This window comes from Cherax quadricarinatus, chromosome 10 (assembly GCF_038502225.1).
Source record: "Cherax quadricarinatus isolate ZL_2023a chromosome 10, ASM3850222v1, whole genome shotgun sequence".
Classification (NCBI taxonomy): Eukaryota; Metazoa; Arthropoda; class Malacostraca; order Decapoda; family Parastacidae; genus Cherax; species Cherax quadricarinatus.
The window spans coordinates 30,399,142-30,543,320 of record NC_091301.1 but is presented as its reverse complement, the minus strand read 5'-3'; the positions used below and the strand labels follow the sequence as shown (position 1 = coordinate 30,543,320).

General features: G+C 41.3%; 1 protein-coding gene and 1 pseudogene across 1 annotated transcript; one reads left to right on the top strand and one right to left on the bottom strand.

Moving 5' to 3' along the window:
• The first annotated feature begins 56,635 nt into the window (after positions 1-56,635).
• On the top strand, positions 56,636-130,387 carry LOC128687805 (deoxynucleoside kinase-like). Its single transcript, XM_070083749.1, has 6 exons — positions 56,636-56,875; positions 67,218-67,438; positions 75,989-76,122; positions 94,726-94,844; positions 116,834-117,023; positions 129,286-130,387. Exons 1-6 carry the CDS (start codon positions 56,758-56,760, stop codon positions 129,407-129,409), a joined length of 906 nt encoding a protein of 301 aa, XP_069939850.1. The 5' UTR covers positions 56,636-56,757; the 3' UTR covers positions 129,410-130,387.
• Positions 129,902-134,363, bottom strand: LOC128687807 (uncharacterized; annotated as a pseudogene).
• Between the last annotated feature and the right edge of the window lie 9,816 nt (positions 134,364-144,179).

Below are 144,179 nucleotides of genomic sequence, written 5' to 3'. Positions count from 1 at the left end.
ACTGCTGGTAGCCGTTGCTACCTCCCCACCTACAGCCTCCTCACAGCGAGAGACAGACTGCACCTCACTGCTAGAAGCCTCATTCCCCACAACTCCAGCCACTTCACACTCTCTCCCAGACTCATTGAGGTGGACCTTCAGCCTCCTAATCTCCTCCTGGATAAGCAAGACCTTCTCCTTCAACTCTCCAACCTCAATTTTTAAAACACTGCAGAAGCAAGCCATGCTTTGTAACCGTCCACGCTAATCCCCAAAGCAGCTCAGGGTCTGTGACCTCACGTGACGACTGACCACTGAGGCTCTGAACTAATTATTGGATGTATCGGCGTCTAATATGATCAACGCTGGTTTGAATAACGAGAGTGTGGAGGCAGAGGTGGGAGGCCTCAACAAGAAAGACGTGTGTGGTGAGGGGCTGGTTCAGGATGTGGCAGTGGAGGTCCACAGGGCCAACACCCAGGAGGAGGCCATGGTTGAGGACCGTAACTCTCGTAAGAGGGCGGCTGTGATATCAGATAGTGAGGATGTTTTGACTCCTGGACAAAGGTCTGGGAAGAAAGCATGGCATGATGTGGCACGTAGAGGTACAGGCGGCTTGAAGAGTATTGAGCATATGCAAGGGGAAGGCAAAGGGAGGTGTGGGGGGACGGGGTGGGGGCTCTCGTCTGAGTTCTAAGAGTGTTAAGGGGCCTGAAGGTAAACCCCCATTATATCCTTCAAATGTCTTACTTTAAATGTTAATGGGTTGAAATCAGTGGGTAAGTGTAATGTTTTAGAGGTATTTTTGAAGAGATATGTACCAGACCTTGTGTTCCTGCAGGAACATAACTATAAATCATTAGGTAAGTTGTTGATCACTGGTTATGAGGTGTATATGGGTTGTTCTGCATGACTGAAAGGTGGTGTGGCATTGTTAATTAAAGAATCCAGCCCATTTCTCATGCAGAGATGTGAGGTAGGGGAGGAGGGGCTGGTGGTTCAGGTGGATGGTACGTGGGGTGGGGTTCAGGTGAGATTCATAGGGGTGTATGGGCTTGCGGAAGGGGACATGGGCGTTAAGAATAGGTTCTTTAGGGACGTCCTTGTTTATCATTTAAGATCGCTGCCAGTCATTACGAGGACTGGAGGTGAATGGAACTGTGTAGTACGACGTAAAGATGTAGAACCTAGAGGGAGGTTTTTTTTTTCGTTTTTTTTTTTAGGGGATCTGTTGCGAGGTGTGACTGTAGTAGCAGAGACCAGTGACCAATTGTGGACGCTCAACCCCTGCCACCACACCTAGGTGAGTACAACATGAGAACAACTACGTAACTACAACTAGACGAGTACAATTAGGCGAGTACAACTGAAAACAAGTGAGTATAGCTAGGAGAGTACTGAGTATAACAAGGTGAGTACAAATGAGTACAACTAGGCCAGTACAGATAGCTAAACACAACCAGGCGATCACACACACACACACACACACACACACACACACACACACACACACACACACACACACACGCACATCGGTTCCAAGCAATTCCTAAACTTGAACTTCCTGGTTTAATCTCTGCGTCCCTCAGGTTAAACTTGACACAGACTTTGTTTTAAGATTGAATGCAATAAGAACATAAGAAAGAAGGAACACTGCAACAGGCCTACTGGCCTATGCAAGGCAGCTCCAGTTCTCCCACCGCCTTAAGCCAATGCCTTGACCTAGTGAGGTCAGACACATCACTTAAGGGAGGAGCACGGCATCCAACCTAATAGCACAAGCTAGTCAGGTCCAACTCACACCCACCCACACCCACTCATGTATTTTTCCAACCTATTTTTAAAACTACACAACGTCTTAGCGTCTATGACGGTACTCGGGAGTTTGTTCCACTCATCCACAACTCTATTACCAAACCAGTGCTTTCCTATATCCTTCCTGAATCTGAATTTTTCCAATTTAAAGCCATTGCTACGAGTCCTGTCTATGATAGATATTTTTGGCACGCTATTTACATCCCCTTCATTAATTCCTGTTTTCCATTTATACACCAAGTAGTAGGTTGGTAGACAGCAACCACCCAGGGAAGTACTACCGTCCTGCCAGATGACTGTGAAACAGAAACCTGTAACTGTTTTGCATGATGGTAGGATTGCTGGTTTCTTTTTCTGTCTCATAAACACGCTAGATAACAGGGATATCTTGCTACTCCTACTTACACTTTGGTCACACTTCACAGACACGCACATGCATATATATATACATGCATCTAGGTTTTTTCCCCTTTTTCTAAATAGCTCTTTCTTCTTTATTTCTTCTATTGTCCATGGGGAAGTGGAAAAGAATCTTTCCTCCGTAAGCCATGCGTGTCGTATGAGGCGACTAAAATGCCGGGAGCAATGGGCTAGTAACCCCTTCTCCTGTAGACATTTACTAAAAAAGAGAAGAAGAAAAACTTTATAAAACTGGGATGCTTGAATGTGCGTGGATGTAGTGCGGATGACAAGAAACAGATGATTTCTGATGTTATGAATGAAAAGAAGTTGGATGTCCTGGCCCTAAGCGAAACAAAGCTGAAGGGGGTAGGGGAGTTCCGGTGGGGGGGGGAATAAATGGGATTAAATCTGGAGTATCTGAGAGAGTTAGAGCAAAGGAAGGAGTAGCAGTAATGTTGAAGGATCAGTTATGGAAGGAGAAAAGAGAGTATGAATGTGTAAATTCAAGAATTATGTGGATTAAAATAAACGTAGGATGTGAAAAGTGGGTCATAGTAAGCGTGTATGCACCTGGAGAAGAGAGGAATGCAGAGGAGAGAGAGAGATTCTGGGAGATGTTAAGTGAATGTATAGGAGCCTTTGAACCAAGTGAGAGAGTAATTGTGGTAGGGGACCTGAATGCTAAAGTAGGAGAAACTTTTAGAGAGGGTGTGGTAGGTAAGTTTGGGGTGCCAGGTGTAAATGATAATGGGAGCCCTTTGATTGAACTTTGTATAGAAAGGGGTTTAGTTATAGGTAATACATATTTTAAGAAAAAGAGCATAAATAAGTATACAAGATATGATGTAGGGCGAAATGACAGTAGTTTGTTGGATTATGTATTGGTAGATAAAAGACTGTTGAGTAGACTTCAGGATGTACATGTTTATAGAGGGGCCACAGATATATCAGATCACTTTCTAGTTGTAGCTACACTGAGAGTAAAAGGTAGATGGGATAGAAGGAGAATAGAAGCATCAGGGAAGAGAGTGGTGAAGGTTTATAAACTAAAAGAGGCAGTTAGGGTAAGATATAAACAGCTATTGCAGGATAGATGGGCTAATGAGAGCATAGGCAATGGGGTCGAAGAGGTATGGGGTAGGTTTAAAAATGTAGTGTTAGAGTGATCAGCAGAAGTTTGTGGTTACAGGAAAGTGGGTGCGGGAGGGAAGAGGAGCGATTGGTGGAATGATGATGTAAAGAGAGTAGTAAGGGAGAAAAAGTTAGCATATGAGAAGTTTTTACAAAGTAGAAGTGATACAAGGAGGGAAGAGTATATGGAGAAAAAGAGAGAGGTTAAGAGAGTGGTGAAGCAATGTAAAACGAGAGCAAATGAGAGAGTGGGTGAGATGTTATCAACAAATTTTGTTGAAAATAAGAAAAAATTTGGAGTGAGATTAACAAGTTAAGAAAGCCTAGAGAACAAATGGATTTGTCAGTTAAAAATAGGAGAGGAGAGTTATTAAATGGAAAGTTAGAGGTATTGGGAAGATGGAGGGAATATTTTGAGGAATTGTTAAATGTTGATGAAGATAGGGAAGCTGTGATCTCGTGTACAGGACAAGGAGGAATATCATCTTGTAGGAGTGAGGAAGAGCCAGTTGTGAGTGTGGGGGAAGTTCGTGAGGCAGTATGTAAAATGAAAGGGGGTAAGGCAGCCGGGATTAATGGGATAAAGATAGAAATGTTAAAAGCAGGTGGGGATATAGTTTTGGAGTGGTTGGTGCAATTATTTAATAAATGTATGGAAGAGGGTAAGGTACCTAGGGATTGGCAGAGAGCATGCATAGTTCCTTTGTATAAAGGCAAAGGGGATAAAAGAGAGTGCAAAAATTATAGGGGGATAAGTCTGTTGAGTATACCTGGTAAAGTGTATGGTAGAGTTATTATTGAAAGAATTAAGAGTAAGACGGAGAATAGGATAGCAGATGAACAAGGAGGCTTTAGGAAAGGTAGGGGGTGTGTGGACCAGGTGTTTACAGAGGAACATATAAGTGAACAGTATTTAGATAAGGCTAAAGAGGTCTTTGTGGCATTTATGGATTTGGAAAAGGCGTATGACAGGGTGGATAGGGAGGCAATGTGGCAGATGTTGCAGGTGTATGGTGTAGGAGGTAGGTTACTGAAAGCAGTGAAGAGTTTTTACGAGGATAGTGAGGCTCAAGTTAGAGTATGTAGGAAAGAGGGAAATTATTTCCCAGTAAAAGTAGGCCTTAGACAAGGATGTGTGATGTCACCGTGGTTGTTTAATATATTTATAGATGGGGTTGTAAGAGAAGTAAATGCGAGGGTCTTGGCAAGAGGCGTGGAGTTAAAAGATAAAGAATCACATAAAGTGGGAGTTGTCACAGTTGCTCTTTGCTGATGACACTGTGCTCTTGGGAGATTCTGAAGAGAAGTTGCAGAGATTGGTGGATGAATTTGGTAGGGTGTGCAAAAGAAGAAAATTGAAAGTGAATACAGGAAAGAATAAGGTTATGAGGATAACAAAAAGATTAGGTGATGAAAGATTGGATATCAGATTGGAGGGGGAGAGTATGGAGGAGGTGAATGTAGAATGTATTCAGATATTTGGGAGTGGACGTGTCAGCGGATGGGTCTATGAAAGATGAGGTGAATCATAGAATTGATGAGGGGAAAAGGGTGAGTGGTGCACTTAGGAGTCTGTGGAGACAAAGAACTTTGTCTTTGGAGGCAAAGAGGGGAATGTATGAGAGTATAGTTTTACCAACGCTCTTATATGGGTGTGAAGCATGGGTGATGAATGTTGCAGCGAGGAGAAGGCTGGAGGCAGTGGAGATGTCATGTCTGAGGGCAATGTGTGGTGTGAATATAATGCAGAGAATTCGTAGTTTGGAAGTTAGGAGGAGGTGCAGGATTACCAAAACTGTTGTCCAGAGGGCTGAGGAAGGGTTATTAAGGTGGTTCGGACATGTAGAGAGAATGGAGCGAAACAGAATGACTTCAAGAGTGTATCAGTCTGTAGTGGAAGGAAGGCGGGGTAGGGGTCGGCCTAGGAAAGGTTGGAGGGAGGGGGTAAAGGAGGTTTTGTATGCGAGGGGCTTGGACTTCCAGCGGGCATGCGTGAGCGTGTTTGATCGGAGTGAATGGAGACAAATGGTTTTTAATACTTGACGTGCTGTTGGAGTGTGAGCAAAGTAACATTTATGAAGGGGTTCAGGGAAACCGGCAGGCCGGACTTGAGTCCTGGAGATGGGAAGTACAGTGCCTGCACTCTGAAGGAGGGGTGTTAATGTTGCAGTTTAAAAACTGTAGTGTAAAGCACCCTTCTGGCAAGACAGTGATGGAGTGAATGATGGTGAAAGTTTTTCTTTTTCGGGCCACCCTGCCTTGGTGGGAATCGGCCAGTGTGATAATAAAAAAATAAATAAATAATAATCGTATCCCCCCTAATTCTACGCCTTTCTAGAGAGTGCAGATTCATAACCCTCAGTCTATCCTCATAGGGAAGATCTCTGATACATGGGATCAACTTTGTCATCCTCCTTTGTACGTTTTCCAGTGCATTTATATCCATTCTGTTATACGGTGACCAAAACTGTGTAGCATAATCTAAATGAGGCCTAACCAAAGATATATAGAGTTGAAGAACAACCTGAGGACTCCTATTACTGATACTTCTTGCTGTGAAGTCAAGGATTCTGTTAGCTTTATTGCGAACACTAATGCACTGTTGTCTCGGTTTTAAATTACTACTAACCAGAATTCCTAAATCCTTTTCACAATCCGTAATATTAAGATCTACATTATTTAGTTTATATTTGGCATGGTTATTATTCTTTCCAACATTTAGAACTTTTCATTTGTCTATATTAAACTGCATCTGCCACTTCTCCGACCATTGCGTCAGTCTATTCAAATCATCCTGGAGTGCTCTAATGTCCTCATTAGAGTGAATTGGACGGCTTATTTTGATGTCATCAGCAAATTTACTTATGTCGCTATTTATTCCCTCATCTATGTCGTTTGCATCTGAACCTTTAATGAATTACAAAGTGTGAAGGAGACACTGAAGTGGCTGTTCCTTAGCTTGTGCGTCAGGGAAAATTCATCCAGCACGAGTAAGTGCCGTAAACTGATCCAGTCAGTGTTGAGAGGCACCCCCGTGTGTCTGTGTTGCTTGGCGCCACGGTGTATCTAGCACCACAGTGTGTCTGTGGTGCGCGGCACCCCGGTGTGCCTGTGGTGCGTGGCACCCCGGTGTGTGTGATGCTTGGCACTCCGGTGTGTCTGTTGTGCGAGGCACCCCGGTGTGTCTGTGGTGCGCGGTACAACGGTGTGTGTGGCGCGTGGCACTCCGGTGTGTCTGTTGCGCGTGGCACCCTGGTGTGTCTGTGGTGGCACCCCAGTCTGTCTGTGGTGCGTGACACCCTGGTGTGTCTGTGGTGCGTGGCACACCAGTGTGTCTGTGGTGCGTGGCACCCTGGTGTGTCTGTGGTACGTGGCACCCCAGTGAGTCTGTGGTGTATGGCACCCCTGTGTGTCTGTGGTGCGTGGCACCCCGGTGTGTCTGTGGTGGGTGGCATCCCTGTGTATCTGTGGTGCGTGGCACCCCGGTGTGTCTGTGGTGCGTGGCACCCCGTGTGCCTGTGGTGTGTGGCACCCTGGTGTGTCTGTGGTGCGTGGCACCCCAGTGTGTCTGTGGTGATATATATATATATATATATATATATATATATATATATATATATATATATATATATATATATATATATATATATATATATATATATATATATATATATATGTCGTGCCGAATATGTAAAACTGGTCAATTAGCAAGAACTCATTTAAAATTAAGTCCTTTCTGAAATTTTCTCTTATACGTTTAAAGATATATTGGAACAAGGTACGCAGTGCTTTACCAATCTACCCACACTGAACCAATACCTTGGAGTCCAGCTTGCGCTAGACTTTGATCCAAGGCAGCCAGCTTTCAGGGAGAAGGCTTACAGCTTTTCATCTCATCCCCTGCATGCATCAGCCTTACTAGAGATATTAACAATGCAAGGAATTCGCAAGAGCAGGCGAAATATACACAAACACTGATCTCTGGCTGAAGGAGACTCGAACCTACGAACCTTGGAACAAGGTACGCAGTGCTTTACCAATCTACCCATACTGGACCAATACCTTGGAGTCCAGCTTGCGCTAGACTTTGATCCAAGGCAGCCAGCTTTCCGGGAGAAGGCTTACAGCTTTTCGTCTCATCCCCTGCATGCATCAGCCTTACTAGAGATATTAACAATGCAAGGAATTCGCAATAGCAGGCGAAATATACACAAACACTGATCTCTGGCTGAAGGAGACTCGAACCTACGAACCTTGGAACAAGGTACGCAGTGCTTTACCAATCTACCCACACTGGACCAATACCATGGGGTCCAGCTTGCGCTAGACTTTGATCCAAGGCAGCCAGCTTTCCGGGAGAAGGCTTCCAGCTTTTCATCTCATCCCCTGCATGCATCAGCCTTACTAGAGATATTAACAATGCAAGGAATTCGCAAGAGCAGGCGAAATATACACAGACACTGATCTCTGGCTGAAGGAGACTCGAACCTACGAACCTTGGAACAAGGTACGCAGTGCTTTACCAATCTACCCACACTGGACCAATACCTTGGAGTCCAGCTTGCGCTAGACTTTGATCCAAGGCAGCCAGCTTTCAGGGAGAAGGCTTACAGCTTTTCATCTCATCCCCTGCATGCATCAGCCTTATTAGAGATATTAACAATGCAAGGAATTCGCAAGAGCAGGCGAAATATAAGATTAGAAACATCGAACACAGAATGGGTTTGGCTACAGTTTCTCGAGGGACCTGACAAATTAATTTTGGGTGTGATTTATAGGCCCCCAAACCTTGATAGGGAGTGCAATAAGCTGTTATGGGACGAAATTCATAAGGCATCTAGATATGAAAATGTTGTGATAATGGGAGATTTTAACTTTAGACAAATTTATTGGAACAATATGACAGGAAATCTTGAGTCTACTGTCTTTCTTGATACGGTTCAGGATTGCTTTTTAGAACAGGTTGTGACAGAACCAACTAGAGGAAACAGTCTGCTTGACTTGGTTCTTGCCAACAAAGATTCATTAATTAATAATCTTGAGGTTAATGATGAGCTTGGGGAAAGTGATCACAAATCACTTAGTTTCAATATATCATGGAATTACCCAGATAACTGCAATCAAATCTCTGTCCCAGATTTTCGCTTGGCCGACTTCATGGGACTGAAAAATTACTTGGGTGGGCTAAATTGGGATGTCCTGACTATGGGTCAGGTAGGTGATCTTGGTTGCCAATATGACGTTTTTCAGAGCATAGTTCTAGCTGCCCAGACAACTTTTGTTCCGAGTAGAGAAATTAGATCTAACAAAAATGATCCCAAATGGATGAACAATATATTAAAACATCTCATTGGTCAAAAGAGAGGCATATATAGGCGTATCAAAAGAGGGGATGGGCAGTTAAGAAATCAATATATTCAATTAAAGAGAGAAATAAAAAAAGGAATAAGAAAAGCAAAAAGGGATTATGAGGCTAAGGTCGCAAGAGATTCAAAGACTAACCCAAAAGGGTTCTTTCAGGTATACAGAAGTAAGATTAGGGACAAGATTGGCCCATTTAAGAGTAACTCCGGTCAGATCACTGACAGTGATAAGGATATGTGTGAAATTCTAAATACCTACTTCCTCTCATTTTTCACCCAGAAAAATACTAGCGATATTCCTGAAATAATAGATTACGTAGAACAGGATGATAATAAACTATGTACGATTGCGGTAACTAGTGACAGGCACAGATTGATTAATGATTCTCAAAACGGTTTTACAAAGGGGCGTTCCTGTCTAACGAATTTACTAACTTTTTTCACTAAGGTGTTTGAGGAGGTAGATCATGGTAATGAATATGATATTGTGTATATGGACTTCAGTAAGGCTTTCAATAGAGTTCCACACCAGAGTCTATTGAGGAAACTTAGGGCACACGGAATAGGAGAAATTTTTTCCTGGGTAGAGGCATGGCTGACAAATAGACAGCAGAGAGTTTGCATAAATGGTGAGAAATCAGAATGGGGGCACGTCACAAGCGGTGTTCCTCAGGGGTCAGTGTTGGGCCCGCTGTTGTTCACAATTTACATAAACGACATCGATGAGGGAATAAATAGCAACAAGCAAATTTGCTGATGAACCAAAATAGGCCGTCCAATTCATTCTAATGAGGACATTAGAGCACTCCAGGATGATTTGAATAGACTGACGCAATGGTCGGAGAAGTGGCAGATGCAGTTTAATAATGACAAATGCAAAGTTCTAAATGTTGGACAGTTAAATAACCATGCCACATATAAACTAAATAATGTAGATCTTAATACTACCGATTGCGAAAAGGATTTAGGAGTTCTGGTTAGCAGTAATCTAAAACTAAGACAACAGTGCATTAGTGTTCGCAATAAAGCTAACAGAATTCTTGGCTTCATATCTAGAAGTATAAATAATAGAAGTCCTCAGGTTGTTCTTCAACTCTATATATCCTTGGTTAGGCCTCATTTAGACTATGCTGCTCAGTTCTGGTCACCGTATTACAGAAAGAATATAAATGCTCTGGAAAACGTACAAAGGAGGATGACAAAGATGATCCCATGTATCAGAAATCTTCCCTATGAGGATAGACTGAGGGCCCTGAATCTGCACTCTCTCGAAAGGCATAGAATTAGGGGGGATATGATCGAGGTGTAAAAATGGAAAACAGGAATAAATAAAGGGGATGTAAATAGTGTGCTGAAAATTTCCAGCCAAGAAAGGACTCGCAACAATGGTTTCAAGTTGGAAAAATTCAGATTCAGGAAGGATATAGGAAAGCACTGGTTTGGTAATAGAGTTGTGGATGAGTGGAACAAACTCCCGAGTACAGTTATTGAGGATAAAACGTTGTGTAGCTTTAAAAATAGGTTAGATAAATACATGAGTGGGTGTGGGTGGGTGTGAGTTGGACCTGACTAGCTTGTGCTGCTGGGTCTGGTACAGTGCTCCATCCTTGAGTGGGGATGACCAGACTGGGTGGGTCATTGGTCTAATCCGGGGGGGGACATGAACCTGCTCCGCATGGGGCAGTAGGCCTGTTGCAGTGTTCCTTCTTTCTTATGTTCTTAATATACACAAACACTGATCTCTGGCTGAAGGAGACTCGAACCTACGAACCTTGGAACAAGGTACGCAGTGCTTTACTAATCTACCCACACTGGATCAATACCTTGGAGTCCAGCTTGCGCTAGATTTTGATCCAAGGCAGCCAGCTTTCAGGGAGAAGGCTTACAGCTTTACATCTCAGGGGATGAGATGAAAAGCTGTAAGCCTTCTCCCTGAAAGCTGGCTGCCTTGGATCAAAGTCTAGCGCAAGCTGGACTGCAAGGTATTGGTCAAGTGTGGGTAGATTCGTAAAGCACTGCGTACCTTGTTCCAAGGTTCGTAGGTTCGAGTCTCCTTCAGCCAGAGATCAGTGATATATATATATATATATATATATATATATATATATATATATATATATATATATATATATATATATATATATATATATATATATACATATATATCGTGCCGAATAGGCAGAACTTGCGATCTTGGCTTAAATAGCAATGTTCATCTTGCCATATAGGACAAGTGAAAATTTGTGTATGCAATAATTTCGCCAAAATCATTCTGAACTTAACGAAAAAAATATATTTCACTGTGTTTGTTTAGTATAAAATTACTGTAAACAAATCTAAAATATATTTAGTTGGGTTAGTCTAAAATAAATTGTTATTGTTACAATAAGGTTAGGTAAGTTTTCTAAGATTCTTTTGGTGCAAAATTAAAATTTTTTACATTAATATTAATGAAAAAAATATGTCTTTAAACGTATGAAAGAAAATTTCAGAAAGGGCTTAATTTTAAATGAGTTCTTGCTAATTGACCAGTTTTACATATTCGGCACGACATATATATATATATATATATATATATATATATATATATATATATATATATATATATATATATATATATATATATATATATATATATATATATATATATATATATATATATATATATATGCAATAAGATCACAGTAAACAGGTGATTTCAGAATATGCAAAACAACCACTCTGAAAGAATAGAGAAATTCCAAGCGCTTTCGTGACTACTCACATTATCAAGGAACTATGAAAGTAAAGCATCCAAGGAAGCTATATAAGGGGTCTGGCCGGCACCTCACTATCAGATCCCACAACGGTTTAAACACCTGACGCGCGCCGACCCAACTTGGATAGGTCCTTGGCACAACTCACCCCACAAACTATTCTACCCAAGAAATAAGAAATTTTAAAGATTATTTGTCCAGTGTATTATTAAATTCTTCCCAAATTCTATTAATTATAAATGGATCTAATTTATATAAACCAAAGGAAATATTCATATTATTGTCAAAACTGCTTTTTATGAAACAAGATTCAATTATATTCCTGTCGACCATGGACTTGCTTGATACTACTTTCTCAACTTTTTGAAAATCAATTGGATGGTTAAAATCTCTTACATGAATAAATAGAGCATTGGAATCTTGTCCAGTTCTAATGCTATATTTATGTTGTTTTAATCTTAGTTCGAGATTTTTACCAGTTTGACCGTAATAAACTTTATCGCAAATTTTACAAGGAATCTTATAGACACATCCATCAGCATTTTGGGGGGAATTCTTTATCAAAAGATGGATGTGTCTATAAGATTCCTTGTAAAATTTGCGATAAAGTTTATTACGGTCAAACTGGTAAAAATCTCGAACTAAGATTAAAACAACATAAATATAGCATTAGAACTGGACAAGATTCCAATGCTCTATTTATTCATGTAAGAGATTTTAACCATCCAATTGATTTTCAAAAAGTTGAGAAAGTAGTATCAAGCAAGTCCATGGTCGACAGGAATATAATTGAATCTTGTTTCATAAAAAGCAGTTTTGACAATAATATGAATATTTCCTTTGGTTTATATAAATTAGATCCATTTATAATTAATAGAATTTGGGAAAAATTTAATAATACACTGGACAAATAATCTTTAAAATTTCTTATTTCTTGGGTAGAATAGTTTGTGGGGTGAGTTGTGCCAAGGACCTATCCAAGTTGGGTCGGCGCTCGTCAGGTGTTTAAACCGTTGTGGGATCTGATAGGCCAGACCCCTTATATAGCTTCCTTGGATGCTTTACTTTCATAGTTCCTTGATAATGTGAGTAGTCACGAAAGCGCTTGGAATTTCTCTATTCTTTCAGAGTGGCTGTTTTGCATATATATATATATATATATATATATATATATATATATATATATATATATATATATATATATATATATATATATATATATATATATATATATATATATGTGCGTGTGTGTGTGTGTGTGTATGTATGTGTACTCACCTAGTTGTACTCACCTAGTCGAGGTTGCAGGCGTCGAGTCCAAGCTCCTGGCCCCGCCTCTTCACTGATCGCTACTAGGTCACTCTCTCAGTAGTAGTACCAGTTCCAGTAACCAGTTACCAGTAACCAGTGTACCAGTAGATGACTCACTACCAACCATCTCTGCGTGAATCACTGTCTGTATTCATATTGTGCTGACCACAGCAGTATTTAAACACCCCCTCACATATGGGTACTGGGGTTAGTGAGTCTGACGAGAGTGAGCAAGGAGGCAGGTCACGGCTGTTTGGCTCTTCCATACTACCGTTATAATTATACGTACTACCAGCCTACGTGAGTATTACTTTACCCTATCCACGTGTTCGAACCCCACATGATATTTCTTTACCCTATCCACGTGTCGAACCCCACATGATAACTCTTCCTGAACCGTGAGCTTTATCATACCTCTACTTAAAGCTATGTATGGATCCTGCCTCCACTACATCGCTTCCCAAACTATTCCACTTCCTGACTACTCTCTGGCTGAAGAAGTACTTCCTAACATCCCTGTGATTCATCTGTGTCTTCAACTTCCAAATGTGTCCCCTTGTTGCTGTGTCCCATCTCTGGAACATCCTGTCTTTGTCCACCTTGTCAATTCCTCTCAGTATTTTGTAAGTCGTTATCATGTCCCCCCTATCTCTCCTGCCCTCCAGTGTCGTCAGGTTGATTTCCCTTAACCTCTCCTTGTAGGACATACCTCTTAGCTCTGGGACTAGTCTTGTTGCAAACCTTTGCACTTTCTCTAGTTTCTTTACGTGCTTGGCTAGGTATGGGTTCCAAACTGGTGCCGCATACTCCAATATGGGCCTAACGTACACGGTGTACAGGGTCCTGAACGATTCTTTATTAAGATGTCGGAGTGTTGTTCTGAGGTTTGCTAGGCGCCCATATGCTGCAGCAGTTATTTGGTTGATGTGCGCTTCGGGAGATGTGCCTAGTGTTATACTCACCCCAAGATCTTTTTTCTTGAGTGAGGTTTGTAATCTCTGGCCCCCTACACTGTATTCCGTCTACGGTCTTCTTTGCCCTTCCCCAATCTTCATGACTTTGCACTTGGTGGGGTTGAACTCCAGGAGCCAATTGCTGGACCAGGTATGCAGCCTGTCCAGATCCCTTTGTAGTTCTGCCTGGTCTTCGATCTAATGAATTCTTCTCATCAACTTCACGTCATCTGCAAACAGGGACACTTCGGAGTCTATTCCTTCCGTCATATCATTCACAAATACCAGAAACAGCACTTGTCCTAGGACTGACCCTTGTGGGACCCCGCTGGTCATAGGTGCCCACTCTGACACCTCGCCACGTACCATGACTCGCTGCTGTCTTCCTGACAAGAATTCCCTGATCCATTGTAGTGCCTTCCCTGTTATCCCTGCTTGGTCCTCCAGTTTTTGCACTAATCTCTTGTGTGGAACTGTGTCAAACGCCTTCTTGCAGTCCAAGAAAATGCAATCCACCCACCCCTCTCTCTCTTGTCTTACTGCTGTCACCATGTCATAGAACTCCAGTAGGTTTGTGACACAGGATTTCCCGTCCCTGAAACCATGTTGGCTACTGTTGATGAGATCATTCCTTTCTAGGTGTTCCACCACTCTTCTCCTGATAATCTTCTCCATGACTTTGCATAATATACATGTCAGTGGCACTGGTCTGTAGTTTAGTGTTTCATGTCTGTCTCCTTTTTTAAAGATTGGGACTACATTTGCTGTCTTCCATGCCTCAGGCAATCTCCTTGTTTCGATAGATGTATTGAATATTGTTGTTAGGGGTACACATAGCGCCTCTGCTCCCTGTCTCAGGACCCATGGAGAGAGTTCTCCGGCCCCATTGCCTTTGAGGTATCTAGCTCACTCAGAAGCCTCTTTGCTTCTTCTTCGGTTGTCTGTACTGTGTCCAGCACATGGTGGTGTACCCTACCTCTCCGTCTTTCTGGAGCCCCTTTTGTCTCTTTTTTGAACACTTCTTTGAATCTCTTGTTGAGTTCCTCACATACTTCACGGTCATTTCTTGTTGTCTCTCCTCTTTCCTTCCTTAGCCTGATTGCCTATTCCTTGACTGTTGTTTTCCTCCTGATGTGGCTGTATAACAGCTTCGGGTCAGATTTGACTTTCGCTGCTATGTCGTTTTCATATTGTCGTTGGGCCTCCCTTCTTATCTGTGCATGTTCATTTCTGGCTCTACGACTGCTCTCCTTATTCTCCTGGGTCCTTTGCCTTCTATATTTCTTCCATTCCATAGCATACTTGGTTTTTGCCTCCCTGCACCTTTGGGTAAACCATGGGCTCATCCTGTCTTTTTCATTATTCCTGTTACCCTTGGGTACAAACCTCTCCTCATCCTCCTTGCACATGGTTGTTACATATTCCATCATCTCATTAACTGGCTTCCCTGCCAGTTCTCTGTCCCACTGAACCCCGTTCAGGAAGTTCCTCATTCCCGTGTAGTCCCCTTTCTGAAATTAATCCTTGATTGCACTACTGCTTTTCTATCCTCATGTGCTGCATCCAGAGGGCTTGTAACAGCAATTCTCCCTGAACATCTTAGGGACAAGATTGCAGTCCAGGACCAAAAGTTCATTGACAGAGCCATAATCTGGGATAATCTAATGGGCTCTGAAACCAGACCTGCTGCCCCCAACAACTACAAACAGTCGCACTGGGAAGGCCAGATAGCAGAGAAAATAGCCTCAACAATGCTTCAGAGTGTGTCAGGGAAGGATAGAGCCCGCCTCCTGGCAGTGAGAGCTCATCATGCAGGGGACTTTCTGTTGGCTGTTCCCAACTCCAGCCTTGGCACACGGCTCGATCCACAGACCATCCGCACTGGTGTTGCCTTTCGACTTGCCGCCCCTGTTCTCTCCGAACACAGGTGTATTTGTGGCAGTGAAGCAGCAGACCGATTCGGGTACCATGGTTTTGTGTGCCGTAAATCCGAGGGAAAGATTGCAAGACATGAGGAGGTTAATAATATCAAGAGGAGCCTCACAACAGCCGGATGCCCAGCAGTAAGGGAGCCAACCCAACTATGCAGATCTGATGGCAGCCAGAATCGTCCAGATAGTATCACACTTCAAGCCTGGACAGGCGGTAAGCAGGTGGTGTGGGACTGCACATGTTCATCTACCTTGGCTGATACCTATCTCCAGTACACCAGGGAGGAAGGAGGGGCAGCTGCCAGCTTCAGGGAGTCCCAGAAGTCTAGAAAATATAAAGAACTTTCCCATCATTGTATGTTTGTTCCCATAGGCTCAGAGACCCTTGGCTCATGGGGAAAGAGTGCATGTAACTTCCTTAAGGAGCTAGGCAAAAGACTCATCAGGGTAAGTAGGGGTCCCAGGGCAGCTAGTTTTATGTTCCAGCGACTCAGCACTGCTGTTCAGAGGGGTAATACCTGCTGTATTTTGGGCATATGCACCAGTTCTGAAGAGCTGGATGAGATTTTCGCATTATGATCAGTGACAAACACGGAACACTATGTACTAGACATGTATCTCTCACATCTCGTGTACTGTATATGTCATGTTTATATCAACAATGTATCTCTTAAACCTTTAGTACCATATGTAATAAAATATACCTATTGGTAAAAAAAGAATGAAAAGATGGGGTGGTAGGGGAAGTGGAATATTCAAACGGCTTCAGGAAGAAATCCAAATATTCTTCCTTGAAGCCTTTTTATCCACTTCTCCGAGGCTATGGGTCCCACAATCTACACCAGAGGTGTACCCCATCTATCTATATATATATATATATATATATATATATATATATATATATATATATATACATATATATATATATATATATATATATATATATATATATATATATATATATATATATATATATATATATATATATATATATATATATATATATATATTTCCACCCTTCCCCGTGGCTTATCCTGAATAGTTAAGATCGCCCATCTGCGATTGTTTTCATATAAATTATATATATATATATATATATATATATATATATATATATATATATATATATATATATATATATATATATATATATATATATATTTATATATATATATATATGTATATATATATATATATATATATATATATATAAGTAGTCATAATTTCTACAGGGGGGTGTATCCGGTTTAGGGGCCTTCTACAGGGCGGTGTATCCGGTTTAGGCCTTCTACAGGGCGGTGTATCCGGTCTAGGACCAGCAGCTGGAGGGTCACCTTTTCACACCTAGGTGTTACTTCCGGTTTTGACCATGACCTCGCCCTCGAGACTACCTCACCCTTGACCCCCCACGACCCCCACGACCCCCCCCCCCCCTTCGCGACCCCCGCCGTCGCGCCGCGCGCCCGCCCGCCCGCGCCCGCGCGCCGCGCCCCGCGCGCCCCGCCCCGCGCGCCCGCCCGCGCGCCCGCCCGCGCCCTTCGCGACCCCGCCCGCGCCTTCTGCTGCGCCTTCTGCAGCGTCATCCGGATCGCCCCCACGCCCCGATTTTTTTCCGATTTTTTTCGAAATTTTTTTGAATTTCATTTTCTTGTGCTCTCCATCTCCTCAGATCAAATTTTTGAGGTTCCCCCTCTCACTTTCACCCCCATCCCAAAATTTCTCGATATTACCAAGTTTTTGGATTCCCCCCTATGGGGGTTTCGAAAGTCTCCACTTCCTCGGATCCCCGTCCCACTTTCACCCCCCCCCCATCCCCAAAAAATTTCTCGACAATACCATGACTTCATCTCCTCGGATCGAGTTTTTTGGATCCCCCCTATGGGGTTTTCGAAATTCTCCATCTCCTCGGATCAAATTTTCTCGACAATACCATGACTCCATCTCCTCGGATCAAGTTTTTCTCGAAATCAAAGTCTCCATCTCCTTGGATCAAATTTTTGGATTACCCCTCTCACTTTCACTCCCACCCCAAAATTTCTCGATAATACCAAGTTTTTGGATTCCCTCCTATGGGGTTTTCGAAATTCCTCGGATCAAGGTTTTTTTGGATTCCCCCCTCTGGGGGTAAGCATTCAAATGAACTCCTCCTATGGGGCATGGTGCTCTCTCTTACTACAGGTCTAAACATCTTCCCCTTATTATTTTAAAATGAACTAAAAGTTTCCGCTCATTAAGTCAAATGAACTAAGAAGGGTGTTTACTCGGCGGTCAGTGACGTCACGCGCACACAGGTTGAATCAGGTCGCCCCCTATGTCAGTGACGTCACGTGATGACCGCGCACACAGGTTGAATCTTGTCTACCCTTTTACCCACCCTCCCAAACCCTCACACTCCAACCATCACCTCACAATTTTCACTCATAACCCCCCAATTTTTCTCGTTTTAACCCTTTTAGTTCATTAAAGTTAATAAGGGGACACATGCATCAGAAAGTCACCACAACACTTATAATCACTTTTCGATAAATTCACTAGTCACAATTTTACATATTACGAAGTTAAATACGCACTTTTACTTTGAACATCTTCAAAAACACTCTCATAAATCATTTGAATACTCACAAAAAATACCTTTATACATTTCCAAACAACACTGAAATACTCCAAAAACATCATTCGAACACCCCCAAATCATCTCTGAATACTCCCAGAACACCTTCATAAGTACTCTTGCACATCATTTGAACACCTTCATAAGTACTCTCTTAATCATTTGTACACCTTCAAAAAACACCTTTGAATACTCACATAAACACCCTTGAACACCTTCAAAACACCTTTGAATAACCTCAAAACACCTTTGAACACCTTCAAAACACCCTTGAACACCTTCAAAACACCCTTGAACACTCTCAAAAACAACATTTGAACACACTCAAAACACCTTTGAACATTTCCAAAACACTATTTGAGTACTCCCAAATAAGATTTGACATCTCTAATTTATCTGCACTTACACATTTCATTAAATTACAACTCATCCCCTCAGTCTCCAGACTAGGCATTTTCTCGTTTTTACCCTTTTAGTTCATTAAAGTTATTAAGGGGACACAATACATCAGAAAAAAGTCACAAAAACTAACTCAAACACTTTACTTTGAACACCCCCAAAGTACTCTCATAATCATTTGAATACTCACATAAACACCCTTGAACACCTTCAAAACACCTTTGAATATCGTTTTAAACTAATTTCATCACAACCCACTTATATCATCTTTTTTCGGTAACTCTAATTCGACTACACTACCCTCATCAATTACCAACAAATTTTACTCGTTTTAACTAATGTCATCACTGTAACCAAGATTTTCACAAAAAAAAAACTCTATGACACCTAACACACACGCACACACACACCCCACAACACCCACAATTTTTCTCGTTTTAACCCTTTTAGTTCATTAAAGTTAATAAGGGGACACAGTACATCAGAAAGTCACAACAACAACATCCACAACCCACAATTTTTTCTCGTTTTAGCTAATTTCATCAGAAAAAGTCCCAACAACAACCCACTTATAACATCTTTTTTCGGTATCTCTAGTTCGACAACAACACCCACATCCCACAACACCCACGAACATTTCCAAAACACTATTTGAGTACTCCCAATTACACCACTGATTACTACTAAAACACCACTGAATTCAATCAAAACACCCTTCAACACCTTCAAACACCCTTGAACACCTTCAAAACACTCTTGAACACCTTCAAAATCACCTTTGAACATTTCCAATCAACACTGAAACACTTCCAAAAAACACAATTTGAGTACTCCCAATTACACCACTGAATACTACTAAAACACCGCTGAATTCAATCAAAACACCCTTCAACACCTTCAAAACACCTTTGAACACCTTCAAAACACCTTTGACACCTTCAAAAACACCTTTGAACATTTCCAATCAACACTGAAACACTTCCAAAAAAAACACAATTTGAGTACTCCCAATTACACCACTGAATACTACTAAAACACCGCTGAATTCAATCAAAACACCCTTCAACACCTTCAAAACACCTTTGAACACCTTTGAACACCTTCAAAAAAAACAACATTTGAACACACTCAAAACACCTTTGAACACCTTTGAACATTTCCAAACAACACTGAAACACTTCCAAAAACACCATTTGAGTACTCCCAAATACACCACTGAATACTAAAACACCACTGAATACACTCAAAACACCACCAAAATCACCATAAACTAAGATCAACACCCACATCCCACAACACCCACAACCCACAACACCCACAATTTTTTCTCGTTTTATCTAATTTCATCAGAAAGTCACAACACCCACACCCCCCCATTTTTTTCTCGTTTTAACCCTTTTAGTTCATTAAAGTTAATAAGGGGACACACTACATCAGAAAAAGTCCCAACAACAACCCACTTATAACATTTTTTTTCGGTATCTCTAGTTCGACAACAACACCCACATCCCACAACACCCATGAACATTTCCAAAACACTATTTGAGTACTCCCAATTACACCACTGATTACTACTAAAACACCGCTGAATTCAATCAAAACACCCTTCAACACCTTCAAACACCCTTGAACACCTTCAAAACACTCTTGAACACTTTTCAAAAACACCTTTGAACATTTCCAATCAACACTGAAACACTTCCAAAAACACCATTTGAGTACTCCCAATTACACCACTGATTACTACTAAAACACCGATGAATTCAATCAAAACACCCTTCAACACCTTCAAACACCCTTGAACACACTCAAAACACCCTTCAACACCTTCAAAACACCTTTGAACACCTTCAAAACACCTTTGATCACATTCAAAACACTCTCATAATCATTTGAACACACTCAAAACACCTTTGAATAACCTCAAAACACCTTCGAACACCTTCAAAACACCCTTGAACACCCTTGATCACCTTCAAAAAAACAACATTTGAACACACTCAAAACACCTTTGAACACCTTTGAACATTTCCAAACAACACTGAAACACTTCCAAAAACACCATTTGAGTACTCCCAAATACACCACTGAATACTAAAACACCACTGAATACACTCAAAACACCACCAAAATCACCATAAACTAAGATCAACACCCACATCCCACAACACCCACAACACACAACACCCACAATTTTTTCTCGTTTTATCTAATTTCATCAGAAAGTCACAACACCCACACCCCCCATTTTTTTCTCGTTTTAACCCTTTTAGTTCATTAAAGTTAATAAGGGGCCACACTACATCAGAAAAAGTCACAAAAACAACCCACTTATAACGTCTTTTCGGTATCTCTAGTTCGACAACAACACCCACATCCCACATCACCCACATCCCACATCCCCCACACACACACACAGACACACACACACACATCCCTAACCTAGCCTAACCTAACCTAACTTATCCTAACCTAACCTAACCTAACCTAACCTAACCTAACCTAACCTAACTTATCCTAACCTAGCCTAACCTAACCTAACCTTACCTAAATTATCCTAACCTAACCTAACCTAGCCTAACCTAACCTAACTTAACCTAACCTAACCTAACCGAACCTACCCTAACCTAACCTTACCTAACCTAACCTAGCCTAACCTAACCTAACCTAACTTAACCTAACCCAACCTAACCTAACCTAACCTAGCCTAACCTAACTTAACCTAACCTAACCTAACCTACCCTAACCTAACCTAACCTAACCTATCTTAACCTTACCTAACCTAACCTAGCCGAACCTATCCTAACCTAACCTAAAATATATTGGAACACTTCCAAAATACATTAGAGTACTCCAGAATTACTTTGAACGACTCCATTTTTGGATATTTCCAAATTAGTTTTGAAAACTTTATCGTAAAATCGAACATTATTTTCTTGTTGGTAAAACACACTCAATGGTAGAAATATTTACTCGATTTCCGAATAGAAGCACTGTCCTCGCTCTGAGAGACTCATTGTGGGTCACCCCAACACATGGTGTAATGCGCTTCACACCCAAGGTAGAACATAACACCTGCGTCAACTCAGGACAGACAGGCGCCATGTAATGCGGGTAACATCCAAGGTAGAAAATCATCTCTTTCCAGACCAACTGTCTATCCTAACCTAACCTAACCTAACCTAATTCCTAACCTAACCTAACCTCACCTAACCGAACCTAACCTAACTCCATCAATCACCTCTATCCTAACCTAACCTAACCTAACCTAACCCAACCTAACTCCATCAAACACCTCTATCCTAACCTCATTTTTATAAACATTTCACACACACACACACACACACAAAAAATCATATTTGACAATATCTAAGCGCACTCACCTCACTACCACCAACACACGATGTCTCACCTCACAGGACCGACGAGCTCACCTCCAGTGACGTCACACTCCCATTGTGTTACTTGGTGGTTGGTAACATCACACCTAACCCCCCTTGTTTCAACCTGTTGTACCCTACATTATCTAAGAACACTATATCCAAGACGATTACCAGATTTTATGATCCCCAACACCAAGATCACAGAAAACACACATTTTTATAATTATTCACACAAAAATCACGATCACCAATTCCATATCATGTTTACCGTCATCTATCAACACTAATCACCAAGATCACCAAAAAATCTAAGATCATGCATCTCAAAACTACTATGATCACTGAAAACACTTATTTTTTAAACATTCGCACAAAAATAAGACATACACAAAAATACCACAACACTTCCACCAACATCTATAACATAACATGAGCACTATAACATATCACTATCACAAAAAAAATAATACACAAACACCCACATATTATACATTTCAATTGGAAATTTAAGACATGAGACATACACACCAAATCTAAGACATTCACCTCCAACTAAGACATACACATCACTCTTAAAACTTCCTTCCTTATTCATTCCGCATATCTCCTAGAGCTGTTTTAACCCCGACGGATCCACCACGACGTAGGAGCCAGAGTATAGTAGGTGGTGTTGGAGTGGTGATGGTTCCTCTGGCTCCTACGTCGTGATGGAACCGTCGGGGTTAAAACAGCTCTAGGAGATATACGGAATGAATAAGGAAGGAAGTTTTAGGGGTGATGTGTATGTCTTAGTTGGAGGTGAATGTCTTAGATTTGGTGTGTATGTCTCATGTCTTAAATTTCCAATTGAAATGTATAATATGTGGGTGTTTGTGTATTATTTTTTTTGTGATAGTGATATGTTATAGTGCTCATGTTATGTTATAGATGTTGGTGGAAGTGTTGTGGTATTTTTGTGTATGTCTTATTTTTGTGCGAATGTTTAAAAAATAAGTGTTTTCAGTGATCATAGTAGTTTTGAGATGCATGATCTTAGATTTTTTGGTGATCTTGGTGATTAGTGTTGATAGATGACGGTAAACATGATATGGAATTGGTGATCGTGATTTTTGTGTGAATAATTATAAAAATGTGTGTTTTCTGTGATCTTGGTGTTGGGGATCATAAAATCTGGTAATCGTCTTGGATATAGTGTTCTTAGATAATGTAGGGTACAACAGGTTGAAACAAGGGGGGTTAGGTGTGATGTTACCAACCACCAAGTAACACAATGGGAGTGTGACGTCACTGGAGGTGAGCTCGTCGGTCCTGTGAGGTGAGACATCGTGTGTTGGTGGTAGTGAGGTGAGTGCGCTTAGATATTGTCAAATATGATTTTTTGTGTGTGTGTGTGTGTGTGTGAAATGTTTATAAAAATGAGGTTAGGATAGAGGTGTTTGATGGAGTTAGGTTGGGTTAGGTTAGGTTAGGTTAGGTTAGGATAGAGGTGATTGATGGAGTTAGGTTAGGTTCGGTTAGGTGAGGTTAGGTTAGGTTAGGAATTAGGTTAGGTTAGGTTAGGTTAGGATAGACAGTTGGTCTGGAAAGAGATGATTTTCTACCTTGGATGTTACCCGCATTACATGGCGCCTGTCTGTCCTGAGTTGACGCAGGTGTTATGTTCTACCTTGGGTGTGAAGCGCATTACACCATGTGTTGGGGTGACCCACAATGAGTCTCTCAGAGCGAGGACAGTGCTTCTATTCGGAAATCGAGTAAATATTTCTACCATTGAGTGTGTTTTACCAACAAGAAAATAATGTTCGATTTTACGATAAAGTTTTCAAAACTAATTTGGAAATATCCAAAAATGGAGTCGTTCAAAGTAATTCTGGAGTACTCTAATGTATTTTGGAAGTGTTCCAATATATTTTAGGTTAGGTTAGGATAGGTTCGGCTAGGTTAGGTTAGGTAAGGTTAAGATAGGTTAGGTTAGGTTAGGTTAGGGTAGGTTAGGTTAGGTTAGGTTAAGTTAGGTTAGGCTAGGTTAGGTTAGGTTAGGTTGGGTTAGGTTAAGTTAGGTTAGGTTAGGTTAGGCTAGGTTAGGTTAGGTAAGGTTAGGTTAGGGTAGGTTCGGTTAGGTTAGGTTAGGTTAAGTTAGGTTAGGTTAGGCTAGGTTAGGTTAGGTTAGGATAATTTAGGTAAGGTTAGGTTAGGTTAGGCTAGGTTAGGATAAGTTAGGTTAGGTTAGGTTAGGTTAGGTTAGGTTAGGTTAGGTTAGGATAAGTTAGGTTAGGTTAGGCTAGGTTAGGGATGTGTGTGTGTGTGTCTGTGTGTGTGTGTGGGGGATGTGGGATGTGGGTGATGTGGGATGTGGGTGTTGTTGTCGAACTAGAGATACCGAAAAGACGTTATAAGTGGGTTGTTTTTGTGACTTTTTCTGATGTAGTGTGGCCCCTTATTAACTTTAATGAACTAAAAGGGTTAAAACGAGAAAAAAATGGGGGGTGTGGGTGTTGTGACTTTCTGATGAAATTAGATAAAACGAGAAAAAATTGTGGGTGTTGTGTGTTGTGGGTGTTGTGGGATGTGGGTGTTGATCTTAGTTTATGGTGATTTTGGTGGTGTTTTGAGTGTATTCAGTGGTGTTTTAGTATTCAGTGGTGTATTTGGGAGTACTCAAATGGTGTTTTTGGAAGTGTTTCAGTGTTGTTTGGAAATGTTCAAAGGTGTTCAAAGGTGTTTTGAGTGTGTTCAAATGTTGTTTTTTTGAAGGTGATCAAGGGTGTTCAAGGGTGTTTTGAAGGTGTTCGAAGGTGTTTTGAGGTTATTCAAAGGTGTTTTGAGTGTGTTCAAATGATTATGAGAGTGTTTTGAATGTGATCAAAGGTGTTTTGAAGGTGTTCAAAGGTGTTTTGAAGGTGTTGAAGGGTGTTTTGAGTGTGTTCAAGGGTGTTTGAAGGTGTTGAAGGGTGTTTTGATTGAATTCATCGGTGTTTTAGTAGTAATCAGTGGTGTAATTGGGAGTACTCAAATGGTGTTTTTGGAAGTGTTTCAGTGTTGATTGGAAATGTTCAAAGGTGTTTTTGAAAAGTGTTCAAGAGTGTTTTGAAGGTGTTCAAGGGTGTTTGAAGGTGTTGAAGGGTGTTTTGATTGAATTCAGCGGTGTTTTAGTAGTAATCAGTGGTGTAATTGGGAGTACTCAAATAGTGTTTTGGAAATGTTCATGGGTGTTGTGGGATGTGGGTGTTGTTGTCGAACTAGAGATACCGAAAAAAAATGTTATAAGTGGGTTGTTGTTGGGACTTTTTCTGATGTAGTGTGTCCCCTTATTAACTTTAATGAACTAAAAGGGTTAAAACGAGAAAAAAATGGGGGGGTGTGGGTGTTGTGACTTTCTGATGAAATTAGATAAAACGAGAAAAAATTGTGGGTGTTGTGGGTTGTGGGTGTTGTGGGATGTGGGTGTTGATCTTAGTTTATGGTGATTTTGGTGGTGTTTTGAGTGTATTCAGTGGTGTTTTAGTATTCAGTGGTGTATTTGGGAGTACTCAAATGGTGTTTTTGGAAGTGTTTCAGTGTTGTTTGGAAATGTTCAAAGGTGTTCAAAGGTGTTTTGAGTGTGTTCAAATGTTGTTTTTTTTGAAGGTGTTCAAAGGTGTTCAAAGGTGTTTTGAAGGTGTTGAAGGGTGTTTTGATTGAATTCAGCGGTGTTTTAGTAGTATTCAGTGGTGTAATTGGGAGTACTCAAATTGTGTTTTTTTTGGAAGTGTTTCAGTGTTGATTGGAAATGTTCAAAGGTGTTTTTGAAGGTGTCAAAGGTGTTTTGAAGGTGTTCAAAGGTGTTTTGAAGGTGTTGAAGGGTGTTTTGATTGAATTCAGCGGTGTTTTAGTAGTATTCAGTGGTGTAATTGGGAGTACTCAAATTGTGTTTTTTGGAAGTGTTTCAGTGTTGATTGGAAATGTTCAAAGGTGATTTTGAAGGTGTTCAAGAGTGTTTTGAAGGTGTTCAAGGGTGTTTGAAGGTGTTGAAGGGTGTTTTGATTGAATTCAGTGGTGTTTTAGTAGTAATCAGTGGTGTAATTGGGAGTACTCAAATAGTGTTTTGGAAATGTTCGTGGGTGTTGTGGGATGTGGGTGTTGTTGTCGAACTAGAGATACCGAAAAAAGATGTTATAAGTGGGTTGTTGTTGGGACTTTTTCTGATGAAATTAGCTAAAACGAGAAAAAATTGTGGGTTGTGGATGTTGTTGTTGTGACTTTCTGATGTACTGTGTCCCCTTATTAACTTTAATGAACTAAAAGGGTTAAAACGAGAAAAATTGTGGGTGTTGTGGGGTGTGTGTGTGCGTGTGTGTTAGGTGTCATAGAGTTTTTTTTTTGTGAAAATCTTGGTTACAGTGATGACATTAGTTAAAACGAGTAAAATTTGTTGGTAATTGATGAGGGTAGTGTAGTCGAATTAGAGTTACCGAAAAAAGATGATATAAGTGGGTTGTGATGAAATTAGTTTAAAACGATATTCAAAGGTGTTTTGAAGGTGTTCAAGGGTGTTTATGTGAGTATTCAAATGATTATGAGAGTACTTTGGGGGTGTTCAAAGTAAAGTGTTTGAGTTAGTTTTTGTGACTTTTTTCTGATGTATTGTGTCCCCTTAATAACTTTAATGAACTAAAAGGGTAAAAACGAGAAAATGCCTAGTCTGGAGACTGAGGGGATGAGTTGTAATTTAATGAAATGTGTAAGTGCAGATAAATTAGAGATGTCAAATCTTATTTGGGAGTACTCAAATAGTGTTTTGGAAATGTTCAAAGGTGTTTTGAGTGTGTTCAAATGTTGTTTTTGAGAGTGTTCAAGGGTGTTTTGAAGGTGTTCAAGGGTGTTTTGAAGGTGTTCAAAGGTGTTTTGAGGTTATTCAAAGGTGTTTTGAAGGTGTTCAAGGGTGTTTATGTGAGTATTCAAAGGTGTTTTTTGAAGGTGTACAAATGATTAAGAGAGTACTTATGAAGGTGTTCAAATGATGTGCAAGAGTACTTATGAAGGTGTTCTGGGAGTATTCAGAGATGATTTGGGGGTGTTCGAATGATGTTTTTGGAGTATTTCAGTGTTGTTTGGAAATGTATAAAGGTATTTTTTGTGAGTATTCAAATGATTTATGAGAGTGTTTTGAAGATGTTCAAAGTAAAAGTGCGTATTTAACTTCGTAATATGTAAAATTGTGAGTAGTGAATTTAACGAAAGTGGATGTAAGCGATGTGGTGACTTTCTGATGCATGTGTCCCCTTATTAACTTTAATGAACTAAAAGGGTTAAAACGAGAAAAATTGGGGGTTATGAGTGAAAATTGTGAGGTGTTGGTTGGAGTGTGAGGGTTCGGGAGGGTGGGGAGGAGGTTACTTCGTGGGGGGAGTGACCTGAGATGAAATAGTTAAAAAATGTCTAGACTTGTGTTGTAAAGAAATTGTGAGTATTAACGAAAAAATGTGCCTTTCTGATGTAATGTGTCCCCTTATTAACTAAAAGGGTAGACAAGATTCAGCCTGTGTGCGCGTGACGTCACTACTATGTTCCCTTATTATCTTGAATGAACTAAAAGGACCGACCTGATTCAACCTGTGTGCTGGGTCAACACGTGACGTCACTGACCGCCGAGTAAACACCCTTCATTAGACCTGTAGTAAGCATGCCCCCATAGGAGGAGTCTATTTTGAATGCTTACCCCCAGAGGGGGGATTCCAAAAACTTTGATCCGAGGAATTTCGAAAACCCCATAGGGGGGAATCCAAAAAACTTGATCCAAGGAGATGGAGAATTTCGAAAACCTCATAGGGAGGAATCCAAAAAACTTGATCCGAGGAGATGGAGTCATGGTATTGTCGAGAAATTTTTGGGGTTGGGGGGTGAAAGTGGGAGGGTGATCCGAGGAAGTGGAGACTTTGATATTGAGAACCCCATAGGGGGGAGTATCCAAAACTTGTATTATCGAGAAAATTTGGGGCTGGGGGGTGAAAGGAGGGGTACCCAAAAACTTGATCCGAGGAATTGGAGAATTTCGAAAACCCATAGGGGGGATCCAAAAAATTTGATCCGAGGAGATGGAGAGCACAAGAAAATGAAATTCAAAAAAAATTCGAAACCCCATAGGGGGGAATCCAAAAAACTTGATCCAAGGAGATCATAAGAAAAAGAAAATCGAGGCGCGGGGGGCGATCCGGACGACGCTGCAGAAGGCGCAGCAGAAGGCGCGGGCGCGGGCGGACGCGCGGGCGGGCGCGCGGGCGGGGCGGGGCGCGCGGGCGGGCGCGCGGGCGGCGCGCGGCGCGACGGCGGGGTCGCGAAGGGGGGGGGGGGGGGGGGTCGTGGGGGGGTATTGGTTGGGGGGTCAAGGGTGAGGTAGTCTCGAGGGCGAGGTCATGGTCAAAACCGGAAGTAACACCTAGGTGTGAAAAGGTGACCCTCCAGCTGCTGGTCCTAGACCGGAAGGGATGTCTCTGTAGAAGGCCTAAACCGGATACACCGCTCCGTGGAAGGCCCTAAACCGGAAGGGATGCCTCTGTAGAAATTATGACTACTTATATATATATATATATATTACTAAATGTAAAAGGAGAAACTTTCGTTTTTCCTTTTGGGCCACCCCGCCTCGGTGGGATACGGCCGGTGTGTTGAAAGAAATATATATATATATATATATATATATATATATATATATATATATATATATATATATATATATATATATATATATATATATATATATACATACATATATGTGTGGGGGGGGGTTGCGTGTGGGTGTGGCCCTGACGCCTGGCCAGACACACAGGAGAGGTGTGATCGTCTTATTATGATGGATCATTTTGTAATATATGAAATGACTGTAATATATTGTTTTGCGTGTTATGTAACACGGCGCGCATAACGGAGATAAAACACCTCAATTACTGGGAGCGCTTGAAGTTCCTGAACCTGTACTCCCTGGAACGCAGGAGGGAGAGATACATGATTATATACACCTGGAAAATCCTAGAGAGGCTAGTACCGAACTTGCACACGAAAATCACTCACAACGAAAGCAAAAGACTTGGCAGACGATACAACATCCCCCCAATGAAAAGCAGGGGTGTCACTAGCACGTTAAGAGACCATACAATAAGTGTCAGGGGCCCAAGACTGTTCAACTGCCTCCCAGCACACATAAGGGGGATTACCAACAGACCCCTGGCAGTCTTCAAGCTGGCACTGGACAAGCACCTAAAGTCAGTTCCGGATCAGCCGGGCTGTGGCTCGTACGTTGGTTTGCGTGCAGCCAGCAGCAACAGCCTGGTTGATCAGGCTCTGATCCACCAGGAGGCCTGGTCACAGACCGGGCCGCGGGGGCGTTGACCCCCGGAACTCTCTCCAGGTAAACTCCAGGTAACAATGGTCATTGGGGTCTCATAAAGACCCATCGTTACAATGTATCTTCGTCACACCCACTGTGCAGTGTTGCATCACTAAAAAGGAATACTAGTCATATCGTATTTTACAGTTATTTCATACAGTTGTACACAGTACAGTTAGGAATGCAAACTTAAAACATTGGTATGTTAATACTTGTTAGAAAACACATTGCTCATAATTTTGTTGCATTCTCTATAAAAATTTGTTCATCGGTCGATGCAAAATTTGGATACAACCTCAAATTTTCAGGTATTTTATCATTAACAATGAGGTGTTTTGTCATATTCTGTGAGGTTCGCATGGAGGTGTGTCTGAAAGGTTGGATGTTTAGGCACTGAGATACAAGTTCCAGTGTATGGTCCTGTTTCTGTCCACAAACTTTGCATTTTATGTTATTGACATCTTCATACAAACCTTACTGCCAGAGATACTTATACCTAACCTTAGTCTAGCAATAACAACATCTTGCAATCCACTAACCTTGTTACTTTCTCCATAGATATGTTTAACTTGACACATTTTCTTATGATGGATAACAGATCTTCTAGTAACTATGTGTACCGTTCTACTTTCTTCAAGCTCGTTTACTAGTTCCTTTCTGATTGTTTTTTAAACATCTGTTTGAAAAACAAAGTTATGCTAAAAATTCTCTTTATTTAATGCTTGTTTAGCTAATTCATCAACTCTGTCATGCTCCTGGAGGCCTCCCAGAAGAGAGTTCCCGGTCCCTGACCAGGCTTTGTGAGAGGGAATCCACAAAAACTTAACTATGATCCCTTTCTTAATAATCTGTGTATATCTGCCTAGCTTCATATACAAACAAGTTACATTCAGGCCTCAGGTTACTTAGAGCCAGTAATGAGGAAAGAAAGTTAGTTATAACTACACTGTGTAAAGCTGTAGTCTGCACAAGCTTGAAAGCAACAAGTGTGGCAAACAACTCAGTTTGTAAGTGGAAGCCCATTTATTAATTCTAATACATCTCTATATTATAGTTCCATCAGGCCGGTTGACAATAACAGTACTTCCCATCCTTCCACTGTCAGGGTTAAGGGAATTATCAGCGTAGACAGCCTGGGTGATAATATTCTGTGATGCAAGGTCGTGTATGTTTCAAAGTCCGGGTTTTAGAAAGTAATCGTAGTTGTGGACTGTGCCTGATTAGTTTATTGGGAGGATAAATGGACATAGTGATATCAAAAGCTGTTATCTTCCGGGGTGGCGGGAAATGCTGTTATTTCCTAACATAATATAGTTCCTGTAGTCCAACCATTTTTATGTGTGACTGCTATTTGAATCCATCAAATTCAAATTTTTATTTCTTTCACTTGTCCTATCATGACACTGATTTCACGTATTCTATCACTAAGTATTCCTAATTCTTTCATCTTATTAAGCTACAGGACAGCCCAGGATAATTCTCGGGGCTTCAGTTTGTTTTTATTAAGTATTTCAATGGTTCTACTGTGTTGGAGGACTGCTGCATGGTAATTAATCTATTAACGATCTTATGTATGCAATTCTACCATTTGTACCATAGTATGTGTGGACTTTTTTTTATAATTCTCCTAAATTCAGCATGTGCAAATATGAATAATATATGTGATAAATGGTTAAAAATAGAAAAGTTGAAGATTGAGACACTTATGCAATATATGAGAATCTTTACTGAAGAAACGTTTCGCCACACAGTGGCTTCATCAGTCCAATACAAAGCAGAAAGGTGTAAGGAGAGGAGTTTGAGGTAATCAGTCCCTCAGACCGGAGTCGATGTGTTCAGTCCATCAATCTTGTAGAAAGTACATAAGTGTCTCAATCTTCAACTTGTCGGTTTTTAACCATTTATCACAACTGTCAGACACTGCAACATCATGGAATTTTGATGCAAAGAATTCTTCAACACTTGTCAAATCTTTGGAAGAAGACGTACTTAGACTAGTTGATGGTTCCACTATGACCCCGCCTCCTCCTGCTTCGACTCACCTGACAACAGTATATAAGCCACTTCTACGGCCCTATGCTGACAGAATCAGGACGGAGGACCAACACATACAACAGAGAATTCCCGCAATCAATGTCCGGTTAGACAAACTCACGAAGAGACAACTATATGACATGCAGGAACTCTATGTGCCTGACAGAGAGAACCCTTCCCCCATCCAGTGAACACGACCGACTATACCATTACCACCCCTCCTCACAGATCCCAAAGAATGACCCTCCAACAAAGAGTTCGACGCTTCATCCACAAGGAGAACTTCCCTCGACCGAAAATATTAAGCGACCTCCCGCAGAAGAAGAATGGATACCACCGGAACCATTCTATGTCCAGTAACAAGGCCTATCGCTCCCCATCTCCGGGTGACCCACTTCTATCAACCAACACCTCACAACTAGCCTTGTTGCACCTACAACTACCCTCCAGCAGGACACCACCTCAGTCACTGCTTAGCCAGCCAACCCCAGGTGAGCAACCAACCTCCATCAAATGACCTGCAACTTCCGCCTGCAGCTGCGGCCTCCTGACCAACCTCTTGCGAGAAAAAAAAAAGCAATAGCACGCAGTATGCATCCTTCCAATTCAATGACGCACTGATATAACATCAATATAGCACTGTGCAGAAGAAGAAGTCGACAACACTCTTCCTTTCCTTGATGTTCTGCTCTGCAAAGCTGACCACGAACTTCGTTTTAAAGTCTATCGAAAACCCACCAACCAAAACGATCTTCTCCACTTCTACTCTCACCACGACACCAAAACCAAACGTGGTGTAATTATAGGCTTCTTCCTACGTGCACTCAGAATCTGCAGCAATGAGTTCCTTGAGGAAGAATGCACTATAATTGAACAAATATTTTCTAAACTCCACTATCCTCGTCACTTCATCAGAGACTGCAGACGGCGGGCATTAAACATCTTCAACACACCCAGAGAAGACACTGCCGAGAAGAGATACATAGTCCTCCCAACCAACTCCATTGCCAAACATGTTTCCAACATCTTTGCCAAAACATCATTCCAAGTATCTACCTCCACAACCACGACCATCAAGGACATCACCAGTAGTAGACAGGACAAGCCTCCATCCTCTGCAGGGGTATACATAATCCCTTGTAATGACTGCAACAAATTATATGTGGGCGAAACATCAAGAGACCTCCAAACACGTATTTCAGAACACCAATATGCAAGCAGGACTGACGATACAAGGAATGCCTGTGTACAACATCGCAATTCACACAACCATTTAATTAACTGCAGAAACTCAAGACTTATAGCCACAGAAGACAACACTCAATACAGAAGAATCCTGGAATCATCGCTCATCTCTACAACCAACAATTTCAACCAGAACAATGGCTTCTATAACATAGCTGAACCACTCGCCAAGAAACTTCTTCATCGCTATCCCACATAAGAACATAGAACACTGCAGAAGATCTACTCACAACTTGTCCAATACCCCTGCCAACAACAATCCATTGACACACTCTCAGTTCACGGAGTTCACTACCTTTTCAGAAGATAGGCACATGGCTTCTGCCGAAAAGAAGAGGTCACGATGCTACATGAACACGACGGAGGACTCAGATTTGGAAATGTGGGGCGAAATTCTAGCGAAGAAGTTGCGAGAGGAAGAGGAAGATCCTGTTCACATTGTAACAGATCTGACCGTCCCAACCATGGAGCCAGCGACAATAGAAACAGGTGCGGAAATAAACACCGCACCCCACGAAAACCAAGAGGGATGGAACACTGTGGACAAGAAGAAGAAGCACCGTCCGTCCAAGGAGCAGGCAAACCAGCTCAACCGACCTGGCAAATTCAAGGTGAAGTCTTATGGGGACCACAGAACCCACTATGGGGTTGTTTCATACCTGGAATCACGACACAACCTGAAGTTCAAGATATGGTTCAACTTGAGGGGAGAACCAATATTGACTCCTCTCAACAAGGAAATGTATACCACCTTGAAGAGAGTCATGGAGACAGATTGCTCATTCACCCTGGAGGAACTGGACTCTCGGCAGAAGATCACCAAGGGTGTAGTGATGCGATACCCGCTGATGATGCCCATCGAGGCAGTAGCAGCTCATCCCAGTGTGGTGTCAGCTCAACGTCTCAAGGCAAAGACGGCAGGCAACGCACCGACCCGACAGGTTCTCATTCAGCATGTAGGACCACTGCCATCCCAGCTGGACCTCGGTTCTTGGGGCAGGTACGATGTCAGGACCTTCACAGCAGAACCAGTTCGCTGTTTCAAGTGTCAGCGTTATGGACACCTGGGTGCACTATGTCCGAACAGAGTAATCTGCGGTGTCTGCAGCCAGCACCACCCTACCGAGGAATGCATCACCAAGCTGAAAAATGCATCGCCACCCACTCCACAATGCCCGAACTGCAGGCAGAAACACCATGCCTGGAATCCTCGATGCCCCGAGAGGCTCGCCAGAATTCAAGAAGTCTGGAAGACGCCAAAAACTCGGCAACAGGCTACGACGGATCATCAAACGATGGGTGCAGAGAACCCTGCCATACCGCAGATCTCTCAGCAGCTAAACCAAGTCAATGCCCAGGAATTCCCAACCCTAGAAGCCTCAACCAGGCGTTAAGGTCAAGAACCTCCTGCACCCCTACCTCAACGAAGAAACAGAAACAAGAGGAACAGGAGGCGTCAACAGGGTGCATCGGGTCAATGCGATCAGCAGGCTGCACTAAACGAGCCCCCACCGGCCATAGCACGACAACGCAGGCACTCCTTACCCGGCACAGGCGCTTTGCAGACTCAACTGGCACCTCACCAGCAGATCCCGGCTACTCAACCTGGTATACAGCAACAGACCACGGTGCATACAATAAAGAAATCCAACCCTCAGCAGTCCCTACAGACCACAGCAGCCCAGATAATATCCACTGTTTCGAACCCATCTCCAAAGCAGGCCCTCACCAGGGAGGATCTCGTAGCACTCATCAAGGTGTTCACGGATCTTATTTGCAACACAATCAACTCCACGGAACAACAGAGCGCATTCCGGCAGATGGTCAGTACTCTCCTGAGAGTGTGCTTTCTGACCGAAGAGGAGACAGTGGATGCCATGAATTTGCAGGTTCTCAGAGCGGGCAGGACTCAGTCTCCAGCTCAGGAAACAACAGCGATGGAATAACCTCTGGGCCAAATCACACCCTCAAGGTCCTACAATGGAACATTCAGGGCCTGAGGGGCAAACAGCACCTCTTGCTGGAGGCAGTAATTCGGGATCGGGTTGACATCGTCTTGCTACAAGAAACTCTGACTGTCCCGACTATGTGCCCAAGACTACCCGGTTTTGCTGGGTATTTTCGGCACATGGACCCGGGCATTCACTGCAGAGGCACAGCTGTATTTGTATCCAATACAATACCTCACGAGGTTATAGCCAACCCTGTGGACTGTGGGGAGGATGTCGAGGTACAGGCCATCCTTGTGCACATACCTGGGGCGCCCATTACCATCTATAACATCTACAAGAACCCAAGACACACCCTCGACATTGCAGAGCTCCTCGCACTAGCACGCACTGAGTGTATTATTGTGGGTGGAGATTTCAACGCACATCACCCTATTCTGCACTCTCACTCAGCAACCAATGCTGCTGGCAGACATATAGCAATGCTCCTACACGATATTCCAGAGGTAAAGTTGCTAAACAATGGAGACCCCACACACCTGTTGGGTGGCTGCCTCGACCTTACCTTCGGGTCAAGACAACTCGCAGCAGGAGCCACATGGGAAACTCATCCTCACCTTGTCAGTGACCACTTTGCAGTGATCACCACCTTCAACATCAACAGGCCTCCCACAGTTGTGCTGCCGCCTAGATGGGACGTAAAGAGGGCCAACTGGAAGGTGTTCCAGGATTATCTTCATAACTGGTGGTCCACATACTCTCTATCTGAAGACTGTGATACGGCTGAACAGGAGCTAATCACTGTTCTCATCCAGGCAGCAGAGTGCGCAATTCCAAAGAAGTCCGCAGGACGCACTCACAAAAGAGACTGGTGGTTCTACAACGACGAGGTGCGGGAGCAGAACCACCGCATCAACTCTTTTAGGAAGCTATACAGGCGTAACCCTACGGCAGAGAACAGGAATACTCTGAGAGCCATTGTGCAGCATGCCCGCAGAATCTCTCTCAGAGTAAAAACTGAGAAATGGCTGGAGTGGTGCTCAACATTCGGGCATCACACCACCTTATCTGAGATATGGGGCAAGCTCAACATAGCAACTGGCAAGAGCAAGCCGAGGCCACCAGCACACCCGAACCCATCCCAGGAAGCAGAGAAACTAGTGGAGCTTTTCACTTCCAGGGGAGCATCCACTCAGCTCCCACAGGACATCCGGAATATACAGACGGATCTTCTGCCACAGCGCCAGCTAACGATACAAGCTGCATGTGAGTCGGAAGATGTGACTGATGTAGACCTCACGGACTTGGAACTCCGACGTGCCATTAAGAACACAGGTGACACTGCCCCAGGCATCGATGGTGTGACGTACTCCATGATTGCACGGGCTGGGCAGAGTGGATGGGAGGCCATACTAGACGTCATTAACAAGTCGTGGAGGGCCAGGACACTCCCAGCAGCTTGGAAGAAAGCTACAATCGTACCAATTCCAAAGCCCAAGGACCCAGGCAGTATGAGACCCATATCGCTGACCAGCTGCTTAGCCAAGACTGCTGAGAGGATGGTGTTAAACCGCCTCCTATGGAAACTTGGACCCTCTCATCATCACATATTTGGCTTCACCAAAGGAGTGGGAACAGCAGAGTGCATAACCACTCTACTAAGCCAGATTGCTGATAGCAACAAAAAACCTAGTATCGTCGTCTACCTCGACCTTGAGAAGGCATTTGAGCTGGCCAGCCCCACAGCAATTCTGGCAATACTAGCTCGGAAGGGAATCAAAGGACGCCTCCTGGCCTGGATAGAGTCCTACCTTAGGGGCAGGCAGGCCTGTGTCAGCTTTCAGGGACACTACTCTTCCTTTAAAACCCTGGAAAACGGTACGCCACAAGGAGGTGTGCTCAGTCCTACCCTGTTTAACATCCTTATGCAGGAACTTGTGAGCCTTCCCTTTCATAGTGGTACACAGCTCCTCAGCTATGCTGATGATCTTGCACTAGTAGTGAATGGGAAAGGCAATTTAGAACGACAGGCTCAGAGAGCTTTGGACCTAATTACGCAGTCTTGCAAGGAACTAGGCCTCAAGATCTCGGCCGAGAAATCTCTTGCAATGATGTTCAAGGGACCAGATCCTATGAATAGATTACGTATTCAGGATATAGAACTTGAGTGGACAGGCTCCTACCTGTACTTGGGAATCTACATTGATAAAAAGCTGACCTTTCAGAAACAGGCCGAGTATGTCAGGTCACGTGCTCTACTCAGACTCAACGCCATGAGAGCCATGACGAGGCACCGTGCAGGGGCAAGCAAAGATGTACTTCGCTTGTACTATATACAAGCTATACGCTCGCTCATTGACTACAGTGCACCGGCTTTAGCTCATCTCTTCCCGCAGAGCAGGCAAAGGGTGGAGGTCGTACAAAACCAGGCGATAAGAACTATGCTTGGTGCCCCCATCTGGACCAACACAGTATGTCTCAGATCTGAGGCCCGGCTTCCTTCCTTGGCTGACAGAGTAAGATACATAAACGCCTGCAAAGTGGCCACGATTCTGCACCGGCAGCAAGGTACCCCACTAAGGAGACGGATATTAACAACCATGTCACAAGATCCCACACTCTTCACGGACTACTCCTGGATTCGTTCGTTTTGTGCTGCTGGGCGGAAGCTGCTGCCTGTACAGCTGCTCTGTGAGAAGAGTTGTGACCTTCCTGTTGCTGGGTACCATCCACCACCTCCCTGGCGCCCAGATCCAGCCGATGTTTTCATCATGCAGCTGCCCATCTCTAAGTGTCTCTGCAGTCGAGACACCCTCAGCAATCATGCTGAGACAAGCATGGCACTGGCAGAGGGAGGCACATGTGCAGTGTATTTCACAGATGGTTCTGTCGACCCTGATAGGAAGAGAGCAGCAGCTGGACTGTACCACAATGGTCACACACAAGGCTGGCGACTCCCTGACCACTGCACGATCCTTCAAGCTGAGCTGGTGGCGATTCAGCAGGCATTGTCACATGCCCTACGACATCGACTCCGACCTGTCATACATGTTGATTCCACCTCTGCAATCAATGCCCTCTCCCATCCTCAACCACAGGATAATGTTCACCTCATCACATCGATCCTGAGCATAATGACAGCCTTAGAAGTTCAGGGTAATAGATCGACATTGAACTGGATCCCCAGCCATGCTGGCATCCGGGGAAATGAGGCGGCAGATGATGCAGCCAAGGCAGCAACAGACTATCCACATGTTGGGATTACTGTCCCAATCAGCCTACGACAGACCAAACTGGTGGCTGCCAGAGCCACGAAACTTATGGGGGAGGTCTTAGGTGATACCCCATCTCAACAGTGGTACCGAGCAGCGACTCAGGGAGAACCCCCTCCATATGATAGAAGCTGGTCCAGAGCGCAGTGTACCGCCATCCATCGGCTTCGTTTGGGCTTTCCCACAGCCAAGATGATGGTAGACAAGGCTGAGGAGGAGATGTGCCAGTACTGTCAGCACGTTGTCCAGCGGCCCCTAACACACTATCTTCTAGAGTGCGAAGCTACTGAGACACTCCGCAGGCAACTAGGGGTGATATTCCCTCCCGAAGAGGACCCAGAGATGACTGCGGCCACACTAGTGTACCATGGGGTCAACGAACCAGACAAGCTGTTTCCTGTAATAATGACATATCCTCCTCCTCGCTAGTGTCCATAGTTACATATGGTGTCTACATACCTATGCTGACAGAATCAGGACGGAGGACCTACACATACAACAGAGAATTCCCGCAATCAATGTCCGGTTAGACAAACTCACGAAGAGACAACTATATGACATGCAGGAACTCTATGTGCCTGACAGAGAGAACCCTTCCCCCATCCAGTGAACACGACCGACTATACCATTACCACCCCTCCTCACAGATCCCAAAGAATGACCCTCCAACAAAGAGTTCGACGCTTCATCCACAAGGAGAACTTCCCTCGACCGAAAATATTAAGCGACCTCCCGCAGAAGAAGAATGGATACCACCGGAACCATTCTATGTCCAGTAACAAGGACTATCGCTCCCCATCTCCGGGTGACCCACTTCTATCAACCAACACCTCACAACTAGCCTTGTTGCACCTACAACTACCCTCCAGCAGGACACCACCTCAGTCACTGCTTAGCCAGCCAACCCCAGGTGAGCAACCAACCTCCATCAAATGACCTGCAACTTCCGCCTGCAGCTGCGGCCTCCTGACCAACCTCTTGCGAGAAAAAAAAAAGCAATAGCACGCAGTATGCATCCTTCCAATTCAATGACGCACTGATATAACATCAATATAGCACTGTGCAGAAGAAGAAGTCGACAACACTCTTCCTTTCCTTGATGTTCTGCTCTGCAAAGCTGACCACGAACTTCGTTTTAAAGTCTATCGAAAACCCACCAACCAAAACGATCTTCTCCACTTCTACTCTCACCACGACACCAAAACCAAACGTGGTGTAATTATAGGCTTCTTCCTACGTGCACTCAGAATCTGCAGCAATGAGTTCCTTGAGGAAGAATGCACTATAATTGAACAAATATTTTCTAAACTCCACTATCCTCGTCACTTCATCAGAGACTGCAGACGGCGGGCATTAAACATCTTCAACACACCCAGAGAAGACACTGCCGAGAAGAGATACATAGTCCTCCCAACCAACTCCATTGCCAAACATGTTTCCAACATCTTTGCCAAAACATCATTCCAAGTATCTACCTCCACAACCACGACCATCAAGGACATCACCAGTAGTAGACAGGACAAGCCTCCATCCTCTGCAGGGGTATACATAATCCCTTGTAATGACTGCAACAAATTATATGTGGGCGAAACATCAAGAGACCTCCAAACACGTATTTCAGAACACCAATATGCAAGCAGGACTGACGATACAAGGAATGCCTGTGTACAACATCGCAATTCACACAACCATTTAATTAACTGCAGAAACTCAAGACTTATAGCCACAGAAGACAACACTCAATACAGAAGAATCCTGGAATCATCGCTCATCTCTACAACCAACAATTTCAACCAGAACAATGGCTTCTATAACATAGCTGAACCACTCGCCAAGAAACTTCTTCATCGCTATCCCACATAAGAACATAGAACACTGCAGAAGATCTACTCACAACTTGTCCAATACCCCTGCCAAGCTACCCAAGACTCTATAACCCCACCCGGTAGATCATCAGATGCAGCATTCTCCACCTGACCTCAACATTCTGAACATGACTATAAATACTCTCGTACCTTCCAACCCCAGGTAGATCCGTGTGTGACTTGAAAAAGCCCACTGTGTGGGTGAAACGTTGTCAATAAAGGATCACATTATACTGCATTTGTGTTTATATTTCCATTGTGTCGGTATTTTATACCATTTATTTCCATAGCACTGTGCAATTGATGGGCAGGAGGCATACCCCACTCATAAAACCAGCCTCTTCATAAATTGCTCAATATTGGCATGTTGCACTGTAATAACTGTATTCCTTTGTACTTCACTGTATCATGTTCAAATAAATAAATAAATAAAATAAATATGCACACACGCGTATTCAAAATACACCAAAGTGGATAGGCCACTACCCTTTCATAACCCCACCTACCCCTCCTCCCTCCCCAGCCTTTCCTACATTCCATCCTTACCCATCCTTCTTCCTCCCTCCCATCTTACCAAAGCTCTGGTCAGAACCTCGCAAACCTGCTGCACTTTCTACAAGTTTGATGAGCTGAACACATCGACTCCAATCTGAGGGACTGATTACCTCAAACTCCTCCTCTCCTTACACGTTTCTGCTTTGTACTGGACTGGTGAAGCCACTGTGTGGCGAAACGTTTCTTCAGTAAAGATTTCCATATGTTACATAAGTGTCTTAATCATGAATAATATAATAATTGTGTATTAAAATGTGATGCTGATTTGCCCCTTCAAGAAATTATGTGTGACGGAGGGTGTGCAGCGGCCGTGGAGTGACACATGAAAAGACGCCATAGTGAAACTGAATGTGTGAACACTGGTTGCTTAGTGGTGGCGAGTAATTTGGCGTCATCGAGGCCATAAATGGGTGTTTCGGCCCGAATTTGTAATAGGAACTCTTGTTAATGTCCCCTGCTGAAGAATTTGGACAGGAAATTTGTGGGGCCTCCAGAATTGTGTGTGGATGGTGGAAAATAGGGAGTCTATGCCATCACTCGCACAGGAAAGTACGGAAAGTATGCCATTGTCCTTTCATTTAGATTTATCACTGGCCAGTGTATGTTTCTATATGCTAGGTAGCAGGGGAGTCACTAGCACGTTAAGAAACCATACAATAAGTGTCAGGGGCCCGAGACTGTTCAACTGCCTCCCAGCACACATAAGGGGGATTACCAACAGACCCCTGGCAGTCTTCAAGCTGGCACTGGACAAGCACCTAAAGTCAGTTCCTGATCAGCCGGGCTGTGGCTCGTACGTTGGTTTGCGTGCAGCCAGCAGCAACAGCCTGGTTGATCAGGCTCTGATCCACCAGGAGGCGTGGTCACAGACCGGGCCGCGGGGGCGTTGACCCCCGGAACTCTCTCCAGGTAAACTCCAGGCATTGTGATGTGATCCAACTACAGTAATTAAATGGTAAGTTGTAATACGAATTTCTTTTCTAATAACACTATTGTATTTTATGTATTGTGCAATAATTATATTCTGTGTATCCATTTACCATTACTGGTATTAATGTTCAATATAGTAATTATTAATTTAATGTCAGGTCATACTTTTTTGTGAGAGTTGTGAAGAAGTGGGCATCGAAGGAGTGACAGTCCTGTGACCTACTGTGACTGAGTTTCACTTACCCACCCAAATTACTTGCATGTAATAATTCAGGTAATACCCTGTAAACCTCATGTGGGTAATTTCTCACATAATTAAGCCTTTGGTCCTAACAAACTCAGATATGTAATCAGGGAAAACTGAATTTAATTTAATGATCTGACTGAAAGAAATGGATTGTTGGGTTCACATATAAGTGAAAATAAATGAAATAATTAATGGTGTTCGTGTAATGGATTATATTTGCATGTCCAGTGGGGTTGGAATTGCATTTCTTATACATTGGTAATATTAATGGGTTTGTGTAATTATTATACAAATTAATTGCTAAGCCCAGTGAAGCTAGGATTGTAATTGATTATTGTTAATTTGCTAAGCCCATTTAGGGCTAGGAATGATAATTGTGTCTTCTTTCTGATTATAATAACATTAATACTAATAATTATAATTAATTTGCTAAGCCAGGAAATATTTGGCTAGGATATTTGGTGCATACCTGAGTTTACCTGGAGACGGTTTCGGGGGTCAATGCCCCCTCGGCTCGGTCTGGGATCAGGCCTCGTGGTGGATCAGGGTCTGATCAACCAGGCTGTTACTGCTGGCCGCACGCAAACTGACGTACAAACCACAGCCCAGGTTGGTCAGGTACTGATTTTAGGTGCCTGTCCAGCGCCTTCTTGACGACAGCCAAGGGTCTATTGGCAATTCCCCTTATGTATACTGGGAGGCAGTTGAACAGTCTTGGGCCCCGGACACTTATTGTGTTGTCTCTTATCGTGCTAGTGGCGCCCCTGCTTTGCACTAGGGGAATGCTGCATCTCCTGCCGAATCTTTTGCTTTCATAGGGAGTGATTTTTGTGTGCAATTTTGGTACATAAGAACATAAGAACATAAGAATGTAGGAACACTGCAGAAGGCCTACTGGCCCATACGAGGCAGGTCCTTATCAAAACGACATCTACCTAAAGCTACTCAAGAAACAACTCCCGCACCCCCCAACACCAATCAAACCCAGCCCCTCCCACTCATATATTTGTCCAGTCTCTTCTTAAAGCTACCCAAGGTCCTAGCCTCTATCACCCCACTGGGAAGACTGTTCCACGCATCTACAACTCTGTTAGAAAACCAGTACTTACCTATGTCCCTCCCGTTGCCCACACTTTGTATCGGGAAGTGTGGGCAACGGGAGTCCAGAGGTCATGCTGCAGCTTTGTACATCATTAGTGGGGCCTCACCTGGATTATGCAGCTCGGTTCTGGTCTCCATGTTGCAGAGTGGACATAAATTCGTTAGAAAACATTCAGCGTAGGATGACTAAATTAATACATAGCATTAGAAATCTTCCTTATGAAGAAAGATTGAAGACTCTTAAGTTACATTCACTTGTTAGACGAAGAATGAGGGGAGACCTGATCGAGGTGTATAAGTGGAAGATGGGTATTAATAGGGGGGATATTAACAAGGTCTTGAGGATATCTCTCCAAGAGAGAACCCGCAGTAATGGATTTAAATTAGATAAGTTTAGATTTAGAAAGGACATAGGAAAGTATTGGTTTGGAAATAGGGTAGTTGATGAGTGGAACAGTCTACCTAGTTGGGTTATTGAGGCTAGGACTTTGGGTAGTTTCAAATTTAGGTTGGATAAGTACATGAGTGGGAGGGGTTGGATTTGAGTGGGACTTGCACATCGGAGCTTGTTTCTTGGGTGGCATTGAAAATTGGGTTGGGCAAATGTTTTGTTAGTGGGATGAATTCTAAAGGACCTGCCTAGTATGGGCCAACAGGCCTGCTGCAGTGTTCCTCCTTTCTTATGTTCTTATGTTCTTAAATCTGTAAAGTAAAAGGACACAAGTGCAACTAATGTGACATTTATTGTAGCAACGTTTCGCTCTCCAGGAGCTTTATCAAGCCATTACAAACAATACATGGACACAGAGGGTATATAAAGGCTCAGAGTGAGGTGAATACTAGTGAGGTACCATTTCGATGTTATACTACACAAAGCACAGAGAGTGAACACTGAAACAACCTGCCTCATTCCAGTTTATATTTGTCCAACCTATTTTATGTTACCCAAGTAATAGCTTTTATATCCTTTTACTCATGTACGAATTAATTGCTTTTGTCACTACCACTACTACTACTACTACTACCACTAGTGAACATCGAAATGGTACCTCACTAGTATTCACCTCACTCTGAGCCTTTATATACCCTCTGTGTCCATGTATTGTTTGTAATGGCTTGATAAAGCTCCTGGAGAGCGAAACGTTGCTACAATAAATGTCACATTAGTTGCACTTGTGTCCTTTTACTTTACATATTGTCGGTAATTCTACCAACTTTATTACTTTCTAAATCTAAATTTATCCAACTTAAATCCATTATTCCTGGTTCTTACCTGGTTCGACACCCTCAGTACTTTATTAATGTTTCCCTTGTTTATGCCCGTCATCCACTTATACACTTCAATGATATCTCCCCTCATTCTACGCCTCTCCAGAGAGTGGAGATTTAAGGCTTTAAGTCTATCTTCATACGGGAGGTTCCTTACACAGTAAATCATTTTAGTCATTCTTCTCTGTATGTTCTCTAATGAGTCTATGTCCATCCTGTAGTAAGGGGACCAAAACTGAGCAGCATAATCTAAATGAGGCCTCACTAGTGATGTATAGAGCTGTAAAATAACTTTTGGACTTCTGTTACTTATACTTAAGAACATAAGAACATAAGAATGTAGGAACACTGCAGAAGGCCTACTGGCCCATACGAGGCAGGTCCTTATCAAAACGACATCTACCTAAAGCTACTCAAGAAACAACTCCCGCACCCCCCAACACCAATCAAACCCAGCCCCTCTAGGAATTTTTAAGTGTATATTATTATGTATCTCTCTAGCCTGCACTCCAGGGATCAAGGGCCTTCAACCGTTCCCAGTAATTTAGGTGCTTTATCGTACTTACGTGTGCCGTGAAAGCTCTTCGTACACTCTCCAGGTCAGCAATTTCGACTGCCTTGAAGGGGGCAGTTAGTGTACAGCAGTATTCCAGCCTAGAGAGAACAAGCAATTTGAAGAGAATCATGGGCTTGGCGTCCCTAGTTTTGAAGGTTCTCATTATCCATCCTATCATTTTCCTAGCAGATGCGGTAGATACATTATTGTGGTCTTTGAACATAAGAACATAAGAAAGGAGGAACACTGCAGCAGGCCTGTTGGCCCATACTAGGCAGGTCCTTTACAATTCATCCCACTAACAAAACATTTGCCCAACCCAATTTTCAATGCTATCCAAGAAATAAGCTCTGATGTGCAAGTCCCACTCAAATCCAACCCTTCCCACTCATGTACTTATCCAATCTAAATTTGAAACTACCCAAAGTCCTAGCCTCAATAACCTCTGACATTATCACTCCCAGGTCCTTTACATTACTTTTTCGTTGTATTGTATGGTTAGAATTTGTCGAATACCCTGATGCAGTTTTAATTTTCTCAAGTTTTCCATACATGAGTAATTGAAGTTTCTCTTTATTGAACTTCATATTGTCCTGAGTGGTCCATTTGAAGATTTGGTTTATGTCTGCTTGGAATCTTGCGGTGTCTTCGATGGAGGTCACTGGCATGGCAAGCCGGGTGTCATCTGCAAAGGAAGACACGGAGCTATAAGATAAGATAAGATTTTCTTAGGATTTTTAACCCAGGAGGGTTAGCCATCAAGGATAACCCAAGAAAGTCAGTGCGTCATCGAGGACTGTCTAACTTATTTCCACTGGAGTCCTCAATCTTGTCCCCCAGGATGCGACCCACACCATGGCAATATAAACACAAATGCAGTATAATGTGATCCTTTATTGACTACGTTTCGCCCACACAGTGGGCTTTTTCAAGTCACAAACAGAACTACCTGGGGTGGAAGGAACGCGAGTATTTATAGTCCGGCTGAGGTCAGGTGAAGAATGCTGCATCTGATGATGTACCGAGTTGGGTTGTAGAGTCTAAAAACTTGGGTAGCTTGGAAAGGAGACTGGACAAGTTTGTGAGCAGACCTTCTACAGTGTTCTTATGTGGGATAGCGATGAAGAAGTTTCTTGGCAAGTGGTTCAGCTATGTTATAGAAGCCACTATTCTGGTTGAAGTTGTCGGATATAGAAATAAGTGATGATTCCAGGATTCTTCGGTATTGGGTGTTGTCTTCTGTGGCGATAAGTCTTGAGTTTCTGTAGTTTATCAAGTGGTTGTGTGAATTACGGTGTTGTACGCATGCATTCCTTGTGTCGTCAGACCTGCTTGCGTATTGGTGTTCTGAAATACGTGTTTGGAGGTCCCTTGATGTTTCGCCCACGTATAACTTGTTGCAGTCATTACAAGGGATTATGTATACCCCTGCAGAGGATGGAGGCTTGTCCTGCCTACTACTGGTGATGTCCTTGATGGTCGTGGTTGTGGAGGTAGATACTTGGAATGATGTTTTGGCAAAGATGTTGGAAACATGTTTGGCAATGGAGTTGGTGGGAAGGACTATGTATCTCTTCTCGGCAGTGTCTTCTCTGGGTGTGTTGAAGATGTTTAATGCTCGTCGTCTGCAGTCTCTGATGAAGTGACGAGGATAGTGGAGTTTGGAAAATACCTGTTCAATTATAGTGCATTCTTCCTCAAGGAACTCGTTGCTGCAGATTCTGAGTGCACGCAGGAAGAAGCCTATAATTACACCACGTTTGGTTTTGGTGTCGTGGTGAGAGTAGAAGTGGAGAAGATCGTTTTGGTTGGTGGGTTTTCGATAGACTTTAAAACGAAGTTCGTGGTCAGCTTTGCAGAGTAGAACATCAAGGAAAGGAAGAGTGTTGTCGACCTCTTCTTCAAGTGTGAACCAGTCGGCTAACACCCGGGTACCTATTTGCTTGCATCTCTGTCTATGTCAGATATTAGGATGAGGAATAGAATGGGAGCGAGTACTGTGCCTTGTGGAACAAAGCTTTTCACCGTAGCTATCTCAGACTACTCTGTTTACTATTACTCTTTGTGTTCTATTTGTCAGGAAGTTATAGAACCATCTACCAACTTTTCTTGTTATTCCTTCAACATGCATTTTGTGCTCTATTACACCATGGTTACACTTGTCGAAAGCTTTAGCAAAGTCTGTGTATACTACATCTGTATTTTGTTTATCCTCTACAGCATCCAGGACGTTATCATAATGATCCAGTAGCTGGGACAGGCATGAGCGACCTGTCCTGGGTTGTGTAACATATGGGTATCTAAGTGGTTGGCGATCTTGCTTCTTGTAATAAAGTTGGTAGAATTACCGACAATATGTAAAGTAAAAGGACACAAGTGCAACTAATGTGACATTTATTGTGGCAACGTTTCGCTCTCCAGGAGCTTTATCAAGCCATTACAAACAATACATGGACACAGAGGGTATATAAAGGCTCAGAGTGAGGTGAATACTAGTGAGGTACCATTCCGATGTTCACTAGTGGTAGTAGTAGTAGTAGTAGTGGTAGTGACAAAAGCAATTAATTCGTACATGAGTAAAAGGATATAAAAGCTATTACTTGGGTAACATAAAAATAGGTTGGACAAATATAAACTGGAATGAGGCAGGTTGTTTCAGTGTTCACTCTCTGTGCTTTGTGTAGTATAACAGGAGAGACTATGTGATGGCAGGGTTTACTGTTTTCAGGAGGATTCTTGCTAAGACTTCGGAGATGGTGAAGCTGCCGTTGTTTTGTTTAATTGTATTCGAAACAGCGATCAGTGCTGATTCAAGGCATTTGCGTGTGCGGAAATTAGTTTCTTTTATCACTAATTGGGCGTCTCTGAATTTCATAAGATGATTGGTGGAATTTCGGTGTTGTACACAGGCGTTGTTTAAGTTGTCGTTCCTACATGCGTATATGTGTTCATTGAGGCGGGTGTCGAGGTTTCTTGCTGTTTCACCTACGTAGATCTTGTCACAGCCTCCACAGGGTATAGTGTAAACTCCTGCATTGACTGGTTCGTGGTGCTTGGGTTTTGTCCTGGTTAGATCCTTTATTGAAGTGGTAGAAGCGATGGCGACTCTGGTGTTAGCTTGTGAAAGTACTTTTGAGACGTTTAGTGCAACCTGGCTGTTGGGAAGAATTATAACTTTGTTGGGAGCGGTGTTGCTGCGTGGAGAATTGATGATCTGAAGAGCTCTTTTCTTGCAGTCTTTGATGAAAAAAGAAGGAAATTGTAACTCAGTGAATGTTTGGTGAATGTAAGTACATTCCTCGTCAAGAAACTCAGGACTACAAATTCGATATGCTCTTAGGAAAAACCCGATGATGATGCCTCTTTTGGTCTTGGTATCTTGACTGGAATAGAAGTGTGTGAGATCATTTTTATTGGTGGGTTTCCGATAAACTTGAAATCTTAGGTTGTTGTCTACTTTGTGAATGAGGACGTCGAGGAAAGGTAGCTTGTCATTGGACTCTTCTTCTAGTGTAAACTGAATCGCGTTGAGCCTTGCCTGAAGATCCCGTACATCAAAACGTTTTGGAGTTATTACGAGGACATCGTCCACGTAACGTAACCAAGTGACGCTTGAAGGGATGATGTTGGCGAAGTGTTCGGACTCTAGGTGTTCCATGTATAAGTTGGCTAGGACGGCACTTATTGGGGACCCCATTCCCATGCCGTAGGTTTGTTTGTAGAGCTTGTTATTGAAGGAAAAACAGTTGAAGTTAACACAGAGTTCAATCAAGTCAACAAAATCTCCGGGAGGTAAAGGAAGATTAAGGTCCTGGTTGACTTTACGTCGTAGAACCTCGATGGCTTTTTTGGTAGGTACTTTTGTGAAGAGGGAAGTCACATCCAAACTGCTTAGTTTCTTGTTACGGATGGAGAGGTTACGGATGCGGTTGAGAAGGTCGCCTGAGTGTTTAAGATGAGCGGGGCTGATGGTCCCCAGAAGGCAGGAAAGATGTTTGGCAAGAACTCCGGCTAGTTTGTGTGGAGCACTGCCTATTCCTGACGTGATTGGTCTGAGAGGAATATTGTGTTTATGGGTCTGGGTAAACCATACATGTGTGCTGGTTTAGGGTTGCTTGGTAACAAGTACAGAAGTTTCTTCCCTTCTCTAGTGCGTTTAAGTATTTGTCTGCTTTTGTATAGAAAGTCTTTGGTGAGCGTCTCCCACTGTTGAGTGCTGATAGGTTCGTATGTAGATTGATCATTCAAAAGGTCCATCATTTTAGTGTTGTAGTCACTGGTGTTGAGTATGACGACTCCACCTCCTTTGTCGGCGGTGGTGACGATAATGTTGGGGTCGTTGGCGAGGTCCTTAAGGGCAGTGATGTATCTTCTAGGAAGATTAGAAGAAGAAGGTTCACATAAAGCTGCAGAGCTCTTCAGATCATCAATTCTCCACGCATCAACACCGCTCCCAACAAAGTTATAATTCTTCCCAACAGCCAGGTTGCACTAAACGTCTCAAAAGTACTTTCACAAGCTAACACCAGAGTCGCCATCGCTTCTACCACTTCAATAAAGGATCTAACCAGGACAAAACCCAAGCACCACGAACCAGTCAATGCAGGAGTTTACACTATACCCTGTGGAGGCTGTGACAAGATCTACGTAGGTGAAACAGCAAGAAACCTCGACACCCGCCTCAATGAACACATATACGCATGTAGGAACGACAACTTAAACAACGCCTGTGTACAACACCGAAATTCCACCAATCATCTTATGAAATTCAGAGACGCCCAATTAGTGATAAAAGAAACTAATTTCCGCACACGCAAATGCCTTGAATCAGCACTGATCGCTGTTTCGAATACAATTAAACAAAACAACGGCAGCTTCACCATCTCCGAAGTCTTAGCAAGAATCCTCCTGAAAACAGTAAACCCTGCCATCACATAGTCTCTCCTGTTATACTACACAAAGCACAGAGAGTGAACACTGAAACAACCTGCCTCATTCCAGTTTATATTTGTCCAACCTATTTTTATGTTACCCAAGTAATAGCTTTTATATCCTTTTACTCATGTACGAATTAATTGCTTTTGTCACTACCACTACTACTACTACTACTACTACCACTAGTGAACATCGGAATGGTACCTCACTAGTATTCACCTCACTCTGAGCCTTTATATACCCTCTGTGTCCATGTATTGTTTGTAATGGCTTGATAAAGCTCCTGGAGAGCGAAACGTTGCCACAATAAATGTCACATTAGTTGCACTTGTGTCCTTTTACTTTACATCTTGCTTCTTAGAACCCTTTCAAAGATTTTAATGATATGGGATAACAAAAAAAGGCACAATACCGTGACTGGAACGGTACACAAATAACCCGCAAATAGAAGAGAGGAGCTTACGACGACGTTTCGGTCCGACTTGGATCATTTACAAAGTCACACTAACGAAACGAACGAAAGAACGAACAAATGCAGGTAAGATCCCAATGGGATGAACGGGGAAGACGGGACAGACGAAGAATAGCTCTGGAGAGGAGTGTTCTTAGTTGTAGAAATAGAGCCAGGGCTTAACTCAGCAGCTAAGGTGATCGTGGAACAGATATTGAGAGCAGGAATAACAGGCTCTTCTGTTGGTAGGGTGAGCGGGGAAGACGGGACAGGCGAAGATTAGCGCCATAGAGGAGTGTAGAAATTGAGCCAGGGCTTAACCCAGCAGCAAAGGCGAGCGTGGGTCAGAAAACGAACAGCTCAAGGTACCTGACAAGAATCCAAAGGTAAGACACATATGCAACAGTTAGGTATCTTTATTATGAAACGTTTCGCCTACACAGTAGGCTTCTTCAGTCGAGTACAGAAAAGTTGATAGAAGCAGAAGATACTTGAAGACGATGTAATCAGTCCATCACCCTTAAAGTTTTGAGGTGGTCAGTCCCTCAGTCTGGAGAAGAGCATTGTTCCATAGTATGAAACAATATTGTTTCATACTATGGAACAATGGACTGATTACATCGTCTTCAAGTATCTTCTGCTTGAAAGTTAAGACACATGTGCAACATCTGGATATCTTTATTGTAGACGTTTCGCCATCCAGTGGCTTTATCAATACAGATTCTAGGACATAATAGGAAGACAGTAGAACTATATACAAAAGATGAGGTAATCAGTCCCTCGGCCTTGGAGTTAGTGTTCACAGCATCGTGGTGGAGGAGAGTCTGGAGCAAAGGCAAGAAGACTGGCGTTTTTATAGGCGTCAGTGAGGGACTGATTACCTCATCTTTTGTATATAGTTCTACTGTCTTCCTATTATGTCCTAGAATCTGTATTGATAAAGCCACTGGATGGCGAAACGTCTACAATAAAGATATCCAGATGTTGCACATGTGTCTTAACTTTCATATTGTCGGTATTTTATACCTTTCTTGCATATCTTCTGCTTCTATCAACTTTTCTGTACTCGACTGAAGAAGCCTACTGTGTAGGCGAAACGTTTCATAATAAAGATACCTAACTGTTGCATATGTGTCTTACCTAACAACCTGTCGGTATTTTACACCATTTTAATGTTCAAGAATCCAAAGGTTATTTGTAAATAGGGTTAGGAGCAGGATCATGCAAGGAGTAGAAAAGGTTGTGTTGGTTTGTGGGTCTGCGAATGTCTTCGTCAAGGAGAGAGGTCCAGTAGTCATGTCGTGTCTCCATTTTGTCTATCTGTCTGTCACTGAGCGTCTTCCAGTACAGATTCAGCCCAGGGATGTTTAATTGGGCATGGAGAGACTCGCCTGTGGCGAAGTCCTCCCATCTGACATCAAGCACCCAGCGCAGCGCCTTGTTCTGGACACGCTGCAGTTTAAGTAAGTTTGTTTTAGCTGCAAGAGAGAGAGGGCTAGAGGAGAGTAAGTTATCAGAGGACGTATTGCTCTTACCCACAGAGGGTAAGAGCAAGAACACAGAGGGGGGGGGAATAAAAATAAATAATGAAGGAACAAATACACAGGGCAGAAGAAAGACAACCCAAAAGAGAAAAAGTAAAGAGGAAAGGGGAAGAGGGAGAATAAGTAAAAGGAGGAATCAGGTTAAGTCAGGAGTGTTGTGAAGTTCGGAACATTTTACAATGTAGTGGGAGAGGAAGACGTCTACAGAAACGAAGCCAGTGACTTTGTAAATGTGATGAATGGTTTTGAAAACCGACAAGTTGAAGAATTGAGACACTTATGCAACACATGGGAATCTTTATTGAAGAAACGTTTCGCCACACAGTGGCTTCATCAGTCCAATACAAAGTAGAAATGGGTAAGGAGAGTAGAAGTATGAGGTAATCAGTCCCTCAACCTGGATTCGATGTGTTCAGTCCATCACTCTTGTAGTAAGTGCAGCATAGGGCCAGAGAGGTGGCTTATATACTGCGGTGAGATGAGTTGAAGCAGGAGGAGGCGGGATCTTGCTTCAACTCATCTCACCGCAGAATATAAGCCACCTCTCTGGCCCTATGCTGCACTTACTACAAGAGTGATGGACTGAACACATCGAATCCAGGTTGAGGGACTGATTACCTCATACTTCTACTCTCCTTACCCATTTCTACTTTGTATTGGACTGATGAAGCCACTGTGTGGCGAAACGTTTCTTCAATAAAGATTCCCATGTGTTGCATAAGTGTCTCAATTCTTCACTTTGTAAATGGTCCAATTCGGACCGAAACGTCGTTGTAAGGTCCTCTCTTTTATGTGCGGGTTATTTGTGTATGATATGGGATGTTAGCGCTATCGGTCTGTAGTTCTTTGCAATTGCTTTACTGCCACCTTTGTGGAGTGGGGCTATGTCTGTTGTTTTTAGTAACTTCAGGATGACCCCCGTGTCCATGCTCCCTCTCCATGGAATGCTAAAGGCACGTGACAGGGGTTTCTTGCAGTTCTTGATGAACACAGAGTTCCACGAGTCCGGGTCTGGGCAGAGTGCATGGGCTTTTCATTAATTGCTTTTTCGAAATCTTTGGTGTTAGGATAATGAGTCTCGGTCATAAAAAAAATAATTTTGATTGTCGACCCTGAGTAATGCTTCATTTACAGTGGGCAAAGTCAGGGTATTTTTCCAGACTGGTTTATAATATACCACTGTGAGTAAAATACTTGGACATTTCTTGAACATTTCTGAATGAGTTGTCTCTGAATTCATTAAGTTTATAGCATTCTAGTACATAATGACGCAAGATGTGACAATAATCCATCTGGTAAAGCTTACATTTTGTTTGGTATACAACTGGTGATGGTGAATTAACCTGCCAAAGATTCCATTGAATCCTCCACCTTCCCTACAGTTCTCAAAATAGCAAGGGTCACCCCGATCCATAAAGGAGGAGTCCAAACAGAGTTGAATAACTATAGACCAATATCCAATTTACACCCTCTCTCAAAAATCTTCGAAAAATTAATTCATAAACGAATCTACTCCTACCTCATCTCCCAAAACATTCTCAACCCCTGCCAATTTGGATTCAGGCCTAATAAAAATACTAATGATGCTATTATACACATGCTAGAACATATATACACTGCAATAGAGAAAAAAGAAGTCCCACTGGGGATCTTCATTGACTTACGTAAAGCTTTTGATACAGTTGACCATGACTTGCTCCACGTAAAATTGTCACACTATGGTATTAGAGGGCACTCCCTCAACTACCTCAAGTCATACCTCAGCAACAGAAGCCAATATGTGTACGTAAATGGGGCAAGCTCTTCCGCACAACCAATTACAGTTGGTGTCCCACAGGGAAGTGTCCTTGGCCCTCTTCTCTTTCTCCTATACATAAATGACCTACCAAATGCTTCGCAATTACTCAAACCCACACTTTTTGCAGATGACACTACATACGTCTTCTCTCACCCGAGCCCAGTCACGCTAGCCAATACTGTAAACACCGAATTACAGAAAATATCTACCTGGATGAGGACTAACAAACTTACACTAAACATTGACAAAACCTACTTCATTCAGTTTGGTAACAGAGCTACAGATGTACCTCTTAACATAACAATAAACGGATCACCTATCACAAAGCTAACAGAGGGAAAATTCCTAGGAATCCACCTCGATAATAGACTCAAATTTCATACACATATACAACAAATTTCTAAGAAAATTTCCAAGACTGTAGGCATACTATCGAAGATACGGTACTATGTTCCACAGTCAGCCCTCCTGGCCCTTTATCACTCTCTTATTTACCCCTATCTCACCTATGGAATTTGTGCATGGGGCTCAACAACAATTAACCATCTCAGACCACTAATTACCCAACAAAAGGCTGCAGTTAGAATGATAACAAATTCTCACTACAGGCAACACACTCCACCAATATTCAAAACACTCAACCTACTCACCATACAAAACATCCATGCTTATTATTGCACCTATTACATACATAGAACACTTAACTCTCCTTGCCAACCTCAACAGAACACATGACCATAACACAAGGCACAGATCACTCTTTGATGTTCCTCGTGTCCATCTCACGCTATGCAAAAACTCAATGCACATAAAAGGCCCTAAAATCTGGAATTCATTACCTGTAAATATAAAAGAAACACTACCTGTTTATAAATTCAAGTCTCTTCTCAAAGTTCACTTACTCAAAACCAAATAAATACTGAATAACTGAACCTTATAAATTGTATATCCTATATGTTACTCACAATTATATCACACAAATGTTAAACCTAGGACCCAATCTAACTTTATTATTTTTTTAAATACACTACCTAACAGAATACTCCATTCGACTGAATGTACAGCAATGCAAGCAACCATATGAGCTGTCTTTGTAATACTCATTTGTGCTTTATAGTTATCTGTTTACAATAATGTTTTATCACTGATTTCATCATTGCTTAGTTAATCTTAAGTTAATTTTAAGCCAGCCCGTAATGCTATGCATATAAGTGGCTTTGGCATGCTGCTCTTACCTGTATTTTTTGTACCTCTGTATGTATGCTTAAATTTCTAAATAAATAAATAAATAAATACTGGTAACCCAGCCGGAGCCGGGAGGTAGTGACATCCAAGAGTCTGCTTATTTTGTTGGATGCACCATAGACATGTGGCTCCTCCTGCATGACAGATGTACTGACTGGCGTCATTATTATAATAAAAAAAAAGAAGCGCTAAACCCATTAGGGTCACACAGCGCTTCACTGACAGGTGTCAATCTCCATCAGTCTTAAGTCAATAAAGTTCAGTTGAAGTTCTTTTCGTATAACTGTTCTCAAACTGTTAACTGACAGCCCAAGATTGTAATCTATTACTTGCAATCTTAGTCAATTCATCAGTTCTATCATGCATCTGAAGACCAATGTGAGATGGAGTCCACAGTTGTACTCCGACTTCACTGTCCATAATCCTACCGTACCTGTGTCTGCCAGCTTTGGCCAATATCTTTTCCCTTCATCGGGAAGCAAGGCTTGATACTTATTCCTAAAGCATTGGTGACGAATTTTCCGTTTGCTTTCAGGACCTACTGGGCAAATTGATCTGGGTGACATACTTTGGCTCCACTTGCTTCTGAGGATTTCTAGGCTTGGAAAAAAGCCTGTTGCTGACTCATGTAGGGAAGAGTTGTGGGCGTCTGGCAAACACATCATTGTTAAAGATAAGATTACTGAAATCTTGAGGCTGCATCTACATTATTCATTGACTAGATGAACAATCTGTTTTAATGGAGATTGAAACCCAGTTACGACTAATTTTATTTAGTGGTAATGAGATATGTATTTTTGTTTACTATATTCCTTACTGTACTGTGTATAACAAGTATATGAAGTAAATGTAGAATACGAAATGATTAATATTCGTTCTATTGATATAACAATGTCCACTGGGTCTGACAGACTCATCGTGACCTCGGAAATCCTGTGTCCTTGCGCTACCGCTCACAGGATAAACTGTTCGTGCATTATAAACTAGCCGCTCAGGTGGCACAACTAAATTGGCTCTGCCGAGGTCAAGGCAGTGGAAAATGAAAATGAAAATGTTTATTTCCTTGCTTAAAGCGTACAATGTGTGGTTTACATGTTATAAAATATTAATTACAAAGGCCACCAGCATGCCTAGGCATTTCGGGCAGACTATAATATAATATAATACTATAATATAATATAATATAATATCTATTTTAACAAGTACATGCACAGGGAATACAGTCCTAGCTGACATCAATGACATACTACTATATAAAAAGCCGCTCGTTATGCAGAGCATTTCTGGCAAATTAGGTCAGTTTTGTCCCAGGATGCGACCCACACCAGTCGACTAACACCCAAGTACCCATTTTACTGATGGGTGAACGAGGACAGCAGGTGTCTTACGGAAAGTTAGTTTAGTTTAATATGTTTATTATGCACCCCATACCCATCCTGTGGGCGGTAGTCAAAAGATTACAGAGGTACATAATTGGTCCAGGGACTGGACTCCAAAGTTTTGATAGCTGAGCAAGTTACAGAGGTAATGAACTCACAATTTACAAAGGTAATGAACTCACAATTTACAAAGGTAATGAACTCACAATTTACAAAGGTAATGAACTCCAGGTAAGTCTGGTCACAATCATGACAAGTTACAAAGGTATTTACAGATTACAGAGGTACGTAATGTTTTTCAGCCATACCGGAGGAGATTCGAACTCCGGACCTCATTGTGTGAGCTGAGTGCTCTAGCAATCGAGCTACGGGACTAATCCTAATTCTTATTCTATATTGACACAGGTTATAGAGCAGCACATTTTAACATACATTATTGCATACTGATATAAAAGTTAGGTAACTGAAGTGATTAATTAGATTTATAATGGTGAGGTAGTACAAAACATAACAATATTAAAACTGGTAAATTTAGTAATGGGAATGGTTTTGTCTTGGTATGATTCACTGTTTCTATTAAAGCTCCTATATTGGGAGAGTATCTTAGGCAAACATGGGACTAACTTAAGATTTATTAGGCAATAGATATTAGGAATTTTATGTTGGTTCACTTGCCCTAATTCGGAACTTTCCGTTCCTGTTTCTGGTCTTGAGGGTTAGTTAGGAACCCTTGTCCATTCCGACCCCAACTTTGGGCACTATTCCTACCCCAGAAACTAGGAGGTAGGACTAGATACAACGCACTGGCCTGTGAGTTTCAGGACTCGCCTGTCATGAGTTCAAATTCCATCCATTCTGTGATAAACATCGTGAGCTGTTGTAGCCCTCAAAACTCTCCCATAACATGACGATATGCTTCCGGTAGCTTATTCATGATGCCTCCTTCCTTTCTTATTTCTAACAGGCTGTATATGTTGAGTATATCATGTTGCGTGTCGGCTTTACTACGTCACTCAATAGTTTATCGAAATTAAGAGTTCACGTGGCAGCGAGACCAATAACGTGTAGCAGCATGTCGGCCAGGAGCACTGCTCGACTATTTGGTAAGTAGATTTTTACGAAATTACTGTATGTTTGTATGTGGCCACAAGCATGTTTGAGTTGACCTAATGGCCTGTGTACCTTGGGTTAGGCATTAGTGTGCCAGGCTTTACACAAGAAGATGCAAATGAAATTCCAGAAATCAATAATTCAGTAGGTCAGGACGAGAATAAATTCCAGTCACAGTATTGTGTCTTTTTGTTCTTTAGAGAATAAATTATACGAGAGCAAAGTCGCTTGTGAGACGATCCTCCAACAACTTGGGTAGACTGAAAGCAAGCAAGTCACAGAGCACAGAGCGGTTTTCAAAAGTTTTAAAGGAATGCAAAGAGGAACGTAATAAACTATTAGCTTGTCTTGACTGTAGTTTACGACCATTACTTGGCGGAACCCCGGCATTAGTTTATATTTTAAAATACATAACTTATGTACACCACAGAATAGGTAAGTATTTAGTGTGCAGATTGTTACCTTGGAAGATATTAATAAAAATAATTCATTTATTTTGGTTATGCAGCATGTCTGGGTCAGTCTTTACTAAAGTATGTACTAAGTTGTGAAATTCTCCTGGCTGAATGTAAGCATATCTACTGATGACATAGTAAGGGTGAGTTATCCTAACTGAGTATACCTGGGTATATCTGGAGTATACCTGTAATACTAATTTAATATTGAACTATTCACACTATAAATAAAGGTTATAATCCACTGAGAATCATTTGTCGTCTATTACCTAAGTTTCTTTAACAGATTACTACAAATGTATACATATCTTACTGGAAAAGTGGAAAACGGCAGATGTGATACCCATTTGCAAAGGAGATAGGTCTGTAGCTTCAAATTATAGACTAGTCAGTATAACCTCAGTTGTGGGAAAGTTGATGGAATAAATTATAGGTGTAGTATGAAACCACCGGGCTGCGGGGGCATTGACTCCTGGAACTCTCTCCAGGTAAACTCCAGGTAAACCTTGAATGATATAATTTAATCAGTGAAACTCAGCATAAATTCACATAGGACCATTCTTGCTTAACAAATTTACTAAATTTTTTGCACTAATATATTCAAAGTGGTAGACGAAAATTAAGAATGTAGTAATGCGTATGTGAATTCAGCAAGGCCTATGATAGCATTTCACATAGGAGACTGATGAAAAAAATAGCGGCACATGATATAAGAGGAGAAATTATCGGGTTTGAGGCATAGCGGACAGATAGGTAACATAATGTGCATAAATGTGAAGAAATCAGAATGAGGACCTGTTACAAGTGGTGTAGTACAGGTATCAATATTGGGACTCTTGTTCACAATCTACCTAAATGACACGGATGAGGGAATACTGTAAATAGTGACTTAAGTTTGCCAATGACACTAAAGTGCGCTGTATATAATTCCTGTCAAGGATGCTAAAAAGCTACTGGATGACCTGGATAGGTTGATTTAGTTGGTGAAGTGGGACATGCATTTCATTGTGGACAAATATGAGGCTCTAATCCTAAGAAATGAAAATAACTAGGGTACTTATACACTAAATGCAAAAAGGATTTAGTTCTCATTCGCAGAAATTTAAAAGAGTGCATAAGTGTTTACAATAAACCTAACAGGACTCTTGGCTTAACATAAAGAAATATAAATGATTGATGTCCTAAGGTTATACATACTTCAACTTTATACGTTTCTGGTAAGGCCTCGTTTAGATTATGCTACTCAGTTCTGGTCTCCATATTACAGAATGGACCCAATTGCATTGGAAAATATATAGAGAAGGATGACAAAGTTGAGTCTATGCATCAGAAACATCTCTTAGGGAGATAGGCTGAATGCATTGAATTTGCAGTCTCTGGAAAGACAGAATTTTTGGAGGTATGATTAAAGTGTAAAAATAGAAAATGGGAATATGTAAAGGGGATATAAAGAACATGGTGTACATAGTAATATGCTCATGATATTTTTAAGGCACTGAAATATCCATAAATTCAATTTTCAGTGAAGAAGTGGCACACCTCTAAAAGACTGTGCATGTTCTCTGAGAGTATGGAATCATATATTGAACTCAGAGCTATAGTACTCACGCATTCGAAAACAGTCTTCATCACCATAAAAATGAGCATTGCAGAAGCACTAACAGTAGAACTACTGACCCGTTCTAGGCAGGCACTTGTGCATTTGTCTAACATATTTCTAGAGGTAGCCAAATTATTCACTTCAGTGGCATTACTTGACAGCAATAAATTTTGAGGATGATTAATATTCAGAATATAGCAACAATTAAAGGTCAATTACACAATTCTGTTTCTTAATCTCTGAATCTGCAGCCAGTTGCTTAGTACGGTATTCAGTAAACTCATTTGTATGTCAATAAATAAGGATATAAATTTAACAGTTAAGTTTCATTGCCCAATTAAATTACATAAATGTATAGATTTGTGGCATTAATTTTTATTTAAGGAAAGGATCAAAAGTATATTACAGCATTTCCATTAAAACTGCAATATATTCACTGATTAGAGAGTTTAAGATTTTTAAATACTGTAAAAATCTGAAAAAATACTGATGTTCTTTCAAGATTTTTTTTTTTTAATCAGATCAGCCCTGTGAAGTAGGAGCCATATTAATTTATGGCAGAGGCAGCAGCATCCTTGGCCCTTTTTTTTTATAATTGGTGATTGTTATTGCGAAAGGTTTACCATGTACAGTAGACCCCCAATTTTCGTAATTAATCCATTCCAGAAGGTTGGCCTAAATTCAAAGTGGCCAAATACTGAAGTAATATTTCCCATAAGAAATAATGTAAATCCAATTAATCCATTTCAGACACCCAAAAATATTAACAAAAAATAAATGTTAGAGAGAATAACTACAGTGTTGCAGCTCTTCAGTGGTTAGTACATTCATTACTTAAAATATTTGTAGCCTTAATGTAGGGCGAGAGGTGAGTAGTATTTATTTGCAGTAAGTGAGTGTAGGTAGCCAGTAGATGTAGGTACACATATGTAGTCCCTCTAGGCTACACCTACCAGCTACCTACACTGCAGAACACAGCCATATTATTACCATCGACAAACCATGTTCACTGAGTTTAATCATTTCTAACAACTATCTTTAGATGCCCTCATAAACAAAGGGAGAAGTAATGAAAAATTCATGCTGAGAATTGTAAACAAATGTGTGTTAAGGGCCATAACTGGGCCAGATGCCAGATTCACAATTTTCTCTAATGCTCGGCCAGAGAAAATGTAATAATTACCCTCCACCCAATTCATCGTTTGATGTAATGTGTTTCTTATGTACTGTAATTTTGAAGAAAATGTTATAAATGGTTTACTGAAAATGTCTATATTAACCTAAAATAAGACATTTAATGTGCCCAAGAGTGATTATTATTTTATATTAGTACATGTATTATAACTATGGTGTTAAGACTAGAGGGACACTCTTAGTGAATGAGTAACAAAGGCATGTTTATATGCTATGTAATGTGTTTTTTCTAAAATTTTGAAGAAAATATCATAGATGAATTAATGAAAATGTCTATATTAACCTAAAATAAGACATTTAATGTGCCCAAGAGTGAGTCACGAACGTATGAGTAACCTAGGTGAATGCGTTTGGTACCAACGATTTCTGAGCAGATGCATGAAATCCGGGGGGAAATTTCGCTGAAAAAAATTGCTCAATTTCTGAATTGGCCAATTTCTGCATCGGCCGAAAACCGGGGGCCTACTGTATGTGGATACTAGCAGAATTATTATATGAAGCACTAAACCTGAGTTGGTCATTAGGTGTAGACTTGTTCCTACATCACTGGGTACCAGCAGCTTGATCAGAAATACATGTATATTCAGTCACAGTGTATCTGTGGGTATAGAAACAGGAGAGGCTCCAGAAGTTTAATTTTTATGGGAGGGGCTCAGGGATGGCAGTTTGGTTGACATAATATAATTTGTATATTATATGGTGTTAAGGTGTGCTGGTGCAGGTGTGGTGTTGATGTTTACCTGTGAAAGGTTGAGTTCAGGCATCCTAGTTAAAGGGGGTGTACTGGTGTAGTGAAGGATGTTTTGCTGGTACAGGTGTGGTGAAGGATGTTATGTATGTTATGTGGTGCAGGTGTAGTGAAGGATGTTTTGCTGGTACATGTGTGAAGGGTACATGTGCAGTCAAGGATGTTTTGCTGGTGCAGGTGTATTGAAGGATGTTTTGCTGGTGCAGGTGTGGTGAAGGATGTTTTGCTGGTGCAGGTGTGGTGAAGGATGTTTTGCTGGCACAGGTGTATACCTGGAGGGGTTTTTGGGGGTCAATGCCCTCCACAGCCCGGTCCGTGAACAGGCCTTGTGTGGTGAAGGATGTTTTGCTGGTGCAGGTGTGGTGAAGAATGTTTTGCTGGTGCAGGTGTGGTGAAGGATGTTTTGCTGGCACAGGTGTATACCTGGAGGGGTTTTTGGGGATCAATGCCCTCCACAGCCCGGTTCGTGAACAGGCCTTGTGTGGTGAAGGATGTTTTGCTGGTGCAGATGTAATGAAGGATGTTTCGTGGTAGAGGTGTAGTGAAGGATGTTTTGCTGGTGCAGGTATAGTGAAGGATGCTTGGTGGGTGCATGTGTAGCAAAAAATGTTTTGTTGGTGCAGGTGTAATGAAGGATGTTTTGCTGGTGCAGGTGTGGTGAAGGATGTTTGGTTGGTGCAGGTGTAATGAAGGATGTTTGGTTGGTGCAGGTGTAGTGAAGGATGTTTTGCTGGTGCAGGTATAGTGAAGGATGCTTGGTGGGTGCATGTGTAGCAAAAGATGTTTTGCTGGTGCAGGTGTAGTGAAGGATGTTTTGCTGGTGTAGGTGTGCTGAAGGATGTTTTGCTGGTGCAGGTGTAGTGAAGAATATTTGGCTAGTTCAGGTGTAGTGAAGGATATTTGGCTGGTACAGGTGTGGTAAAGGATGTTTGGCTGGTGCAGGTGTGGTGAAGGCTGGTGCAGGTGTGGTGAAGGCTGGTGCAGGTGTGGTGAAGGCTGGTGCAGGTGTGGTGAAGGCTGGTGCAGGTGTGGTGAAGGCTGGTGCAAGTGTGGTGAAGGCTGGTGCAGGTGTGGTGAAGGCTGGTGCAGGTGTGGTGAAGGCTGGTGCAGGTGTGGTGAAGGCTGGTGCAGGTGTGGTGAAGGCTGGTGCAGGTGTGGTGAAGGCTGGTGCAGGTGTGGTGAAGGCTGGTGCAGGTGTGGTGAAGGCTGGTGCAGGTGTGGCGAAGGCTGGTGCAGGTGTGAAGGCTGGTGCAGGTGTGAAGGCTGGTGCAGGTATAGTGAAGGATATTTGGCTGGTGCAATGTGGTAAAGGATGTTTGGCTGGTGCAAGTGTGATGAAGGCTAGTGGCTGGTGCAGGTGTGGTGAATGCTGGTACAGGCGTGGTTTAGGTTAGTGCAGGTGTGGTGAAGGCTGGTGCAGGTGTGGTGAAGGCTAGTGCAGGTGTGGTGAAGGCTGGTGCAGGTGGTGAAAGCTGGTGTAGGTGTGGTGAAGGCTGGTGCAGGTGTGGTGAAGGCTAGTGCAGGTGTGATGAAAGCTGGTGTAGGTGTGGTGAAGGCTGGTGCAGGTGTGGTGAAGGCTAGTGCAGGTGTGAAAGCTGGTGTAGGTGTGGTGAAGGCTGGTGTAGGTGTGGTGAAGGCTGGTGCAGGTGTGAAAGCTGGTGTAGGTGTGGTGAAAGCTGGTGTAGGTGTGGTGAAGGCTGGTGTAGGTGTGGTGAAGGCTGGTGCAGGTGTGGTGAGAGCTGGTGTAGGTGTGGTGAAGGCTGGTGCAGGTGTGGTGAAAGCTGGTGTAGGTGTGGTGAAATCTGGTGTATGTGTGGTGAAAGCTGGTGTAGGTGTGGTGAAAGCTGGTGTAGGTGTGGTGAAGGCTGGTGCAGGTGTGGTGAAAGCTGGTGTAGGTGTGGTGAAAGCTGGTGTAGGTGTGGTGAAGGCTTTTGCAGGTGTGGTGAAAGCTGGTGTAGGTGTGGTGAAGGCTGGTGCAGGTGTAGTGAAGGCTGGTGTAGGTGTGGTGAAAGCTGGTGTAGGTGTGGTGAAGGCTGGTGTAGGTGTGGTGAAGGCTGGTGCAGGTGTGGTGAAGGCTGGTGCAGGTGTGGTGAAGGCTGGTGCAGGTGTGGTGAAGGCTGGTGCAGGTGTGGTGAAGGCTGGTGCAGGTGTGGCGAAGGCTGGTGCAGGTGTGAAGGCTGGTGCAGGTGTGAAGGCTGGTGCAGGTATAGTGAAGGATATTTGGCTGGTGCAATGTGGTAAAGGATGTTTGGCTGGTGCAAGTGTGATGAAGGCTAGTGGCTGGTGCAGGTGTGGTGAATGCTGGTACAGGCGTGGTTTAGGTTAGTGCAGGTGTGGTGAAGGCTGGTGCAGGTGTGGTGAAGGCTGGTGCAGGTGTGGTGAAGGCTGGTGCAGGTGTGGTGAAGGCTGGTGCAGGTGTGGTGAAGGCTGGTGCAGGTGTGGTGAAGGCTGGTGCAGGTATAGTGAAGGATATTTGGCTGGTGCAATGTGGTAAAGGATGTTTGGCTGGTGCAAGTGTGATGAAGGCTAGTGGCTGGTGCAGGTGTGGTGAATGCTGGTACAGGCGTGGTTTAGGTTAGTGCAGGTGTGGTGAAGGCTGGTGCAGGTGTGGTGAAGGCTAGTGCAGGTGTGGTGAAGGCTGGTGCAGGTGGTGAAAGCTGGTGTAGGTGTGGTGAAGGCTGGTGGTGAAGGCTGATGCAGGTGTGGTGAAGGCTAGTGCAGGTGTGATGAAAGCTGGTGTAGGTGTGGTGAAGGCTGGTGCAGGTGTGGTGAAGGCTAGTGCAGGTGTGAAAGCTGGTGTAGGTGTGGTGAAGGCTGGTGTAGGTGTGGTGAAGGCTGGTGCAGGTGTGAAAGCTGGTGTAGGTGTGGTGAAGGCTGGTGTAGGTGTGGTGAAGGCTGGTGCAGGTGTGGTGAGAGCTGGTGTAGGTGTGGTGAAGGCTGGTGCAGGTGTGGTGAAAGCTGGTGTAGGTGTGGTGAAATCTGGTGTATGTGTGGTGAAAGCTGGTGTAGGTGTGGTGAAAGCTGGTGTAGGTGTGGTGAAGGCTGGTGCAGGTGTGGTGAAAGCTGGTGTAGGTGTGGTGAAAGCTGGTGTAGGTGTGGTGAAGGCTTTTGCAGGTGTGGTGAAAGCTGGTGTAGGTGTGGTGAAGGCTGGTGCAGGTGTAGTGAAGGCTGGTGTAGGTGTGGTGAAAGCTGGTGTAGGTGTGGTGAAGGCTGGTGTAGGTGTGTGAAGGCTGGTGCAGGTGGTGAAGGCTGGTGCAGGTGTGGTGAAAGCTGGTGCAGGTGGGGTGAAGGCTGGTGCAGGTGTGGCGAAGGCTGGTGCAGGTGTGAAGGCTGGTGCAGGTGTGAGGGCTGGTGCAGGTATAGTGAAGGATATTTGGCTGGTGCAATGTGGTAAAGGATGTTTGGCTGGTGCAAGTGTGATGAAGGCTAGTGGCTGGTGCAGGTGTGGTGAATGCTGGTACAGGCGTGGTTTAGGTTAGTGCAGGTGTGGTGAAGGCTGGTGCAGGTGTGGTGAAGGCTAGTGCAGGTGTGGTGAAGGCTGGTGCAGGTGGTGAAAGCTGGTGTAGGTGTGGTGAAGGCTGGTGCAGGTGTGGTGAAGGCTAGTGCAGGTGTGATGAAAGCTGGTGTAGGTGTGGTGAAGGCTGGTGCAGGTGTGGTGAAGGCTAGTGCAGGTGTGAAAGCTGGTGTAGGTGTGGTGAAGGCTGGTGTAGGTGTGGTGAAGGCTGGTGTAGGTGTGGTGAAGGCTGGTGCAGGTATGAAAGCTGGTGTAGGTGTGGTGAAAGCTGGTGTAGGTGTGGTGAAGGCTGGTGTAGGTGTGGTGAAGGCTGGTGCAGGTGTGGTGAGAGCTGGTGTAGGTGTGGTGAAGGCTGGTGCAGGTGTGGTGAAAGCTGGTGTAGGTGTGGTGAAATCTGGTGTATGTGTGGTGAAAGCTGGTGTAGGTGTGGTGAAAGCTGGTGTAGGTGTGGTGAAGGCTGGTGCAGGTGTGGTGAAAGCTGGTGTAGGTGTGGTGAAAGCTGGTGTAGGTGTGGTGAAGGCTTTTGCAGGTGTGGTGAAAGCTGGTGTAGGTGTGGTGAAGGCTGGTGCAGGTGTAGTGAAGGCTGGTGTAGGTGTGGTGAAGGCTGGTGTAGGTGTGGTGAAGGCTGGTGCAGGTGTGGTGAGAGCTGGTGTAGGTGTGGTGAAGGCTGGTGCAGGTGTGGTGAAAGCTGGTGTAGGTATGGTGAAAGCTGGTGTAGGTGTGGTGAAGGCTGGTGCAGGTGTGGTGAAAGCTGGTGTAGGTGTGGTGAAAGCTGGTGTAGGTGTGGTGAAGGCTTTTGCAGGTGTGGTGAAAGCTGGTGTAGGTGTGGTGAAGGCTGGTGCAGGTGTAGTGAAGGCTGGTGTAGGTGTGGTGAAAGCTGGTGTAGGTGTGGTGAAGGCTGGTGCAGGTGTGGTGAAGGCTGGTGCAGGTGTGGTGAAGGCTGGTGCAGGTGTAGTGAAGGCTGGTGCAGGTGTAGTGAAGGCTGGTGCAGGTGTGGTGAAGGCTGGTGCAGGTGTGGTGAAGGCTGGTGCAGGTGTGGTGAAGGCTGGTGCAGGTGTGGTGAAAGCTGGTGTAGGTGTGGTGAAAGCTGGTGTAGGTGTGGTGAAGGCTTTTGCAGGTGTGGTAAAAGCTGGTGTAGGTGTGGTGAAGGCTGGTGCAGGTGTAGTGAAGGCTGGTGTAGGTGTGGTGAAGGCTGGTGCAGGTGTAGTGAAGGCTGGTGCAGGTGTGGTGAAGGCTGGTGCAGGTGTGGTGAAGGCTGGTGCAGGTGTGGTGAAGGCTGGTGCAGGTGTGGTGAAGGCTGGTGCAGGTGTGGTGAAGGCTGGTGCAGGTGTGGTGAAGGCTGGTGGCTGGTTTAGTTGATTTATATTTATTTATACTACTAACTTCGCTCTCCTTAAAAAAAATTGAAGCAATAATTTTTACTAAAATAATTAAAAGTTTCACATGTTGGGAAAAAGGCTTTCTTCTTATTGTTAACCCAAGATAAGACAGGTAATGTGGTCTGTTTTTTTTTTTTTTTAGAACACGTCCTTATTATTATGATGGGAGAGCACCAAGTCAGAGTTATACAGCACCTGGGAAAGGGGGAAGAAATGGAGGCTATTAGCTTCGATCCAAGGAAGGGGACAGCAGGGCCAATTCATTGGATAAAAATCTCACTGACGTCAAGGAACCAGCTCTGAGCGACTTACAATACCGCTAAATGTAATTCTACAATATTAACATTTACCAAAATAAACATGTGCTACTGCAGTCCATTTGTTATTCACATCCATTGAATAACACCAAAACTTTAAAGAAAGTAACGATAGTGATTCGAAAACTATTTGCCGTTTTCTTTCTATCGCCTTCAAAAATCGCGAGAACAATCACTTTTTTTTTAAAAGACCTATCGACTCGACATGGATTTTTCAGGCTTCATGTCACGAGTATACTAACACTGAGAAGTAATTTCGTGTACCTGTTACTGTAATCTGATCATCTCTGTTTAATGTTATGTAAATAACTCGGTTCACTTTATTCCTATATGCACTTCTTTTTTACCGTAACTGAGTTTCACAGTTGAGTTACTTAGCTGTTTTAATTTTTAAGGTTATAATTTTGACAGATTTCTATTATATCTTACAGCTAGGCTTTAAATAATAAGATACTGAGAGGACCCAAATGGTGGGTTATCCTGGGTAGTTTACATGTGTTATTTTTGTATTTATTTATTTATGGTAATCGTAGTCACCTAAATTTGTGTAACTGTACTTATGTGTACCTGTACCTAAATAAATTTACTAATTAACATACAGATTATTACAATTTCCTTGTATTATTATTATTATTATTATTATTATTATTATTATTATTATTATTATTATTATTATTATTATTATTATTATGTTTATACCCTCTCACCCGAAGATGCCAGGAGAGAATTTGTGTAATCGATAATGAACTATTTTTTACCACGATTATTTAGAATCATTTGATGTATTTTCAAAGTTATATACATGTTGTATTGCATTAAACAGTGAATGATCTCGTTCACTGTTATTTTAATGCAAAAACAAATATGGTAATGTATGGAAGAGCAAATTGAAACTCTGCAACAGAATACTTCATTTGTATGTTTCCAAATATTTATAATAAATAATGAATTATTTATACTTCAAATAATAATTGCTAAAACAAATCCTGATAAAGGCATCACTAGAGGGAGTCTCAGCTTCTGATTGGTAGATGACGTGCATCAGTATCTTGCTTGGCTCTGAATGGTTGATTCAATCTTTCATACAGTTGTGGCGCGGATCTTACTATTATGGGGTACTTTTAACAGAACAGGCGCAGGTGCACACCCGTTTCACCAGAATTGAACTTCCTAAGTACTCTCTGGAGATGCTGGAGAAAGGACCCAAGGCTAAGTTCACAGTGTGCGTGGAGGGAAACATCGGAAGTGGGAAGTCAACGCTGCTAGAACACTTCTCCAAGTTTGACGATGTTGAAGTGTTGCAAGAACCTGTCGAGAAATGGCGAGATGTGCGTGGCTGTAATCTCCTGGTAGGTCATTACCTAACTATTAATTACCTAACTATTAATAAGAATTTCCTATTACCAGCAAGCATTTTGCTTTCACTGTACCATAGTGTCCCGTGGCTCGGTTGGCAGGGTTTTCGTCTCTCACTTGAACGTTCGTGTTTCAGTCCCCGGCACATTTGGAAACGGGCATGTTTCCTTTCACCTGCTCTCCCTTTTCACTAGCAGTAACAAGGTACCTGGGTGTTAGTTGATTAATGTGGGTCACATCCTGGGGGACATGACTCAAGGACCCCAATAGAAGAAAAAAAAAGCTACGACACTGACTTAAGTAGGTTATTCTGGGTGGCTGCTAACCCTCCCCAAAGTTAAAAATCCCAACAAATCTTCACATATACGGACCTCTAGTTCCCACAAACCGAGATGGGTTTTAATTTTTTCTATATTTCTCTGTCAATTTTGAGGTGTCCTGTAGCCCGGTTGGTAGCGCGCTAAGCTCACACATTGAGGTCCACAGTTCGATCCCCGGTGCAGGTGGAAATATTAGGACGTGTTTCCTTAAGACACCAGATGTCCCTGTTCAACCTAACAGTAAATAGGTGCCTAAGTGTTAGCCGACTGGTGTGGGTCGCATCCTGGGGAAAATTTTAACCTAATATCCCAAAATGCTCTGCATAACCAGGGGTTCACTATATAATATGATGTCAGCTAGGTCTGTATAATAATAATAATAATAATAATAATAATAATAATAATAATTCTAGAAATACATGTACAATGTATGCAGGCCTAGCTAATATGAATGAATGACATACCACTGTACAGAAAGTCCCTTGTTATGCAGAGCAATTTGGGCAAATTAGGCCAATTTTGCCTCCAAGATATGACCCACACCAGTCGACTAACACCCAGGTACCTATTTCACTGATAGGTGAACACAGCATTTATCTTGAGAAAACACATCCTAATGTTTCCACCTGTACTGGGGATCAAACCCCAGACCTCAGTGTGTGAGAGGAGTGTGCTAGTGATTGTAGACATAAAAATTATTATTATTATTATTATTATATTTTACTATTATGTTGTGTTGGACTATTCTAGTATTGAATTGTGAGTTTGTGTAATATTTGCTTATTTTTTAATTAGCATCATACAAATTTATAAACCATACCCCCGGCCGGGATTGAACCCGCGGGTTCAATCCCGGCCGGGGGTATGGTTTATTTGCAATCGTGTCATTACGATTTCTTGAGTCATACAAATTTATCATTGTAGAGTACAGGTACAGATGTACATAATTTTTATTTTGTTACATATTAACAGGATACTATAAATATGCAAATCTGATGTTATGATGACTTAACCTAGTATATTCCCAAGCTTTCTTTAAAGGACTTTTCTATTTTACCATCTGTATCAAGTGTTTTATGTCATTCATGTGTTCGAAGTGCCCTGGTGTGTTAGTGGTTTTCTTTATACATGTACCATCCGACTTATGACCGAGCTTGGTTCTGACAACTGGTCATAAGCCAAAATGGACGCAAGTCGAACCTTAGAAAATTATCGGCATACTGGTTATGGCATAATGTCAAACCTTTGCTATATAAAGTACCTACATAGTAGGCATTTTTTCCATCTCGGCAATTGGGCCTTCACGTTTCTTTTTGATAATTGTCGACTTCATAGGGGCCAAAGATTTCACTGCTTCTTTGATGCACTCTTTAAGTATTGTCAACACAATGTAATGGGAAAGCTGAAGATTGAGAGAAATGCTGTTGATGTTTTTTCCATTCTCATACTGTTTAATTACTTTCATCATCTGGTCGAGAGTAAGAGCCATTCTTGCCTTTTTACTACAAGCTCCATTGCAAGATTCAGACTTCCTCTTAGGGGCCATGGTGAAGTTTACTGTCCAGGTACATATATACAGTACAGTGTAGTTAATACAGTATGATGCTGCTGATAAGGCAGGGTAACTCAAAGTGATGCTGCCTGAGTGATGTGAGAGTTCTCCGGTCAACTGTCATACAGCGGTATGCATCGGCCCGCCCAGCCCTGCTGTCAGATGTACGGTTGTAAGTATGAGTGGTCATATGTCAAGCAGGTTTAAGTTGGATGGTAGGTGTACTTAAAAGCACTTTATAAAATGTTATTCACACATTATATTCTTTGCAAAGAAATAAAATTTGCTTGATTAGCATTATTAACCCTTTGACTGTCGCAACCCCCAATCCTGAGGTGTCTCCTGGTGTCGCAAAATTTAAAAAAAAAATTATTTTTTCTTATGAAATGATAGAGAATCTTTTCCCGATTGTAATGACACCAAAAAAACGAAATTTGATGGAAAACTGACGGAATTATGCTCTCGCGAAGTTAGCGACCTCGGCGCTGTTTACAAATCGGCGATTTCGCCTACTTTGAGCCCTATTTTCGGCTAATTCCATTGTTCCAGTCGCCCAAACTCATAGCTATTTCTTTAGAACTTCATTTTTCTATCGATTGAATACAAGAAACTGCCCATTTACTGATTTCAACTACCTAATAATGTGGTCAGAAATTTGCAATTTGGCCAATTTCACGAAAACTAAAAAATATGACAATTTCAAAATAAGGTCCAGAATGAACAATGCAGACATTCCTGGCTCTAAAATAACGTTTTCTTTGTTCATCAGTCACGTCTCCAGGCCCTTCTGATATTACTCTTGCTTTCTATTTTGAATTTTTATTCAAACAAAAAATATTAGACTTACTATTATGCAGACTACTGCAATGCTGTAATAACTGTATAAATAACATCAACCCATTCATGACTGCATATTAGAATGGCTAGTTGGACATTTATTGGACAATGGCATCATTTGTTTACTTTTGAACATTGGCAAAAATCAAACATTTCCCCTACTTTGAGCTCCATTTCTAGGTTCTTTTTATAGTAAAATCAATCAAGATCACCTCTATTTCTGTAATATGTTTTCCATTCTATCAAATGAGACCAAGAAAACGAGAATACAACCATAAATACTATACGAAAATAGACCACAAATTCGGCATTTTAATTAAAAAAAACGGTCGGAGTTTTTTTTTTCTCATTATGCACTGCGTGCTCCAGGATTTTTTTTATATGGTGCACACTGACCACACAGACCCATTCTCTCACATGTGGGCCTACCAGCTTTCTCCTGCTTGATTTGAAGCCGCTAGAATTTATGAGTATATATACGTCAAACACGGCACCTCATAAAACGTATATATACGGCCGCGACAGTCAAAGGGTTAAATGTCAAGAAGTTTAGGCTACCAGTATTTTTTTTTTAGGTAATATGGAAAGTTTCTTGCACATTTTATTGAAATGGTTGGTTTAATTTAAGTACATTAATATTTTTACAAGATATTTTTATAGTTACCCAGGTAATCCTATTTATTTATTAATTTGAACATGATACAGAGAAGTAGAAAGGAATACAGTTATTAAAGTGCAACATGCCAAAGCCCCTTGTATGCAGAGCATTATGGGCAGGCTTAAAATTAACTTAAGATTAACTAAGCAGTGATATATTCAGTGGTAAAAACATTATTGTAAACAGATAACTATTTAGCACAAATGAGTATTACAAATACAGGTCATATGGTCAGTTACTGTGTTGCTGTGCATTCAATAGAATGGAGTATTCTGTTAGGTAATGTAATTAAAAAATAACAAAGTTTGATTGGGTCACAGGTTAGACATTTATGAGATACAATACTGAGAAACATTTATGAGATACAATTATTCAGTATTTATTTAGTTGTGGGTGAGTAAGTGATTTTTGAGAAGAGACTTGAATTTATAAACAGACAGTGTTTCTTTTATATTAACTGGTAATGAATTCCAAATTTTAGGGCCTTTTATGTGCATTGAGTTTTTGCATAGCATGAGGTGGACACGAGGAACATCAAAGAGTGATGTGTGCCTTGTGTTATGGTCATGTGTTCTGTTGAGGTTGGTAAGGAGACGTTTGAGGGGAGGGTTTATATCAGTTAAGTGTTCTATGTATGTAGTAGGTGCAGTAAAAAGTATGGATGTTTTGTATGGTGAGTAGGTTTTGAGTTTTGAATATTGGTGGAGTGTGCTGCCTGTAGTGGGAATTTATCATTCTGACTGCAGCCTTTTGTTGGGTAACAGGTAAGTGTGGGTTACTTTCCTTGAGTTTTATTTACTATATTGTGACCTACAGTAGCTGACTGCTAGGTACTCCACATATTTATGGCTAGGTGAAGGAGACTCATGTTTCTAGTTATGTCCAGAAATTGAACCGAGGCTTTTTCATTTGCATACTGAATTAACTACCAGTAAACTACAGGACATTTAGTGGTGATGAAGTGATCAAATTTAATCCAGGATAGCCCAACAAAGTCAAATAATATGATTATATAATAATATAAATTCATTTTAGACCACATAGCCATCATATAGCCTGGTTGATCTGTCACTTGGCAGAGGTAGTTATCCTGTTTCCTCTTGAAAACTTCTTTACCTGTTCCAGTAATGTTTCTGATATCTGTTGCTGGTTGGTTGGTTGAATAGTCTTGGACCATGAATGTTGATACAGACGATTTTCTTATCAAGAAACTAAATATTTATTAATTATAATTACGACTAAGCCCCACAGTGAAGAGAGGAAACTGTAAACAACACTAGTCTGTAGTAGACCATTATCAAGTCATAACTGAGAGGTAATGACTTGATCAGGGTCCAGATTTAACCATTATCAGGGAGATAGGTTGTGAATTTTCAGCCACAGTACTGTTACTTTTGTTACCTATTAATGACTGAAATGTTTACTAAATGTTTTTATTAATAATTTATTTTAAAAGTATATTGAGAGTGTACTTGAAAGCATCCATATCTATTTAAATCTCTTGAAGCATCTGTTATTTCCACTTTGTATTTTTTTTAATGTGAGCACAAAATAATTTATTGGTTTTTAAAATGATAGGTTAATATTTGTAGTATTAATTCCATATCCACCTTTGATCAGTAGTCAAAATATTACAGATGCACAAAATGGGTTCAGCAACCAGGCTCCAACATTTGTTTGTTGCAAGTTAGAGTTAATGAATTAAACGTATTTATGGAATTCAGAACAATAGTAATGAGTTTATATAGTCATGAATTTAGTTGCAAAACATTACAATGCAGCTGTGTAATTATGAGTTACTACTTAAAATAGGCAGAAGCAGGATATTTTTCCAGAATGGCTAAAAATATGTCACTTGATAAAATACTTTTAACATTTCTTGAACAGATGCATGAGTTCTTGGAAGTCATGAATTATTTTGCCTTTCAGCACAGTATAACAGTGTGTGATAATAGTTGTACAGTATAAAGTAAAGAGTTCACAAAACAATCCAGTGAGCTGAAAGAAGAAGGCTGACAATTAAAAGGGAAGTAAGCATGAGTGCATTTACTTAGGACAACTTTATGCAAGTTGGTTCAGCCCTGGGACCTTGTTCACTTCAAATACATACTTGAGGAGTATAAGAGGATACTTGCTATACCTGGAGAAGATTTCGGGGGTCAACGCCCCCGTGGCTCAGAAAATGGTCATAACTAGGACCATAATTTTTAAAGCGGTGGACTGGTAAGTGAATGGAAGGCATTGGTCAGATGACCAAAAACTTTAGTGGCAGGTCATCTGACTAAGACCTGCATCAGGAAACACTTGTCCTGTTTCATAGCAAGCCTTTTTGCTGGGTCACCATCTGGAAAAGACCCGAGCCAGCGGTACCGGCGAATCTACAGGAGCAATATATAGTGGCTGTTGAGAGAGTAGTACAGTAGTGGTGGTAGTGAGGTGAAGGACACCGCTGGAAGTAAAGAAAGGTTTAACATAATTATGACTTGAGTTATGTGGCAGTCTTTTGATGCATGTTCTAAGATCATATTGGCTAAGGTTGTGGAAATGTTATAATTGCCTTTTTTCGTTTTTGTTTTTAGGGTGGGATTGAAACTGGCAATAAATGATGTTTTAAGTCCATGACTGCTTCAACAAATGATATCTCCTTGTTTCTGTGTGATGTCAGTGTTACTGCCAGCGGCAGGGATGTCACATCACACAAATTACTGTTGTACACACACTTAGGGGTATCTTATGCCTTGGAAAGATGCCAAACTGATCTTCAGGAACCATCACTACCTTAAAGCATCACTCATCACGACCTCCAGCACCATTTTTCAAAAAACTGGCAGTTATACCATTTCAACTGACTTAGCCTATCTGATCTTAGAATGTACTTTCCCAAGAATACCATGTAACACAGCCATAAGATAGACCCTTCTTCACAAATAGTGACTTTCTGCACCCCTCTACCACTACTGTTTCTCTGGACACTATACTGTATATAACCTACATTTTCTCATATATACTACAGTGGAACCTTGGCTTACAAGTTTAATCCATTCCGTGGCCTCACTCGTATGCTGATTCAATTTTTCTCGCTTAAATTAATTGAAATTCCATTAATTCATTCCAGCGGAATTCCTGCTCTGGGAGGCAGAACAAAAATACTACTTCAATATGATGCTAATATCAACTCTGGCTTATTTATCTATCACAATTCATCTAATATGACATAAACAGTATAAATAACATAGAAACCTGATATATACTCTAGAATGAATAAAATATGTCATTGTGACAAGTGGTGGCGGCCATTCCCTAACTCAGGTGGCCGCCTTTTTGTGGGTCAGCGGGGGAGACCTCCTGCCATCCCCCGACACTACCATCCCAGCTTCGTGAATATGTGTTCAATTCCACTTCTCTCCTACAAGCTAGCTGTGTTTGTGAATTGTGTTTCGATCTTTTAATTGCCATGTCTTGTATCTGCCAAGCAATCATTACACCCAGTAGGCATACCAGTGTTGCTGACTTACTGAATGACTTACTGACTTGACTGAATGCCTTGACTGACTGAATGACTTGACTGACTTACTGAATGACTTAGTTAAACTTTTTCCAGACTTTTTCACTGAAGAGGACCCTGATATGGTGTCTAGAGCAGCTGATGCCTTACTGTCAGTTGTATAATGTACTGCAGGGTAAAATAGAACAGAAATCCTATACAGAATTTATGCACACTCCAGTACAACCATCAGTTTTAGTACCAGAACCTCTACCATCCACCTCAGCCCAGTAGGACCACAACATAACTCTCCACTCTCTTCACAATCATCCACAAACACCAGCACCCACAATTTAAGGTAAGAAATACTATTATTTCTGTTGCAGTTATAATCTTAAGCAGTAAAAAACAACATAATACATCACGACAATGAATTACAATTATATATTCACTTTTATTTTTCTAAGATCTGGAGGTCTAAAAAAAAAGTTGTTTGAGGGGGGATGCTTGCATCCTGAATTTTTTCTCGTATCCAGAAACAAAAAACAACCGAGTGACTGCTCGTGTCCTGAAAAAAACTCGTATGGTGGGACACTCATAAGTCGAAGTTCCACTGTATTTGAAGTGATCAAGGTCCCAGGTTCATAACATCGTCAATAAAGGTGTCTTAAGTGTATGTATTAGTGTTCATTACCCTCTCATTATCTTTTCCTATATCCTTTGTACATATTTTAATCTGAAACCAAGACAACAGTGCATAAGTGTTCGCAATAAAGCTAATAGAATCCTTGGCTTCATATCAAGAAGCATAAATAATAGGAGTCCTCAGGTTGTTCTTCAACTCTATACATCCTTGGTTAGGCCTCATTTAGATTATGCTGCACAGTTTTGGTCACCGTATTACAGAATGGATATAAATTCTCTGGAAAATGTACAAAGGAGGATGACAAAGATGATCCCATGTATCAGAAACCTTCCCTATGAGGATAGACTAAGGGCCCTGAAACTGCACTCTCTAGAAAGACGTAGAATTAGGGGGGATATGATTGAGGTTTATAAGTGGAAGACAGGAATAAATAAAGGGGATGTAAATAGTGTGCTGAAAATATCTAGCCTAGACAGGACTCGCAGCAATGGTTTTAAGTTGGAAAAATTCAGATTCAGGAGGGATATAGGAAAGTACTGGTTTGGTAATAGAGTTGTGGATGAGTGGAACAAACTCCCAAGTACCGTTATAGAGGCCAGAACGTTGTGTAGCTTTAAAAATAGGTTGGATAAATACATGAGTAGATGTGGGTGGGTGTGAGTTAGACCTGATAGCTTGTGCTAACAGGTCGGTTGCCGTGTTCCTCCCTTAAGTCAATGTGACCTGACCTGACTAGGTTGGGTGCATTGGCTTAAGCCGGTAGGGACTTGGACCTGCCTCGCATGGGCCAGTAGGCCTTCTGCAGTGTTCCTTCGTTCTTATGTTCTTATGTTCTTATATTGAAATGCTCGTTTCAGTTGATTGGGGATATTTGAAATAAAAATCTAATCATTTGCTTAGTTGCAAGCTATGGGGAAGCTTGTCAGTGAGGTGCCCCAGTTAGTAGCCCTAGGTAACACACTGGCCTCTGTTAATTACATACCTGATTGTATGCAGATATGTTCAATATAGAAGCACAAAACTTCAAAACAAAATTTTACCTTAAGGACTTGATGTACAAGGACCCATGTCGGTGGGCACATACATTCCAAGCCTACGTACAAATGACTATGCTGGAGCTGCATCTTCAGTCCACTCAAGCCCCAGTTAAGCTTATAGAACGATCTCTCTACAGTGCCAGGTTAGTCATAGGATTGTTTTTTGGATGTTACTGTACTTTATTTTGAATCATACTTTCTAATACCTATGCACCGTGCTTGGCACTTAGCTGATCTGCTAGCCAGTGTCAGGTACCAGTACTTGGATTGGGCTGTGAGATTAAGATGTAGTGTATGGAACTTTGAACCACAGTATGTTAACATAAGTGACTTCAGTAAGATAGAAATTGATACTGTCCTTACCCAGAGTTACCTTGGTAGCAAGTAATTTACTGTTCAGTAGTGTTTTAAGTGTGGCAGCAACTATTAACCCTTTGACTGTTTTGGTCATATATATACGTCTTACGAGCCAGTGTTTCAGATGTATATATACTCAATAATTCTAGCGGCTTCAAATCAAGCGGAAGAAAGCTGGTAGGCCCACATGTGAGAGAATGGGTATGTGTGGTCAGTGTGCACCACATAAAAAAAATCCTGCAGCACACAGTGCGTAATGAGAAAAAAAAAACTGATCGTTTTTTTGGATTGAAATGCCGACTTTGAGGTGTATTTTCATATAGTATTTATCGATGTATTTGCGTTTTCATGGTCTTAGGTGATAAAATGGAGAACATATTACAGAAATAGAGATGATTTTTTTTACTTTGATGATGAAAACGACCTTGAAACTGAGCTCAAAGTAGCGGAAATGTTCGATTTTTACCAATGTTCAGGAGTAAACAAATCACACCACACGTCCAATACACGTCAACTGGAGTGTCTAATATTCTTTCACTAGTGCACTGATATTATTTATACAATTTTTACAATAATGCAGTAGTCTGCATAACAAATTTTGTATTTTTTTGTATGAATAAAAAATCAAAATAGAAAGCAATAATAATATAAGAGGGGCCTAGAGATGTGACTAATGAACAGAGGATATGTTATTTTCGTTCCAAGAATGTCTACCTTGTTTATTCTGGACCCTGTTTTGAAATTGGCATCTTTTTTAGTTTGCATGAAATTGGCCAAATTGCCAATTTCTGACCACAATATTGGGTAGTCCAAATTGGTAAATGGGAGGTTTCTTGTATTCAGCTGATAGATAAAATGGAGTTCTAAAGAAATAGCTATGAGTTTGGTCAACTGGAACAACAGAATTGGCTGAAAATAGGGCTCAAAGTCGGCGAAATCGCCGATACGCATATGTCGCCGAGACCACTAACTTCGTGGGAGCGTAATTCCATGAGTTTTTGACCAAATGTCGAACTTTTGGTGTCATTACCATCGGGAAAAGATTCTCTATCATTTCATAAGAATTTTTTTTTTTTTCAAAAATTTAGCGACATAGAATGGCAGTTTCAGAAAGGGGTCTGAAACAGTCAGAGGGTTAATATAAGTTTAATTCTTAATTAACCCTTTCATCGTCAGAACCCCCAAAAATGCTGATAATGTTGGAAATTTAAAAAAAAAAAATTTGAAATGGTAGAGAATCTTTCTGAAGGCAAATGACACCAAAAATATGAAATTTGATGGGAACTTAACCCTCTGAGGGTCGACAGGCCCTCTCCGAGACTTGTTCTCAGGGTTGGCCAAATTAAAAAAAAAAAAAAAATTCTTATGAAAAGATAGAGAATCTTTTCCCATTCATAATGAGACCAAAAGTGTGAAATTTGATGGAAAACTTATGGAATTATGCTCTCGCGAAGTTAGCGGTCTCGACGATGTTTACGCATCGGCGATTTTGCCCACTTTGAGCTCTATTTTCGGCCAATTCCAATGCACTAGTCGACAAAACTTATGACTTTTGCTAGAACTCCATTTTTTCTATTGAATGAGTACAAGAAACCACCCATTTACCAATTTCAACTATCCAATAAAGTGGTCAGAATTTAGCAATTTTGCCAATTTCATACAAATTTCAAAAGATGTCAATTTCCGAATAGAGTCCAGAATAAACAAGAAAGACATTCCTGGCACTAAAATAACAAGTTCTCTGTTCGTTTGTCACATCCCCAGGATCCTCTTATATTTCTTTTGCTTTCCACTTTGAATTTTTATTCTTACAAAAAATAGAAGATTTACTGTTATGCAGACTACTGCATTAGTGTAGAAATGGTATAAATAATATCAGCGCACTTGTGAAAGAATAGACTCACCAGTTGACGTGTATTGGACGCTTGGCATGATTTGTTTACTTTTGAACTGGTAAAAATCGAACATTTCTGCTATTTTGCGCTCAATTTCAAGGTACTTTTCATTGTAAAACCAGTTAAAATCATCTCAATTTCTGCAATATGTCTTCCATTCAATAAAATGAGACCAGGAAAACTAGAATACAACAATAAATATCATACGAAAATACAGTGCAAAGTCGCTGTTTTATTCCAAAAACACGGTCAGAGTTTTTTTTCTCATTACGCACTGTGCTGCAGGATTTTTTTTTTATACTGCGCACACTGACCACGTAGACCCATTCTTTCATATGTAGGCCTACCAGCTTTCTCTCACTAGATTTGAGGGCACTAGAATTTAGGCGTACTTGTACGTTAAAAACCCTGGTGCGTAAGCCGTACTAGTACGGCCGAAACCCTCAAAGGGTTAAGGAATCCCAAAGTCACAAATTTGGTGGTCTGAATGCAATTTGCACATTGGCAATTTCATCCACTGTCTTGTTTTAAGCCAATTCCACTGCTCAGTTTGACAATTCTTAGCTGTTTTGCTAGTATGCCCTCCATTCTGTCAATTGAGGATAAGAATCTGTCCATTCAGGTATCAGAACTACCCTAAAAAGGGCACAGAAGTTAGTATTTTGGCCAGTTTTATACCAAATTAAAAAAAATTCAAATTTAGAAAGTCCAAAACAAACAAACATGTACATTAATCACATAAAGCCTTTCCTGTATTACACTTGTCCTCCATTTTGAATTCATATAAAAAAATTGAAAGGTTTACCATTTTTCAGGTAATAAAATATAGCCAGAAATACACAAATAACCCACACATAGGAGAGAGGGGCTTATGCCGATGTTTCAGTCTGACTTAGACCATTTACAAAGTCACACTAACAAAAAGGAGAGAAGGAGGGAGTATGTATAGGACAGCAGACAGGTACAGGACAATAGAGGTAGTAGGAAAGGAAGAAGAGAGGTAGTGGTAGAGGTAATGATAATAGTGGAGTCAGTCAAAGACTAAGAAAGAGGAGCACTGCAAGGGAGTTAGGGGTCCACAAAAGGTAGGAATAAGAGCACAGAGGGGAAAAAAAATAATCGACCAAACACCCAAGGCAGAAGAAAGAAAACCCAAAGGAGAAAGAGGAAAGGGGAAGAGGGAGAAGGTGAAAAAAGGATCAGGTTAAATCATGGGTGTTCTGAAGTTTGGAGCATTTTACAATGTAATGGGAAAGGAAGGCATCTACAGAGACAAAGCCAGGACTAAGATTAATACAAGGAAAGTTGTGTATAAGGGAGGACCAAAACGTTGTAAGCCCCTCTGTCCTATGTCTGGGTTATTTGTGTATGGTTCCAGTCATGGTATTGTGCCCTTTTTGTTATTTGGAACCAGAAATGATTGGTCATGGTCTAGGGTACCTCAGTAATTGGAGCAGACCTAGTAAAACCAGCAAAACAGACTTGAGACCTCTCAAGTCTATACCCATCCTCAAAAAAAAAAAAAAAAAAAGTCGAAAAGCAAATATTTCTGCCAATTTGAGCCCAATTTCAAGCTATTTCCAGTTCTGGAAAAAAAACAAAATTCTCTCTATTTTGGCAATAGTTCTTTCATTGCCAACAAAACTTTAAATACCTTCCTAGAAAATGCCTCAAAGTTGCTATTTTAAACTAAACACAAAGTCAAAGGTTTGCCTTTTCCTTCATGCACCATGTGGAGCAGGATTTTTTTTTATTTTCTACTGTGCACTCTCACTGCACAGACCCATTCTCTCATATCTAGGCCAAAATTTATTGCACACAGCTTATGAGGGAGCCGAGCTCTAAACTTAGATCTTCGTGAGCAATGCTGGCTTCAGTAATGTAGCCCTGTGAGCAAAACTAAGTAGATTAACTTTCAATGTAACCTCAGTAAGCTGAGAACTGATGAAATTTTCTTTATCATCACTAGTACATGTTTAGTGCATACATAACATATACACATATTGCTTCCACAACTTGCATATCTCCAAATTTTTTTGCAGGCGACTCCATCAGAAAAGTGAAGTAATGAGTCAAGATGTACCAAATACATGGGCTTCACTGTATACTAAAATTATGTTGGACCTGTTACTTAAAAAGGAGTTCCAAAGTGAAGTTCTGTGCTATTTCATCCTGAATTATTTCCATGTGCAAGAATATATAAACAGTGGAACAAATTTAAAAAGAAAATGGGGATTTGGTCACTGGTAATGACTGGGAAGTTTACAAGGAGCTTAGCAAATCATTCCAGGAGGTACTAGTGATATACAGTGGAACCCTGGATTTCGGCCGTAATCCATTCCAGTAGGTCGGCCTAAATCTGAAAAGGTTGAATACTGAAGTAATGTTTCCCATAAGAATTAATGTAAATACAATTAATCCGTTCCAGACACCCAAAAAAAAAAAAAAATTTTTTAAAGATTAACTATAGTTTTACATACACAAAACAGTGAGAACTAAATAAGATTACTAATGAAATAGATAAATGAACATTTAGCATCACATTTACCTTTATTGACAATTCTTGTTGGTGTATGGAAGACAGGGAGGAAGGGAGAGGGAGGACTGATTATTGTTTGGAAGGGTTATCCCCCTCCATAAGGACTTCAGGTATCAAGTCCCTGTCCAGGGTTACTTCAATGCTTGTCTTTTACTGGCACTAGGACCAGCTTGAGAGTCGCTGCACCAGTCGCACAAAAAAACTGTCCGGAGAGGTCTGTTTCTGGCGTCTCTTTTAAGATTTTCCTGAAGTGGGACAAGTTTTGTCACTGAATTCTATCATGTTTCTCACTTTCTTTACCAAAGGGCTAGCACTAGGAACTTTCTTTGGGCCCTTGGAGGCTTATTTCACAGTCACTCAATAAACAACCACAAAAAAACAATGGATTATAACGAAATGTTTGGATGAATGCACGGAGTGACATGGCCAGACTGACTTACGCAAGTGGTGTGGTGGGCGGATGCATCCAATATGGGCGATTTCAGAGTTGCCGCCCGAAATCCAGGATAGAATTTTGGCCAAAAAAGTGGCTGATATCCACACCAGCCGATATCCGGGGGTCCACTGTATGTGAAAAAACCTTTAGTTCCAGGAATGCAAAAATTCAGATGCAGTAGACTAAGTTTATCCAGCATATTGCAACACTGGAGGAAAGAGACTGAGCGAATGTGATCTTAAAGTACAAGATACTAGGATGTTGTACAGTGAACCCCCGGATTACGTAGTTTCTGAGTAAGTAACTCCTTTTTTGTCAAAATATTGGCTTGGTGATCGTCACTGAACTCGGTAACGGCCATTCGTCCCGAACGTGTCCGCACGCCGACGCACTATTTACAGTCAGTGTGCCATTGTTTATCACCCAGTGAGGACGATCCCATGCGTTCATACAAAACATTTTGTATTCCATTCTTTTTAGTGCTTGCAACTGCTAAATAAACCACCATGGGCCAGGAGGAAGCTCCTAGTGCCGGACCTTTGGTAAAGAAGGTGATAAACATGATAGAATTCAAGAAAGAACACGCCAGCCAGGGCATTTCCCCACACACACCAGCCAGGGTACTTCCCCACACACACCACCCAGGGCACTTCCCCACACACCAGCCAAAGTACTTCCCCACGCACCAGCTAGGGTACTTCCCCACACACACACACACAATTTGATTTGAGTGGGACTTGCGCATGCGTGAATAGAATTATCAATGCTTATTGCTTGGGAAGCATTGAAAATTGGGTTGGGCAAATACGATTCTGGTAGTAGGATAGTTTGTGAAGGACCTGCCTAGTATGGGCCAACAGGCCTGCTGCAGTGTTCCTGCTTTCTTATGTTCTTGTGTACACCAGCTGAGGAAATTGCTTCAGAGGAGGAGAGAGAGAGGGGGGGGGGAAGAAGGTGCCTTCTTCGAAGAATAAGGACATTTGTGCCAAGTGGAGTGAGATGCAAACATTTGTGGAGGAATATCACCCTAATCCTCTACCTTCCTCCTTTCTTCCATACACCAACAAGAGTCTTCAATAAGGTAAATGTGACATTATTATTTTATACTCCATTTCTCATTCTTTTCTGTATGTAAATCTATATTTAATCTATAAAAAAATAATTTTTGTTAAATACTTTCGGGTGTCTGGAACGGATTAATTGGATTTACATACATTATTTCTTGTCACTCTGGAATGGATTAATTACAAAAACCGGGGGCCCACTGTATATTGTTTGGACGTTAGGAAGGAGGACAACCTGTTGAAAATAATGAGTGAAAGAGGGGTCATGAATGAAAACTAAATGCCCAAATGAACTTGAGAGATGAAGGGAGGCATTTCTATGGAAGAAGAGCAGTGATAGAAAATACCCAAGGCAAACTTCATACATGAATTTAAATGTAAATACAGCTGAATAATTATCTTTGTATGAGATGCATCATCACTGGTTGTTTAATTATTAAGAAGCACGGTTCAGGAGCTGAAGCTTGATTACTAGAAAAAGGTAATTTCATACATACAGTGGACCCCCGGTAACGATATTTTTTCACGCCAGAAGTATGTTCAGGTGCCAGTACTGACCGAATTTGTTCCCATAAGGAATATTGTGAAGTAGATTAGTCCATTTCAGACCCCCAAACATACACGTACAAACGCACTTACATAATTGGTTGCATTCGGAGGTGATCGTTATGCAGGGGTCCACTGTATATACTCAGTTATTGGTCAGTTTCACTCAGTTGTTAGTTTGTCAAGTCCTTTCTGGCTTCTGTGTAGTTACTATAAATGAAGTTCACACTTTACTGAAATACCTCCTAATAAAGGCACTCCTTATTAGATGTTGACTTTTTCAACATTTGGTGGCAGTTTTTTTTTTTTTTCCATAGTTAACCCTTAAATGGTCCAAACGTATATATACGTTTTTTCAACATCTGAAAGTATGTAAAAAAATGTAGATCTTTTTTGTTTTACATTTGAAAATGGGTAAAAAAACTTTTATCTACATTTTTTTTTTTTGTTATATTTGAAAATATGTAAAAAAAAGTAGATCTACTTTTGTAGCACTATGAATTTGAACGTCGATCTGTTTGGACCGTTTAAGGGTTAAAATAGTTGTTATATTAGCTTTTAACCCTTTCAGTGTTGGTCCTGTAATATTACAGCTTGAGAGCCAGCGTTGGTTCTGTAATACTACGCCAAAATTCTAGCTCCTTCAAATCTAGTGGAAAAAAGCTGCTAGGCCTACATATGAAAGAATGGGTCTGTGTGGTCAGTGTGCGCAGTATAAAAAAAAATCCTACAGCACACGGTGCAAAATGAGAAAAAGAAACTCCGACTGTGTTATTGGTTTTAAACTGCGGTGTTTTTTCGTATGGAATTTGTGGTTGTATTCTCATTTTCTTGGTCTCATTTGATAGAATGAAAGATATATTACAGAAATGGAGATGATTTTGATTGGTTTCATGATGAAAAGTACTTTGAAATTGAGCTTAAAATAGCAGAAAAGTTTGATTTTTGCCGATGTTCAAGAGTAAACACATGACGTCATTGTCCAATACGTGTCCAACTGGCCAGTCTAATACACAGTCACGAATGGGATGACATTATTTATACAATTATTACAATAATGCAGTAGTCTGTATAACAGTAAAACTTCTATTTTTTGTGAGAATAAAAATTCAAAATGGAAAGCAAGAAAAATATAAGAGGGGCCTGGATATGTGAGTAATGAACAGAGAAAATGTTACTTTAGTGCCAGGAATGTCTACCTTGTTTATTCTGGACCCTATTTTGAAATTGGCATCTTTTAAAATTTGTGTGAAATTGGCCAAATTGCCAATTTCTGACCACTATTGGGTAGTTGAAATCAGTAAATTGGCGGTTTCTTGTTTTCAGTTAATAGAACAAATGGAGTTCTAGCAAAATAGCTATGATTTTAGTTGACTGTAACAATGGAAGTGGCCGAAAATGGGGCTCAGAGTGGATGAAATCACTGATGTGTAAATATCGCTGAGATTGCTAACTTCGCAAGAGCGTAATTTCGTAAGTTTTCCATCAAATATTGTACTTTTGGTGTCATTACCATTGGGAAAATATTCTCTATAATCTCATAAGAAATTTGTGTGTGTGTGTGTGTGTGTGTACTCGTCTAATTGTACTCGCCTAATTGTGGTTGCAGGGGTCGAGACTCAGCTCCTGGCCCCAGCTCTTCACTGAGTGCTACTAGGTCTTCTCTCTCCCTGCTCCATGAGCTTTATCATACCTCATCTTAAGGCTATGTATGGTTCCTGCCTCTGTCCTGTTGGATTCGGTAATGTGGATTGGGTAAAGGATACTCACATAGGCAATAATAGAGTATAATTAAAACGGAATGTATGAGAAGCGCCCAGCCTGACCTACGTCTCCGCTCCCTATCTTTAGACTGCCTCATGAGATGATTCCTAGGGGTGAGCGGGTTCAAAACATGCTAAGGTCAGCTGTAACAGTGAATAACAAGTGATTCACACAGACGATTGGTAGTGAGTCACTACTGACACTGGTAACTGGTTACTGGTATGGTACTACTGAGAACTCATTGACGCTAATGTATGTCGTCCCGACATACAGCTAATACAAACTAGAGACGACAGGCCTACAGCTGGGGCTAATTCTATACAATGTCAAAGTACACAACAATTGAACATTATAACATACATAAGGAGAATATCTGAATGGAAGCTAACGTAACTTACTGTAATGAAACTTTCTGTAGTGCATTACAAGGTATGATATAGCACAACTCATAGAATGAACTCAACATTGAGATTACACAATAGAAGTGATAAAAAAAAATTTGATCGATCGATCTGTATTCATGTGGTCTACGGATTCTAAGGAAGGATATGTACAAAGAAAGAAGTGTTTAACAGAAAGGCAGACTTGGTGCACTCAAATCTAGACTGTTAAATTTCAGAATTCAGAGAGAACGTGAACACAAAAAAATTCTTGAATGTTAATAAGTTGATACTGTAATTATTCATCTACAGGTTATTTACATTTAACCCCAACTCTGCTAGGGTGAGATAGACATGCAGAATGGGTGTCATCACTGGTAGGATCAAACTCTGTTGCACTGGCCAACTCATACCATGTTTGAGGCAGATCTGAATTAGTAGTTACAAATGATACTTGAGGATTTCTCAATACCTGTCGTGTACATAGGGAATAACGACATTCGGGTTGATCGTCTGACTGAGTATTAGAGGTAGAGGGTACAGGATCAGGAGGATTGTCAGAGCCTGTCACATAAGCCTGAGTTGGAACATCATTATCGTCACATACTAACTTCATGTGATTAAATGCGATTCTTTATACTGACCAGTACTAATTTCTCTAACCTTATACTTATGCCATTAATATGTTCAACTACTCAATAAGGGCCAACAAACTTTTGATCAAGCTTAAGCATTGCAGATGTTTTGTTAAAGTTAGTCAGCATAACTCTCGAACCTACTGTAATTTTGGACGGCTTTGCTCGAGTGTTAGCGACTTATAAATTCTGATGTTGATTTATGAAGTGTTTCACGGATTCTTCTAAAGACACTTTGAGCTAAGCTGGTATGAGTTGCTATGAAATCATCCGAGTTGTAATTTGGTTTCGGGTTAGAATATAACAACTCATAAGGCAAACCTTTATCTACACCGTACAATGCATAATGTGGAGTGTCACCGATAGAAATATCGTAAACCGAATTTATGGCACACAGATCAGTTATAACTTCGTCCCAAGTTTCACTGTTGGGATTGATAGTGGTTCTCAAGACATCAAGTACTTTCTTATTGGTTCATTCTGCTAACCCATTGCTGGCAGGATGGTGAGGAACAATGGTGGATTTAGAGATCCTGTACAAGGTACACAAATTTTCAAGAATCTCATTACAGAATTCACCTCCATTATCTGTTATTAGGGACTTAGGGTGGTATGCCTGCAGATAATGCGTTCTATAAATGCTTTAACTACTGTCTCAGCAGTCTTATCTGCAATAGGAACTAACTCACAATATCTGGTGAAATGGTCTACCATAACACACAGATGTTTGTTGCCCTGGAGGGAACATTGGAAATTAGTTAACAAATCTAGCGCAACTCTTTCCCAAGGTTCGCTAGTAGTGGGATACACCTGGATTGGATTAGGACCATTAACATTTCCTTTATGTTGCATGCAGACACTACATTTCTTAACATACTCAGAAATATCACTTGCCATACGAGGCCAAAAGTATTTCAATCTGGCTTGTTTTACTGAATGATCCATACCAGGGTGCGCAACACCTGGTACATCGTGAACTAGCTGTAAGGCTACATTCACTAGTGTCTGTGGAATTACTAACTGGTATACCCGTCTGCTATAAGTACCCAACTCGGCTGTTTGATACAGCAATTCTTGGTTCATGACAAAGTCACTGATGGGTGCTTGTGGCTTCACAGTCAGAATAAGATCTTCCTGGAGCAGGAATCGAATCACACCAGACCACGTGGGATCTGTTCTTTGAACATTCTTTACATCCTCGGCAGTAAATGGAGGGTCTTCAGTTACAATACTAACATGTGATAAAGCATCTGTGACTACATTTGACTTGCCAGGTAAGTGTTCAAAGGTAGGACTGAACTCTTGGATAGTCAAGGTCCATCTGGCTAACCTTCCAGTAGGTTGTTTGTTCTGGAATAAAGGTATCAGTGGAGCTAAAGCTTCTTGCTCAGTTGCTGTATAATTACGTTCAGCCTTCGTAAGGACTCGGCTAGCAAATGCAGCTGCGTTGTACTTGCCATCAGTCGTCTGAGCTAGTACGGCACCTATGCCAATAGAACTAGCATCAGTTGTCAGATAGAAGGGCTTAGAAAAATCTGGAAATTTCAAAATTGGAGCAGATGTTAGCTTTTCTTTTAGAGTTTGGAATGCTCTTTCTTGATGGAAGGTCCAAACGAAAAGAGCATCTTTCTTAAGCAACTGAGAGGAGCTGCTATGGAAGAAAAATTGGCAATGAAAGATCTATAAAAGACTGCTAAGCCCACAAAGGATCTTACGGCATCAGCAGTTTTGGGAAATGGAAAATTTAGTACTGCAGTTACTTTACTTTGGTCAGTTGTAACCCCTCTAGGAGTGACTACGTGACCAAGAAACTTGATTTCTGATCTGAAAAATTGACATTTAGACAGTTTGATCTTTAAATTGGCTTCTTCAAGCTTACCAAGTACTACATCAGGTCTTTTCAAGTGCATATCCATGTGTTCAGACATGACGATTACGTCATCTAAGTACACCATAAGTGCATTACGTATGAGACCTATTAAGATATTAGTCATGAGCCTTGAGAATGTGATAGGGGAAGATCGTAATCCAGAGGCCATATGGAGGAAGTGATAATGACCTGTAGGAGTGGAGAATGCAGTTAGCTCTTGGCTGTCCTTGTGAAGAGGGACTTGCCAAAACCCTTGTAACAAGTCCAGGGTTGAAAAGACTGTTATCTCTGATGTTACGTAAAAGATCACCAAGTACAGGAAGTGGGAAGTGATATGGAATAGTTTTTGCATTTAACTTCCTAAAGTCAATCACTGGGTGCCAAGTACCGTCCTTCTTAGGTACTAGGATCAAGGGTGCATTCCAGGGTGAATTGCTAGGTGCAATAATTCCATGAAGCATTTGATCAATTCTTCTGTGACAGCAAGTTTCGTGAATGAGGCATTCTGACAATAAGTTCATTACACCCCTCTTCTCACCTGGTAAGGTAATGGCTTTACAACGTTTGTTCAACAGAGTCAACAAACGCTTGGCCTCGTCTGGGAAGTCAGTGGGAGCTAACTCTTTTTCCGCAAATGGTGGAATGGATTGATCCACTGAAGTGGATGAGGTCTCCCTGGTAGAAATAGCACCAACCCACTGGTCAGGTGATAACTCATCCTCTACCTGAACAGGGTAAGGATAGTGAACAAGGTCAACAAGATTGGTATTTGCTCTGAGACGAACACTGTGACCAGAAGTGCTTGCAAGGAAGAAATGGATCTTACTATCTCTTACAACATGTAAGGATGGCTCAACAAATAAACCCTTTACTTTGCATGAATCACTGTCAACTAGGACGTTATCACCATCTGGAACACTAGCAGACATTGCAGGGATAGGCTCAGCACTCAAGGTAGTCAGAGCATCCTCAGACACTTGAGGTAACTGGACACTATCTTGCAAGCCTGAAGTTGTAGGCGGAACACAGACAGGAGTGACAGGATCACCAGTGCCTGACCGCTTGGGCACGCTACTGGAAAATGCACTGGCCTGTAAGGACTTAATCCGAACGTCGTACTATGTGGCAGCATAGCAGATCTCGGATCCAAGCTGGTAACCGCAAAATGGTACGATCAAGTCATCAATTTGGGCATACCATCGTTAAGGGTCGAGCACAATGCCTAAGTCTCGCATGGAAGCAAATCCCAGTAGATCACCAGGGAAAGTAAGCTGGTCAACAACAAGGAAGGAAGCAGTAAAGTCTCTACCTTGGATAGAAAAGGTGAGGGAAGTCTGACCTCGGACACGCAGGTGAGAACCAGCTACTCCACTAAGGGAGGACACATGAGTCGGTTCTACGAGAAGGACATGTCGTAACTGCTTATCCTTAACCCTTTGAGGGTCACCAGCCCCTCTGAGACTTGTTCTCAGTGTCGCCAAACTTTCAAAAAAAAAAAAAAAAATCTTATGAAAAAAATAGAGAATCTTTCTCCAATCATAATGACACCAAAAGTATGAAATTTGATGGAAAACTTACGAAATTATGCTCACGCGAAGTTAGTGGTCTCGACGATGTTTACGAATCGGCGTTTTTGCCCACTTTGAGCCCTATTTTCAGCCAATTCCAGTGTACTAGTCGACAAAAATCATAACTATTTCGCTAAAACACCATTTTTTCTATCGAATGAGTACAAGAAACCACCCATTTACCAATTTCAACTATCCAATAAAGTGGTCAGAATTTAGCAATTTTGCCAATTTCACACAAATTTCAAAAGATGCCAATTTCCAAATAGTCCAGAATAAACAAGAAAGACATTCCTGGCACCAAAATAACATTTCCTCTGTTCATTAGTCACGTTCCCAGGCCCCTCTTACATTTCTTTTGCTTTCCACTTTGATTTTTTTATTCTCACAAAAAAAAAAATAAGATTTACTGTTATGCAGACTACTGCATTAGTGTAGAAATGGTATAAATAATATCAGCGCACTTGTGAAAGAATATTAGACTCACCAGTTGACGTGTATTGGACGCTTAGCATGATTTGTTTACTTTTGAACTTTGGTAAAAATCGAACATTTCTGCTACTTTGAGCAAAACCAGTCAAAATCATCTCAATTTCTGTAATATGTCTTCCATTCTATACAATGAGACCAGGAAAACTAGAATACAACAATAAACACCACACGAAAATTCAGTGCAAAGTCGCTGTTTTAGACCAAAAACACGGTCAGTTTTTTTTTCTCATTACGCACTGTGTGCTGCAGGATTTTGTTCATACTGCGCACACTGACCACAGACCCATTCTTTCATATGTAGGCCTACCAGCTTTCTCTCACTAGATTTGAGGGCACTAGAATTTATGCGTACTAGTATGTCAAAAACCCTGGCTCGTAAGCCATACTAGTATGGCCGAAACCCCGAAAGGGTTAAACAAACAAGACCTGATGATATTGACTTGCGCATCAGAATCCATGAACACATGAACGGGCGCATTATGAAAAGATGCTTGTACTATGGGACCTATCGTTGCATTGGAAGTTATGTGCAAACAAAAAGGTGGATTGTCATCAGAAAAGATTTGTTCCGCTTCATCCCCAATATCCTCTACGTCAGAGACGTGTGAAGCAGTATCATCAGCAGGATTGTCATTCTCGAGGCTGCTTAAGGCTTCAAAGGAATTGTGAATGGGGATGGTGTACTCATTATCACCTACGGTCACCATGGGACGGTTTGATTGTGGCGCTCGAATTCCCCCGAATTGGAAGAATGAGCCTGGTTCTGGTTAGTCAGAACCACGACCTCTGTTTCCTCTCCTGGTTCTGCGGTTGGAACGGCCATGGAAATATCTAGAGTACTGAAGGTAGAGAGCATTGCACTCATGTGTCATGTCCATGTATTCTATGGTAAGTACAGTACGACAGATCAGACTGGTACTCATCATCAGTATGCCTCTTAGGGTGACCCAGGACAATTAATTGCAATATGGCCATGGAAACCACAGTTGTAACAAGTCCGCTGACTATGGTTACTGAATGTAGTATGAATACTACGAGGTTGATAATGACTCTGTACACTGGTCCTTGGTGATCTCTGTGATGGTTGACTACCACGATTTGTCACTGGCACAAACAAGATGTGCAAACTGAGGCATGGGTGTGAAATTACTTTGATACACGGGAAAGTACCCTGGGGGCACGAAGAACGTACATGATTTAGGGCTGTAAATGGTTCCACCATCACAGTTGGAGGATTAGCCTCATAAGCACACACGGAAGTAGGTGGCATTAGTTCTTTGATTGCTCCAAAAGCTGCTATTTTAGCAAACGATGCTGTGGATCGTTTATCCTCGTCAGGCACAAAGGCTGAGGACTGGACAACATTGATAAATGATGATAAAAGTTTATCTGATCTAACAGCAAATGCACTCAACGAGACTCAAGAAATCGTAATGACACGATAGCAAACAAACCATACCCCCGGCCGGGATTGAACCCGCGGTCATAGAGTCTCAAAACTCCAGCCCGTCGCGTTAGCCACTAGACCAGCTAGCCACAATAAGATTCATCCAACTAGTCATGGGTGTAGCATTCACGAGCTCCTGTAGAACGACATATGGATCAGCTGTTTTTACTGGTACAAGGAAAGAACGAATCAGTTCCTCATATTGTGACCACTTAGTAAGATTCCTGAAGTCTCACATTTCAAGGAGATTAACAACATGAACAGCAGCAGGGGACCGATGAAAAGCTTTCGCAAGTCTATCATGATAAAGCTTTCCTCTGAAGGAGGACCGTCAACTAGAGCATTAACACGAGAACGGATGGCAGTAAACCATGCTTCAAGACTATGTACATGGCCATTGAATAAAGGTAACTCATCAAGGGAATCACGAGTAAAACTATAGTGTGTCAGTGTCTGGGTCGGTCTGTCAGTCGATAAGAAACTATGAGGACTGATGACAGGAGCAATAAATAAGGCAAAAATAATGAATATTAAAAATGACACATGCTAAAATTGAAATAAAAGAGATATAACTAATTCTGCAGAATAAAAAAAAAATGTCTAAGATACACTGCAAGAGGAAGAATAACTCATTGTAAGGGGCTGTTGGTCAAGGTAAAGAAACACATTGAAATTTATAAGAAAGTAAAAATATTACTGAAGGCTGAATTAAATGCAAAATGAGCTGTCTGTACTCTTACGTAAAGAAATTTACTAATAAAATTGTAAATCAATGAAAAAGTATAAAATAAAATTACTAAATTGTATGCAGTGAGAGATAACTGGGAAATCTAAATATTTTCTAAGAGTGCATAAACAAAATTAAAATATAATGCAAAGACAACAACAGGAAAATTAATAAAATGAAAAACAGAACACTCAAACAATAATGAACTGAGAATAACAGTGCATAAAAATATCCCTCTTCCCTCCCTCTTCCCTCCCGCCCTCCTCCCTCCTCCTCCTCCTCCTCCTCCTCCTCCTCCTCCTTTCTCCTTTCTCCTTCCTCCTTCCTTCCTCCTTCCTCCTTCCTTCCTTCCCCCTCCCTCCTCCTCCTCCTCCTCCTTTCTCCTTCCTTCCTCCTTCCTTCCTCCCTCTTCCTCCCTCCCTCCCTCCTCCCTCCTCCCTCCTCCTCCCTCCTCCTCCCTCCTCCTCCCTCCTCCTCCTCCTCCCTCCTCCTCCTCCCTCTTCTCCCTCCTCCCTCCTCCTCCCTCCTCCCTCCCTCCTCCCTCCTCTTCCTCCCTCTTCCTCCCTCCTCTCCTCCCTCCTCTTCCTCCCTCCTCTTCCTCCCTCCTCTTCCTCCCTCCTCTTCCACCCTCCTCTTCCTCCCTCCTCTTCCTCCTCCTCCTCCTCCCTCCTCCTCCCTCCTCCTCCTCCCTCCTCCTCCCTCCTCCTCCCTCCTCCTCCCTCCTCCTCCTCCCTCCTCCTCCTCCCTCCTCCTCCCTCCTCTCCTCCTCCCTCCTCCTCCCTCCCCTCCTCCTCCTCCTCCCTCCTCCTCCTCCTCCCTCCTCCTCCTCCCTCCTCCTCCTCCCCTCCTCCTCCTCCTCCTCCCTCCCTCCTCCCTCCCTTCTCCTCCCTTCTCCTCCTCCTCCCTCCTCCTCCCCTCCCTCCTCCTCCTCCTCCCTCCTCCTCCTCCCTCCTCCTCCTCCCTCCTCCTCCTCCCTTCTCCTCCCCCCTCCTCCTCCTCCTCCCTCCTCCTCCTCCTCCTTCCTCCTCCCTCCTCCTTCCTTCCTCCCTCCCTCCTCCTCTTCTTCCTCCTCCTCCTCCTCATTGTTATTATATACTTCCACATATCCAAAACATTGCTGGGACATATAAATATTTTGTATATATTCCAAGACAATAGTAAATGATAAATTAGACACATGTGCAACTCTTGGGTATCTTTATTGAGGAAACGTTTCGCCACACAGTGGCTTCATCAGTCCATACATAGGAGAAACTTGAAGAACAGGAGGAGAATGAGGTAATCAGTCCCTCAACCTTGAGTCGATGTGTTCAGTCCATCAATCTTGAGTAGAACACGGCATATGAGCGGAGAAGGAGCTTATAAACCGTATGGCAGGAGAGGTGCAGCAGTCATAGGTGGTGTCACATTTGTTCAATGTGGAAGTAGGTCGTGCCCAAGAATTAGGCAAGCGAAGAATTCCTAAGTATTAAGATCCCAAGAAGTTGCAGTGTCTGACAGGGACACTTCGGAGTCTATCCATTCCATCATGTCATTCACATATATCAAAAATAGCACTGGTCCTAGAACTGACCCCTGTGGGACCCTGCTCGTCACAGGCGCCCACTGTGATACCTCTTCATGTACCATGACTCGTTGCCTCCCTGTCAGGTATTCTCTGATCCATTGCAGTGCCCTCTCTGTTATACATGCCTGATCCTCCAGCTTCTGCATTAATCTCTTGTGAGGAACGGTCAAAGGCCTTCCTGCAGTCCAGGAAAATGCAATCCACCCACCCTTCTCTCTCGTGTCTTTCTTCTGTTACCTTGTCATAAAACTCCAGATGGTTTGTGACATAGGAGTTGCCTTCCATGAATCCATATTGGTTGTCATTTATAATCCTGTTCCGTTCTGTGTGTGTGTGTGTGTGTGTGTGTGTGTGAGAGTGTGAGTGTGAGAGTGAGTGAGTGAGAGAGAAATTTTTCAACAGAGTGAGTTAAGGATCAGGGATCTCGACCCTGAAAGGGTTAAGGCTCATTGGCACAGGTAATTATTTCCCTATTTGATAGCTCATGAGTGTTGCTGTTATATAATTTTGGTAACTGTTGCAAAATGAAATACTGTAGGGCATATACCAGACATGCAACAGGTATTAGCAGGACCATACTATGCTATATTTTATGATGGAGAAGGTGTAATAGATATAGAACCTTTATTTTTTTTTATTAACACATCGGCTGATTCCCACCAAGGCAGGGTGGCCCAAAAAAGAAAAACTTTCATCATCATTCACTCCATCACTGTCTTGCTAGAGTTGTGCTTTACACTACAGTTATAAAACTGCAACATTAACACCCCTCCTTCAGAGTATAGACATTGTACTAACTATCTCCAGGACTCAAGTCTGGCCTGCCAGTTTCCCTGAATCCCTTTATGAATGTTACTTTGCTCACACTCCAACAGCACGTCAAGTATTAAAAACCATTTGTCTCCATTCGCTTGTATCAAATACGCTCACGCACTCTTGCTGGAAGTCCAAGCCCCTCGCACACTAAACCTTCCTCCAACCCTTCCTAGGCCAACCCCTACCCCGCCTTCCCTCCACTACAGATTTATACACTCGAAGTCATTCTGTTTTGTTCCATTCTCTCTACATGTCTGAACCACCTCAACAACCCCTCCCCAGCCCTCTGGATAATAGTTTTGGTAATCCCACACTTCCTAATTTCCAAACTACAAATTCTCTCCATTATATTCGCACCACACATTGTCCTCAGACATGACATCTCCACTGCCTCCAGCCTTCTCCTCATTGCAACTTTCATCACCCGTGCTTCACACCCATACAAGAGTGTTGGTACAACTATACTCTCATACATTCCCCTCTTTGCTTCCACGGACAAAGTTCTTCGTGTCCACAGACTCCTAAGTGCACCACTCACCCTTTTCCCCTCTTGGCATATTTAAAAAAAAATTGAAATCTAATATATTAAGTCACTTTGATGGATACAAGTAATAAGTAAGTGATATAGTTATCGGTCTTCCAGATACTGTTTCGTGGAGAATCTCTACAAGGGAGGAAAAATGTCCAGTGCTGAGTACAGTGTTTACTGTGAGTGGTATAAGATGATCACACAGCATTTGAATGTCAACATAGATCTCATTGGTGAGTAGCACTGGAGACTTATATTCCAATTGCAGTTCAGAACTGTAGATCAACCAGATTTATTATTAATAGGATTAATCTTAATTAATTACTATATGTCTTAAACTTGTTTCCAAAACTGTATTTCAGTGAAAAAATGTTGATGTATGATACCATATATCTACATGGCCCCATATTTTTAGAGCATCCACTATGCTGTACTTCAAAATTACAGTATAATAAAATATATTTAGTGTTGTAATTACTTTTAACCCATTCAGGGTTGAGACCCTTGATCCTTAACACTCTCTCTGGGTCAAAAAATATTAAAAAAAAAAAAAATCTTATCAAAATCATAAGAATATTTTTGTAAGTTTTATAGAACAAAAAATTTTTTTTTTTTTTTTTTGCGATCGGTACTTGCCAAGATATAGGCATGAAGTTGAGAGAAAGTGAACCGCTTACGGCAACATCTGTGACTGCCAGTCACTCGGTAATATATTTACTTTTACAGTGGAACCCCAGTTTTTGTCTGGTCCGAATATTGTACAATTCGGATTTCGACCACTTTTTTCGGTGAATTTTTACCACGAGATTTCGTGTATCCACTCAGAAATCGTCCATACCAGATGCGTTCACCTGGGCCGCTCATGCGTTTGTGATACTAATACATAATAATAAACACTCTTGGCCACATTAAATGTCTTATTTTAGGTTAATATAGACATTCTTAGGTTAATATAGACTTTCTAGTTGTAGCTACACTGAGAGTAAAAGGTAGATGGGATACAAGGAGAATAGAAGCATCAGGGAAGAGAGAGGTGAAGGTTTATAAACTAAAAGAGGAGGCAGTTAGGGTAAGATATAAACAGCTATTGGAGGATAGATGGGCTAATGAGAGCATAGGCAATGGGGTCGAAGAGGAATGGGGTAGGTTTAAAAATGTAGTGTTAGAGTGTTCAGCAGAAGTTTGTGGTTACAGGAAAGTGGGTGCAGGAGGGAAGAGGAGCGATTGGTGGAATGATGATGTAAAGAGAGTAGTAAGGGAGAAAAAGTTAGCATATGAGAAGTTTTTACAAAGTAGAAGTGATGCAAGGAGGGAAGAGTATATGTAGAAAAAGAGAGAGGTTAAGAGAGTGGTGAAGCAATGTAAAAAGAGAGCAAATGAGAGAGTGGGTGAGCTGTTATCAACAAATTTTGTTGAAAATAAGAAAAAGTTTTGGAGTGAGATTAACAAGTTAAGGAAGCCTAGAGAACAAATGGATTTGTCAGTTAAAAATAGGAGAGGAGAGTTATTAAATGGAGAGTTAGAGGTATTGGGAAGATGGAGGGAATATTTTGAGGAATTGTTAAATGGTGATGAAGATAGGGAAGCTGTGATTTCGTGTATAGGGCAAGGAGGAATAACATCTTGTAGGAGTGAGGAAGAGCCAGTTGTGAGTGTGGGGGAAGTTCGTGAGGCTGTAGGTAAAATGAAAGGGGGTAAGGCAGCCGGGATTGATGGGATAAAGATAGAAATGTTAAAAGCAGGTGGGGATATAGTTTTGGAGTGGTTGGTGCAATTATTTAATAAATGTATGGAAGAGGGTAAGGTACCTAGGGATTGGCAGAGAGCATGCATAGTTCCTTTGTATAAAGGCAAAGGGGATAAAAGAGAGTGCAAAAATTATAGGGGGATAAGTCTGTTGAGTGTACCTGGTAAAGTGTATGGTAGAGTTATAATTGAAAGAATTAAGAGTAAGACGGAGAATAGGATAGCAGATGAACAAGGAGGCTTTAGGAAAGGTAGGGGGTGTGTGGACCAGGTGTTTACAGTGAAACATATAAGTGAACAGTATTTAGATAAGGCTAAAGAGGTCTTTGTGGCATTTATGGATTTGGAAAAGGCGTATGACAGGGTGGATAGGGGGGCAATGTGGCAGATGTTGCAAGTGTATGGTGTAGGAGGTAGGTTACTGAAAGCAGTGAAGAGTTTTTACGAGGATAGTGAGGCTCAAGTTAGAGTATGTAGAAAAGAGGGAAATTTTTTCCCAGTAAAAGTAGGCCTTAGACAAGGATGTGTGATGTCACCGTGGTTGTTTAATATATTTATAGATGGGGTTGTAAGAGAAGTAAATGCGAGGGTCTTGGCAAGAGGCGTGGAGTTAAAAGATAAAGAATCACACACAGGGTGGGAGTTGTCACAGCTGCTCTTTGCTGATGACACTGTGCTCTTGGGAGATTCTGAAGAGAAGCTGCAGAGATTGGTGGATGAATTTGGTAGGGTGTGCAAAAGAAGAAAATTAAAGGTGAATACAGGAAAGAGTAAGGTTATGAGGATAACAAAAAGATTAGGTGATGAAAGATTGAATATCAGATTGGAGGGAGAGAGTATGGAGGAGGTGAACGTATTCAGATATTTGGGAGTGGACGTGTCAGCGGATGGGTCTATGAAAGATGAGGTGAATCATAGAATTGATGAGGGAAAAAGAGTGAGTGGTGCACTTAGGAGTCTGTGGAGACAGAGAACTTTGTCCTTGGAGGCAAAGAGGGGAATGTATGAGAGTATAGTTTTACCAACGCTCTTATATGGGTGTGAAGCATGGGTGATGAATGTTGCAGCGAGGAGAAGGCTGGAGGCAGTGGAGATGTCATGTCTGAGGGCAATGTGTGGTATGAATATAATGCAGAGAATTCGTAGTTTGGAAGTTAGGAGGAGGTGCGGGATTACCAAAACTGTTGTCCAGAGGGCTGAGGAAGGGTTGTTGAGGTGGTTCGGACATGTAGAGAGAATGGAGCGAAACAGAATAACTTCAAGAGTGTATCAGTCTGTAGTGGAAGGAAGGCGGGGTAGGGGTCGGCCTAGGAAGGGTTGGAGGGAGGGGGTAAAGGAGGTTTTGTGTGCGAGGGGCTTGGACTTCCAGCAGGCATGCGTGAGCGTGTTTGATAGGAGTGAATGGAGACAAATGGTTTTTAATACTTGACGTGCTGTTGGAGTGTGAGCAAAGTAACATTTATGAAGGGATTCAGGGAAACCGGCAGGCCGGACTTGAGTCCTGGAGATGGGAAGTACAGTGCCTGCACTCTGAAGGAGGGGTGTTAATGTTGCAGTTTAAAAACTGTAGTGTAAAGCACCCTTCTGGCAAGACAGTGATGGAGTGAATGATGGTGAAAGTTTTTCTTTTTCGGGCCACCCTGCCTTGGTGGGAATCGGCCAGTGTGATAATAAATAATAAAAAAAATAGACATTTTCATTAATCCATCTATGATATTTTCTTCAATATTATATATGAAACATGTTACATAGCATATAAACATGCATTGTTAATATACTATGGAGGTGTACTAGTCAGGCAGAGGGAAAACATTACGTTTTCTCTGGTCCAGCATCAGAGAAAATGTGTATGAATCTGCATTGGCCCAGTCACCCCACTTAATACACAATGCTTTTGTTTACAATTTTTGGCACTAATTATTCATTACTTCTCCCTTTGTCTATGATGGCATCTAAAGGTAGTTGTTAGAAACTATTAAACTCAGTGAACATGGTATGTCGATGGTAATAATGTGTCTCTGGGCCGCATTAAATATCGTGTATCTAGGATGTGGAAGAGTTGGTAGAGAAATATCACCCTAACAAAAGAGCTGCAAGCCATGTCTGCATGGTCCAGTGACTCTCAAGCTGGTCCTAGTGCCAGTAAAAGACAAAGAAGGTAAATAACCCGGTTAGAGCTTTGATACCTGAAGGCCTTGTGGTGGGGGATTTCCCTTCCAAGCAATAACCTCTCCTCCCTCTTCCATCCTTGCCGTCTTCCATACGCCAATAAGTCTCTTCAGTAAAGGTAAAAGTGATTTAAATGTTCATTTATCCATTAAAATTAATCATTTATATTTATTTCTCATTGTTTTCCGTATGTAAATCTATAGTTATTCTGTATAAAACAAAACTTAAGGGGGTAGGGGAGTTTCAGTGAGAGAAATAAATGGGATAAAGTCGGGAGTATCTGAGAGAGTTAGGGGTAAAGGAGGTAGCAGTTATGCTAAAGGATCAGTTATGGAGAGAGAAGAGGGAATATAAATGTAAAAATACAAGAATTACGTGGATTAAAATAAGGGTCGGATGTGAAAAATGAGTTACAATAAGTGTGTATGCACCTGGAGAAGAGAGGAGTGTAGAGGAGAGAGAGAGAGAGAGTTTTGGGAGATGTTTAGCCAGTGTGTAGGAGCATTTGAGTCAAGTGAGAGAGTAATTGTGGGAGGGGACCTAAATGCCAAAGTAGGAGAAGTGTTCAGAGAAGGTGTGGCAGGTAAGTTTGGGGTGCCAGGTGTAAATGATAATGGGGAGCATTTGACTGAACTTTGTATAGAAAGGGGTTTGGTTATAGGTAACACATATTTTAAGAAAAAGAGGATAAATTAGTATAAAAGATATGATAGAGGGCGTAATGACAGTAGTTTGTTGGACTATGTATTGGTAGATAAAAGACTGTTGGGTAGACTTCCGGATGTACATGTTTATAGAGGGGCCACAGATATATCAGATCACTTTTTAGTTGTAGCTACAGTGAGAGTAAAAGGTAGATGGGATACAAGGAAAATGGAAGCAGTAAGTAGGAGAGAGGTGAAGGTTTATAAACTGGAGGAGGAGGCAGTTAGGGTAAGATAAAAACAACTGTTAGAGGACAGATGGGCTTCTGTGTGTATAGGCAATGGGGTAGAAGATGTATGGGTTAAGTTTAAGAATATAGTGTTAGAGTGTTCAGCAGAAGTTTGTGGTTACAGGAAAGTGGGTGAGGGAGGGAAGAAGAGCAATTGGTGGACTGATGATGTAAAGAGAGTAATAAGAGAGAAAAAGTTAGCATATGAGAGGTTTTTGCAAAGTAGAAGTGATGCAAAGAGTGAGGAGTATATGGGGAGAAAAAGAGAGGTTAAGAAAGTAGTGAAGCAGTGTAAAAAAGAGAGCAAATGAGAGTGGGTGAGATGTTATCAACAAATTTTGTTGAAAATAAGAAAAAGTTTTGGAGTGAGATTAATAAGCTGAGAAAGCCTAGGGAACGAATGGATATGTTTGTTAACCCTTTCAGGGTTTCAGCCGTACTAGTACGGCTTACGCACCAGGGTTTTTGAAGTACTAGTATGCCTAAATTCTAGCGCCCTCAAATCTAGTGAGAGAAAGCTGGTAGGCCTACATATGAAAGAGTGGGTGTATGTGGTCAGTGTGCGCAGTATAAAAAAATCTTGCAGCACACAGTGTGTAATGAGAAAAAAAAATTTGACAGTGTTTTTGGATTAAAACAGCAACTTTGCACTGTATTTTCATATGGTATTTATTGTTGTATTCTAGTTTTCCTGGTCTCATTTTATAGAATGGAAGACATGTTACAGAAATTGAGATGATTTTGACTTTTTTTACAATGAAAAGTACCTTGAAATTGAGCTCAAAGTAGCAGAAATGTTTGATTTTTACCGAAGCTCAAAAGTAAACAAATCATGCAAAGCGTCCAATACACGTCAACTGGTGAGTCTAATATTCTTTCACAAGTGCGCCAATATTATTTATACCATTTCTACACTAATGCAGAAGTCTGCATAACAGTAAATCTATTTTTTGTGAGAATAAAAATTCAAAGTGGAAAACCAGAGAAATATAAAAGGGGTCTGGGGATGTGACTGACGAACAGAGAACTTGTTATTCTAGTACCAGGAATGTCTTTCTTGTTTATTCTGGACCCTATTTGGAAATTGGCATCTTTTGAAATTTGTGTGAAATTGTCAAAAATTGCTAAATTCTGACCACTTTATTGGATAGTTGAAATTGGTAAATTGGTGGTTTCTTGTACTCATTCGATAGAAGAAACAGTTCTAGCGAAATAGTTATGATTTTTGTCGACTAGTACACTGGAATTGGCTGAAAATATGGCTCAAAGTGTGCAAAATCGCCGATGCGTAAACATCATCGAGACCTCTAACCTCGCGAGAGCATAATTCTGTAAGTTTTCCATCAAATTTCATACTTTTGGTGTCATTATGATCGGGAAAATTTGGCAACCCTGAGAACAAGTCTTGGAGAGGGCCTGGGGACCCTGAAAGGGTTAAAAATAGGAGAAGAGAGTTATTAAATGGAGAGTCAGAGGTATTGGGAAGATGGAGGGAATATTTTTAGGAATTGTTAATTGTTGATGAAGATAGGGAAGCTGTGATTTTGTGTATAGGGCAAGGGGGAATAACATTTTGTAGGATAACATCTTGTAATATGCAGTCATGAATGGGTTGACATTATTTATACAATTATTACAATATTGCAATAGTCTGCATAACAGTAAATCTTCTATTTTTTGTTTGAATAAAAATTCAAAATAGAAAGCAAGAGTAATATCAGAGGGACCTGGAGACGTGACTGATGAACAAAGACAATGTTATTTTAGAGCCAGGAATGTCTGCATTGTTCATTCTGGACCCTATTTTGTTTAGAATCTCCCATAAGCACAGTATCATCAGCAAAGTGTAACTGTGTCAGTTCCCATTTTGTATTTGATTCCCCATAATTTAATCCCATCCCTCTCCCGAACAATCTAGCATTTACAGTGGTTCCTCGATAATCGTCCAGCTCGATAGTCGTCCTTCTTGGAAATCGTTGCGTTATTTTCGTCCAAACATTGGCTTGCAAATGGTCGGTTGACTCGCTAATCGTCATTCGTCCTGGACGCGTACTCATGGGTCTGAGCCACGTCGGCCTCCCTTCCCAGCCAGTGTGCCATTGTTTACCAGTGAGCGACGGTCCCCCCTCACTTGTTCATACGAAATATTTCATAATATTCCATTCATTTTAGTGCTTGCAATTGCTAAGTAAGCTACCGTGGCTCCAAAGAAAGCTCCTAGTGCCAAGCCTTTGGTAAAGAAGGTGAGAAATACAATTGAATTTAAGAAAAACATCATTGAACAATATGAAAGCCTTATAGGTAAGGCTTGGGAGGGAGTGACTACCAGGACTTTGAAATCTGCTTGGAGAAAATTGTGTCCACAAGAGGGATTTTGAAGGGTTTGTGGCTGACCCTGATGAGCTTATGTCAGTTGTGAACTCTATTATGGCATTGGGGAGTTCCATGGGGTTGGATGTGAGTTTGGAGGATGTGGAAGAGTTGGTGGAGGACCACAACGAAGAGCTAACCACCGAGGAGCTGCAAGAGCTTCAGCAGGAACAGGAACAGATCGCAGCTCAGAATCTTGCTGCAGAGGAGGAGGAAGAGAGATAGAAGAAGGTGCCTTCTTCAGAAATTAAGGAGATTTTTGAAATGTGGGGTAGGATGGAAAGATTTATGGAGAAACATCACCCTGAGAAGGATGAGGCAAGCCATATCGGCAACTTGTACAGTGACAGAGTCTTGGCCCATTTTAGGGAAGTTTTAAAGAGATGCCAGAAACAGAGCTCTCTGGACACTTTTTTTGCGAGACAGGACTCCAGTGACTCTCAAGCTGGTCCTAGTGGCATTAAGAAACAGAGAAGAGAAGTAACCCCAGAAAAGGACTTGGCACCTGAGGTGTTGATGGAAGGGGATTCCCCTTCCAAACAGTAACTAATTTAATCTCGCTCCTCCAGTCTTCTATACACTAAGAAGAATCGCCAGTAAAGGTAAGTGTTATGCTGTTAATGTTTCATTCATCATTATTTTTTATTATTATCACACTGGTCGATTCCCACTAAGGCAGGGTGGCCCGAAAAACAAAAACTTTCACCGTCATTCACTCCATCACTGTCTTGCCAGAAGGGTGCTTTACACTACAGTTTTTAAACTGCAACATTGACACCCCTCCTTCAGAGTGCAGGCACTGTACTTCCCATCTCCAGAACTCAAGTCCAGCCTGCCGGTTTCCCTGAACCCCTTCATAAATGTTACTTTGCTCACACTCCAACAGCACGTCAAGTATTAAAAACATTTGTCTTCATTCACTCCTATCAAACACGCTCACGCATGCCTGCTGGAAGTCCAAGCCCCTCGCACACAACACCACCTTTACCCCCTCCCTCCAACCTTTCCTAGGCCGACCCCTACCCAGCCTTCCTTCCACTATAGACTGATACACTCTTGAAGTCACTCTGTTTCACTCCATTCTCTCTACATGTCCGAACCACCTCAACAACCCTTCCTCAGCCCTCTGAACAACAGTTTTGGTAATCCCGCACCTCCTCCTAACTTCCAAACTACGAATTCTCTGCATTATATTCACACCACACATTGCCCTCAGACATGACATCTCCACTGCCTCCAGGGACAAAGTTCTTTGTCTCCACAGACTCCTAAGTGCACCACTCACCCTTTTCCCCTCATCAATTCTATGATTCACCTCATCTTTCATAGACCCATCCGCTGACACGTCCACTCCTAAATATCTGAATACATTCACCTCCTCCATACTCTCTCCCTCCAATCTGATATCCAATCTTTCATCACCTAATCTTTTTGTTATCCTCATAACCTTACTCTTTCCTGTATTCACTTTTAATTTTCTTCTTTTGCACACCCTACCAAATTCATCCACCAATCTCTGCAACTTCTCTTCAGAATCTCCCAAGAACACAGTGTCATCAGCAAAGAGCACTGTGACAACTCCCACTTTATGTGTGATTCTTTATCTTTTAACTCCACGCCTCTTGCCAAGACCCTCGCATTTACTTCTCTTGCAACCCATCTATAAATATATTAAACAAACAGGGTGACATCACACATCCTTGTCTAAGGTCCACTTTTACTGGGAAATAATTTCCCTCTTTCCTACATACTCTAACTTGAGCCTCACTATCCTCGTAAAAACTCTTCACTGCTTTCAGTAACCTACATCCTACACCATACACCTGCAACATCTGCCACATTGCCCCCCCTATCCACCCTGTCATACGCCTTTTCCAAATCCATAAATGCCACAAAGTCCTCTTTAGCCTTATCTAAATACTGTTCACTTATATGTTTCACTGTAAACACCTGGTCCACACACCCCCTACCTTTCCTAAAGCCTCCTTGTTCATCTGCTATCCTATTCTCCGTCTTACTCTTAATTCTTTCAATAATAACTCTACCATACACTTTACCAGGTATACTCGACAGACTTATCCCCCTATAATTTTTGCACTCTCTTTTGTCCCCTTTGCCTTTATACAAAGGAACTATGCATGCTCTCTGCCAATCCCTAGGTACCTTGTCCTCTTCCATACATTTATTAAATAATTGCACCAACCACTCCAAAACTATATCCCCACCTGCTTTTAACATTTCTATCTTTATCCCATCAATCCTGGCTGCCTTTCATTTTACCTACTGCCTCACGAACTTCCCCCACACTCACAACTGGCTCTTCCTCACTCCTACAAGATGTTATTCCTCCTTGCCCTATACACGAAATCACAGCTTCCCTATCTTCATCGACATTTAACAATTCCTCAAAATATTCCCTCCATCTTCCCAATACCTCTAACTCTCCATTTAATAACTCTCCTCTCCTATTTTTAACTGACAAATCCATTTGTTCTCTAGGCTTCCTTAACTTGTTAATCTCACTCCAAAACTTTTTCTTATTTTCAACAAAATTCGTTGATAACATCTCACCCACTCTTTCATTTGCTCTCTTTTTACATTGCTTCACCACTCTCTTAACCTCTCTCTTTTTCTTTATATACTCTTCCCTCCTTGCATCACTTCTACTTTGTGAAAACTTCTCATATGCTAACTTTTTCTCCCTTACTACTCTCTTTACATCATTCCACCAATCGCTCCTCTTCCCTCCCGCACCCACTTTCCTGTAACCACAAACTTCTGCTGAACACTCTAACACTACATTTTTAAACCTACCCATACCTCTTCGACCCCATTGCCTATGCTCTCATTAGCCCATCTATCCTCCAATAGCTGTTTATATCTTACCCTAACTGCCTCCTCTTTTAGTTTATAAACCTTCACCTCTCTCTTCCCTGATGCTTCTATTCTCCTTGTATCCCATCTACCTTTTACTCTCAGTGTAGCTACAACTAGAAAGTGATCTGATATATCTGTGGCCCCTCTATAAACATGTACATCCTGAAGTCTACTCAACAGTCTTTTATCTACCAATACATAATCCAACAAACTACTGTCATTTTGCCCTACATCATATCTTGTATACTTATTTATCCTCTTTTTCTTAAAATATGTATTACCTATAACTAAACCCCTTTCTATACAAAGTTCAATCAAAGGGCTCCCATTATCATTTACACCTGGCACCCCAAACTTACCTACCACACCCTCTCTAAAAGTTTCTCCTACTTTAGTATTCAGGTCCCCTACCATAATTACTCTCTCACTTGGTTCAGAGGCTCCTATACATTCACTTAACATCTCCCAAAATTTCTCTCTCTCCTCTACATTCCTCTCTTCTCATGTCCCATTGTATTGTTTATGTACTACATCTATATTTCATGTAAAAAAAATTTTGTTTAAATACGTCTGGGTGTCAGGAACGGATTAATTGTATTTACATTATTTCTTGTGGGGAAAATTGATTCGAAAATGGTCTATTTTGATAATCGTCGCACTTCCAGGAACGGATTAACGACGATAAACGAGGTACCAGTGTACTTTTACAACCCCATCTATAAATATATTAAACAACCATGGTGACTTTACACATCTCTGTCTAAGACCTACTCCCTCTCTTCTACACACTCTAACCTGAGCCTCACTATCCTCATAAAAACTCCTTATAGCATTTAGTAACTTACCACCTATTTCATATACTTGCCACATTGCTTCCCTATCCACTCTATCATATGCCTTTTCTAAATCCATAAATGCAATAAAAACTTCCCTACCTTTATCTTAATACTGTTCACATATATGCTTCAATGTAAACACTTGATCTACACATCCCCTACCCACTCTGAAACCTCCTTGCTCATCCGCAATCCTACATTCTGTCTTGCCTCTAATTCTTTCAATAATAACCCTACCATACACTTTTCCTGGTAAGAGTAATACATTCATTAACCCCTTCAGGGTCCAAGGCCAAAATCTGAAGTGGTGCTCCAGTGTCCAAGAAATTTTGAAAAAAAAAAAAAAAATTATTGTTTCTTACAGAATTAAAGAGCATATTTTTGTAAAGAGAGTAGTAATGGAGAAAAAGATAGCATATGAGACGTTTTTACATAGTAAAAGTGATGCAAGGAGGGAAGAGTATATGGAGAAAAAGAGAGAGGTTAAGAGAGTGGTGAAGCAATGTAAAAAGAGAGCAAATGAAAGAGTGGGTGAAATGTTATCAACAAATTTTGTTGAAAATAAGAAAAAGTTTTGGAGTGAGATTAACAAGTTAAGGAAGCCTAGAGAACAAATGGATTTGTCAGTTAAAAATAGGAGAGGAGAGTTATTAAATGGAGAGTTAGAGGTATTGGGAAGATGGAGGGAATATTTTGAGGAATTGTTGAATGTCGATGAAGATAGGGAAGCTGTGATTTCGTGTATAGGGCAAGGAGGAATAACATCTTGTAGGAGTGAGGAAGAGCCAGTTGTGAGTGTGGGGGAAGTTCGTGAGGCAGTAGGTAAAATGAAAGGCAGCTGGGATTGATGGGATAAAGATAGAAATGTTAAAAGCAGGTGGGGATATAGTTTTGGAGTGGTTGGTGCAATTATTTAATAAATGTTTGGAAGAGGGTAAGGTACCTAGGGATTGGCAGAGAGCATGCATAGTTCCTTTGTATAAAGGCAAAGGGGACAAAAGAGAGTGCAAAAATTATAGGGGGATAAGTCTGTTGAGTATACCTGGTAAAGTGTATGGTAGAGTTATTATTGAAAGAATTAAGAGTAAGACTGAGAATAGGATAGCAGATGAACAAGGAGGCTTTAGGAAAGGTAGGGTGTGTGTGGACCAGGTGTTTACAGTGAAACATATAAGTGAACAGTATTTAGATAAGGCTAAAGAGGTCTTTGTGGCATTTATGGATTTGGTAAAGGCGTATGACAGGGTGGATAGGGGGGCAATGTGGCAGATGTTGCAGGTGTATGGTGTAGGAGGTAGGTTACTGAAAGCAGTGAAGAGTTTTTATGAGGATAGTGAGGCTCAAGTTAGAGTATGTAGGAAAGAGGGAAATTATTTCCCAGTAAAAGTAGGCCTTAGACAAGGATGTGTGATGTCACCGTGGTTGTTTAATATATTTATAGATGGGGTTGTAAGAGAAGTAAATGCGAGGGTCTTGGCAAGAGGTGTGGAGTTAAAAGATAAAGAATCACACATAAAGTGGGAGTTGTCACAGTTGCTCTTTGCTGATGACACTGTGCTCTTGGGAGATTCTGAAGAGAAATTGCAGAGATTGGTGGATGAATTTGGTAGGGTGTGCAAAAGAAGAAAATTAAAAATGAATACAGGAAAGAGTAAGGTTATGAGGATAACAAAAAGATTAGGTGATGAAAGATTGGATATCAGATTGGAGGGAGAGAGTATGGAGGAGGTGAATGTATTCAGATATTTGGGAGTGGACGTGTCAGCGGATGGGTCTATGAAAGATGAGGTGAATCATAGAATTGATGAGGGGAAAAGGGTGAGCGGTGCACTTAGGAGTCTGTGTAGACAAAGAACTTTGTCCTTGGAGGCAAAGAGGGGAATGTATGAGAGTATAGTTTTACCAACGCTCTTAAATGGGTGTGAAGCATGGGTGATGAATGTTGCAGTGAGGAGAAGGCTGGAGGCAGTGGAGATGTCATGTCTGAGGGCAATGTGTGGTGTGAATATAATGCAGAGAATTCGTAGTTTGGAAGTTAGGAGTAGGTGCGGGATTACCAAAACTGTTGTCCAGAGGGCTGAAGAAGGATTGTTGAGGTGGTTCGGACATGTAGAGAGAATGGAGCGAAACAGAGTGACTTCAAGAGTGTATCAGTCTGTAGTGGATGGAAGGTGGGGTAGGGGTCGGCCTAGGAAAGGTTGGAGGGAGGGGGTAAAGGAGGTTTTGTGTGCGAGGGGCTTGGACTTCCAGCAGGCATGCGTGAGCGTGTTTGATAGGAGTGAATGGAGACAAATGGTTTTTAATACTTGACGTGCTGTTGGAGTGTGAGCTAAGTAACATTTATGAAGGGGTTCAGTGAAACCGGCAGGCCGGACTTGAGTCCTGGAGATGGGAAGTACAGTGCCTGCACTCTGAAGGAGGGGTGTTATTGTTGCAGTTTAAAAACTGTAGTGTAAAGCACACTTCTGGCAAGACAGTGATGGAGTGAATGATGGTGAAAGTTTTTGTTTTTCGGGCCACCCTGCCTTAGTGGGAATCGGCCAGTGTGATTAAAAAAAAAAAAATTGTGAAGGTAATAAGACAAAAAAAAAAAAATTCTGATCAGTACTTACCGAGATACAGTGCCAAGAAGTTTGTCCAAAATGATGTGGTGGCGGCAACATCAACGAATTCCACATACGCGCATTGCTTTATTTAGCAGTTTTTATAGTTTTTTCTTTTCTTTTCCTACTAACATTTGGGGCCTGAGAGACCAATACTGTATATAATGTATATATATATAAACTCATTGTTTTGAACCGCACTAAAGTTATTATCATATTATTGTTTACCACTGTTGTTTATTACAATAAACATGCACAAATCTTGTATAATACTAATGTTCTATCATATATTTACATATTTACAATCACTGGACATGGTTTTAGAACTGCTGGAGCTTGTGGAACTCTTTGAAACAAGGCACCATGCACAGAGGCACCTTACATTCCTCACACATAAACCGAGTGTCTTTGCGTCTTTGTTGCCGTCGTTTTGTTTGTGCACAGACGATGCATCTCTTCTGAGTAAATTTCTTCTGAGTTGAAGGAAGCTGTATTATGAAATGATCACATTCCCTCCTCAAACGCTTGGGTATATCCTGAGTAATTCGAGGACCTTGTTGTATAGCAGGTGTTCTTACCTGGTACTTCATTATGAGTTGTCTGACAACAGACAAACAAAATTCACCATACGGTGGTCTGTTGCCAGTCTTTATTTGGTACATATTATATGCATTGAGCATTGAAATGTCCATGAGATGGAAGAAAAGTTTCATGTACCACTTGTAACTCTTGCGAACACAATCAACAAAACCAATCTGCATGTCACATTTGTCAACCAAGCGCATGTTTTGTGTATAATCAATCACTGTCACTGGTTTTCGAATATGTTCATTAGTCACTCGATCAACTTTGCCACTGTCTTGCATTTCATTACGGTGAATGGTTGTTAACAATGTGACATCTTGTTTGTCATGCCACCGTAATGCCATGATGTCATTGGCAGTAAACACCTGCACGTCATCACCATGAGCACCTGCGTTGAGCCTGGGCATATGTTTACGATTAGAACGCACTGTGCCACACACATCTGTCTTGTTCACTCGCATGAAATCACTGAGTAATGGGCTTGTGTACCAGTTATCGGTATATAATGTATGCCCCTTACCAAGATAAGGTGCCATCATGTTTCTCACTACGTCACCTGAGATACCCAATAACATCTTGGTATCTTTCAATGTTTTACTTCCCGTGTATACAAAAATATCCAACACCAGGCCACTGTCACAGTCACAGAGTACAAACAGTTTTATACCAAAGCGTTTCCTCTTGCTCGGTATATACTGTTTGAATGACAGTCTACCTTTGAACAAAATCAAAGACTCGTCAATTACAAGATTCTTGAATGGATAAAAGTATATGCTGAACTTTTGTTTGAGATACATGAAAACATTTCTAATCTTGTATAACCTGTCACTTCTGTCAGGCCTGGTTTTGTCAGAGAAGTGCAACATACGTAAGAGTAAGATAAACCTGTTCACTGGGATGATTTCACTGAAGACCGGGGTAGAAATTAGCCGATCTGTGGACCAGTATGCTTTTATATTATGCTTATAGACATGAGGCATAAGCATTATTGTTGCAAAAAGCAAATACATTTCTGCAACAGTCGTCTCTTTCCACCTGTGTAGTCTTGACTGTGGTGATATTTGCCATGGTGTACTCAAAATACTTATTACTTTCCCTGACAATAGTTTCCATCAATGGCTGGTCAAAGAAAAATTCAAAGAATTCCAGTTCATTGGTCGTGGTTCCAAGGGGACAAGTAGGTAGAATTCCACTTTGAGAGTCATCAAAGTGGTGGGGCTTGGGAACAAAATTGGGATTTTGCTGCCAATCCCAGATACGGTTTGCTGATGGATACTGGACATCATAGGCTGGTTGTCCGGGTGGTTGTGGTTGTGGTGGGCTGGTGGCTGATGCTCCGCTTTGTCCTTGAACTGACGAGTCAGCAGCATGGGTCCCAGCCTGGGATGGTGAGTCACGCATGGCGGTGCACTACCATCGCCACTACCACCATCTATTGATGCCTGTGGTCTATCCATGCAAAGTGTAGCCACATCATCCTCACTATCACTATCTAAACCTGGTGTAGGGCCACGGGATGTACTCCGCCCCCTGGGCACAGCATAGGGTACACTACCCGAGCGCATGCAGCGGCGAACATACCGACGCTTCACTGGTGAATATGATTCCTCACTATCACTACTCAAATGATCGTCAAGCGCAATAAAATCACAATCCACATCACTATCACCATAATTACTGAAGTCAGAGGCCTGGCGACGCGAAAATATTAGTTTTCTCTTGCGTTGAGGCACAACCGACCGCGAGTCACGAGTGCCCACACCAGAGGTAGAAGGTTGAGGATCGTCAGGGTTTTCTGCACTATTATTGATATCCTGGTCATTCCTTTTGGTCACTAACTGATCAAAGCCATAGAATTCGTCTTCATTTCCACTTCCATAAGTGTCAGAACTATCAGATAGGAAGAGGAGAGTCCCAATTTTCCGGGGAGTGAGAGCTGACTTGCGACGAGGCATGGTGAACAAGGGTAACTGAGCAGGCGTCCCCACAGTGCTATGCGGGCGCCTAGATGTTTTGTTTATGGCTCACACCCACCACGCAGACCCGTTCTCTCACATGTAGGCCTATGAGCGCTTTTGCGCTAAATTTGATGGCGCTAGAATTTTGGCGTAGATCTACGGTTTGGACACAACGTGAAGCCGTAGATCCACGGGACGGACCCTGAAAGGGTTAAATATAGATGATTGGCGTTTCTGTAATTATTAATTACATTGATTGCTATGGTTGTTGCGTTGATTTTGATAGTACAGGTCCTCCATCACAAATCCGGCATCATTGGGTATGTAGTGTGCCAGATTACTGAGTTTGCCAAATTACAGAGTGGTTAGGTTAGAATACACTTAATAAAATTAACCAACTTGACTTACACAGTTCATTGAACATCGGCAAAAATCGAAAATTTCCGCTACTTTGAGCTCAATTTCAAGGTACTTTTCTTCATGAAAGCAATCAAAATCATGTCTATTTCTGTGATATATCTTCCATTCTATCAAATGAGGCCAAAAAAATGAGAATACAACCATAAAAACCATTCGAAAATATTCTGCAAAGAGGCGGCTAATGGCTGAGAAGTTAACTCCCTTATTTATCGTCCGTCTTTTATTTTTGTTGTACGTTAAGAAGCATCTTTCCATCATACATTGTCCATGTTTCAATGAGATAGCCCAGCAAACAACCGAGAAAAAAAAAATATTTACCAAAAATCATATATGGCAAGCCCAAGCCAGGTATTGGAAATAAGTCACTTTGTCTGACTTTTCTGAGTTATCCCATGTTCTCTATACATACACTGCTATGTATGATAATCTATGTAACTGTATTTGTTTATACCTGAATAAAGTTATTTACTTCTAGTCTGTCAACCGAGTACAAGCAACCGCCCATTCACTTATTTCAACTACCCAATAAAGTGGTCAGAAATTGGCAATTTGGCCGATTTCACACAAATTTCAACAGATGCCAATTTCAAAATAGGGTCCAGAATAAACAATGCAGACCTCCCTGGCACTAAAATAACATTTTCTCTGTTCATTAGTCATGGCTACAGGCCCCTCTTATATTACTCTTGCTTACTATTTGGAACTTTTATTCACAAAAAAAAAAAATAGAAGATTTACTGTTATGCAGACTACTGCATTATTGTAATAATTGTATAAATAATGTCAACCCATTCTTGACTCCGTACTGGAATTTAGACTGGCAGGCGGACAGGTATTGGACGGTGACATTTGTTTACTCTTGAGCTTCGCTAAAGAAAAGAACATTTTCACTACTGTGAGCGCAATTTCAAGGTACTTTTCGTCATGAAAGCAATCAAAATCATATCTATTTCTGTAATATATCTTTCATTCTATCAAATGAGACCGAAAAAATGAGAATATAACCATAACAGCCATACAAAAATATACCGCTAAGCGGCTGCTAATGGCTGAGAAGCGAACTCCGCTATTTATGGTCTGATTTCTTTCATTTTTGGTGTACGTGAAGAAGTATCTTTCCATCATACATTGCCCAAGTTTGAATAAGATAACCCAACAAACAACTGAGAAAATAATAATAATAATATAATAATAATAATAATAATATCTGTTTACTACATGTACATGTACAAGGTATACAGGCCTAGCTGACATCAGTAAGTAAGTAAGTTTATTCAGGTATACACAAATACAGTGGACCCCCGCATACCGATGGCACCACATAGCGATTAATCCGCATACCGCTTGCTTTAATCGCAAAAATTTTGCCTCGCATACCGCTTAAAAACCCGCTCACCGATTTTCGTCCGAGACGCGTCCAATGTGCGCCCTCAGCCAGCCTCACATGTGCCGCCCGTGCCATTGTTTACCAGCCAGCCTCCGCGGTAACATCCAAGCATACAATCGGAATATTTCGTATTATTACAGTGTTTTCGGTGCTGTTTCTGGAAAATAAGTGACCATGGGCCCAAGAAAGCTTCTAGTGCCAACCCTACACCAATAAGGGTGAGAATTCCAATAGAAATGAAGAAAGAGATCATTGATAAGTATGAAAGTGGAGTGCGTATCGCCGACCTGGTCAGGTTGTACAAGAAACCCCAATCAACCATCGCTACTATTGTGGGCACCAGAAAGGCAATCAAGGAAGCTGTTCTTGCCAAAGGTTTAACTGTGTTTTCGAAACAAAGATCGCAAGTGATGGAAGATGTTGAGAGACTCTTATTGGTGTGGATAAATGAAAAACAGCTAGCAGGAGATAGCATCTCTCAAGCGATCATAAGCGAAAAGGCTAGGAAGTTGCATCAGGATTTAATTAAAAAAATGCCTGCAACTAGTGATGATGTGAGTGAATTTAAGGCCAGCAAAGGTTGGTTTGAGAGATTTAAGAAGCGTAGTGGCATACATAGTGTGATAAGGCATGGTGAGGCTGCCAGTTCGGACCACAAAGCGGCTGAAAAATATGTGCATGAATTCAAGGAGTACATAGAGACTGAAGGACTGAAACCTGAACAAGTGTTTAATTGTGATGAAACAGGCCTGTTTTGGAAGAAAATGCCAAGCAGGACCTACATTACTCAGGAGGAAAAGGCACTCCCAGGACATAAGCCTATGAAAGACAGGCTTACTTTGTTGATGTGTTCCAATGCTAGTGGTGATTGCAAAGTTAAGCCTTTATTAGTGTATCACTCTGAAACTCCCAGAGCGTTCAGGCAAAAGAATGTCCTCAAGGAGAATTTGTGTGTGCTGTGGAGGGCAAACAGTAAGGCATGGGTCACTAGGGACTTTTTCTATAACTGGTTACACCATGCATTTGCCCCCAATGTGAAAGATTACCTAACTGAAAAGAAATTAGAACTTAAGTGCCTCCTGGTGTTAGACAATGCCCCTGGTCATCCTACAGACGTGGCAGAGCGACTTTATGGGGACATGAGCTTCATTAAGGTGAAGTTTTTGCCTCCTAATACCACTCCTCTCCTGCAGCCCATGGACCAGCAGGTTATTGCAAACTTCAAAAAACTGTACACAAAAGCTCTGTTTGAAAGGTGCTTTGTAGTGACCTCAGAAACTCGACTGACTCTAAGAGAGTTTTGGAGAGAGCACTTTAATATCCTCAATTGTGTAAACCTTATAGGTAAGGCTTGGGAGGGAGTGACTAAGAAGACCTTGAACTCTGCTTGGAAGAACCTGTGGCCAGAATGTGTAGACAAAAGGGATTTTGAAGGGTTTGAGGCTAACCCTGAGAGGATTATGCCAGTTGAGGAATCCATTGTGGCATTGGGAAAGTCCTTGGGGTTGGAGGTTAGTGGGGAGGATGTGGAAGAGTTGGTGGAGGAGGACAATGAAGAACTAACCACTGATGAGCTGATAGATCAACTTCAAGAGCAAGAGGCCAGACCTGAGAAAACTGGTTCAGAGGAGGGGAGAGAGAAATTGAAGAAGTTGCCTACTACAAAGATTAAGGAAATGTGTGCAAAGTGGCTTGAAGTGCAAACCTTTTTTGATGAAAATCACCCTCACACAGCTATTGCAAGCCGTGCTGGTGATTATTACACTGACAATGTTGTGAAACACTTTAGGGAAGTCATAAAGGAACGAGAGGTACAGGCCACTATGGACAGATATGTTGTGCGAAAGAAGTCCAGTGACTCTGAAGCTGGTCCTAGTGGCATTAAAAGAAGAAGGGAAGTAACCCCAGAAAAGGACTCGACACCTCAAGTCTTAATGGAAGGGGATTCCCCTTCTAAACACTAACACACTCTCTCCCCTCCTCCCATCCCATCAATCATCACCAGATCTTCAATAAAAGTAAGTGTCATGTAAGTGTGCATGCCTTTTTCAGTTTGTGTGTACTAAAATTAACATTTCATGTGGTAAAAAAATTTTTTTTTTCATACTTTTGGGTGTCTTGCACGGATTAATTTTATTTCCATTATTTCTTATGGGGAAAATTCATTCACATACCGATTATTTCGCATAACAATTACCCCTCTTGCACGGATTAAAATCGGTATGCGGGGGTCCACTGTACCGTTACATAGAATTATCATACGTAGCAGCATATGTGTAGAGAACCTAGAATAACCCAAAAAAGTCAGACAGAGTGACTTATTTCCATTGGGGTCCTTTTACCTTATTATAATATAATATATTATATAATATATTATAATATAAAATTCGGAGTGTGGAAATTAGGAGAAGGTGTGGAGTTAATAAAAGTATTAGTCAGAGGGCAGAAGAGGGGTTGTTGAGGTGGTTTGGTCATTTAGAGAGAATGGATCAAAGTAGAATGACATGGAAAGCATATAAATCTATAGGGGAAGGAAGGCGGGGTAGGGGTCGTCCTCGAAAGGGTTGGAGAGAGGGGGTAAAGGAGGTTTTGTGGGCAAGGGGCTTGGACTTCCAGCAAGCGTGCGTGAGCGTGTTAGATAGGAGTGAATGGAGACGAATGGTACTTGGGACCTGACGATCTGTTGGAGTGTGAGCAGGGTAATATTTAGTGAAGGGATTCAGGGAAACCGGTTATTTTCATATAGTCGGACTTGAGTCCTGGAAATGGGAAGTACAATGCCTGCACTTTAAAGGAGGGATTTGGGATATTGGCAGTTTGGAGGGATATGTTGTGTATTTTTATATGTGTATGCTTCTAGACTGTTGTATTCTGAGCACCTCTGCAAAAACAGTGATAATGTGCGAGTGTGGTGAAAGTGTTGAATGATGATGAAAGTATTTTCTTTTTGGGGATTTTCTTTCTTTTTTGGGTCACCCTGCCTCAGTGGGAGACGGCCGACTTGTTGAAAAAAAAAAAATGTTATAATATTTTCTTATTATTCTATAATGAAGATAACATCTTATTATCATACTAAAAAGACTATCTACTACACGAGGGTCATTAAGACTATCTACAATACGAGTGACATACTACTGTATAGAAAGGCACTTGTTATGCTGAGTATTTCAAGAAAATTAGGTCAGTGTCCCAGGATAACACCCACACTAGTCGACTAACACCCAGGTACCCATTTACTGATGGGTAAACACAGACAACAGGTGTAAAGAAACACGCCTAATGTTTCTACCCTGGATGGGAATCGAATATTTACCAAAAATCATATATGACTAACCCAAGCCAGGTACTAAAAATAAGCCACATTGACTTTTTTGGGGTTATCCTAGGTTCTCTACACATAAGCTGCTGTGTGTGATAATCTATAGAGAGAAAATAACTTTTTTGTTTCATGTTTATGGTGGAGTACGAGTGTATATCATAGCCCTGTGTTATACTCCGTTTTCTCTAATATAAGACACCAAGACAAGGATAGGAGAATGGTATTTGTTTACCATATCCTCTTCATAACTCTGTCGAACTGCTCGGTGTTATGCCAAATATTATTCATTCTGGAGTATTTAACATGTTTTATGTTATTTATATTGTTTCTTATGTCATATTAGATCAATTGTGATAGGCAGATAAGCTGTAGTGTTGATATTAGCGTAATAATAAAGCATATTCTACTGCTTCATGAGACTAAGCTCATGACAACCGACAGTGGCTTCAAAGCCACCTTATCTTTAATGGATAATGTACTGTGTAGGTGCTTTACATAATGAGAAGCATTTCTTTTATTCATTGGAACCATGGCTAGGGCTAAAAGTAAGCAGGTTATAATAATAAATGGAGAAAAACAAATTGGAATGACTTATGCAGCAAGTAACACCACCAAACAGCACCAGCAGGTTGGTGTGGCAACCCTGGAAATTTGAAATTATGCTAGAGAAAATTAGTGCCGAATAACTGAAGGAGCCGAATAACTGATTGCCGGATTTGTGATGACGGACCTGTATATTTACTATATCACACAGGATTCCAGTGTATATTTGTTTCTCAGACTGAAACATTTGGGCTCCTTTTATGCTCCATCTAGTGCTGAAATGAAAATCAGGGCAAACACTGTCTGCTCCTCCAATAAACTGCCACCCTATATGCCTGTTTCCAGTCCAAAAAATAAAAGGATGGGGGATCCAATTTTTTTTTTTTTTGTTTTGTTTTTTTTTTTTAGTCAAGCTAAACCATTTTGAATCATTAAAGGCAAATCTTCACTCACATGCATTTTTTTTTTTTTTCAGTGTATCTGAAGACTGACCCTAAGAAGCTTTATAAACGTATTAAGGAACGATCCCGGTCTGAAGAGCAGGCAATTCCTTTTCAGTATCTGGAGGCCCTCCACAATTTACATGAGGGCTGGTTAACAGAGAAGAAATATCCTCTGCCAGCTCCTGTATTAGTCCTGGATGCCAATGACAACTTATCTACCATGTGAGTTGCAATACTTTTTTATGCTCAAACTGTGTTGTAGAGGTTAGGCTTGTATGTACAGTGGAACCTCAAAAATCGAACGTATTACATATCGAACCTTTCGAAAATAGAACCATTTTTTCGGACAAACTGTGTCCCTATTATCGAATGCGCCCCTATTTTTGGACCGCCGGGTACGGGACCTGTCTGCCGACCGCTCTGTCCGCGTCCCCGCGCAGGCGCTGTGAGTAGTCTAGCTTTGTTTATGTTTGAGTGAACACTAACCTGCGCTCTCATTCACGCATTTTACGATTATTTCGTTGTGTTTAGTGCTTGTGGGACTGTGAAATAAGCTGCCATGGGCCCAAAGAAACTTGCTAATGGTACCCTTGTGGTAAAGAAAGTGAGAAACACCATAGATGTGAAGAAGGAAATAATACAGAAGTATGAGAGTGGTGTGAGACTTGTTGAGCTTCCCAGGATGTATGGGAAAAACAAGTCGACCATCGGTTCTATCCTGTCAAAGAAAGAACAAATCAAGGAAGCTGATGTTGCGAAAGGTGTTAATATGCTAACCAAAAAAAGACCACAAATAGTTGAAGAGGTTGAGAAGTTGTTGCTGGTGTGGATCAAGGATAAAGAGATTGCAGGTGATAATGTTTCAGAGACGATTATTTGCGAAAAGGCAAGGAAGTTGCATGCCGATCTGGTACAGAAAACTCCTGGAACCAGTGCTGATAGTGAATTTAAGGCTAGCAGAGGCTGGTTTGACAGATTTAAGAAGCGTAGTGGCATACACAATGTTGTAAGACATGGTGAGGCAGCCAGTTCAGACAAACGGGCAGCTGAGAAGTTTGTACAGGAGTTTAAGGGGTACATAGACAGTGAAGAATTGAAACCTGAACAAGTGTTTAATTGTGATGAAACAGGCTTGTTTTGGAAGAAAATGCCAAAGAGGACCTTCATCACACAGGAGGAAAAGGCACTGCCAGGACACAAGCCTATGAAAGACAGGCTTACTCTTTTGTTCTGTGCTAATGCTAGTGGTGATTTTAAAGTGAAGCCTTTACTTGTGTATCATTCAGAAAATCCCAGAGTGTTTAAGAAAAACAATGTCTTTAACCCTTTGACTGTCGCAACCCCCAATCCTGAGGTGTCTCCTGGTGTCGCAAAATTTAAACAAAAAAAAAAAAATTTTCTTATGAAATGATAGAGAATCTTTTCCCGATTGTAATGACACCAAAAAAAAAACGAAATTTGATGGAAAGCTGACGGAATATTACTCTCGCGAAGTTAGCGACCTCGGCGCTGTTTACAAATAGGCGATTTCGCCCACTTTGAGCCCTATTTTCGGCTAATTGCATTGTTCCAGTCGCCGAAACTCATAGCTATTTCTTTAGAACTCCATTTTTTCTATCAATTGAGTACAAGAAACTGCTCATTTACCGATTTCAACTACCTAATAATGTGGTCAGAAATTTGCAATTTGGCCAATTTCACGAAAACTAAAAAATATGACAATTTCAAAATAAGGTCCAGAATGAACAATGCAGACATTCCTGGCTCTACAATAACATTTTCTTTGCTCATCAGTCATATCTCAGGCCCCTCTGATATTACTCTTGCTTTCTATTTTGAATTTGTATTCAAACAAAAAATAGAAGACTTACTATTATGCAGACTACTGCAATACTGTAATAATTGTATAAATAACATCAACCCATTCATTACTGCATATTAGAATGGCTAGTTGGACATTTATTGCACAATGGCATCATTTGTTTACTTTTGATCATTGGCAAAAATCAAACATTTTCCCCTACTTTGAGCTCCATTTCTAGGTTCTTTTTATAGTAAAAGCAATCAAAATCACCTCTATTTCTATAATATGTTTTCCATTCTATCAAATGAGGCCAAGAAAACGAGAATACAACCATAAATACTATACGAAAATAGACCACAAAGTCAGCATTTGAATTACAAAAAAACGGTCGGAGTTTTTTTTTCTCATTATGCACTGCGTGCTCCAGGATTTTTTTTATATGGTGCACACTGACCACACAGACCCATTCTCTCACATGTGGGCCTACCAGCTTTCTCCTGCTTGATTTGAAGCCGCTAGAATTTATGAGTATATATACGTCAAACACGGTACCTCGTAAGACGTATATATACGGCCGCGACAGTCAAAGGGTTAAGAACAAGTTATGTGTCTTGTGGAAAGCTAATCGTAAGGCATGGGTCACAAGACAAATTTTCAAAGAGTGGGTCCATGAAGTGTTTGGCCCCAGTCCTAGTGGCATTAAAAGACAGAGAAGGGAAGTAACCCCAGAGAGGGCTTTACCTGAAGTCCTCATGGAGGGGGATTCTCCTTCCAAACACTAACCCCAACTCCCTCTCTCCTCCTCCCTATCTTCCAGATGCCATCACCAATCTTCAATAAAGGTAAAAATGTTATTTTATGTGTATTACTATACATAATTAAATAAACTATAGTATTTGTTGTATGTAAAACTGTAATTAATCTCTATAAAATGTATTTTTTGTGTGAATATTTTTGGGTTTCTGGAACGGATTAATTGTATTTCCATTATTTCTTGTGGGAAATATTGCTTCGAATTTCAGACTTTTCGAATTTAGAACTAGCTCCTGGAACGGATTAAGTTCGATTTTTGAGGTTCCACTGTATACTTAATGGTAACACAAGGGATGGCTAGGGGACGTTTATAGCCATGTGTCTGCCTTACACCGGCTGTCTGCATGCGGAACTTAATATTTTAGGTCTTAATTGCCCCACGTGATACCACGAAACAATGAGTGTGGGTTTAGTAATCATTCATAGTGATATTTTTCATTTCAAAATTCACCTTTAAAAACAGTATCAAACTCTTCAGCTTATTTTTATATTTTAATTTTTAATTTATGATTGGTTCATGTGTAGCATGGGCTGTTATTAGTATTTATTTTTGTTTCGTGTAAATTTTGATTTTATTAAATGATTGCGTGAGCGTGTTAGAGAGGAGCGAATGGAGACAAATGTTTTTTAGGACTTGACATGCTGTTGGAGTGTGTGCAAGGTAACATTTACGAAGGGATTCAGGGAGACCCGCAGGCTGGACTTGAGTCCTGGAGAAGCGAAGTACAGTGTCTGCACTCTGAAGGAGGGGTGTTAATGTTGCAGTTTTATAACTGTAGTGTAAGCACGCCTCTGGCAAGACAGTGATGGAATGAATGACGATAAACGTTTTTCTTTTTCGGGCCACCCTGCCTTGGTGGGAGATGGCCGTTGTGTTAATAAAAAAAAAATTTTGGGGTATAAAAATTTGGTGTTTAATATATGTTCCTTAGATTCTGCCAATAATTTTTAAATTATTTTCACCTACAGATTGTAAAAGCAGTATTTAAAATTTTGCTTATTAGTTCAGCATCAAAAATTTAACAGTCACTATTCAGTGGAACCTTGACTTATGAGTTTAATTCGTTCAAGGAGCTAGATCGTAACTCAATTTACTCGTGTATCAAATTAATTTTCCTTGTTTAAATTAACTGAAAAGCCATTAATCCGTTCCTGCACTCTGGAGAGACGAGAAAAAATACTTGAATATGAGGCTATTATCAACTGTATAGCTTATTTATCTATCACAATTCATCTAATATGACATAATAAACTATATAATTAACCCTTTCAGGGTTTTGGCCGTACTAGTACGGCTTACGCACCAGGGTTTTTGACGTACTAGTACTCCTAAATTCTAGCGCCCTCAAATCTAGTGAGAGAAAGCTGGAGGGCCTACATATGAAAGTCTCGGAGAGGGCCTGGCGACCCTGAAAGGGTTAACAAAGAGACATGATATATACTCTAGAATGAATAAAATAGGCCATAATATGGTGGCAGAGGCAGTGGCGGAAGAATCCGCTATTTCCTGTCCAACTTTGACTATATAGTATCTTCCCATGCTCTTATTATAAGAGAAAACAGAATATTTTTTAGGCTAACTGCAGTAGATCACTAGTTTTCTATGGAAAACACTGAAAATATCGTATATAAACACATAATAAATCATATTACACTACAGAATGTAAAGAAATAATAAACTGTTTATATAAATTTATATAAATTATGTAAGTGTGTGTAAAGGTAGAACGTTGAAAGTGAACATAGAAAAGAGTAAGGTGATGAGAGTATCAAATGATTTAGATAAAGAAAAATTGGATATCAAATTGGGGAGGAGCAGGGAAGAAGTGAATGTTTTCAGATATTTGGGAGTTGACGTGTCAGTGGATGGATTTATGAAGGATGAGGTTAATCATAGAATTGATGAAGGAAAAATGGTGAGTGGTGCATTGAGGTATATGTGGAGGCAAAAGATGTTATCTATGGAGGCAAAGAAAGGAATGTATGAAAGTATAGTAGTACCAACACTCTTATATGAGTGTGAAGCTTGGGTTGTAAATGCTGCAGCAAGGAGGTGGTTGGAGGCAGTGGAGATGTCCTGTCTAAGGGCAATGTGTGGTGTAAATATTATGCAGAAAATTCGGAGTGTGGAAATTAGGAGAAAGTGTGGAGTTAATAATAGTATTAGTCAGAGGGCTGAAGAGGGTTTGTTGAGGTGGTTTGGTCATTTATAGATAATGGATCAAAGTAGAATGACATGGAGAGTGTATAAATCTGTAGGGGAAGGACGGCGGGTTATGGGTCATCCTCGAAAAGGTTGGAGGGAGGGGGTAAAGGAGGTGTTGTGGGCGAGGGGTTTGGACTTCCAGCAAGCTTGCGTGAGCGTGTTAGGTAGGAGTGAATGGAGACAAATGGTATTTGGAACCTGACGAGCTGTTGGAGTATGAGCAGGGTAGTATTTAGCGAAGGGATTCAGGGAAACCGGTTCTTTTATATAACCGGACTTGAGTCCTGGAAATGGGAAGTACAATGCCTGCACTCTAATGGAGGGGTTTGGGATATTGGCAGTTTGGAGGGATATATTGTGTATTTTTATACGTATATGTATACTTCTAAACTGTTGTATTCTGGGCACCTCTGCAAAAGCATTGATTATGTGTGAGTGAGGTGAAAGTGTTGAATGATGATGAAAGTATTTTCTTTTTGGGGATTTTCTTTCTTTTTTGGGTCACCCTGCCTCGATGGGAGATGACCGACTTGTTGAAAAAAAGAAAATTGTTTATATAAAGTGAAGGGATTCAGGGAAACCGTTTATTTTTATATTTCCGGACTTGAATCCTGGAAATGGTAAGTACAATGCCTGCACTCTAAAGGAGGGGTTTGTGATATTGGCAGTTTGGAGGGATATGTTGTGTATCTTTATACGTATATGCTTCTAAACTGTTGTATTCTGAGCACCTCTGCAAAAGCATTGATTATGTGTGAGTGAGGTGAAAGTGTTGAATGATGATGAAAGTATTTTCTTTTTGGGGATTTTCTTTCTTTTTGGCTCACCCTGCCTCGGTGGGAGACGGTCAAAGTGTTAAAAAAAAAAAAAAGAAAAAAAAAAGTGTATATGTACTTACACACTTAGAGCAGAGATGGTGGTGGAGGTTGAGTGTGGGGAGCTTGAGCGTAGAGGAGGTTGAGGGTGGGAGATTCGCAGTGTGGCGTATGATGTTAGTGGCCCTGTAAACCTCCAACAACAACATTGTTTTGTTTCATCACTGAACTTAACTCTTACAATTTGTTTTATCACTTAACTGATACAGTTTTTGTTAAATCACTGAATATAACTGATATAATTTATTTTGTTAAATCACTGAACATAACTGATATAATTTATTTTGTTTAACTTTTCACTTCTTTCACTTGTCCTTACTTTTCACTGCCTCGTGCCTTCTCACAGATGATACCCTCAGTCACGGTTTCTCCTGTGAGCTGCTTCTCTCTCAACCACGTCAGCAGCAGCTTCTGCATCTTTTCATGGACAGAGGTCCGCAGCTTAGACGTTACTGTAACGCCCTTGGCTGACTCTATAGTCTTTATCGACTCCTGCTGCTTTAGTATCGTACGTGTAGTAGATGTACTTCGCTGGTATTGTCTGGCTAAATCCACAACTCGTGCACCTTGCTTATGTTTATCTATGATTTCATGCTTTATTTCCATGGAAATCGTTGTCTTTTTCTTCTCAGCTGTCCTTTGCACTTATTTTCTTAGGACCCATGGTTAGAAAAGTGAAATTTGGCCAAACTACTGTCAAAAATGTAAGCAAAGCAGGAGAGAACTGCTCCCACAGCAGTGTAAACATGTACTGCTTACCGGATGTTTTGAAATAAGCTGCGCCAACTAGCGGCAGCATTCATAATTATTATGTACGTATTATGTACATAATACGTACGTAATTGTAATAATGATTCTTATAATTATTATTGATAATTTAGGGAACTGAAGCTCTATTGTTGTTATAATAATTATTTTTATTATTATTATTATTATTATTATTAATTTAGGGAACTGGAGCACATATCCAATTCCCCTGATCAAGAGCCCCTCACCAGTGTCAAGGAACCTTTATGCTGGTGAGGGGGCTTCAGTTCCCTATTTTTTTTTTTTTTTTTAAGTCGGCCGTCTCCCACCGAGGCAGGGTGACCCAAAAAGAAAGAAAATATTTTCATCATCATTCAACACTTTCACCTCATTCACGTATAATCACTGTTTTTGCAGAGGTGCCCAGAATACAACAGTTTAGAAGTTTTTTTTTTTTTTTTTTTTTTTTTTTCAACAAGTCGGCCGTCTCCCACCGAGGCAGGGTGACCCAAAAAAGAAAGAAAATCCCCAAAAAGAAAATACTTTCATCATCATTCAACACTTTCACCACACTTGCACATTATCACTGTTTTTGCAGAGGTGCTCAGAATACAACAGTCTAGAAGCATACACATATAAAGATACACAACATATCCCTCCAAACTGCCAATATCCCAAACCACTCCTTTAAAGTGCAGGCATTGTACTTCCCATTTCCAGGACTCAAGTCCGACTATATGAAAATAACCGGTTTCCCTGAATCCCTTCACTAAATATTACCCTGCTCACACTCCAACAGATCGTCAGGTCCCAAGTACCATTCGTCTCCATTCACTCCTATCTAACACGCTCACGCACGCTTGCTGGAAGTCCAAGCCCCTTGCCCACAAAACCTCCTTTACCCCCTCTCTCCAACCCTTTCGAGGATGACCCCTACCCCGCCTTCCTTCCCCTATAGATTTATATGCTTTCCATGTCATTCTACTTTGATCCATTCTCTCTAAATGACCAAACCACCTCAACAACCCCTCTTCTGCCCTCTGACTAATACTTTTATTAACTCCACACCTTCTCCTAATTTCCACACTCCGAATTTTCTGCATAATATTTACACCACACATTGCCCTTAAACAGGACATCTCCACTGCCTCCAACCGTCTCCTCGCTGCTGCATTTACCACCCAAGCTTCACACCCATATAAGAGTGTTGGTACTACTATACTTTCATACATTCCCTTCTTTGCCTCCATAGATAACGTTTTTTGACTCCACATATACCTCAACGCACCACTCACCTTTTTTCCCTCATCAATTCTATGATTAACCTCATCCTTCATAAATCCATCCGCCGACACGTCAACTCCCAAGTATCTGAAAACATTCACTTCTTCCATACCCCTCCTTCCCAATTTGATATCCAATTTTTCTTTATCTAAATCATTTGACACCCTCATCACCTTACTCTTTTCTATGTTCACTTTCAACTTTCTACCTTTACACACATTCCCAAACTCATCCACTAACCTTTGCAATTTTTCTTTAGAATCTCCCATAAGCACAGTATCATCAGCAAAAAGTAACTGTGTCAATTCCCATTTTGAATTTGATTCCCCATAATTTAATCCCACCCCTCTCCCAAACACCCTAGCATTTACTTCCTTAACAACCCCATCTATAAATATATTAAACAACCATGGTGACATTACACATCCCTGTCTAAGACCTACTTTTACCGGGAAATAGTCTCCCTCTCTTCTACACACCCTAACCTGAGCCTCACTATCTTCATAAAAACTCTTTACAGCATTTAATAACTTACCACCTATTCCATATACTTGCAACATCTGCCACATTGCTCCTCTATCCACTCTATCATATGCCTTTTCTAAATCCATAAATGCAATAAAAACTTCCCTACCTTTATCTAAATACTGTTCACATATATGCTTCAATGTAAACACTTGATCTACACATCCCCTACCCACTCTGAAACCTCCTTGCTCATCCGCAATCCTACATTCTGTCTTACCTCTAATTCTTTCAATTATAACCCTACCGTACACTTTTCCTGGTATACTCAGTAAGCTTATTCCTCTATAATTTTTACAGTCTCTTTTGTTACCTTTCCCTTTATATAAAGGGACTATACATGCTCTCCGCCAATCCCTAGGTACCTTCCCCTCTTTCATACATTTATTGAACAAAAGTACCAACCACTCCAACACTATATCCCCCCCTGCTTTTAACATTTCTGTCATGATCCCATCAGTACCAGCTGCTTTACCCCCTTTCATTTTACGTAATGCCTCACGTACCTCCCCCACACTTACATTCTGCTCTTCTTCACTCCTAAAAGATGGTATACCTCCCTGACCAGTGCATGAAATTACTGCCTCTGTTTCTTCCTTAACATTTAAAAGTTCCTCAAAATATTCTCGCCATCTTCCTAATACCTCCATCTCCCCATCTACTAACTCCCCTACTCTGTTTTTAACTGACAAATCCATATTTTCCCTTGGCTTTCTTAACTTGTTTAACTCACTCCAAAATTTTTTCTTATTTTCATTAAAATTTCTTGACAGTGCCTCTCCCACTCTATCATCTGCTCTCCTTTTGCACTCTCTCACCACTCTCTTTACCTTTCTTTTACTCTCCATATATTCTGCTCTTCTTATAACACTTCTGCTTTGTAAAAACCTCTCATAAGCTACCTTTTTCTCTTTTATCACACCCTTTACTTCATCATTCCACCAATCACTCCTCTTTCCTCCTGCACCCACCCTCCTATAACCACAAACTTCTGCCCCACATTCTAATACTGCATTTTTAAAACTATTCCAACCCTCTTCAACCCCCCCATTACTCATCTTTGCACTATCCCACCTTTCTGCCAATAGTCGCTTATATCTCGCCCAAACTTCCTCCTCCCTTAGTTTATACACTTTCACCTCCCTCTTACTTGTTGTTGCCACCTTCCTCTTTTCCCATCTACCTCTTACTCTAACTGTAGCTACAACTAAATAATGATCCGATATATCAGTTGCCCCTCTATAAACATGTACATCCTGAGCCTACCCATCAACCTTTTATCCACCAATACATAATCTAATAAACTACTTTCATTACGTGCTACATCATACCTTGTATATTTATTTATCCTCTTTTTCATAAAATATGTATTACTTATTACCAAATTTCTTTCTACACATAGCTCAATTAAAGGCTCCCCATTTACATTTACCCCTGGCACCCCAAATTTACCTACTACTCCCTCCATAACATTTTTACCCACTTTAGCATTGAAATCCCCAACCACCATTACTCTCACACTTGATTCAAAACTCCCCACGCATTCACTCAACATTTCCCAAAATCTCTCTCTCTCCTCTACACTTCTCTCTTCTCCAGGTGCATACACGCTTATTATAACCCACTTTTCACATCCAATCTTTATTTTACTCCACATAATCCTTGAATTAATACATTTATAATCCCTCTTTTCCTGCCATAGCTTATCCTTCAACATTATTGCTACTCCTTACACAAATAACCCGCACATAAAAGACAGAAGCTTACGACGACGTTTCGGTCCGACTTGGACCATTGACAAAGTCACACTGTGACTTTGTCAATGGTCCAAGTCGGACCGAAACGTCGTCGTAAGCTTCTGTCTTTTATGTGCGGGTTATTTGTGTATCGTTCCAGTCACGGTATTGTGCCTTTTTGTTATTTATTGCTACTCCTTCTTTAGCTCTAACTCTATTTGAAACCCCTGACCTAATCCCATTTATTCCTCTCCACTGAAACTCTCCCACCCCCTTCAGCTTTGTTTCACTTAAAGCCAGGACATCCAGCTTCTTCTCATTCATAACATCCACAATCATCTCTTTCTTATCATCTGCACAACATCCACGCACATTCAGACTTCCCACTTTGACAATTTTCTTCTTCTTATTCTTTTTAGTAATCTTTACAGGAAAAGGGGTTACTAGCCCATTGTTCCCGGCATTTTAGTTGACTTTTACAACACGCATGGCTTACGGAGGAAAGATTCTTATTCCACATTCGTATAAAAATACACAATATATCCCTCCAAACTGCTAATATCTCAAACCCCTCCTTTTGAGTGCAGGCATTATACTTCCCATTTCCAGGACTCAAGTCCGGTTATACAGTGGACCCCCGCCTTACGATCAGCTTCCAACGCGACCAATTATGTAAGTTTATTTATGTAAGTGCTTTTGTACTTATATTTTTGGGGGTCTGAAACGGACTAATCTAATTCACAATATTCCTTATGGGAACAAATTCGTTCGGTAACGGCACCTGAACATACTTCTGGAATGAAATTATATCGTAAGGCGGGGGTCCACTGTATAAAATAACTAGTTTCCCTGAATCCCTTCACTAAATATTACCCTGCTCACACTCCAACAGATCGTCAGGTCCCAAGTACCATTCGTCTCCATTCACTCCTATCTAACATGCTCACGCACGCTTGCTGGAAGTCCAAGCCCCTCGCCCACAAAACCTCCTTTACCCCCTCTCTCCAACTCTTTCGAGGACGACCCCTACCCCGCCTTCCTTCCCCTACAGATTTATATGCTTTCCATGTCATTCTACTTTGATCCATTCTCTCTAAATGACCAAACCACCTCAACAACCCCTCTTCTGCCCTCTGACTAATACTTTTATTAACTCCACACCTTTTCCTAATTTCCACACTCCGAATTTTCTGCATAATAGTATTTACACCACACATTGCACAAATCTCCATTACTACCACCCTCAACTACTATCACAACCACTAACACCCTCTTCCACCATCACAACCACTAGCACCACCATGTTCGTATTTTTCTACAATCTTTTTCTTTAATTCTATCATGTTTTCACCTTTTTTACCAAAGGGCTGGCATTAGCTTACTTTCAGCTTATGGTGCTTATTTAGCAGTTGCAAGCACTAAAAGGAATGGACTATTACAAAATGTATCGTTTGAATGCCTAGGATCGTGCTCATTCGCTGATAAACAATGGGACACTGACTGTGGCCGCGTCTGGGACGAACGACTATTTGCAAGTCAAACGACGATTCACGAGTCAATATTTTGACGAAAAAAGTTACGGTTTTTGAAAATTACGACTTCTGATGCTACGAAAAACGAGTGTCCGCTGTATATTGTAGTGTAAGTGCCCCTCTGGCAAGACATTGATGAAGTGAATGATGATGAAAGTTTTTCTTTTTTGGGTCACCCTGCCTTCGTGGGAGAAGGTCGATGTGTTAATAAAAAAATCTGGGTTTTCTTCTATTTTATTTAATTGTTCTTCTTTATTTCCTCTTATCTGCAAGGGGAAGTGGAAGGAAATTCTTCCTCTGCCAGCCATGCATGTCATAAGAGGCGACTAAAACACCCGGAGCAAGGGGCTAGTAACCCCTTCTGTATAAATTACTAAATTTAAAAAAGAAAGTTTTGTTTTTCTTTTTAGGTCTCCCTGCCTTGGGGGGATGGGGCCAGTTCATTGAAAAAAAATTCTATAGTTATATAACCTAGGGAACTGACAGAGGATTGTTGAGATGGTTTGGTCACCAAGAATTGATGAAGCTAGATAAGTTAATCAAGAGAGTTTGTAAACATAGTGTGATTGCAAAGTGGTGTGATGCGTGGTTCATGGGGTTTTATGTAAAGTTCTGTTGGAGTGTAATCAAGATAATATTTGTGGAGGGATTCAGGGAAACTGATGTACTGAACTCTAGTTCTTAAAATAGGAAGCAGTATCTCCTTGGTGAAGAATGTAGAGGTTTATTTTAACAATTAAATTGTGATACTATGCATTTCTGGAAAGACAGCTAGGGACTAAGTGAGGGTGAATGTGTTTTCCTTTCTCAGGCGCTGTATAACCCTACGTGTTTAGCGTTCCCCCATGATTATAATAATTTCCCTCCTCAGGTCATTATGCCATTGTGGGAAAGATTACAAATTTGTTTTCACATCCACTGTTTTGTATTATACTACACTGCATTTAATTTGTTTCTTATAGGTACAAAAAATTTGAAGAACACACATCGGATATCCTGTGCCAGAAATTAGTTGAACAAAGATCAAGTGACCTGGGAACCACAGGTATTCTTCCTCCACCATCTCCACTCAAAGCAGTCAACTGAGTCCTGAAAGCTTCTAAAACAGTTTTTCTTGAGTTAAGTTTGTCATAAAGTAGAGAGGGACATTTACCTTTTCTGTCTTTCATTAATGCAAGTGAGTGGGAGTGAGAGCACTTACCAGTTTAGCAACACTGCAACTAACAAAAAATAATACCACATCTAGTGTTTAATGATGAAAATTACATTTTTTAATTTTCTTTTTCACTTATCTCGTTCTGTTTTTCTTTGTCTTTTTTTTATATATATAAAGTGGTACTGGAAACAGGTTTTTTTTTTTTTTTTTTTTTTCAGCCTCACAATTGTTGGGTTGACAGTGGCATAAGCTGACAAGTGGTATTTTCAGTGATACTTTTTAGCAGTGAAAACCTGTACATATGACATTTCAGTCATAGTGGGACTTATCAAGTGCACAAAAATAAGCAGATTTTTTAGTTATTTGTCTTTAGTGATAAATCTCCACTATGAGTGCAGTGTTGTATAATAAAGGTTTTCCTGCTAAAATTCTCTAAAAATAGCTTCATGATTGTTGTTGAATAAGTCACAAATACCACAGCTGGAACAGTTCACTGAGTCATTATCTTGGTTGTGACTTGATAATTCCTGAGGATAAATTGAAACATTGTCTAAATTTTCCTCTCCATGTTGGTTAGCTGCAACTTCATGATTGTAGAGTGAGGTAGTAAACATTATAGTCCTCTGGAATTGTGGTTTAACTAGTATTAAAATGAAAGTCGACAAAATTGAAGGAGAGAATACTATGCTGGAAATATTTATATCATGTGGAATCTTTATTTGTTGAGACCAATTAAACCAGTGCCATAGGTTTTTTGTACTATTTTTTATTTTATATATAAAGACTTTGCTTCTTACAAGCTTAAAGTACAGAGTATTAAGCACTTAAATGCAAAGCATTTAAACTTCTTTTTTACCAAAGCCAAATGATAAAATAATTTTATACATAATAAAATAATACTCATATTTGCTTTTTGTTTTTTATGCCAAAAAATTTCAACAGAAAAATGGTAATCTAAAACAGTTCTTGTTTGGATACCATATTCACTTGAACTTCTTTAAGGGAGTTGCATATCTGAATGACTCAGAGGCATTGCTAGGGTTGGTGTTACCCGGGGCGGCATCTTTGGTGTCACCCCCATGAAATCCAAGGGGGGGGGGGTGGAGTAAACTCCAGTTACGTCACTACTTCATGACCAGTGACAAATGTTTAACAATGAGAACGTTTAAGGGCCATAAACTTAACAGAAGAATACTTCTCAACTTTATTAATGATAAAATAATTGTAGTAATATTGAAGAAACATAAACTCAAATATCACTTTGAGTACAGCTAACACATCCTACATTTATTATTCTTCAACAATGCCAAAAAAAAAAAAAACTTGAAAAATAAAGAAAAACATTGCAATATCAGAGAAACACTAGTTCTGATCTGACCTTGAGTACAGGTAACATCTCAGTGAATCAGATCATGCATTTCCTTGCCTTCAATCCTGCAAAATCATCTATCACCTCATCAAAATCAATGCTGTCAACTGACCCATTTTCTATGGATAACATTCATTGCTATGTCAAAGATTCTGGATCAACTCATTTTGGACTATAAATAGTTTTTAATCAGCTTCAACTTGGAGAAACTCCTTTCCCCAGAAGCCACAGAAACACACATAGTAAGGAACAACCTCAGGCAGAGTGTCAGAGTTGGAAGAGATTCAATGAAATCCCATTCAACTATGAATGTTAGTACATCCAGTGTAGTCCAGTGCTTAACTTTTTCAAGATCAACATCAGCAACTTGCAGGTGCCTCCTTAGTCTTGGTATTTCAAGCATGAGCTCATTCTTGTATATTTCATTATAGAAGACTGTGAGTCTCGAAGCCATCTCCTCCAATTCTTCTTCAGTAGCTTGTACAAGATTCTTTGTTTGAATGACCACAAACATGGCTGCCACATCCTTGATTGCTTTTGATCGTATCTCGAGTTCATTATGTAAACGATCAATGCACTCCATCATCGCCCTCTTGTTTTCTTCCTGTAGAGTGAGTCCAGAATCTCTTGCTTGCTCCCCTGCCATCCTTTTCTTTAACCTGATTCTTCTTTCTGTTGGAAATCCATACTTCTCACATTTCAGAAGTGCCTGTTGTATTAAATTTTCCACTATGCAATCTCGCCCTTCATTCAAAAATAACCGCAAATGCCTCTAGCTTCACCACCACTTAGTCAAGAGTTAAATCCTTAGTCTGCAAGTACTGCTGTGCAAGCTGAACCTCCCGAAGTATGTCACACCAGAAATGCAGATAACACAGAAATGTGAAATCGCACACAGCAGGGAGAAGACCTTGTGCTGCTCCTCTTGTATCCAAATTTTCCCGTGGATCGCAAAGAGTTTCAATTACTACCACAAATTTCTCGAAAGATTCTTCGACTGGTTTCACTGCATTGTAATGAGAACTCCATTGTGTTGTTGATAATCCTTTCGAAGAGACTGCAGTATGGTCCATTAATACATCCCATCGATGGGTGGAGGAGGCAAAGAATGTATACGCTGACTCAAGACTGCCAAAAAATTTTACACATGATAAATTCTCGGCAAAAGAATGCTGACCACACAAGTTCAATTAATAGTCCACACAGCCACTGAAAATTGCCTTCTTATTCTTTTCTTTAACCCTTTGGGGGTTTCGGCCGTACTAGTACAGCTTACGCCCCAGGGTTTTTGACGTACTAATACGCCTAAATTCTAGCGCCCTCAAATCTAGTGAGAGAAAGCTGGTAGGCCTGCATATGAAAGAATGGGTCTATGTGGTCAGTGTGCGCAGTATAAAAAAAATCCTGCAGCACATAGTGCGTAATGAGAGAAAAAACTGACCATGTTTTTGGATTAAAACAGCGACTTTGCACTGTATTTTCGTATGGTATTTATTATTGTATTCTAGTTTTCTTGGTCTCATTTTATAGAATGGAAGACATATTACAGAAATTGAGATGATTTTGACTGGTTTTACAAAGAAAAGTACCTTGAAATTGAGCTCAGAGTAGCAGAAATGTTCGATTTTTACCGAAGTTCAAAAGTAAACAAATCATGCCAAGCGTCCAATACACGTCAACTGGTGAGTCTAATATTCTTTCACAAGTGTGCTGATATTATTTATACCATTTCTAAACTAATGCAATAGTCTGCATAACAGTAAATCTTCTATTTTTTGTAAGAATAAAAATTCAAAGTGGAAAGCCAAAGAAATATAAGAGGGGCCTGGGGATGTGACCGACGAACAGAGAACTTGTTATTTTAGTGCCAGGAATGTCTTTCTTGTTAATTCTGGACCCTATTCGGAAATTGGCATCTTTTGAAATTTGCGTGAAATTGGCAAAATTGCAAAATTCTGACCAATTTATTGGATAGTTGAAATCGGTAAATGGGTGGTTACTTGTACTCTTTCGATAGAAAAATGGAGTTCTAGCGAAATAGTTATGATTTTTGTCGACTAGTACATTGGAATTGGCCGAAAATAGGGCTCAAAGTGGGCAAAATCGCCTATGCGTAAACATCGTTGAGACTGCTAACTTTGCGAGAGCATAATTCTGTAAGTTTTCCATCAAATTTCATACTTTTGGTACCATTATGATCAGGAAAAGATTCTCTCTTTTCATAAGAAAAAAATAATTTTTTTTTTTTTTTTTTTTTTTTTTTTTGAAATTTTGGCGACCCTGAGAACAAGTTTCTGAGAGGGCCTAGCGACCCCCAAAGGGTTAAGAATGGCTTGTACACCTCCATGGACCCCAGCCATGGTGGCAGCATTGTCATATCCCTGAGCACGGCACAGCATGAAGTCCAGTCCATCACTTTCCAGCTTTTTCAGGATATCAGAACTGATATCAGCAGCTTTTTTGCCCTTCAAAGGAAAAAAAACAAGAAAAACTTCCTTCACTTGAACTCTTCCATCCTCCATTTGCATGTACCTGATAACTTCTGACATTTGGTCAATGTGTGTCACATCAGGTGTACTGTCAAACATAACGCTGTAGTATACAGCTCTCTTGATATCAGTAATAAGTTTCTCTTTTGACTCAGTTTGCTAGAACACTTAAAAACTCATTTTGAGTTGGTGAGAAATATGAAACTGATGACCTGTGTTCACTTGAGCTGCACTTCAGTCTCATTAGGTGCTGTTTTAGCACAGGATCATACTTAGCTATTAATTCAACCATCTCAAGAAAGTTTCCTCTATTTGATGAGAATTCGTCCTCCCTGTGGCCGCGAAATGCTAAGTTCTGTTTAGCCAGAAACTGTGTAATGTCAAGCAACCTGTACAATATTTCCTTCCACCTTTTCTTCTGGATTTCCATTGAAACAATTATTTCTGCATCTATGGTTTTTTCACCCTTAAACCGGTTGCCATGGTTTTCCAATTGTCGAGGCAACTTAGGTGTTCATCAGAAGTTTCATGATTGTGTACTTTTGGGTTCAGCTTCCACCATATTTGAAACCCAGTCACAAACTTGGATGTTATACTTGTAACACTAGAGGTAAAAAATCTACAGCAGTAACAGTATAATTTCCCACTGACTGGCGAGTATACCATCCATGATCGCAAAACTTTCTCACCATTCTGCATCTGTTTGTAGAACCATTCTTTAGAAAGCTGATGCTCATCACCTTTTGCATTTTTTCTCTTTGTAACATGAAAAGGGCCATCCTTGTTCTGATAAACGTAACTACCTCTTTTGATGATTTCAATCCTGGAATGGTCTGGAACTGGAATTTTCCAAGAAGAAACGTCACACTTCGATGCTAACTCTCGCAGACTCTCATTCCCTTCATTCCTGTCGCTTATATTACCATTGTCGGTGTCAGAATCGATATCAGTGTTATCAGTAAGATTATGACTAAAATCATTTGATAAACTCAGGTCATTATCGGATTTCTTGAGATACTGAACCATAGTCCCAGCCATTTTTTAACTTTTTCATTTTTTGCTTTCCTTTGTTGACATCCACTAGGCCTCTTCAATTAATGCATTCCATGAGGCATGATATTATATCAATGATCTGAAAAAAGAATGCCAGGTTCACCGTTTTCGTTCTACTGAATATTCGGTAATTTTTAATGGTGACAAAGAAATAAATGGTGCCAATTCTATTATCCTACTGAGGATGAAATGAAGTTAGGAAACGAAATAAGTGGGTTAAGTTCAGATGAAATTAAGACTAACGATTAATAACTGTTGTTTCATTGATTGCATTAATTTTTTCACTAGAACCTAATTTGGATGTTTAACTCAGACTAACCAGAATGAGAGCAAAGCAGAAAAAATTAAGCCTACTTTCCAATGAATTGGAAAAAATACTCATAATGGTCATTATGGATGTAATATTAATGTGTACCATATTATTTGGTAAGCCTCCTGGCCCTATAGGCTTTACTCCACAAGGATTGGTAACAACGATGCATGGTTAAAATGGATATCAATAAATAACAAAAAGCACAATACCATGACTGGAGCAATACACAAATAACCCGCACACAGGAGAGAGGAGCTTACGTCAATGTTTCAGTCCGACTTAGACCATTTACAAAGTCACACTAACAAAAAGCAGAGGAAGAGGCAGTATATATAGGCCAACAGACAGGGACAGGACAAGAGAGGCAGTAGGAAAGGAGGAAGAGAGGTAGTAGTAGTATAGTGGAGTGAGTTAAATACTAAGAAAGAGGAGCACTGCAGGGGAGCTAGGGGCCCACAAAAGGTAGGAACAAAAACACTGAGGGAGTGGGGGAAATAATAATGGACCAAATACCCAAGGCAGAAGAAAGAAAATCCAAAGGAGAAGGGGGAAAAAAGAATCAGGTTAAGTCACGGGTGTTCTGAAGTTTGGAGCATTTTACAATGTAATGAGAAAGGAAGGCATCTACAGAGACGAAGCCAGGACTAAGATTTATACAAAGAAAGGTAGGTAAGACACATAGGCAACAGATAGTTCCAGACTATGGAACAGGACATCTCCAGGCTGAGGGACTGACAACCTCAAATCTACGACTTCAAGGGTGATGGACTGATTACATCATCATCACATCTCTACTGCTCCTGCCTAATTTCTGCACTCGACTGAAGAAGCCTACTGTGTAGGCAAAACGTTTTGGAATAAAGTTGCCTAACTGTTGCCTATGTGTCTTACCTACCAACCTGTCGGTATTGTATACCATTTTGATATTGACTCATACAAGGAAAGTTGTGTATGTAGATGACATCTTTGCTCTTTGGCCTGATGACTCTAGCCACTGTGTGGCTTCATCAGTACAATACAAAGTGGGCCAACAGGCCTGTTGCAGTGTTCCTCCTTTCTTATGTTCTTATGTTGTATAAGTGTCTCAATCTTAAGTGGGAATCTAATTCCTTGCTTCCTTTCCTTGATGTTAATATCCACCTCTCAGATACAGGTTTCAGTTTTTCCATGTAGCACAAGCCTATGCACAGTGGCATATACATTCACTACTGTGATAAATGGTTTGAAAACTGACAAGTTGAAGATTGAGACACTTACGGGAATCATTATTAAGGAAACGTTTCGCCACACAATGGCTTCTTCAGTCCAATACAAAGTAGAGAGGGGCAGCGTTTCACTTTCCAGGAACTTTGTCAAGCTGATACAAACAATACATGGACACAGAGGGTATATATAGGCTTTGAATGAGGTGTAGTACAAGTAGAGGTAGTAGTAGTTGTAGTTGTTCTTATACATGTGGTGGAAAAGCTTTGGGTAGGGGTAGTTTTGATAAGGACCTGCCTTGTATGGTCCAGTAGGCCTTCTGCAGTGTTCCTCCATTCTTATGTTCTTACGTACCACGGTTATTTCAACATTTCATGAATATCAGTTCTCACCCGTTCATATACATGTATCTTGATTCATGAACATGACTGATATCACCAATAAGCAAAAGTAAAGCTCAAAATATGATAATTACCTGACCCTTTGTCTGTTTAACCCAGCCACATATACACCACCTGGACCAAACTCACTCGTGGGCGGTGCAGCAGACAGTATGTAATGTCACTGATGACTGATCATAGTGATGCCAGGGCGATTAAGGGTTTTTCCAAAACATCATAAATAAAATTATCGATTTATCGTAGTTTATCATATAGCGTAATTGATTTTCCCTATATAGGCCTATTTGTACTCTGTAATCATATAATAGGCTATACAGAAACAGGATTTTTCTCTTATGTTGCTGCAGCACTGCCTAGTATGGGCCAACAGGCCTGCTGCAGTGTTCCTCCTTTCTTATGTTCTTAGTGTCACCTTTAGAGGCTCTTTGGTGTCACCCGGGACGGCCCACCCCCCCTAACAACGCCTCTGGAATGACTGAACACAAGGTGAAGAGTCAAAGTTATTCACTGCTGACTAAAGCCATCACATAAGTACAATAAGACATGTGCTTTAGTTAATAATCAGAAATGGTCTGGACAGCTCAGATACACAAGTAAGAGAGGTAGGCATCTGAAGCAAGTTCAGACTACTGATACTATATAGATTGCATTCCAAGACTGCCATCTAACAAAGACCACACAGATTTAACATTTGACATCTACATTGTTCTGACAAACTGACTGCCTTCCTTGCTGAAAGTAAATTTTACATGCATTCCCCTCTATGGCTTTAACAACAAGGACTTTTTTTTTTTTAAAGACTGCTTTTGGGAGATTTTGAAGAGAAGTTGCAGAGGCTGGTGAACAAGTATGGAAGAGTATGTAAAAGAATGAAATTAAAAGTGAACATAGGAAAGAGCAAGGTGATTAGGGAAACAAAAAATTTGGGTAATGAAAGATTAAATATCAGATTGGAGGGAGAGAGTATGGAGGAAGTAAACATATTCAGATATTTGAGAGGTATAAAAGGATTATTTGGTGTTCTGGTAGCAGGGAGTAAATGATACGTCTTCGGAGGCTTCTTTGTTTATTGTTAAGTCGTGGTGGGTACACAGGCTTGTGTGTTGTTCCCATGACCTGGGCAGGGCCGTCCCACGAGAGAGAGAGCTAGTAGGCCTTGTGTCTTCCTGCTAGGCCGCTGTGTGAGTGAGAGTGAGGCAAGGGCAGGCAGGCTGAAGTGGCAACGCCTATAGGTGGTAGCACCAGCATGGCGCGAAATATGAACTAAGCTGGCAGACAGCATGGGCTGTCTGTGCAGACAGTACAGGCTGTCTACATACGCTCGGCCACCTACCACGAGTCGTCCCGACGCGACAATACTGGTGGTAAAAGGAACTCGGTCTCTCTCTCTCGTAGGAACAGGGTACAGAACACAAAATAAAAACATATACAGTGGACCCCCGCATAGCTACTTTAATCCGTGCAAGAGGGCTCATTGTTATGCGAAATGATCGGTATGCGAATGAATTTTCCCCATAAGAAATAATGGAAATCATATTAATCCGTGCAAGACACCCAAAAGTATGAAAAAAAAATTTTTACCACATGAAATATACATTTTCCTACACACAGAGAGAAGGATACATGCACAATAGTAGAGTAGTACATGCACAATATATATTGTGCATGTACTACTCTACTAAATGAAGAATAAATGACATTTACCTTTATTGAAGATGCAGCAATGACTGATGAGACACTGTGTCCTGGGAGTGCCTTTTCCTCCTGAGTACTGTAGGTCCTGTTTGGCATTTTCTTCCAGAACAGGCCTTATCACACTGTGTATGCCACTACGATTCTTAAATCTCTCAAACCAACCTTTGCTGGCTTTAAATTCACCAATATGAGCACTAGTTCCAGGCATTTTTCCCTGTTCACCTGGGTGTTAGTCGACTGGTGTGGGTTGCATCCTGGGGGACAAGATTAAGGACCCCAATGGAAATAAGTTAGACAGTCTTCGATGACACTGACTTTTTTGGGTTATCCTGGGTGGCAAATCCTCTGGGGTTAATTGTTTCTTGGTATTCTCAATAAGCCACACCAACAACGGTGCTACAGCAGCAGCAGCAGCAGCTGACAGTGCTACAGCAGCAGCAGACGATGCTACAGCAGCAGCAGACGATGCTACAGCAGCAGCAGACGATGCTACAGCAGCAGCAGACGATGCTACAGCAGCAGCAGACGATGCTACAGCAGCAGCAGACGATGCTACAGCAGCAGCAGACGATGCTACAGCAGCAGCAGACGGTACTACAGCAGCAGCAGCAGCTGACGGTGGTACAGCAACAGCAGCAGCAGCTGACAGTGCTACAGCAGCAGCAGACGATGCTACAGCAGCAGCAGACGGTACTACAGCAGCAGCAGCAGCTGGCGGTGGTACAGCAGCAGCAGCAGCTGTACCACCAATAGTAGTGATGGTTGATTGGGGTTTATTATACAACCTGGCCAGCTCGGAGACACGCACTCCACTTTCATACTTATCAATGATCTTTTTCTTCATCTCTATAGTAATTCTCACCCTTATTGCTGTAGGGTTGGCACTAGAAGCTTTCTTGGGGCCCATGGTCACTTATTTTGCAGATAAAATCACCAAAAACACTGTAATAATACGAAATGTTCCGATTGTATGCTTGGATGTTACCGCGGAGGCTGGCTGGTAAACAATGCCACCGGCGGCACATGTGAGGCTGGCTAAGGGCGCACATTGGACGCGTCTCGGACGAAGAGCGGTGAGCGGGTTTTTGAGCGGTATGCGAGGCAAAATTTTTGCGATAAAAGTGAGCGGTATGCGGATTGTACGTTATGTGATGGCGACGGTATGCGGGGGTCCACTGTATATACATATGGACATGAAAAAAAAGCTTCCTACAGGGAGGGAAGAAAAAAACATGTGGGGTGTGTTAAACATCGTGGTCAAAGGCAGTGAGCGTCAAAGGGCATCACTGCACGCCTTCCTGCGTCTGGACAGATACTGCAACACAGGAGACATTGCTGCGGCTGAGCTGTGACGTAACAGGGTACGGTCTCCTCTGGAACGGTGAAGCAGTCATCGTAGGAGTTGCTGCAGGTTTTCACTCAACCTGGGGCACGACATGCTGGTGCCCTCGAGTGAGGCGTTGACAAAACTCGGCAACTGGGCAGGACTTCTGGCAAGCGACTCAGGAGGACACTTCTCGACTGGTACTGTCGCTGGGCTGTCACTGCCGGCGAGCGTGGAGAGAGTCGTGGCAGAGACGACTGGGCGAAACGTCTGAGAGTCGTAACATCATACACCAGACTGCAGTGAGTGAGCTAGCAGTCAAAGTGACATCTTCTTTGTGCAGGCTGCTCACTGAAGCTTGTGACACGAGGCTGACACAGCGCCTGCCGACAGTGGCTAACTGCGGCTTGGCGAGTGTCATTCTCTCAGCAGTTGGAGTTATAGCAGAGGTTAGTCTAAGCGTCCCCAGACTTGTTTCTCTACATATAACTGCACTCTGACGGTCTGGAGGTGAAGTGAAACAAATCTCGATGGGAATCGTAGCAGGTACGATTCTGCAGAACATCACGAGCGACGAGTATAAAAGCTTTCTGTACAAGAGGGCTCGGTCACTCGGGGCTGTCTGATAGCTGTCAAACACACTGGTCACACGGGTGACTTAACACAGTGGTGCTACTCAGGTCTGGCTCAGACCTCACTGGACACACGGAAACTTTACACACCCGCGGTACAACATGGCTTAAACTAGCAAATGATGCTTTTCTGTGCAAAAAACTGACACTAAGACATATACTAAAATGTGAGAACACTGACTGAGAGGAATTAATTAACACATGACATATATCTTCTCTCAATCTTCTCGACAATACTGAAATACAGTGGACCCCTGCTTAACGATCACCTCCAAATGCGACCAATTATGTAAGTGTATTTATGTAAGTGCGTTTGTAAGTGTATGTTTGGGGGTCTGAAATGGACTAATCTACTTCACAATATTCCTTATGGGAACAAATTCGGTCAGTACTGGCACCTGAACATACTTCTGGAATGAAAATAGATCGTTAATCGGGGGTCCACTGTAATTACTAGAAACACTCGATGTGACATCATGTGATGTCAGGTGTGATGTCGCGAGATGACATCAGCAGACATCTCGAGGTGACGTCAGGCAGACATCGTGACGTCATGAAGTCAGGCAGCATCGTGGGTGACATCAATGTGATGCAGGCAGCAGACCACAGCATGAGGCCTGGGACATCTGGCTCAGTAACTCATGTGGTTTGTAGATCCACGTGACATCGCCCACACCCACGTGGCGTCGGGATCCACGTGGCGTCATGATCTACGTGGCATGCTGATCCACGTAGCTTCGAGTGGCCTCGGGCACTCGGATACACAGCACTGGCCAAGAATTCACACGAAAAACAGCAGAAAACACAGCAGAGGGAGTGGGCAGTGGTGAGTGTATGGTAGACGGGTGAGCGTGAGTAGGGCGAGCATGGGCAATGTGAGGAACGGCCACTTCCTCCTCCCACAAACACGTGGAGAACTCACACTGGACGCAGAAATCGCCACAAAACTCACCTCTGGCTTGCTGAAACAGCTGTGCTGAGCTGAACAACAACAGCAACATACAAGTGACGCTGAACACGTGACTTGAGAAACAGCGTGGGACACTGTAGCGTGGAGTCACTGGGACACCACTTACAATTCTCGAAGAATTTCGGCAAATTTCAGCTGGATCCTGCTTGTACCTGTGTCTGGATGCTCAAACGTGCAGACACAATATCAGGATAACTCGTTGAGAGACGGATGCTTCTTGCATGGGATGATGAAGTGAAGATGACTTCATCCCTCTTCCTTCCTCTCTCCGGGCAAACAACTGCTGTGACCACCGCTGCTACCAATGTTTAATGAGATTGTTTGGTGTTCTGGTAGCGGGGAGTAATTGATGCGTATTCGGAGGCTTCTTAGTTTATCGTTAAGTCGTGGTGGGTACACAGGCTTGTGTGTTGTGCCCAAGGCCCGGGCAGGGCCATCCCACGAGAGAGAGCTAGGAGTAGGCTTTGTGTCTACCTGCTAGGCCGCTGTGTGAGTGAGAGTGAGGCAAGGGCAGGCAGGCTGAAGTGGCAACGCCTATAGGTGGCAGCACCAGCATGGCGCGAAATAAGAACTAAGCTGGCAGACAGTACAGGCTGTCTACAAAGGGACTTGTCAGCAGATGGGTCAATGTTGACCCAGAATTTAGTATTATTATAATCAAAAAGAAGCACTAAGCCACAAGCCAGAATTTAGTAGCTTTGAGATGGATGTGGCCACAAGTGGTCGAGGAAATATAAAAAACCTCGATAATAACCCATGTGCAACATCCTTTCATTTCTGATACCATTGGTAGTATCATCCTGCCAGAATGTCCTATAACCTATGCCCTAAGTAATGAGAAACGATTCTGGAACGTGTAATGTGGCCAATCAACCGGCTGGCTGACTGACTGATTGTCACTATGTCAGAAATGAGGATGAGGAATAGAATGGGAGCGAGTACTGTGCCTTGTGGAACAGCTTTTTACCGTGGCTGCCTGGGACTTTACTCTGTTTACTATTACTCTTTATGTTCTATTAGTCAGGAAGTTGTAGATCCATTTACCAGCTTTTCCTGTTATTCCTTTATCATGCATTTTGTGTGCTATTACACCATGGCCACACTTGTTGAAAGCTTTTGCAAAGTCTGTGTATACTACATCTGTATTTTGTTTATCCTCTACAGCATCCAGCACCTTGTCATAGTGGTTCAGTAGCTGGGACAGGCAAGAGCAACCTGCTCTAAACCCGTGTTGCCCTGGGTTGTGTAATTGATGGGTAGGTGGTTGGCGATCTTGCTTATTAGAACCCTCTCAAAGATTTTTATGATATGAGATGTTAGTGCTATTGGTTTGCAGTTCTTTGCAATTGCTTAACTGCCACCTTTGTGGAGTGGGGCTATATCTTGTTTTTAGTGTGTGTGGGATGACCCCTGTGTCCATGCTCCCTCTCCATAAAATGCTGAAGGCATGCAATAGGGGCTTCTTACAATTCTTGATGAACATAGAGTTCCATGAGTCTGGGCCTGGGGCAGAATGGATGGGCATATCATTTAGTGCCTCTTCAAAGTCTTGTGGAGTTAGGATAATATGCGAGATTTTTGAGATGACCAAATTTTGGGTTTCACTCGTCAAGAGTTCATTTGGATTGTTGACCCTTAGTCTGGGCAGTAGCTCGCTGAACACTGAGTCATATTGGGACTTTAGTATCTCACTCATTTCTTGGCTGTCATCTTTGTATGTCCCATTCCACCTAAGCAGGGGCCCAATACTGGATGTTGTTTTTCCCTTAGATTTGGCATAAGAGAAGAAGTACACCTATCATCCGACTTACGACCGAGTTCGGTTCCGAGAAACCGGTCGTAAGTCGAAATGGTTGTAAGTCGAACTTTACTATTGAATATCAACAAAACATTTTTGTAATGACTTTATTTTATTGTTTTATTTTGGTATTTCATGTTTTACTTTACTTTTTATGCTGTTAGTACTGTATTTTATACTGTAAGGTTTAGGATAAACAATGTGTACAACACAAATAGTTGTTTATTTCCCAGAAATTTGGCATAAAAAACACGGTCGTAAGTCGGATGGTAGGTGTATTTTGTTTGTTTTTCAGTTTCCTTTATGGCTTTTAGTTCTTCCTGTGATTGTCTCATGTAGGATTCCTTCAACTTAAGTTCAGTATTTGCAATTTCATTGACTAGTGCCTCCCTTCGTATTTCAGATACATTGGCCCCACTCAGCAGCTCTGTGACTCTTCGCCTTCGTCTGTACATGTATAGGGAACGTCTCTCTCTTTCTAATTTACATCTTCTCATTCTTTTTCTTAACCCTTAACCCTTTCAGGGTCCGTCCCGTAGATCTACGGCTTTACGTTCAGGGTCCAAACCGTAGATCTACGTCATGAGCTCAGCTCACTCTGATAAACTGTGAGTGGTACATTTGGGCTTAGATATGAGAGAATACATCTATGTGGTATGTGTGCACCACATAAAACAGATCCTGCAGCACACTGTGTATAATGAGAGAAAAAAACTGAAATCATGATTTTTCGATTAAAACAGCGACTTTGCAGTGTTTTTTTGTATGTTTTTTATAGTTGTATTTGCGATTTCTTGGTCTCAATTGATGGAATGGAAGACATATTACAGAAATAGAGATGATTTTGATTGGTTTTAGCACTGGAAATGGCTTGAAACTGAGCTCAAAGGAGCAGAAATGTTAAATTTTTGCCGATATTCAAGAGTAAACAAACGACCTCACACGTCTAATACATGCCAGCTGGTGGGTCTAATATGCATTCACAAATATGGTGATGATATTTATACAATTATTACAGTATTGCATAACAGTAAATCTTCAATTTTTTGGTGTGAATAAAAATTCATTATGTGAATAAAAAATCAAAATGGAATTTATTTGTAAAGCCTCAAAACATAACTAATGAACAGAGGAAATGTTCGTTTAGTTCCAGGAATACCTACATTGTTTATTCTGGACCCTATTTTGAAATTGGAATATTTTGAACTTTGTGTTAAATTGGCCAAATTAACAATTTCCGATCACTTTAATTTGTAGTTGAAACAGTTGACTTGCTGATTTCTTGTGCTCAATCGATAGAATAGAAGTAATACTAGTGAAATAGCTAAGAATTTGGTTTACTGGAATAATGTAATTGGCCTAAAATGGGAGTCAAAGTCGGCAAAATCGCCGATTCGTAAATATCGCTGACACATCAAAATTCGCGAGAGCATAATTTCATCAGTTTTCCATC

What these genes read in the sequence shown, in the direction of transcription:
- LOC128687805 (XM_070083749.1), top strand. Translation starts at nt 56,758, where the DNA reads ATGTTGCGTGTCGGCTTTACTACGTCACTCAATAGTTTATCGAAATTA. An exon ending in GAGCACTGCTCGACTATTTG is followed by an intron (nt 56,876 to 67,217) that starts GTAAGTAGATTT and finishes TACTTTTAACAG; the next exon opens with AACAGGCGCAGGTGCACACC. An exon ending in TGTCAACATAGATCTCATTG is followed by an intron (nt 94,845 to 116,833) that starts GTGAGTAGCACT and finishes TTTTTTTTTCAG; the next exon opens with TGTATCTGAAGACTGACCCT.